The sequence below is a fragment of the Poecilia formosa genome, unplaced genomic scaffold (assembly GCF_000485575.1).
Source record: "Poecilia formosa unplaced genomic scaffold, Poecilia_formosa-5.1.2 Scaffold115, whole genome shotgun sequence".
NCBI classification, from domain to species: Eukaryota; Metazoa; Chordata; class Actinopteri; order Cyprinodontiformes; family Poeciliidae; genus Poecilia; species Poecilia formosa.
The window spans coordinates 37,760-163,892 of NW_006800054.1; the positions used below are offsets into that span (position 1 = coordinate 37,760).

The 126,133-nt window shown below is 39.2% G+C and overlaps 8 protein-coding genes and 1 long non-coding RNA gene across 13 annotated transcripts in view; 4 read left to right on the top strand and 5 right to left on the bottom strand.

The window, feature by feature from the left end:
- The window catches only part of LOC103143718 (myosin heavy chain, fast skeletal muscle), a 17,368-nt gene extending 12,866 nt beyond the window's left edge, over window positions 1-4,502 (bottom strand). Inside the window, exons 1-19 of the mRNA XM_007560355.2 lie at window positions 4,452-4,502; window positions 4,083-4,304; window positions 3,842-3,985; window positions 3,585-3,741; window positions 3,482-3,509; window positions 3,273-3,384; window positions 3,072-3,164; window positions 2,920-2,983; window positions 2,663-2,761; window positions 2,474-2,577; window positions 2,251-2,389; window positions 2,051-2,169; window positions 1,801-1,950; window positions 1,547-1,717; window positions 987-1,293; window positions 745-818; window positions 575-662; window positions 343-460; window positions 137-260 (exon numbers count right to left, since the gene is read on the bottom strand). Of these exons, the coding sequence (XP_007560417.1) occupies window positions 137-260; window positions 343-460; window positions 575-662; window positions 745-818; window positions 987-1,293; window positions 1,547-1,717; window positions 1,801-1,950; window positions 2,051-2,169; window positions 2,251-2,389; window positions 2,474-2,577; window positions 2,663-2,761; window positions 2,920-2,983; window positions 3,072-3,164; window positions 3,273-3,384; window positions 3,482-3,509; window positions 3,585-3,741; window positions 3,842-3,985; window positions 4,083-4,286 (2,295 nt within the window). The 5' untranslated portion in view covers window positions 4,287-4,304; window positions 4,452-4,502. The remainder of the gene's footprint in view (window positions 1-136; window positions 261-342; window positions 461-574; window positions 663-744; window positions 819-986; window positions 1,294-1,546; window positions 1,718-1,800; window positions 1,951-2,050; window positions 2,170-2,250; window positions 2,390-2,473; window positions 2,578-2,662; window positions 2,762-2,919; window positions 2,984-3,071; window positions 3,165-3,272; window positions 3,385-3,481; window positions 3,510-3,584; window positions 3,742-3,841; window positions 3,986-4,082; window positions 4,305-4,451) is intronic.
- A 3,676-nt stretch (window positions 4,503-8,178) lies between these two features.
- On the top strand, window positions 8,179-16,385 carry xab2 (XPA binding protein 2). The gene is made up of 19 exons (XM_007560356.2): window positions 8,179-8,347; window positions 8,658-8,806; window positions 8,894-9,017; window positions 9,152-9,349; window positions 9,759-9,893; window positions 9,999-10,163; window positions 10,316-10,460; window positions 10,546-10,697; window positions 10,792-10,911; window positions 11,016-11,147; window positions 12,452-12,583; window positions 12,691-12,804; window positions 12,911-13,073; window positions 13,190-13,380; window positions 13,900-14,022; window positions 14,110-14,281; window positions 15,345-15,471; window positions 15,566-15,675; window positions 15,784-16,385. The coding sequence occupies exons 1-19, from the start codon at window positions 8,312-8,314 to the stop codon at window positions 15,843-15,845; spliced, it is 2,550 nt and encodes an 849-aa protein (XP_007560418.1). The 5' UTR covers window positions 8,179-8,311; the 3' UTR covers window positions 15,846-16,385.
- LOC107837116 (uncharacterized) lies at window positions 13,376-13,843 on the top strand. Its single transcript, XR_001663104.1, has 2 exons — window positions 13,376-13,447; window positions 13,496-13,843. It is a non-coding gene; the product is annotated as an uncharacterized LOC107837116 (long non-coding RNA).
- A 1,172-nt stretch (window positions 16,386-17,557) lies between the features above and the next one.
- On the top strand, window positions 17,558-40,368 carry camsap3 (calmodulin regulated spectrin-associated protein family, member 3). Of its 4 annotated transcripts, none has more exons than XM_016675518.1 (18): window positions 17,558-18,108; window positions 25,117-25,379; window positions 31,253-31,393; window positions 31,591-31,677; window positions 32,229-32,261; window positions 32,950-33,088; window positions 34,063-34,202; window positions 34,288-34,363; window positions 34,470-34,512; window positions 34,632-34,687; window positions 34,859-34,931; window positions 35,013-37,032; window positions 37,122-37,246; window positions 37,478-37,758; window positions 37,873-37,966; window positions 38,225-38,349; window positions 38,441-38,559; window positions 38,649-40,368. In XM_016675518.1, exons 1-18 carry the CDS (start codon window positions 17,976-17,978, stop codon window positions 38,946-38,948), a joined length of 4,248 nt encoding a protein of 1,415 aa, XP_016531004.1. In that variant the 5' UTR covers window positions 17,558-17,975; the 3' UTR covers window positions 38,949-40,368. The 4 variants fall into 4 exon arrangements, with proteins under 4 accessions (XP_016531004.1, XP_016531006.1, XP_016531005.1 ...); XM_016675520.1 differs by having other exon boundaries at window positions 34,898-34,931; XM_016675519.1 differs by having other exon boundaries at window positions 17,559-18,108; window positions 34,895-34,931.
- Window positions 40,349-45,065, bottom strand: nr5a5 (nuclear receptor subfamily 5, group A, member 5). 2 transcript variants are annotated; one of them, XM_007560360.2, is made up of 7 exons: window positions 44,453-45,065; window positions 43,921-44,036; window positions 43,678-43,819; window positions 42,161-42,882; window positions 41,938-42,057; window positions 41,700-41,847; window positions 40,349-41,561 (listed from the first exon to the last, which is right to left on the bottom strand). In XM_007560360.2, the coding sequence occupies exons 1-7, from the start codon at window positions 44,550-44,552 to the stop codon at window positions 41,314-41,316; spliced, it is 1,596 nt and encodes a 531-aa protein (XP_007560422.1). In that variant the 5' UTR covers window positions 44,553-45,065; the 3' UTR covers window positions 40,349-41,313. The 2 variants fall into 2 exon arrangements, with proteins under 2 accessions (XP_007560422.1, XP_016531008.1); XM_016675522.1 differs by lacking the exon at window positions 44,453-45,065 and having other exon boundaries at window positions 43,678-43,841; window positions 43,921-44,030.
- A 1,087-nt stretch (window positions 45,066-46,152) lies between these two features.
- On the bottom strand, window positions 46,153-48,074 carry soul5 (heme-binding protein soul5). The gene is made up of 7 exons (XM_007560361.2): window positions 47,973-48,074; window positions 47,823-47,882; window positions 47,625-47,706; window positions 47,309-47,429; window positions 46,757-46,893; window positions 46,509-46,672; window positions 46,153-46,415 (listed from the first exon to the last, which is right to left on the bottom strand). Coding segments are annotated over exons 1-7 (657 nt in total). The 5' UTR covers window positions 47,975-48,074; the 3' UTR covers window positions 46,153-46,324.
- Window positions 48,075-51,359: 3,285 nt separating this feature from the next.
- On the top strand, window positions 51,360-54,681 carry LOC103143723 (retinol dehydrogenase 8). The gene is made up of 7 exons (XM_007560362.2): window positions 51,360-51,687; window positions 52,843-52,967; window positions 53,069-53,230; window positions 53,316-53,495; window positions 53,581-53,674; window positions 53,824-54,007; window positions 54,128-54,681. The coding sequence occupies exons 2-7, from the start codon at window positions 52,871-52,873 to the stop codon at window positions 54,335-54,337; spliced, it is 927 nt and encodes a 308-aa protein (XP_007560424.1). The 5' UTR covers window positions 51,360-51,687; window positions 52,843-52,870; the 3' UTR covers window positions 54,338-54,681.
- Window positions 54,682-56,170: 1,489 nt separating this feature from the next.
- Window positions 56,171-84,620, bottom strand: notch3 (notch receptor 3). The gene is made up of 33 exons (XM_007560364.2): window positions 84,354-84,620; window positions 83,406-83,478; window positions 72,787-72,929; window positions 72,378-72,713; window positions 71,603-71,725; window positions 71,285-71,518; window positions 71,035-71,190; window positions 70,755-70,940; window positions 68,923-69,036; window positions 67,827-67,940; window positions 66,714-66,947; window positions 66,468-66,578; window positions 66,180-66,372; window positions 65,530-65,675; window positions 65,088-65,321; window positions 64,817-64,969; window positions 64,471-64,699; window positions 64,188-64,389; window positions 63,906-64,062; window positions 63,638-63,822; window positions 63,360-63,492; window positions 62,989-63,246; window positions 62,795-62,907; window positions 62,154-62,677; window positions 61,736-62,062; window positions 61,495-61,643; window positions 61,168-61,408; window positions 60,929-61,019; window positions 60,660-60,828; window positions 60,222-60,526; window positions 59,951-60,098; window positions 59,758-59,855; window positions 56,171-59,661 (listed from the first exon to the last, which is right to left on the bottom strand). The coding sequence occupies exons 1-33, from the start codon at window positions 84,412-84,414 to the stop codon at window positions 58,180-58,182; spliced, it is 7,422 nt and encodes a 2,473-aa protein (XP_007560426.1). The 5' UTR covers window positions 84,415-84,620; the 3' UTR covers window positions 56,171-58,179.
- Window positions 84,621-116,122: 31,502 nt separating this feature from the next.
- Window positions 116,123-121,670, bottom strand: rdh8a (retinol dehydrogenase 8a). Its single transcript, XM_007560365.2, has 6 exons — window positions 121,116-121,670; window positions 118,369-118,530; window positions 117,360-117,539; window positions 117,099-117,192; window positions 116,792-116,975; window positions 116,123-116,675 (listed from the first exon to the last, which is right to left on the bottom strand). Exons 1-6 carry the CDS (start codon window positions 121,219-121,221, stop codon window positions 116,448-116,450), a joined length of 954 nt encoding a protein of 317 aa, XP_007560427.1. The 5' UTR covers window positions 121,222-121,670; the 3' UTR covers window positions 116,123-116,447.
- Window positions 121,671-126,133: the final 4,463 nt, after the last annotated feature.

Here is a 126,133-nt window from a genome sequence, read left to right on the forward strand (position 1 = left end):
CATCTCTCATCTCCTCAAGAGTACCCAGAAGACCAGCTTTAAAGAACACCTATATTAGCAAAACTTTGCAAGTTAAAACACATGGATACAAAGGAATTGTTCCCAGCAATGTCATTAATGTATTTTTCCAACATACCTTAGTGTGTCCAAACTTGTACTGAGTGTGGTCCACATCAATGGAGCCCAGCAGCTTCTCTGAAGCCTTCTTGTTGTCAATAAACTGTCCCTCAGGGATAACACTGGCATTCAATACCTTGTATCTATGAGAGAAAATCTGGATTTTGCTTTTTTCCATCTTCACATCTGAAAACATTTCTTCACATTTAGAAAGACAGCAGCTACCTCTGCTTGAAGTCACCGTAGAGGATTCTGCTGGGGAAGCCCTTTCTGCAGATCCTGATGCCCTCCAGCACACCGTTACACCTGAGCTGGTGGATGACCAAGAAGTTCTCCATAAGACCTGAGGGTTGGTAATATATTTAGTGAAAAATAATTCAACAGTGTCTCCAAGCAATATCATGTAAAATTTCTTAATGTCAACTTAATGTCAAATTTCTACGGCTGAGCTTCTTACCTGGGGTCTTTGACTCATTGGGAATCAGGCAACGCACAAAGTGAGGATGAGTGCTCCTCAAGTTGGTCATTAGCTTGCCCAAGTTCTCCTGTAGATCAGCATCGTAAAATTATTCCATGGATGATTTTAAACCATTACTTTTCTGACAGTTCTCGAAAAATTGTCCATACCCTGAAAAGAGCAGACACAGTCTGGAAGGAACCACCCTTCTTCTTGCCACCCTTCTTGCCACCACCACCAGACTCTGTTTGAAAAAAAAAACAAATAGCAGTACAGCACATGTTTCGTCTGATCAATAAAAATTTTAAATGTCTGTCTGTCTGTCTGTCTGTCTGTCTGTCTGTCTGTCTGTCTGTCTGTCTGTCTGTCTGTCTGTCTGACTGACTGACTGACTAGTTCATGGTAATCATACCCTCTCCTGAAGCATGAGCTACATAGAGAAGACAAAGCAGTTTGTTTGAGGACTTCTGGTAGAGCTGAACCACTGAATCGTTCAGTGGGTCCTTGTTCTTGTCCAGCCAGCCAGTGATGTTGTAGTCCACTGTACCAGCATAGTGAACCAGGGAGAAGTGAGCCTCAGCTTTGCCCTTTCCAGGCTTGGGTTTCTCATAGGCTTTACTCTTGCCAAGATGCTGATCAATCAGCTTGTTCTTGAAAGTTGTATCAGAGGCTTTGGGGAACATGCACTCCTCTTCAAGGATGGAGAAGATGCCCATTGGCTGTGAACAATTACCATTTTAAATTTCACTTTAGTTAAAACTTTAATCAAACGCATGTAAATATTTTCAGATGAACTTGCAGAATAAATTGAACAAATGTTTTATCACAGTTATTCAACAGGATATGATCAAATCTCAGTTCAAGTTGTTTTGCAGGTTTCTGTCAATCTTTTTTGAAAGTTGAATGAAAATCCAGTAAGTATTCAAACAATACTAGTATTTGAACAAGAACATTTTTAAAACAACTACTCACCTTCTCAATAAGCTCAATGCAGGCAGCCAAGTCCATACCGAAGTCAATGAACTCCCACTCAATGCCTTCCTTCTTGTACTCCTCTTGCTCCAGGACAAACATGTGGTGGTTGAAGAACTGTTGCAGTTTCTCATTGGTGAAGTTGATGCAGAGCTGCTCCAAGCTGTTGAACTGTAATTATTGAGAGGTTTTTTTTTTATTAATTGGAAATCAACACTGTTTCATAAAACATTTTTGAGGTTTTCTTCACTCACATCAAAGATCTCAAAGCCAGCAATGTCCAAGACTCCAATGAAGAAGGCTCTCGACTGCTTTGTGTCCAGCATCTCATTGATACGGATGACCATCCACAAGAACATTTTCTCATAGACAGACTTGCACAGAGCACTGACAGCGTTGTTCACCTAGAAGAATAAATTAAGTTTATGTAGTAAACTGCCTTGCATAGTCCCAACAGTTAAGAAATGTTTTTGGTTGACCAAAAACAACTATTACAGAGTTTACCTGTGGGACGGTTTGACCTTTGGTGACCATCTCATTTCCGACTTTGACTCTTGGGTAGCACAGAGCCTTCAGCATATCAGCTGAGTTCAGACCCAAGAGGTAGGCGATTTTATCAGCCACTTTTAGAAAAAAGACCATTATTTAAATGAGGAAAGCTTGACAGCACAATGAAGCATTTCTAAAAATGTTATAATTTTTACCCTCCGTGCCATCTGGTTCAGCCTGCTCCTCACGCTGTTTCTGCTTGAACTTCATGTTGCCATGATGCATCACAGCACCAGTGAGCTTGTAGATGTTGATCTTCTCATCAGCAGTGAAGCCCAAGATATCAATTGCAGTCTACAATAGATATCAAGTTTGTAGTTAAACTTTCAAACATCCCATGAAACGTAAGATTTGTGTTACCTAAACATGCAGACCTACATCTGTTGCAATGAACTCCTCCACATCATTTATACTCTTGACAGTCACCTCACCCTGACTGATCATATGATAGTCATAGGGATTGGTAGTGATCAATAGAGCCTCTGCAAAGAATTGGAAGAAATAGCTATAACATCCATAGAGCGTTTTTTCATTGAATTGTTGTGAGCAAGTGATCTAATATTATACCTAGCAGCTCAGGCTTGTGACCTGTCATCAGTTGATAGAAGATGTGGTAACTTCTCTCAGCAGACAGCTGGAAGGTGACACGGGACTTCTCCAGCAGATCTAAATTTGAAGGATTAGTGTGGGAAAATAATATACTGCAGATATGTTTCACCACCCAAGAAGAGTGCATGTCTTTAAATATTTTCCATACAACGTTATACTGCATTTAAATCAAGATCCATTTTCAAGTCAAATAATAATTTGTGAAAACAACTTACATGTTTCAATGTCTGCTGAGGCCAGCTTGCCACTGGTTCCGAAATGGATTCTGATGAATTTACCCTAAACATGTAATAATCTGGCTATTAGGATTCTTCATATGCAACTCCAAAAATCATGATATTCTTTCTTCCCCTCCCTTAATACTCACAAAACGAGAGGAGTTGTCGTTCCTCACAGTTTTGGCATTACCATAGGCCTCCAGCAGAGGGTTTGCTGCAATGATTTGATCTTCCAGTGAACCCTGCAAAAATATATTTTTAACATTTGATTTTACATTTCACATATACCTCTTATATGTAAAATGTAAGAGGTAATTCTCTGACCTTTGTACACAAAAAACATTGTGTACCTGCATTTTTCCAGCCACTGGTTCTGCCTTCTTAGATCCAGTCATTGCAATTGTTGCAAAGTACTGGATGACACGCTTGGTGTTTACAGTTTTTCCAGCACCGGATTCTCCACTAGAGGAGAGGAATAAGTGATCATTCAGATTATTCAGCCTCATTGTTACACTTCTGTAAATATGTATAAACATTTATTTTTTTTTTTGTTACTTACGTGATGAGGATGGACTGGTTCTCACGATCTGAAAGAAACATTTGTAAATATATATGGTTTGCAGTAAATATGCATCACCATCTCTCACTGTTCAAAATCTTACCTGTGAGCATGAACTGATAGGCATTGTCAGAGACAGAGAAGATGTGAGGGGGTGCCTCAATCCTCTTCTTGCCTCTGTATGCCCCAACAACAACAGCATCGTACACTGGGAGCCACTTGTAGGGGTTCACAACGACACAAAACAAGCCAGAGTAAGTCTGAAAAGACAGATATATTCTTATTTAATATCCTGGCCTGCTTTTGAGTTGTTGTTTTTTTTTAGATTTTTATGGTAATGTTTTCATCCTAAATCCTCACGTAGATCATCCAAGATGCAAACCGATCTTTGAGGTTATACAACACACAAGGCTCGTTGAGGTGGGTCATCATGGCCATGTCCTCAATTTTGTCGAACTTTGGAGGATTCCTGGGATGAATATCATCCTCTTTGACTGTTACAGTCTAAAAAAAACATGGACTGTCACACGTGTTTAAAATATAAAATTCGAGAGGAATTAGAAAAAGACAAAATTAAAAAATTGAACAAAGCTTAACCCACCTTCCCTCCTTCTATCTCAACAGTGGCTTTGCCACCTTCTTTCTTCACAAGTTTACCCTTGAGATACATCTCATCAGGATCCACCACAAAGTAAGCTGTTTTAGCATCAAATGGAGCGGCCTGAGCTTCAATCCTCTCCCTTTCTGGCTTGCGGAGATATATGGCCGCAGGGCCATAGGCCTCCATCTCTGCATCCGTGCTCATTTTGGCAACTTTTCAGTCCTGTAAGAATAACAACTTTTGAATTGGTTTAATCTTATTTGTTTTCATAAAATTTGTATGATATTCTGGAACATACACACATTTCTAGAAAATCAAAATCTATTGTTGTATCTATTATACTTTTATTATTGTACATATAAATCCTACCTTCCTCCCAGCTGAGTTGATGTTTAATGATGCCTAAAGATGCTGCTAAAAGAAAGATTTACATGATTAATCTCAAAATACTTTTCTGAAATATTTTAATTTTAAAGTCTCCTAGATTAATTATGGAGTTGTTTAATTTCAAATAACTCAAATCAGCAATACAAAAGAACCACTTGATATCACAGAAGCAACAGAAAGAGACACATGAAGTTAATCTCTTAAACCCAAGCAAGTATAAGTTAATGTAAACAACAAAGGACTGACCTGTAAGGGATGCCCATCAGTTCTCAGCGGAGTCTGGGGCTGCTGCTTTTATACAGGCTGAAAATGCCTCGGTCAGCAGCAGCCTGCTTCTCCATTTGGTCAAGCATCCTTGTCATCTTAAGACCCAACGTGTGACATTTCAGGATCAGACTGCTATTTTTTGATATAACATTTACTAGCTATTAAACTAAGAGCTTTGTCAAATAATTTTTTTTTAATTTTTTTACTAAATCAAAATAATTCAGAACCATATGTTAAAAAACGTTAGACTGAAAACTTGTTAATTGGAATAAAAAGAAAATGCAACCAAAAAACAATTAACACTGCATTTGAAACAGTGTTTTAATTCTATAATGTGCATCAATAATGAATGTAATGAATAATTAAAATTCTCAATTGCTAAATTAAGGAACCCGTCACTTGACCTTTCTTTCTCAAACCCATATGCATTGCCTTTAGTAAAATCTCAGTAAATATCACAAGTATCAAGTCTGAAAGCATATCCACATTTCAAATATTTGCAATTAAAAATAATGATATTTTTTCTCTTATGACACACTAGCGGTACAGAAATGCATCAATTAATTTTGAGAGTTTGTTATTTAGTATGAGTCATTTTCAATCACATCTTTCTCATATAAGCATGTCTTTTGCTCATAAAGCATAAGTCTGACAGTAATCTTCAAAGTATGTCCCAAAATACATGCCATGACATACATGTGCTCTTATAAATAATTTATACAAATACATTTTAATTGTTACTCTCTAAAATATGATGAAGTTTAAAGAACTGATAACTTTGTAGTGAGAAGTTGTGTCTTCTTAGCCCTGCAAATAAACAAGCCCGTCGCCAAGAACAGAAATTCATTTGGGGAAGCTCCCAAGTGGTGCTGGTATACGGTTGCAGAACACTGGCACAGCTCATATTCCTCTAATAAAACTGAATGTAAGGCCCTTTCCATAAAGTTCAAACGGTGTTACACCTTGACTTAAAAGGAAGGGAAGAACATTTGCCAACCAGGGTGAGAGAAGATCTATAATAAGTATCACTTTAATATCCAAGATCTTTATCCTCATGCTTCATTTTATTCAAAGGATATTGCTGTTGTAGACAGTTGGTGTCCTTGCAAAACTATTCAACTTTGATTTTGATCCTTCAGTAGCCAAAGCTTGAGAAATATTCATTGCACAAACAACTGGCTAATACTTTTTAAAAGGGGATTACTTGGCATAATAGATCTCTGATATTTATTAGTCTTTACAGCAGTTTCTATTTTTAGACAGTAAGAAAAGAATCTGCTGTTTTATTTATTTGACTTAATAGTTTATTACACTTTTCATAGAATTTTAAAATTTATATTGGTTCGTACAATATTTCTTTGTATCCAAGAGCAGAACAAATGAGTTTTCTTTGTTAGGTTTTCTGTGCGGTTAAGCTTATATTTGATGGTTCAGAAGAGTAGACTCGAAATGGCACAAAGCTTACATCAGGCTCTTCAGGTTTCATTAGAGTCAGTATCAACAGGAACACTGAAAATTTAAGGTAACTCCATTTTCTTAAGAGGTTGTTTGGCACAAGTGCTCTTTATTCACTGTTAGTTGGACAGGAAGTAAAGCTGAGAGAAAAAAGTAAAGACTTGCAGTAAATGGCCCCATGTCTAGGATTAAGACCATGGACAGCTGCAACAAGGATCACAGCCTCAGCATGTGCTGCTTCTGCTCCACCACTCAACCACATGAAGGCCCCACAAAAGTCTTTATATAAATTTAAGTATATACTTGCCTTTCAGCATCTACAAAGAACTGTGCAAGACTCATATTGTCTGTCCTGCAACTCTGCAAGAATAAAGCGGGTATACAATTTGATTCTTAAGCCATTAATTGTCACTCTCAAAACACTTACATGTTACCTATTGGGTCCATGAGGTCACTTGCAATATATTTATATATTGCAAGTGAAAATGTAGCAACTTTCAGACATTTATGCACCAATTTTAAAATGCCATTAAAAAATATTGTTAAATCATTTCAAAACCTTTTACACATGTAATGTGTGTGGAAAAGTGTTCCTATTTTTTTGCATGTTTATCTCACTGTTTCAGTTCATCAAACCAATTTAAATATTAGTCAAATACAAGGAAACACCAAATGCAGCTTATTAATTTAGGTGTTTATTATTAAAGGAGTACAAAAATCCAAACCTACCTATGTGATAAAAGTGATTTCCCTAAAACTAATAGCTAGTTGGGCCACCCTTAGCAGCAACAACTACAATCAAGCATTTGCGATAAGTTACAATATGAGTGGATTTTCGGCCCACTCATATTTGGGGAATTGTTGTAATTCAGCTACATTGGATAATTTTTGCAAGCAATAAAAGGTCACAACATCTCAACAGGATTCAGGTCAGAACTTTAACTAGACCACTCCAAAGTCTTCCATTGTTTTTCTTCAGTCATTCAGTGGTAGACTTGCTGAAGTGTTTTGAATCATTCTCTTGATGCGGAACCCAAGATAGTTTCAGCTCAAGGTCACAAACAGATAGCCAGACATGTTTTTTCAGGAGTTTTGGTAGACAGCAGAATCCATTGTTGCATTCAGCACAGGAAGCCTTCCAGATCTTGAAGCAGCACAACATCCCTAGACCATCACACTACCACCACCATATTTTACTATCAGTATAATATTATTTTTCGTAAACTTGGTGTTACTTTTAAAACAGATGCAATGGGTTCACACACCTCCCAAACAGTTCAGCTTTTGTGTTATCTATCCACAGAATATTTTCCCAAAGGTCTTGTGCATCATCAAGATGTGTTCTGGAAAATTAGTATTTGGCATGCTGTTGTACTGCTATCAAAGAAGATTCAATGCTTAAAAGGTGCATATCATAACATAACATATGTTTTTTTCAGTTCAGTTGTATAGGATTATGGCAACATTATATCTGTAAAAAATATATATATAATTTATCATATTTAAATTTTTTAAGTAACAGAATATTGGGATTTTTGTAGGGGTGTGTAGAATTTTGAGTACCACTGTAGATAAAAAGAAAAGATACCATGTTCAATAATTGCTTAACTGCAGCTGAGAAATTGTGATAAAAATCTTAAACAATTAAGAAAATTGATTAACTGGTTGATTCTGAAGAAATATGGCTATATGAAAAGGTGTTGGCTGTCTTAATTATATTTTACAGGATAAGAATTATATTTTTCATGAACAATTTTGTCAAAAGGAAAGAAAAAGAAATAACATAGATTTAACGTTTGACTAGACCAAAAACAGACACAAAGATATATATTTTTTTTAAGATTTCAGTGATATCTTTATGGTGTTGGCCTTTTTTACTTCATTTCCTTTAAACACCACCTGGTGGCAGTAATAAACCCTGCTGTTCGTTAACAACAAGCCGCAGAAAAACTACAAACTTCCCCCAGGTTTGTAGTTCGTTTTGAATGCGCTTGCGTGCTTTGTAACGGCACCACCGGAAGTTACATGGAGGGCTACACGCTTTGAGTTTGCAAGCTAGTTTAGCTTTTCAAAAGTTAGCACTGAGTTTTAACTCCAGAGTTGATACTGTCTTGAAAGAAATGCCTTCCCTAAATGGAAAAGCTGACGTTTTATTTGTAAGTAATACAAATGAAAATACTATATAATATCTATCACTATATCTAACATTAGTTCTTGCTAGCTAGCTAGCGTAAATCTAGCCTGGCTGGGTACATAAAATTGAAAGAGACAGTTATGTTTTGTGTGTTTTCATGAAGTTATACTTCATGATAACTTTTTATTCCTGTCAAGACATCGTAGCAATTTTAACCGTAATACTTGCCGCAATACTTTATATTGCTTTAGTGAAATAAATTCAAACGTCACTCTTTCGTAGATTTTAACTTACATTGTCTTTCGTGTTTGCTGTTGGTGTTACTTTTTCAGGAGGATGATGATCTTCCCTATGAAGAGGAGATTATCAGGAATCCATACTCAGTCAAGTGTTGGATGCGCTACATTGAATTCAAACAAAATGGAGCCAAATCCACCCTGAACATGATATATGAACGGGCTCTGAAGGAATTGCCTGGAAGGTAACTTTTACTGAAAGATAAAATTGCACATCTTGGTAAAGATGGCCCTCTCTCTTTTTAAACCAAAATTTCCCTTCATTTTTACAGCTATAAGTTGTGGTACAATTATCTGAGAGAAAGGAGGAAACAAGTCAAAGGAAAATGCATTACAGATCCAGCATATGAAGAGGTCAATAACTGCCACGAAAGAGCACTTGTGTTTATGCACAAGGTAGTATTGACTCAAAATCCAGCAATGTAACAGTAAATAAAATAATCATACAGTGAAAACATTGTGGGGTCTTGGCTGTGTGTTTTTTTTTTTTAAACTAACCAATATTTTTATTTTTTTTTTCATAAATGTAGATGCCCAGGATATGGATTGATTACTGTCAGTTCGTCGTGTCACAGTGTAAGATCACGAGAAGTCGGAGAACGTTTGACCGGGCTCTAAGAGCACTACCTGTAACCCAGCACCCACGAATCTGGCCTTTGTACCTGCGCTTCGTTCACAGCCTGCCCCTGCCTGAAACAGCCCTGCGGGTATATCGAAGGTACCTTAAGGTGAGATCATGGAGCACAAAGCATTTCTGTACAGCGCCTGTCATGTAAGAATTCATGCTATAATTACATGTAGGGAAATTTTCTGTAATTTCACTGTGCGGTCGGTATTTTTGCTTGCGTGGTAACATTTTACGTGAATTCCTGAAAGCTCTTTGCTAAGTAAAAGTATTTGATTGTTTTTTTGTTTGTTTGCTTTGAGAATAGCTGAACTTATGTGTTTTAGTCAACAAAATATGTAGTTTTGATTCTGATTAAAAGAAGTTTAACAGCACATTTTCTAGCATTCTTCTGGTATCTGCATATCGCAACATCGCTGTTGTAAAGGTAACAAAGATTATGCTTTAGAGATCTAAGTGCAATAGTTCTGTACATTTTCCAAAGTATTCTGTCTTCTCTTCATACCTTGTAGCTATCTCCAGAGAATGCAGAAGAGTACATAGACTACTTGCGGTCTGTTGGTCGCTTGGATGAAGCAGCTGTGCGATTAGCAGCAATTGTAAACGATGAAAGCTTTGTGTCCAAAGAGGGCAAGTCCAACTATCAGGTAAAACGACATTTTAGGTCTAGCACCTTCAAATATGTCTCTATTATTCTGATCATAGTAACATACAAATCCTTTTTCTGCGTGTATTTTTACTTTTTTGTTTAGCTGTGGCACGAGCTGTGCGACCTGATCTCTCAGAATCCCGATAAAGTGACCTCTTTAAATGTTGGAGCCATCATACGAGGTGGCCTCACACGCTTTACAGACCAACTTGGAAAACTTTGGTGCTCTTTGGCTGATTATTACATCAGGAGTGGCCACTTTGAGAAAGTACGTTTCACTGAATTGCTTATATTTTTATGTATCAATCAGTTTTTAATTTAGGATTTTAAACCTTTGCTCCATATTTGTGAATTAAAGAGACCATTATAATGACACATCATGCATCCCTTTTCAACAACCAAAAAAATCTGTTTCTTCAGGCACGGGATGTTTATGAGGAAGCCATACTTACTGTAGTAACTGTGAGGGATTTCACTCAAGTGTTTGATAGCTATGCTCAGTTTGAGGAGAGCATGATTGCTGCAAAGATGGAGACCACTGCTGAGATGGGACAAGAGGAGGAAGGTTTGTGTGAGTTAGCATTAAGGCACCTTTCTTCCACAGTACCACTTATAAATGTCAGATTTTTTTTTTTCCTTTCTCCAACCAGATGACATAGACCTGGAGCTTCGTCTGGCCCGCTTTGAGCAGCTAATTGCCCGGCGGCCACTTCTGCTCAACAGTGTACTGCTGAGGCAGAATCCCCATAATGTGCACGAGTGGCACAAGCGAGTAAAACTTTATGAAGGAAATCCACGACAGGTAAGTTTAAGGGCCTTTATTAAAAATATTTCTATATCTCTAAGTGTCTATCACACAGTACTGATAAATGGATCAAAAAATGTGTCCACTCCAGATCATCAATACATACACTGAGGCAGTACAGACAGTGGATCCAATGAAGGCCACTGGAAAACCTCATTCTCTCTGGGTTTCTTTTGCTAAATTCTATGAGGAAAATGAACAGCTGGATGACGTAAGTTACCAAAGTCTTTCCTTCGGAACTGCATAGATTCTTTGAATTTAGGATGGATGATAGTTTTTCCTTTTAATTTATATGTCTCATATTTCCTGACTCAGGCCAGGACAATCTTTGAGAAGGCTACTAAAGTAAACTACAAACAAGTGGATGACCTTGCTGCAGTTTGGTGTGAATATGGAGAGATGGAACTTCGCCATGAGAATTATGATCAGGCACTACGCATACTGAGGGTAAAATTTTTCTAGTAGATGTTTTTGTTGTTTACAGATGCTGTATCAACATAATTTGTTATTTTTTTCTTCCTTTATTTCTGTTTGCTATTTCTATCTTTTCTTGGATGGGACATGGAAAATACTAACATGCCAAACAGCAAAGCGTTTGAAAAGCTCTTTAAAAAAATAATAATAATAATAATAATTCAGTGTTAAGGTCATACCAACATAAACTATTCTTTGGATGTTATGTCTGATTTTTATCAATTCAGCATATTATTAGAACATCATCCAATAAGTCTAATCTATTGTTTCAGTTCATAACACTCCAGTTATAAGTTTAGCAGAATATCCAGATTTCCTGTGTTATTTATTAAATCTTAGTGTGTGAAAGTTGTTTTTTCCAGCTCAGACCAACACTTTCTGCTCAGTCAGAGCTGTGAATCATTTCCACTTCATATGTATTCATTTGATAACAGGTAATAGTGGAGAGTTAAGGCTGCCTTGTAACAGAAAACACTTCCAACCAAGCCTGACTTAGGAAATCTGTCTTGACCCACTGGGGATTGATTAGATGAAATTGAGATGAACAAAAACACAAAAGCACCAAACAAGAGAGGAACAGTAAAGAAGTTGGAGTGCAGAGACACTGACATGTTGAATTTATTTTTTTTTAATGATACATTTATCTTAAAGTATCATTTTCTGTACAAAGTGTGTCTTAAAATACTATCCTTCCTCTGTCAAAAGCAACAGAAAGACTGTTCAAAGATAACTGTTCACACTTACAAACAGGCTATTTGAAAAGCTTCCTTATCCTGCCCCCCAGATGTCTACTAATATGCTATGAAAATATATTTGGTCTCAAAACAAAGAACTAGCAAATACATCATGAAGCAGTACAAGTAACAAATGCATTGCTGTTCTATAAACTAGGTGCGTAGGGACATCTATTGGCAAATTCAGGAACTACAACAACACAAACGCATATGTTTGTTTCATTTGGCTGTAACAAATTAAAGAAAAATCAGGAAAATGACAAAAGTATATAATTTTTTTATTTGTCTGAAAGCATTGAGAGTGTAACAAGATTTCATTGTTTGGTTGGTTTCATTTTGTTCAAGGAGTCACTGACAACATTCACATGAAAACTGATTGTTTGGAAGTCATTAAAAAGAAACCTATTGAACACAAATTTGTAAAATATTAACATTTAAGGCAAATACTTCAAATGCATCACTGTAAAGGAAATGAAACTACTGTATTTTTATTACTATTGTAGCTACAACACTAAGTTTATATTTTTATGATTTTTGTATTAGAAAGCTACAGCAATCCCATCTAAGAAAGCAGAGTACTTTGATTCATCTGAGCCAGTCCAGAACAGAGTCTACAAGTCCCTGAAGGTCTGGTCTATGCTGGCAGACCTCGAGGAGAGTCTTGGGACTTTTCAGGTATGTATATAAATTTGTAGAAGATGACAAAGCACCTAATCAGATCTATAGTTTTCTATTTCAGTTCTTAATCCCTTATATCTTATTACTCTGGTTTTGATCATCAGTCTACAAAAGCAGTGTATGACCGCATTATTGATCTACGCATTGCCACTCCTCAAATTGTCATCAACTATGCCATGTTCCTTGAAGAGCACAACTACTTTGAGGAAAGCTTTAAAGTAAGAATGTTTGAACCAATTCAGGAACGTGTATTCTGTTACTCATAGTTGTATTTTTATTTGATCAATTTAAACATATTTTTCATTGTTTCCTTCTGTTCAAAAGGCATATGAACGAGGGATCGCTCTCTTCAAGTGGCCAAATGTTTATGACATCTGGAACACTTACCTTACCAAGTTCATTGACCGCTATGGCGGCAAAAAATTGGAGCGAGCCAGAGATTTATTTGAACAAGCCCTGGATGGCTGCCCTGCCAAGTTTGCCAAGAGTAAACAACCTTTATAGCACACCACAAACATTTTTCAGTACTACATTTTATTTTCTCATTCTATCTTGTAAACTGATCTAAAACATTGTTATTGTTTTCTTTCTATTTGTTTTTAGCCGTTTATCTGTTGTATGCCAAACTGGAAGAGGAGTATGGATTGGCACGGCATGCCATGGCTGTCTATGAAAGAGCAACGCAGGCAGTAGAAACTGAAGAGAGACACCATATGTTTAACATCTACATCAAGAGAGCAGCTGAAATTTATGGCGTTACGTACACCAGAGCTATTTACCAGAAGGCTATTGAGGTGAAGTTTTGGTTACATAAAATAATACTTGGAAGTGTTTCTTCTCATTCTTCTCCAGGTTATGCCTGTGTGTGAACGTTTGCTTTTGTCTTGATGTCCCAAACCCTGGCTGAAGCGTCTCTGGGATCAGTCATGGGATTCCCAAGAAAGTTGTTTTGTCACAAAATCGGTCAAATAAAGATTGTTGAATTTCTGTTTTCCTTAGAAAAAACATCACAATAGTTGCACATCAAGTGTAATACGTTCAAGACTTGTAATTCTAATTGCGATATTTATTGTATGAATAGTAGTTATTTAAATTATTGCATCTCAAGTTATGTTTCCTATCCACAAATCACACAATCAACTTGTATATTTATAGTTTGCGAACTACTGTGCTGAGCTTGCCTAGAATGATAAAACAAGTCTAAGATTGCAACATTTGTTTAATTTACATAGCATATTTTTATCTTCTAAAAGTGTTGTTTTATAAATGCTGAATTGTCCGACATCTGAGGATTGCCTTTTATACTCCGCCAGGTTCTTCCTGATGAGCATGCGAGGGATATGTGTATGCGATTTGCTGACATGGAGTGCAAACTTGGGGAGATTGACCGTGCCAGAGCAATCTACTCCTACTGCTCTCAGATCTGTGACCCAAGGGTGAAAGAAACCACCTTATCTTAATGTTCTTTTAGTAAAGTGTTCAAAAATATGGCAATTAATTTGGATGTATTTATCGTCTTTTAGGTGACAGCAAATTTCTGGCAGACCTGGAAGGAATTTGAGATTCGCCATGGAAATGAGGATACAATTAGGGAGATGTTGAGAATCAAGCGCAGTGTCCAGGCTACCTACAACACCCAGGTCAACTTTATGTCCTCGCAAATGCTGAAGGTTTCAACAAGCTCTACAGGCACTAGTAAGACACCATATTTGAAAGTTGGGCCCTTAGTTGTGGGTTTCCCTTGGTTTTAGTATCTGCTTAATTTCTTACTCATGAAGGTCTGTCATGCTATTACCGCAGTCAAAAGACTTGCCTCTCTGTTTTACATGTTTTTTGTACTATTGTAAGATTATTAGTTACATCTATAAAAACAGATGTAAAACTTGAATATTTTATAAATAAAATGGTGAAAGCCATGCACAGACAGGCTAAGGCCACAGCACAATAGTTGCTATCAGAATTGTTAGTAATATAAGTTATATAACATAGAAGCATTTGATTGTTTATATCTGGACTTCCTCTTTCAAAGTTGGAAAATTATACACTATGGTATTTCTGTGTTCAATTATTTTTTTAAGCTATTCAGCTCAAGTTTGATTCTTTAGAAATTTAACATTAACAAAAGTAAATAGTTTAAATAAAGTTGAAAAATGCCAGCACTTATAAAGGGTTAATGTGAGGCAGATTATGTTTTTCCACTAAAATAAGGTAAACACTTTTGTAATCCCCAGAAGGTTAATTTACTTACCAATAAATCTAAGGTTGCACCCCAAATTATTTAAACACCTGATAGATAAAGTTTTTTAAATTATTTTTATTTCAGCCTAAAAGGTTATTTCTGGCAGAAATGTAGACAATTTTGATTTATCCGTTTTATAAATTGGTTTCCAAAAGTGATGGAAATCTTTCTTCTTAATTAAAAGCTCCATTATGGGCAAAAATGCAATCAAACCTGTTTTTTATTTTATTTATTTAATTTGTTTTTATTCAACTTAAACAGATATTTATGATCACAAAAGCAAAAATAAAGCACATCGGGTCAGAGAAAATCCACACATTTTCTGTCCACCGGATTGTTTTTCCTCTAAGTATTTGTCAGTTAATCTACTATTGATGATCTGTAAACTGTGTGGGATATTCAGAAAAATCAGTTATGGAAATTTTACCTTTAAATTTGCAGAATGTTAAAGACATTCTTTAAAAATGTGAAACATTAATAAATGATACATTTGTCTCAATATTTTCTTTTTGGTGTCAGTTTCAGATCTTGCTCCTGGCCAGATGGGAATTGATGATATGAAAATGTTGGAGCAGAAAGCTCAGCAACTTGCTGCAGAGGCTGAGCAGGACAAACTCAAACCCAAGGAGAAAATTCTGTTTGTCAGGTTTGTGATTCTGATTGACTAAGATATTAATTCACAGGCTTTATGAAAACCATCACTTTCAATGCATCACCATTTTCCTTATCTCTCTGTACAGGAGTGATACTTCTCGCAGTGAGTTGGCTGAGCTTTCCAAACAAGCCAATCCTGATGAGATAAATATTGACGACGACGAGGATGAAGATGAGGATGACCAAGGACCCGATGGTTAGTGTAAAACAAATTAAAACTCTGGTGTGAGGGGGGTGAGTTGCTTGTTTAAGCATTTCTGTGAGTCATTAAAAATGCGATTTTCTGTGTTTTTTTCCTTTACAGAGGTGCAACTTGAGCAGAAGAGTGTTCCAACAGCTGTCTTCGGAGGTCTTAAAGAGGACTGAAAAATGACTCATTAAATTTAGCAAAAATCCAAACTTATGTAATATTTCAGTGGCTACATATTTTAGATTACAGTGAATGTTTAGATGTATCATTAGTTTGACAGAATGATACAGACATCCTTAAGAATTAGCAGGAGAACTTTCCCTTTAAAGTTTTGTTTTTTAGGTGAAGAGCTGTATCTATTTTGACCACATGATGTCAGTAACTTAAAGCCCAGCATGTTCATTTTATTGGGTATTTTTTAAATTATACGTTTTGTTGGAGTTGGATACTTGCTCACACTTATTTTTTTGAAAATAAATACATTTAATACATGTTTTTTACCAGAACAAAATTTAAATATGTTGGGGAGGAACATTGTTTCATTAACTTTGAATGTTACAACTGATAATGTTAAGAATTTGCAAAAAATTGAAAACTTGTAGATTAATTCTTTGTAGTAATTCAGTTCAAGCGGTGGTTGCATATGTACATTAAACTGTTTGTTGTTGAATGGTGGAATTACATAAAATTTCAAATAATCATTGATTTAATAGTTTGATTTTTGTTTTGTTCCAATTGCATAATTCATTTTCTTATTCATATAGCTGGTAGGTAGCAATGTTATAAAAGTGGATAAAGAGACAAGTATGTAAATCTGAAATAAATAAGCAAACTTGCTCAATATCAGATTTAGACACCCCATCATCAGACACAAACTGATGTGTTATAAAGTACTGACTTGAACTAATTGTTTCAACAGATTAAAATAGCTGAGAAGTAATCCTCTTACAAAGTTACAACAGCAGTGCCTGTAGACCATTTTTGAGCATCATGTGATGACATGCTCTTGGGTGTGCCGTTTACCAAGGTTGTAGGTGCTGCAGGAACACCGTTTGGAAAACATCCACGCCTAAGTTAAAGTAAAATGAAGCACTCAAGGTTTTTGGTTCCTTACCTCACACAAAAAAGTGCATCACATTTTAATTGATTTTCTCTATAGTAATGTAGTATAAACTCCAGATTGCTATGTTGTGTTATTGTACACAAATTTGGAGCTGTTTAATCTTGCATTTAAAGAAAGATGCTAGATTAATTTTGTTTCATTAAGATATAGTTTATGAAATTTTATAAATTCTTTAAGATTATATTTCTGTGTTGCTGTCAAATATAATTTGAAAACTTTAGGTAATAGGGAAAAATACTTTACCATGCAATATTTTTAGGATTAATAATTATAAAAAATATATATATAAAACAATCTCCACCAGTTGTGTTGATATTATAATAAGCTATTTTATTTATGGACCTATACATTCACTTTTTTTTTTTTAACCAAATCAGCAATGGCAGAATTAGACTTATCATTGAATAAAATATTGTGGATAATCTCCAGGAACATAATACGTTTACTATTTTCAGTTTTGCGTAGGAGTGCATTTTGACTACTTTCAGTATGACTTCCTATACTTTTCAGTGTGATTTCCACACTTAAAACTTTTTTTCGTTTGGAGTTTATAAAGCATTGAAATGTAATCACAGAAGAGCAGATTTCGAATAATCTGCACTTTAAGTTAACTTTCAACAGCTTACGTTAATAAAATGCTGTCCCCTCAGGGGTTCATCTACATACCAGATGCACCTGTAGCAAAACTACCACCACACCTCTACCTGCTGTTTCCTTTCACAAGGAGGGCCCGCCCTCGTTGCGCATCCTTAATTCCTATTGGCCAGTTGGGTGAGCGAGCGATGCCAGTGTGGAGCACCTGGTAGTCACTCATCGCCTGGACTAAAGTGGAGCTGTGTACAGTGAACTGACAACACAGCAATGCGGACGAAGAGAGGCAGAAACGATTGGGAATAGTCCGGCTTTCTGAAACATCTCGGTGTTTCTGAGCTTTGTCTGATTGTAAAGTATAACTAAGCGGATATTTCGTCTTCGGGAGGACGTAGAAGAGGACATTAGCTGTCTGGAAAGCCAAACTGGGGCGGATATTTCCCGAGGAAAACCTGAAACCACATCCGTATTTCCAGCCCTGCGGTCGCGTGGAATACTCAACTAAAAGAATGGTTGCCTGAGTATTTTTATACACTCTTGCATATATTTTTTTGCCAGCATCGCTTCCGAATTTTTTTTTTACAGTGCCGCTATGGTGGACTCTCCCACTAAGAGGAAGACTTTTGTGGTCCCAGACATAAAGCCATTGGATTTGTATGACTGCAGTAAATCAAAAATATGCGCAAGTGTAGGATGGCTGTTGGCGAAGTCCTACGGGAGTTCAGGTAGGTTTTTGTTCGGGCCTGGTGGCTTAAAATCCTGTTTTACTCGGGACCTCCATTCTTTTGTTGTCTGGTAATGTGTTTACATTATATTAGTGAAATGCACATGCTTATATTGTTCGTCGATTTTAGCACAAAGAGCCGCATGTGAAAAGAGGACGCTGGCACTGTATGCATTTTTTTTTGGGACAGTGACACATGTCATTTATTGTCTCTTTGGGTATGTATGTCAGAGAAACGGGCCTCCTCTTGTAGGCCTCCCTTATCAAGCTAACCACTCTGTCCTAATACCAGCCCTGAGGTCTGAAATGACAGGCTACACAGACATGGTACACAAGGCATTTGTGTTCTCAAATATGTTCTTTCATCTGTGATAATAGCAGCTTAAACCAGGCAGACTGAACTGTGGAACCAATAGGGGTAGATGAATTCCCTTGTTAAATAATATTCTGCATTCCTCCATGGCAGCTTTTAAATTATTAGACATTCTCCAGTCAGCAAAACTCCTGATTGACAAACCATCCAGCCGCTGTGATGCAGGAAACTTCCAACTTAAAATAAGTAGTATTTTTACATACAGCTCAGATATGTGTTTGGGTTGCTTAAGCTCTTGTCAGCTTTGACCCTGATATGTTGACGTGTGGCTTTGTTTTAGAACACCAACTAGGAAAACATTAAAACTCACACAGAGGAAATGAGACACCTAAGTAGTCATGTGTGCCTTTTCATTCTAGTTGACTTTAAATTTTACACAAACGACTCTCTCATCAGTGAAGTGATATGCAATTGACTTTAAGGTAATTTAATCATATGTACTGAAAGGTTTAGAGAAGATTACAAATCTTTCTCATTTTGCCAATAAAGTTGTTTTATGTATGTGAGCTATTTTGTTACACAGTGCTACACTGATCCTGTGTTTAAGACTCCAGGCTGTTGCCACCTTTGTGTACTCAGTTTAGCACCTCAGCCACACCCTATGGTCAAAGTCATGCCAAGCCATGGGGATATAACAACAAAACACTGTGATCATGTTTAGTTTCTGTCTTAATCAACTCAATGGCCTTGCTGGTAGAATCATGCAAATTCAGGATGACATCAAGTCCTTTCCCAGAAATTCAGCTGGTTAGGACAGATAGCCCAGGATCATTTTAGCTTTTCAAGGGCAGTTAGCTTATTTAAAACGATAGACAACATTTTAATGGCAGTCTTTAAAGACCTTTCTAAGATATGTGCCAGAAATCCAGAAATGTACGAAAAGCTTTGTCATCGAATGTATAAGCTCCTCAAAAATAAATCTCTATTTAGTCATAATAATCTGCTTAAGAGGTTGAATTAAAATATTTATGTTGGCATGAAAAAAGGTATTAAGGCTTAGGGACCAGGACAGCAAGTAGGTTAAACATAATCATTATTCATTTAAGCAAAGAGCATTCAAGGAAATAATCAAAAGGCTAAAAATACTGAACTAGAATTTTAATTTCTCTTTTACCTTTTGGCAATGACATCTAGATCCGTTGCATGTATTCTTAGAGGACTGTGACATTGTTTCAAAAATGAACTTGGATATTTAAATAGGTAACGAAAACATGATCCACATGGAATGTCACTATGGAAAAATGATTAACAAATCATCTGAGGGTGACTCAAGCTAGTGCTCCATTAAGCTGGAATGAAACTCAAGGTTTACCTGTTTAGGCTAGGAGGACGCTTGTTTTTCAATAAGCAACCCTTGCATGCCTTCAGTTTGCTTAAGCCACGTGTTTGTTATGTCTATTTTAATGTTGTTGTATAATAAAACAGTTTTTTTTTGTTTGTTTTTTTTTTTAAATATGTTACCAGACAATATTGCTGGTAATATCTAGGATGGGAGCATTCAACTCCAGTACTCAAGGGCCAATGTCCTGCAACTTTTAAGTGGGAATCAACTGGCTCAATTAAGCATACAGTATACAGTCGAGCTCTACATTGTCCTGCTAACATCCGGGTCATTTGACTCGGGTTTGATGAAGGGGAAACGCATCTAAAAGTTGCAGGATCCCAGCCCTCGAGGGCTAGAGTTGAATATGCCTGGTCTAGAATGTTTGCTTGTTGTTAGTGTTCGGTCAGAAAGTTTAAATTGTGTACAAGGTGATTTTCTTTAAGACCAAGCCTTTCACACTGTTGCTGAATTTTACTTTAAATTTCAGGGACTTCAGGTCAATTTACCCATTTGCCAAATCATACAGCCATTTTGTGCCTTTGTATTCTCCATTTCAAACCTATACACAAATCATTTTGTACCCATGGACTTAAGCCATTTTGTTTTAGTGTAAATGTGTATTTTATTGACGTACTTTCATGAGTTACAGACAAAGACGTTTGTACAAATTCTCAGATTTTATGTAAAATATTATTCAAAGATGAGTTAATACCTGAAAATTGACTCCTTATTGTATGAACCACTGTAAGAAAGGTCATTTACCACTCTCTTATAGGGGACTTGGATTTGAAGTGCATCAATATCTAATTTAGAGTTTGTTTCTATCATCTCCTCATATTGCATACTTGCCCTCTCCTCTAGTGTTGTCCTGTTTACTTCTGAAGCGGTCGTAACGTAATCACTTTCACCCTATAGGATGTAGCTCAGTGTACACTGGCCCTTTAATGCAATTAAGCCTCGCGTGCTGCAGTAGAGCAGTGCCTGTGTTAATGTTACAGGATACAAAGGGCTTTCAGGGCTAGCATGTTCATCGTAAGTGGATCTTTGAGGGCATGTGAAGACGAGACGCTTCATATGTTGTGTTTTCTCTCTCAATCGGATTGTGGTTCAGAGATCAATATTTGCTTGCTTTCAACACTGTTTTAGCCACACAAAGAAAGTATTTTGTTCTATTTATTTTTTTCATCTTAATGTAAATTAAACTGGAGTTTTTTTACTTTCAAACCTCGCCGCTGCACATCGGTAATGATAATGATCAATGTGTGGTTTGAATTTAAATGTTCTGTAATATAGTTGATAAAAATTAACTATGGTGGTCTCTGTTGGTGTTGTTCTGAGATTGAGTGGTTACATGGAGTGTGGGCTGCTATCATTGCTCTTCTGACTAGAGCTAAGTTTTGGGACAACAGAACAGTACCTGCTTTGTTCTAAAAATAAAACCCGATAATCATACGTGTTTGATTCTTTCAGCCACATGATGAGGAAATCTGAAACAACAAGCAGTAATACACTGAATGTCAGTGAATTATCCACTAAATAACAGTTTTTAAAAGTTTTCAGCAGGCATTTGCTCATCAGACCTTCTTTAAATCTGTTGTTCTTAAACTGTAAGGATGCTGTTCTTTCATTCTCAGGAACCTTTCTTACTTTGAACATTTGAGTGCCAATGTTTTGCACAGAAGCCTGTTCGGCTGTGTATTATGACCACTTTGAGAGATGTGTTAATGTTCTATGACCCCGCCGGTATACTAGCTCAATCCGTCAATGAAAAGGGACACGTTCCCTGTTATCCAACTGTCCACGTCAGTTTAGATACCAGCTAGCACAGCAGACCTGACTGCAGCTTTGCTTGCAAATTGTCAGTTCCTCCAGACTTTTCAAAGCTTTTTACAGTTTTTCCATAAATAACTGTTTTGCATATCTGCTCAGTTACCTTTTCTGTTAGCATGAATAGGAAAAGGTCAAAGTGAGCTGCATCTGTTGTCAGGATTTACTGCATTTGATCCACAGATGGACAGTTGCTTCCTTATTTTACCTGGAGTAATCTGACAGTGGTACTGACTGAGTCAATAAACTTTGCAAACTTTTGACTTTTGCCTTCTCACTCAAGCTAATAGATAAAGCACCGACTCATGACCTGTAAAAACGAGATGTTCTTGCACCAGCCTAGGCAAACAAATATATATATATTTTTTTTTTTATAAAAATGGTTTTAAACAATTGTATGCATTTCAATACCAGCAAATTATGTTGTTTTGCTATGTTATAAGTTGAATTCATATCATAACCTCCCATTTGTTTCACTGTTTAAATGGCAAAAATTTGACTTCATAGTGAGTTCTTTATGCATCTGCTACTTGAAATGTGCCACTGGCTTTAAATTGATATGTGACGGATTAAGTCATTGTTCATGGTAAGTCACATAGGGAAATTATTCTCAGATCAGTCTTTCTCATCTCGCTGAGTTGTGGTATTTGCATCCACTTTGCCTTCTAGGGGAGATTTTACAGCATTTTTATGTATGTATACATTAACTACTTTAGCTGCTGACAGGTATTTATAACATTAATGTGAGCACTGTTGGAGTTTTAGCTTTTGAGACTTTAATATTGGAACACATATAACGAGTGACGATCAGTTTTAGACTCAAAGGTCCAAATGTTTTCTGGGCTTTCATTGCTGATGTTTCCATTTCTAAAGGACCTTTGAACTCTGAGACACTTATTTACAGACACCATTGGGTGCGTTCACACTGCAGCCTGAAGTGACCCAATTCCGATTTTTTATTTATTTTTTTTGCCAGGGTCGTTCACACTGCCAGTAAATGCGACCTGTATGCGTTCTGCAGTGTGAAAGGGCAAACGACCTGAAAGTGTCCCGCATGCGCACTAGAGGGCGCAATAACGTCAGCGTTCTCAGTGTTCTGTCAACTGCCATAAAAAGAAGAAGTGCTCAGTGTTTGCGGAAGTAAACATGGAAGCTAACGGTGGAGCTTAGCTTACATATTTGAAGTTGTCTGGCCGGAGCAGCATATTAACAACTTAATCTTCATATAGCCGTCATGGTTGTCATTTTCTTCTCGCTTGCGAGTATCAGGACGCAGAATAGTGAGATTTGTTGAGAATCAGTGACGTTCAGTTCGGATGAATGCGACCTGAACGTTAGGTCACATTTGAATCGGGTATGAGTCGCATTCGAAAAAGAATCCGACCTGTGCTGTTCACACTGCCATGAAAAGATCGGATACAGGTCGCATTACGTCAAAAAAATTGGAATTGGGTCACTTCAGGCTGCATTGTGAACGCACCCTATGTTTTTGTTCGAAAACTGCTTTATTTGTGGGTGTGTCGAGTACGGTTTTAACACATTACTTCTAGTGTAATGTTGGTAATCTAGATCTTAAATACTCAAAGACGTGCTTAGTTTTCTTTCTTATTAAGATTTTCAGGAGAAAGGTGTGTCATAACTCTTGGTGCATTAGGTGAAGGTTGGAACTGGGAAGTTATAGCCATTAGTCTGTTGTGTATGCTTAGACAGCAAATTCTTCTTAAGGTGTATTACTTGTAATTTTTCTTTAATGTTTTTTTTTTGTTTGATTTTTTTCCAGTAAATCTAGTCACTTAAAACTTGCCAAGTTCTTTTGTATCTTTGTGTTTCACTTTGAACCATACATTTAAAATCCAATTATAAGTTAATATGCAACCACAGAGACAAAGAATTAATTTAATGTTCAAACTTTGTTTTTATGTTTTTGAATGTTGCTTTTGTTATTTTTTGGGGGGGTCTGTATTGTTGCAAATACGACATTGTAACAATACTGTGACTGAAAGATGACTCTTTATTAGCTTCCTGTGGTTGATGAGCAGATGGGAATTTTAAAAACTACACAACAAAACCTGCTGTATAGAACTCTCAGGTTATCTGTACTTTTTTTTTTTTTAACGGACAAACTAAATTTTTTGATCTCCCCGTTGTCAGATACATTGAACGCTTCATGGTATTATATCCTAAGAGTAGATTCTTAAAGATTGCAACAGATCCTGAAAAGGTAATCAAAAATCAGGCTTCTCTGAAAACAAATTGATTTACTGCCTCTTGGTATTTTGACCTGAGTAAGTCAGGCACCTTCAATTAATATCTGAAAATTGTCAGCTAGTTTCAGAAAAGCACATGTGCTCAATAAAAATGACATTGAAAAAAAAAAGCTGCAGAGCATCTCGTAATTTGGGAGTTCCAACTTTTTGAGTTTATCGTTACGTTTGTTTTTCTACTTACTTCTGTAATTATAACTGGGTGGTATAAACAGCAGGCTTAATCTGCCCCTCTATTTGTCTGAAGGCAACTTTTGAAACCAGCTAACTGTTTTGTGTTGGTCTCTACCTGAAGTTATTGAAAATGGTAAGGGTGATAATTTTTTAACACATTTTTTGGGCTTAAAAATGTATCAAGCAAATTATTTTTCTTTACTGTTTTAGTTAATGTATGAAAATAATTTGCAGTTCTACTTAAGCACCAAATTACAATTCAATAGACAAGGACCAAGAATAACTTGTTCATATAAGGCACACATTTTTTTTCTACAAAAGTTTAAACCCATTCTACTTTCCGTATCACTTGACATCCAGGAAATGTTTTTGTTTCCATTTATGCCCTTCCTTGGGAGTTTTTCTGTCTTTTTCTACAAAAGTGTTTTGCCATCTGATATGTGAAGCTGTTTGGTTGTAGACAAATTTTCTCTGTTTACTTCATAAGTGTGATGGTCATGGCTAACCTTGAGTCTTTGGATTGAATGCAAGATCCCACTGTTATACAAATATATTTGTATTATTTTATATCTGCTTCCAGAGCCTTATTTCAAAATCTGGTTTGCACGCTTCTGGCTGAATTAAATGTTCCCTCTGCCACTTGTTAAGTCGTAGTTTTGCTCAGTAAGTGTAGTAGCTCATTTCCAAACTCCTCAGGTTTGTTATTTTTGTGCTCAAGGCTCTGCTCTGCTTTGTTTACAGGTGTGGATGAACAGTGCATCACCTCTTAGACATCCGTTTAATCTTCCAGAAGGTGTTTCCTGGTTAAACAGGATTCTAGCTCAACCCTTTTTAATTTTATATTTTAAGTAGTTCCTCCATAACTTTACCTACACATATCCTTGTGACTTTAATATCTTAACACCCATTTAATTTGGGTTATTTATAATTACTCTTGAGTTATTTGTCTGTTATATAACCTGTACCTGCCCTACAAATGACCGTTACCAAACCATGGTTTTAAAATGCTAATTGATCTAATCATAATCTGTTTTTGTCCATTGATAGAAAATGTCCCTGCAGAGCTGCGTGACCCCTTCTACTGTGACCAGTATGAACAGGAGCATCTTAAACCTCCAGTCACACGCCTGCTGCAGTCCTCAGAGTTGTACTGTCGGACCTACAGCATCGTAATGGGGAGTACTGGATCGGAGGCACAGCCCAAAGACAATGTCGCCCTGCTGCAGATCCTCACCCAGAGAGGTGCAGTCGCCAAAGATCAAGGATCCACAGTGACCGAGGCAGACCTGCAATATAAACCTATCAAAATGGTAATGTCTGCCAAACTTTTTGTGGAGCTTTTTTTTTTTTACCTGTTTTTGCAGAACAGGGTTAAATTAAGACTTTAAACTCAACTGATTTTTAGTTATGTTTAAAATATTTAAAATGGGTAATTGCACAGACATCTGCATCACCTCTTTATTCACTAAACTGCCTCCAAAATCCAGCGCTAGGCAAAAATGTAAAGAGCAGTTTTTGCTCAAATTCAGAACAGTAACGTAATGAACAGCAATACGTTGTGTGCATGATATGCTTATTATTTTTTGTGCCTTATGTTTCTCTACTGAAGCCAGTTCTGTTATTCAGAACAAAATAGAAGAGGTCAGATTCACTTTACTGTTATTGGGCCATGTTTATGCTTTGATTCTGGGGATTAAAGGACATCAAAAAGACCCTTACTCACTGAGCCCTTCCCCCAGTGCCATGCACGTCCCTAACTGATCTCAAAAGATGAGTGGTTGCAGCTGCAAGGATGAGGGCATGACTACTTTACTTTCAGGGTGTGAGAGGGAGATGGAGTCCATGTACAATAGAAGGTCCAGATCAGAACAATAGCTAGAGAGTTCTAGTGAAACTTTAGCTGCTGTGTTGAGAGAATACATTGAGCTGGCTCAGTGAGTTTAAATCAAGAGAAACAGGTTTGTCCTCTTAGCTGCTGACAAAGCCTCTCTGTATGTCTTTCACTCTTCTTGTGACATTATATTGCTCACAACTCTTTAGCCTGAAAATGAATTTACTACATATAGAGAAAATATAATTTTTGTATATTATTTGTGTTGGGTAGATGACATTTAAAACGGTTTACTGTGCAGTTTATATAAACCATACCATTTACACCGATCAAAAGCCCACAAAATTTGTGCACACACATGCTGTTTTTGAAAACGAGGCCCACCTCTGGGATTTGTAGGGAACACTGTTGTGCAGGGACTCATGTTTGCTCCACTGCAGCCGATTGCTTGGTACCACAGCTTGTACTGTACACCTGATGGCAGCAGTCTTTTTTTTTGTTCTCATTTTCAGCCATTGGTTGCATTTCAGTGACATAAAAATGAAATCTTGCTGTTCACTGAATCCAGCAGAGATGGGTTAATACCATGTCAGTATGAGCTTACACACAACAAAAGACAGGAATGCACAATCAGTGGGCCGACAGTGTTGTTGGTTACAGTGCTGTCCTGCTAGCTTCCATAGGCAGCACTATGGATTTTGTTCCACTTTGCAAAGAATGCTTCTTAGGCATAAGAGTTGTTGGTGTTTGGAATGGGCTAGTTTTCTGATGATGAGCCAAATTTCAACCTTGGAGCAATATGCCCCACAATCAATTGAAGCAGTTCTTGCAGAAAACTGGTCAGTACTTCTTTTTTATTTTATTTTGATTTATGACTATTTGCTCTTTAAAGCTGGATCCTCATTCTAGTATAGATGAGCGGTAAACTGTTTTACAACTGTATAAAGCTTTTTCAACCAAAAGACAACATGTTTTTGCTATTTACCCTTTCACGTCTTTTTCTGATTATTTACATCCGGCATATTTTCAGCATCATACTTGCACAATAACAAGCACATTGGAGCATCAAGTGCTTTCTTAATCCTCTCAAAAGCTTTTTGATAATTGCCATTTTCTTCTAATTTCATGTCTTGACACCTACTAAAGGAAAGCTAAAAGATTTGTAAATGTAAATACACAGGTATCTGTCATTCATGGTTGTCATTTAATGCATTTAGTGCATCTCTGTTTTTTCCACTTTAGACAATGGCTGTTCTCTGCGTTATCACTTAGACATAAAGCTCTTCTCTGACTGTCTCTACCACTGCTCCAGTCGCTATTTGGTACTGTAGTGCATTATCCCCCAGTTATGGACCACTTTTGGAGTTTGTCTGCCAGTGACTGGCAGTGCAGCTTTTATGGCAAGCATAGAAAGTGGGTCATGCTGCAGTATTACAAGGATGGAGCATCAGTGTGGTTCCTTGCCAGTAAAACAGCTTTTGCAGCAGTGGCAATCTGCTGCAGGTTGGCTCTTTGTTAAAGCTTCACATTTCTCTAGATGGGATTCACAGCTATGCTTCTCTACTACTGCTGCGGCCAAGTAATTTGCTTTTACACTGCAGATTTCATGTGGAAAGGTCAAGGTTGTTGCATTAGCGTTGTTTACTGATTTTTGGAAAACTGGGTTATATTTAAATCCAAACACGGCAGATCAACTAAAGTCGATGTTTTGTTTCTTCTTGCATCTACATCAGGCTGGAGCTTTGGTTATCTGTAATAAAAACAGAGACATAGTTCCCCTGTTAAAGTGTACACTGTTTCTAATCAAGAAAAAATGTTATTTAGTTAAGATGGATCCTACTTTTTTATGTTTTATCTTGATTTTTCTTCATTTAATATTTTGTAAAATGTTCTTAATCAAGTAAAGATGTTTGTTGTTGTAATCAAAGTCTTCTATATTTTAGTCAATGAGGATCTATCAATATTTGGGTTATTCTGCTTGCATCTGCCCAGCCCCCCTTACTCCTCAGATTGAGGATAAAGATCTCTGAAGATTAGGCATAATCTAATATATAGACTGAACGTCGTCTTTCATGATTGGCCGACATCCTAGAGATGACCACTGACCCCCAATTTCACATGTTAAGTGGATGATTGCAGTGCTTTTTGAACAAAAAATGTACCAGAACCATTTGAGTAACTCTGAGCCATGTGAGTTATGCTTGTTAAGATTGTGAAATGAGAGGTGTGACTTGAAAACCATCAGCCTTGTTGTCTAGCTGGCTTCTCCCGCCATGCCAGCTCTGCCTTTTATGTTCACCTTTAGTGAGGGTTTGCCAGGATGGGTGGGTGCAACACAAACTGATTAGTCACACCTTGAAGCAGTTTTACAGTATCTGGTATTGACATTGATGTAATAAAGTTGATCCCAACGTAGCTAGATTTCATTTTTGTCCTGTATTGCGTTTGTTATATCAGACACACTGTCTTAGGGAGTAGTGCAGGTTTCTGGTTAAGCGAACATCAGTCAAGAACTTAGCTGAAACCGTTAATATAATGATAACCTTATACCATTTATTCTGCTTTGGTCTGTTGCTCTTTAGAAAATAATTGTTTTTATTAATTAATCTTTGAAATGTGCTGCATTTATTTTCGTGTACGTTTATTTTTGAGCTGATTTCCCGTGGTTAAGTGCAAGGTTCGTGTACATATGGGTATTAACCTCTTTTCCAAAATCCCTGGCTGGGCCCCAGGCCTGCTTGATCCCCCTGTTTGTCTCCCCATCAAACAGGAACAAGGCAGGGACGGGGGATGGGGTTAAGTCATATTTCAGACGTAATCCCCTCAACATGACTTTGTCTAAAGATCAACATTATTCCTTTTTCTTTCCTTATTTAACAAATATCCTGTAAAAGTAGACTTTGTAATCATGTTTTAGATGTTTAATGTTAAAGTGATTTGTTGTTTATTTTTGCTCTCTGCAAATATATTGCAGAGGTGCAGGATGTTTCAGAGAACCAGGGTTAAGCCAGGAGCACAAATCAGTACTGCAGTCAGGCTTGTACTCAGATGCATTATGGGTCAGCTGGCTGGTTGTTATGGTGATCTGGCAGGCTCAGAGCTGTGTGCTGGAGTGGCTTCTCTCTCTACTCATTAGGGAACCTTGTGATTTAGCTTAGCAAACTCCCCTGGGTCTGCAGTGGCAAATCTGCAAGTGGCTGCAGCTCATTCTTCCTGTTCTGTTTAACTTTTTTTTTTTTAAATATCTTAAATCACCACTGTCATTTGAAAATCACATAACCCAACAAAGGCAGAGTTGGCCACATTCGGGGACACATGTGGCTTTTGTTGTTGCCTTTCGTGTTGAGCTGTGGTAGAAATCTAAAGCTAAATGTAGAAATCTGTTATGATTAGAAAGTACTTTGTGTTTTATAGATTTTAATAATATTTTTATACGTTACAGTATTTTTTTTTTTCTAGAACATTTCCCTTTTTAGTGGAGTGCAAAATGTTTTGAGCTACGTCTCCTGAACAGGCAGATGTGGGAATCTCACAGGCAGAACATTTTTGAAACGTGCAAGACGCCACACTTGCATGTTTCATATTTGTATCTATTTAGTAGTGGGCATTGAGGGAATCTTTAATATTTGCATTTTTTTTCACTGTACTTTAAACGTTGTGGAAAAAAATTATACGACAAATTACAACTGCTGCTGTTGTGGTCACAGCTTCTGAAGAGGACGGTAATACGCCTGACATTCATAATTCTGATGATTATGACAGCTTGTTTATCATTTCATTCATGCACTGTGCAGTAAGTAATATAGATTACATTTAACAGAAACTACCAAATCTATTAACAGATCATTTTGCAAAACACAAGAAGTGTTTTATCTGTTATTAACACTGGTTAATAAAATCATATGCACAATCCTCAAATCTAATAGGAAGCAAAGAGCTGGTCGTTTGTATTTACCAAAAAGGCAAGCTGTATTTCATAACCATGACAGTAACAGCTTCTTAGTTTGTCAACAGTATTTGGAGGGCAAACCAGCTAGGGCCTCAGTTGCTGCTCTGAATGACTCGTCTACAGAATAACCCAATATTATCTGACAAATGTTTCCTAGCACAGCCTGCTCTGCCAGGGGTCTGCCCAGGTCAGCACTTTACCGCTGGGTTCAGTAGGCAGACATGTATGCCAGGCTGATTGTCGGCTACACTGCTACTACTCCGTATCTGGGCAAAAGTAAAAGGGAAAGGATGTCTGGCAAGTGTATTCGTTAGTAGTTAAAGGAACTAGGCAATGATTTTCCCAGATTAAGCTCCAACGTGTTGATCAACTGGGTAGCCTATTGACAGGAATGAGTTGATTTTGACCAGTCTTTTCTTTTGTAAGTAATTAACAAAAGCAGAACAGCTTTATATGTTTGAGGATGAGGGACAAGCTGTTAAAAGAGTAACCTTATGTGCAAATAATTGTAATCTTACTTTTTAAACGTTTTGTCCTTCTGTAAGGACTTGTAATTATATCTGGTCTAAATAAAAATTTCTTGTCTCTGGGACATTGATGGTAAACCAAAAAAAAAAAATCATTATTAAACTTGAATAAACTAGAAAAAAATAGGTTTAGATATATTTGAATTGTAACACTGTAGTGCAAGCAGAGCACAACTACTAATAAGTTAACAGGTTTAAAGAATTAACTTTCTCGCTTTGACTGAGCTGATAAGGTTGGTACTACATTTAATGAGCTCTGTAATGACCTCCTGTGCATGAGGAAATACCCAACGGATATAGCTGCAAATATGAATGTTTTCATTTATATTCTGAACTCACATTCAACACATAATTTAGTCTTAAACCTAATAAGATTCACCTCTTCTTTCATGGGGTTTTTCTTTTTCTATTTGTGTTTTCTTGTTGTTGCATAGCAGCCTTTTTTTTTTCATCTGGCATATCCTACATGTGTGTTTTTTACATGAGTCATGGAAATATTTCACTGTGTAAAGGGTAACACAAAAAAAGGGAAAATAGATGAAGAGTGACGGCTCTAGGACCTGTGTGTTATCATATTACAAGTCTGCTGTCTATTTAATGATTTAATGAATGTACAAACACAGGTCCAAAGTTCACCCACATCTACTGTTTTGTGTTTGCCTGCTGAAAAAAGTTTGAGACGTTTCTTTTTTCCTGGTCAACCAATGGGTTATAGTGACCTCTAGAGGATACTGCTAGTAAACAGTGACAGCCCTGCAGCGGGCAGAAATGATATCTATTGATTAAAAACAACTGTTCAAAAAATATTGTATTCACTAATTAGTTGATGAGTTTAATTCCTTTTCTTTGTCTTTTGGGATTTTTTTTTTTTTGCAGAGTGCCCATCTTGCAGTGATAGATGCCTTGATGGCGGTGGGAGCCATGGAGACTGTGACTGCAGTGAAGTCGTGTGGCTCTGCTGAATTACTGGATGGAGCTGCTAGTTGGGAGGATGCTCTGCTTCACTGGGTTAACGTGGTAAGGAGTAAAACAAAGCATGTTTTAAACTCAGATTTCTATTATTTTTGAACGTATTGATTTATTTTTATCCCCCTCTTGTTGGAGACATATTGCGCGAATTCAGATTTACTTGTGATGTATGATTTTATTCTATGTTTTCTTACAAATATCTGTGGTTAGTATGGATTTTAACAGTTCTGACAATCTGTTCTTAGTTAAACCAGAAGCTGCGAGATCGCACTGAAGGAGCTCAGACTGACTCGTCTCAAGCAACAACAGAACCCCAACCTGTTGAGTCTTCTGTGAGTATTGCTGATATCCAGAACAACTCGGCACATGAACCTCTGAATCTTTTCAGGATTACTTAAAAGGGTTATATTTAAACAAGAAGACATTTGATCCGTGCAATTAATTTTCTGCAAACTTTGTAAACTAAGTGACTTTTTTCAGGTGCAGTTAATCTTAAGAAGTCAAAGTGAGTTTTAGTAATGGCCAATAATAAGGACAATGCTACAAATATTAGTTTATGCCTTTTTGCTTTTGGATGAAACACTCACCTTTTTCACAAGAACTGTTTTTTGTAAACAGACGAAAGTTCAGGATCAGTAATATCTAGTAAAATAAAAGCAACAAGGGAGAAATACACAAAATAGGATGAAAGTGGACTTCTGCAAACTTTACAACAACCTCAGGCATGGAGCACTTGAAAAAGCAAATTTCTTTTGCACTTTCAAAAAGCTGTCCGGTTTGTCTTTTTCCTCCACTATGATCTTAATACCTGTCCCTGTGCTCCTGTTCTCCATTCTCCTCCTTTTTTTCTTTTTTTCTGTTACTCTCTCCTTTGCTCTGACAGTGTCCTACACGCTGGTATTGGAAACTTGTTCCTGTAAGTTCCCTCCTCTTTTCTGCATCCATATCCGTCCATCCTTCCAGTGTCCTCATCAAATTTCTCAAAATTCTGATCAGGTCTGTTCTTTTAATGCCCATGAGCCGGTTTGAGTTTGCATTTTTGCATCAAATCTTTGTTTGCACTGAACAGCACTTGATTAAAAGTATAACAGCAATGCAGTTTCAGGATAGGTCCAGAAGGCATTATTTATGGAGACATGAAGAGTGCATGAATCATTGTTTTAAAAAAAGCTGGACTTTGACTGCCATGTGTATGCTGGTTTCTTAGATGCTTTGTGTTTGCACGGGTTTTACCATTGAGGAGTTTAGGCAGGTGGTTCCTGCCTTGTTTTGTATTCTGCAGTACTACCTGAAATGTTTTTCCCTCTCTTTCTCTTTCTTGAGGCTCTCTTGACCCCCTTTCTCACTTCCTTTTATCTCTGAAATAGTTTTTGTCTTTGCCTCAATAACAAACTCAACCATTCTCACCTCCTTTTGCATGTCCTTAGCTGTACTTTTTATTTGTCCTCTTTCTTTGATTCAAAAGTAATTTCTGACCTGTCGCAAGCAACAGGTGGCCACAAGAGTGCACTCGTGTGTCCTTAAAGAAATGACTAACACGTCAGATTAAGTTATTAGTAGTCATATTAATTAGTTTGATTTTTTTTTTTTATCTGTTTTTATAGCTCCGCTACAGGAAGGATAAAATTCAGTCCAAAGTGAAACCGATCTTTCCAGAGGTGAATGAAGTTAAAGATCTCTCCAGTGGTTGTGCTGTTGCTGCTGTCATACATCACTATTGCCCTGGACTACTAAGGCTTGAAGGTACTGACATATATTTTTTAATTCTGTGCTTTAACAGAGTGGCTTTTAGCAGGATACAAATTATAGCTCAACAAGTGGATGATGGTAGCAGCTCATACAGCAAGAACAACACAACACTAAATTCCCATTGAGATTGACAGTGATTTTGATTTTAATTTATTTAAACTTTGTTTTATCTCTAGCAAAAAAGGCATGATCCAATTTTTCTTTTGGTCAACTGTTTAATTAAATATATAAATTTGGACAAAAAAACAATACCTTTAACTTTAAAAAATGTTCCTATTAACAAATAAAAACCTATAAATATTAAAATAATTTGTTAAATGTATTTGAAAAACTCAGAACAGATGAGACTGAACTTCCAATAAAGAAAAATTAATCTTGAGTGTCCTGTTTAGCGAAAAACAAAACTGAGACTTGTTCTTGATACTTAATTGCAATGATGGTTATTTCATATTGAATTTAAACTTGGCATACATTTCTGGAATAAATAGACATTTCGAGGCATTTTGAAAACTATTTCTAATTATTTTTTTTTTTTTTGGTACGGGTCCTCCTTGGTCTATTAACAGAGAACGCAAATCACCAACCATTTACCTGGTAAATGCCTCTTCACACATCTGTTCACATGGGAACACTGAACTCGTTTACATTCTGAACTCGTAGTTCAGAATGTAAACGAGTGGAACGGCTCTTTAAATAACTATACTGGAATCCACAAGTAGTGTGATAACCTCAGTTCACAATTCAGTGCAATTCAGTTTATATCCAAAGCACCAGGTCACAACAAATGTTGTCTCAAGGCACTTTACAAAAAAGTCAATTCAACCCGATCAAATGTCAATTACATGCATTCCAAATTGACCCTAGTTACTTATTACTTGAGTTAATGATCCTAGTTACTTATTACTTGAGTTAATATAATGACTACAGGTCATGTCTATCAGTTTAACACTTTCACTCCTCTCTGTAAGATGTTTGTATGAAGGACTCCATGTCGGTATCGGACAGCTTGTACAACCTGCAGTTCATCCGAGAATTTTGTGACAGCTGTCTGAAGGGTTGCTGTCACTTGACACTTGAAGATATGCTATACACACCACAGGAGCTTCAGGTAACCACTCTGTCATTATTTGACTTGTACATTAAAATTACATGATAGTTCTCTAATGTCTGACTTGATGCGTGTCATCCTGTAGCTCAATTTTCTGAGTTTCCTGTCTGAACTGCTTTACTGGTTTGAAGTACAAAGGCCAGAATTTGTTCAGCCAATCGGTGAGTGTCACAGGTTTGGGTTCTTTTGTAAATGTTGAGCATTACTCCGAAGATGAAATCCTAATGGATCTAACATGTACTCAACTGGGTTCTCCATTTTCATCAGATGAATCCACACCAGTGACACAGAGTAACACCAGTGGTAACGGGTACAGAAATGTTTTGATGTATTTATTTATTTTAAATAAATTTAATAAATATTTATTTTGTATTTAGAGTTGTCCAACAATTAGAGAGCTAAAACTACATTTTTTTTTCTATTTTTCAGTACTTCTCCTAACATCTTCAAGAAGCCTTTTCTCCCCATTTCTTCTTCTGCATCAGGTATTAAGTCAGTCAGTTTGATTCCCCTCAGTCCTTGTTTTTGTTTCAGTTTTGTGGTGTTGTGTCCTTATTTCTACATATATATTTCATGCATATTTTGTTTGGTTATTGTGTGCATCCCTGTGATGTTTGCATGCCTTTACGTGTTTGTCTGTGTCCCATTGTACTCAGGACCTTTGACTCAGTCTACCTCAATGTCTCATATAGAAGGAGTTGGAAAGACATGGAGCAAGAAACCTCTCAGGTAGTGCCAGTACACAGAGTACATAAACGGTTACATCCACCAGTTTGTTTTTACTTGAACTTGCTTTCCTGTTTCTCTTAGTCGGCCCTTGTCAGCAGTATCCTTCAGCATCCCTTTTGGCCTTGACAGTGACGTTGATATAGTGATGGGCAACCCTGTAATAACCCGCTCTATGAGCTCAGATCAACTCAACCCAGCAGGCCAAAGCATGAATCAGCCCTACACTACTCCTGAAGACATTAGTCATTTGGTTGGTAAAGCCCCTGGACCAAACGGTCCTCAGAGAGCATCATGGGCCACACAGGCTCCCGTTATTCCAAGGCTGGCTGAGGAGAACGGACTTGAGACGAATGAAACTGGAGAGGTGCCCACCATTGAAGAGGCTCTCCAAATAATTCACAATGAAGGCAAGATGGAACCTAGATTACACCCTGATGGTGCTCCTGATGGCTTCTACCTCCACTCACCTGACGATCCTGCAAGTTCTAGATATGATGGCAACCTGACCCCCATAAGCTGCTCTGCCCCTACGCACTCAGGAATGATGTACCAGCCTAAAGAGTCCACCAGGGAGCCAGCTCGCACCAGAAACACCTCAGGATGTTCACGGGATGATGACTCAGTCTTGAGAGATGGCAGTTTAGATTCGGATGCCTTAGAAGACCTGCCAAAGGCCCAGTCGACTCCAAACACACCAGCTTCCATTGGCTATGTTAAGGATTCACCCGACAGTGGCGTGAAGATGACCAGCTTTGCAGAACGCAAAAAGAAACAGAGCATGGATTCTCCTAAAGGCAGCGACCTGTCTTCCCCTCAGATGACCTCTTGGGCACAAAAGTCTGAAGAAAGCCCAAGCAAGAGCCCACAACTAAATAATGAGATGACTGAACTGGGAGCTCGGCTTGAAGAAAAAAGAAAAGCCATCGAAGCCCAGAAAAAACGTATTGAGGCCATTTTTGCAAAGCATCGTCAAAGACTGGGGAAGAGTGCTTTTCTGCAGTTGAAAAAAGAACAGAATGATGTTGACTCTGAGGAGAAAGGAGAAGAAGATCTTTCACGTTTGACTTTGGAGGAACGACTTGCTCGAATGGAGGAGGAAGGGCAGGAACAAGATCAACAGCGCCTCTTTGTGGAGGATGAAATAAGTGGTAGAGGAGGACATGTGCTCAAAGAGGCCAGTCAGACACCTGGTGAAAAAACAGTAGCCCCTTTAGGGGATTATAACAACGCTGTGTCCAAGTTAACCGCAGCATTGTCCTCCCTGCAAACTGACATGCAGCGACTGAGTGAACAGCAGAATCAACTAATCAAGAAGAAACCTGCAGCGTCCACGAACAAATCTTGGGTTATTCCAGCCGACCCTAAGCCTTCCAACTCGGCTCCTCCTTCACGCGTCTCACGAGAATCCACCCGAGGTTTGAATTTAGCCTCTTCTTCTCCCTCACCATCACGCAAAATGGCAAACCCTTCTGCTCCTCCTAAATCTCCTAAAGTTCATCGACGAGCTCAGTCTGTACCCCCTAAAAGTCCAAAACAGAGTCGCCAAATGGACACAAAGTTCCCAAAGGATTCAAGGGTTCTCACCCCACCCCAGAATGTGGACCGTATCCCCCATCTTCGTCGAGTAAATTATTTACAATCCCAGGTTCAGACTTCATCCTCCTTCTCTATAGGCAACTCTGAAAGCCTGGATGAGCTACGTTCATTTGGGCCCACTCCCGTCCCCACACCTTCGTTGACTCCTATACCAACGCCACCTCCTCATCCTGCAGCAGACGATGCCCTGTCAGAAGTAGGCTCCAATGATGGACAGAGTATTTTTAGCATGGACATGGAGGCAGGTCGCTCACACAGTCCCCTGGTAAAGAAGGAAGGGCTTGCTAGTGCAGGATGCAGCTCTGGTGCCCCTTCAGAATGCTCCTTCGAGAGTGAAGCCCCAGCTGGAATGTCTAATGGCAAACGGAGTAGTTTAATTGAGATCTCACTCTCTGCCTTGCGAGCGGAGAGGGAAGAGGATGACGAAGTGCCTGACACATTATCAGATTCAATGAGTGATCGAACGGAGCCAGAATCGAAGGCAGGAGTCGGTTTCTTTTTCAAGGTTGGTGCTACATCTCATTGTTTTGGTATCTGGTAAACCACGGTTTAGGTGAGTGTGTTAATGGCTGTTCATGTCTACTTTTTTTGTAGGATGACGGGGATCGACCAGAGGATGAGATGGCACAGCGAAGAGCAGCTCTTCTTGAGAAGCAGCAAAGGAGAACCGAAGAGATGAAGAAACGCAAACTTGAGCAGGAGAAGGAAAAAGAATCAAAGTAAGACTTTTCTTCTTTTTTCCACTTATGCAGCTGGTCGTATTACTAAATATGAACAGCAATGGTGCATACAATAAAAACAATTTTAGCAAAGTAGGCACTCCCTAATGACTCAAGTACAGTCATATATGTTTAGATTATAGTTTTTAAATCATATTTGCATTTTTTTATATTTGTATCCCCAGTATTATATATTTTGACATTGTGCTCTCTGTCTCCCTCTGCTCTTAGCAAGCCGCAGTGGATGATCATTGAAGGCTGGGGCAAGAATGAAGAAACACCCCAGGCCCCAGGCACCCCTCCGGCATCACGTACCCCACCAGCAGAAGGCACTCCCCAGCGCAGAGGAGACTTCACCAGGCAGGAGTATGAGAGACGACAGCAACTGAAGATTATGGAAGATCTGGACAAAGTGCTAAGGAAGAAACCTACAACAGTCCGTGATGTGAAGAAACAGAGACCTAAGACGGTTTTCAGGGATGACTCGGTTTTGTCCAATAGTCCCGTTAAAGGTAAAGGCTTCCGACACCACCACCAAATTTCTAAGTTTTAGAAACATTTTCTCTGCTTTTGCTTGTTTTTTTTGTTTGTTTTTTTATAACATGCTCCTGTTGTTTTCTGTGCAGGAAACAGGCTGAACAAAGGGAACTTCCACTCAATGATGAACCTGTCCTCTATGGCTAATGACTCTGGAGGGCTGACTGTCAGGAAATCTCCAAGGTAACATACACAGAGATGATGGTTTAAATTTATTCATGTAGGGGCTTTAAATGCTGGAACATTGCAATAGCCATCAGAGAAAGAGGACCTGGATAATGGATTTTTACAATGAACAAGTGGTTTCATTATTTGTTTGTTTCTCCGTCTCTAGCTACAGTTGCTGTGGTAGTCGTTATCAGTGCTATCAGGTGCAAAGGTGATTGTGATGATTAATGTCTGTAACCCACTTATAGTTTTTTTTTTTTTTTTTTTTCCTAGCCGATCACACTCTCCCTCTCGGTCACGGCTAATGTCACCAGGGCGAAGGAGTGCCCAGAATGGGGAAAAAGACTGGGAAAATGGATCCACCATTTCCTCCCCAGCTTCCATTCCAGAATATACAGGTAGCTGATAAATTCATGGCTAAAGTTTGTTGTAAAAATGTGAGCATTGTTTTATTAGAACAGCATATCATGTGTGAAAACTGTTTTTCAGGACCAAAGCTATACAAGGAACCGAGCTTTAAGTCCAACAAGTTCATCATCCATAATGCTATCACTCGCTGCTGCCTGGCTGGCAAGGTCAATGAACCACAAAAAAACAAGATCGTCGAGGTAAACAATGCTGCTACGTTACGGTCTCACCATGAGGCCCACGCGCTTACCTGCAAACTCTACGTGTGTGTTTTTGTTTGTCTTTTCAGGAAATGGAAAAAAGCGCAGCCAACCATTTCCTAATCCTCTTCCGAGATGCCAGCTGCCAATTCAGAGCAGTTTACACCATGAACCCTGAAACCGAGGACATGGACCGGCTGACTGGCTTTGGCCCACGGAACATCAAACCTGAGATGGTGGAGTCCATTTACAAGTATAGCTCTGACCGTAAACAGTTCACCGTCATCCCGTCCAAAACCATGTCGATGAGTGTTGATGCCTTCACCATTCCTAACCACTTTTGGCAAAAGCGTCCAGGAACACCTAAAAAGTTGAACACCCCAAATTAAAGGCTCGCCTATGGTTGGGAAAGATGCTACAATTCAGGAAATATACACAGTTGACTCATTCTTCTTTTTTGGTTCACTGGCTAGTGTGGAGTGTCGGATTGTTCTGTTGGGGGGGGGGAATGGAATGACTGCTCAGGTATTTTTCCCGTTATCAGCTTGTACCCTGAGAACCGAAGTAGTGACTTGCCAAGAAAATGAGTCAATCACTCCTTAAATAAGCCACTCTAGCTAAAAGAGTTTATCTCCAGAGCTTCTGACAGGTTCTGAATGATCCATTCAGATTGTAAAATGTAATGGGACAAATTTCATTTGGATAAAAAAGAAAAAAAAAAACTGTTTCCCTTTTCCTCCTCATGCTTTGCCTTACCCTGCCTTGTCTGAGTCTTGTTTTTTTGACTCGAAAAGGGTGGGGAGGGAGGAATTACACTGCCTTTGCCCGCACAACAGTATTTTGGGTACAAGCAGCTCCCACCCCTCAAAGTTTTGGTTTGGTTTCCTTTCGCTGCCTTTTCTTCTTCCAGGGCTCTGTTTCCCTCCAGTATACTGAGACACATGGCTCAGCTCTCTACTCTGATTGGAAATGAAGGCTGAAATGTATAGGCAGTTAACGCTGCTCTCATATGAATGTAGGGCACACGCTAGCCGCTCCTAGTCAGGACCAGAAAATACCATAGATTTACCAGAGGCTACTTTCACTGCAGATTGCTTTACACACTCGAAACTGCTTGTGCCCCATATTTTCTGCACTCCACTCCTTCAGCTGTAGACGTCTGGATGTTTTTTTTAATATACTTTTTGACATGCGTTTTGTTAGCAACTGATCGAGTCATGAAGAGCTGAAAGAAGAATGAAATATCCTGTGACTTTTCTGTTTATTGTTCTTTTTTGTTCTTGGAAATAATGGTTTGAGCTTGTCTTGCGAGCTCCAGGGAAGGGACAAAGATGAAGGAGAGCTTCGTCATGTTTATCAATACTTGGATAAAGCTCTGTATGACAATGATAATCAATCTTGATTTAATATATACTGAATGCTGAATACTTTTTTTTTTTTGACAATTTGTAAAAATTAAGTTGACCTTTGTGAGCTACAAATAAGCTAGCCTGCTGCTTAAGCATTAGTGAGATGTATGTTTGAGATGACAGTGAGTGAATGAGAACGAATTTGAATTGTTCAACAGCTGAAGTTCCTGATACTGTTTTAGGATAAATAAATCATGTAGGTCACTGAGCTTGTTTCCTAATGCATTATTCCCTGTTTATATGTCCAGGCATATAAACAGTAGGTTTCTTAACGAAGGATCATTCTGGACTGTAACAGCCCTCGTCTACCCCACAGTCTCTTGAGACTCCTTCATGTACAACTGGGGAATGTAAAATGCCAAAAGCTTTTTCTTTTTTTCCTCAGTGCTAGTAAAAAAAATGACTCCAGAATTTCTTGATTAATTCAGTGCTGGCAGAAAATCTTGAAAATCAGCTCTTTCTTTGCAGTCTTGCAGCACTATTACAGTTGCCATAGTGCAGCTACCTTCTTTTAAAATCACAGAATGCCTCCATGTAATGTGCTGTTTGAAGGGGACTCCTGTGGATGCAATGTTGAAACCATAAATAAGAAATAAAATGTTGATTAAGTATGTGTGTGGGGGATTATGTGTAGATTTAATAGATGTTTGTATTTATCAACTTGTAAAGCTTCATATGTGGTAGTGAAGACTATATTTTGATTCTGTGCAATTCTCTCTGAAACTCCCCACATCATCCAGAGGTATATTTATTTCCATTTGAATTATTTGACAAATTTATTTTTTAGTTTGAGGTTCTCTGTCCTTTTCTCTCAATTTCTTTTTTTCTTTTTCTTTTTTTAATGGTTATATGTCAAATTGCCATTTCAGAAAAGATGTCATAAGTTTTTTTTTTTCTTCTGTTTTCTTATTTGCCAGTACATTTTGTATGTTCATTTCATTAAGTGACTCCTTGACAACTGGACCAGAAAAATAAAATCCTTTTTAAATCATCCACATTGATTTTTTTTTCCCCATTATTTAATAATCATTTTTATTTCCCCCCCCTCATATGCATATTTTAGAATTTGCATGTGGACTGGAGACCTTCTTTGAAAAGATATACTGCAGAGTGAGAGTGAATAACACGTTTTTTATTTTATATTTACAAAAGTTTTTAGACACAAAATTGCTTGACTACTGAATGTATTTTATTACTTTTGTTGAACAGTTTAGCTTTTCCTGTTTACATGAAATAAGATGACACTTGGGTCCTAATTTAACACTGATAAAGAAACCTCATAGCATGACCCGTCTTCATCTTAGAACATCTTTGAAGGTGATAATTTTTCAAACTTCAACACCTCCTAGTTGTGCTTAGCGTGCAGCATCTCCGCAAGTAGAGAGTTGCAGGGTAAATCTCCAAGAAGGTGGCGCTGGTACAAATAGTCCTCAACTTGCAAGCTAATGCTGCGCACTTCTGGGAGCCGAAGAAGCAACTGCCCAAACTTGTCAGAGTGTCCCGGGTGGCTCTGCTGGGTATGTTCCATGAGAGCTCTGTTCACCCTCTCCTGAGTTTGCTCTACTTGTCTGCGGTTCTGGACTGACTTCACATCTGATGCATTTAAATAAAAAAAAAAAGGGAAAAAAAAGCACAAAAAGTGGGTTGAACAACTAATAGCAACTGCATTAATGGCAGATCAATAGTTGTTAAACACTTGACTTTAACAACTATTGAATTAAGAACACTAACCTGGATTGAACAGGACAAGGTATTTAAGACAGACAAACTCGTGCCTGTCAAACTGGAGTGCCTTAAGTTTGAAAACAAGGTCTTGGGTTCTTGATACTAAGCTACTTAACGTCGTTCCAGCCTGGGACATAATGGTTGACACTTCAATCTGCATCACAATAAATCACAGTAACAAGTGTGTGAGTGATGAAATTAAGCATGCCTCTAAATCTGTATAGATAAGTGTCTAATACTTAACCTGTTGACCTGTGACCAGATAAATACAACCTTCTTTTCCGTAAGTGACTTGTCTGCAGAGGTGGTCTAGGACCAGCAGCTCACTCCAACAGCTTTGCAGGAGCGACATCTGATCGTCCACCTGTCAGAAGCACCACGGTGTGTAAAGTAAAAGACTAAAACTCTAGAAACTGCATAGATATTATCCTGCATCTGACTGGTAGTGTAGCAAAAAATGTCCTCACCTTGAGCTCTTTAAAGAGATTGCTGTTTCTGGCCCACTCCACAAGTCCAAACAGAGTCTGGTCAGCTATTTTGCACATGATGCTGAATGTATTTAGACAGTCATGCTTCCCTCGATTGGCCTGCTCTCTTTGCAGACTAGCCAAGACTTTGGTGCATAGCTGACCCTCATCTTGTTCACCCTCCAGGAGCTGGATAAGGAAGCTGGGAGAAGGAGTGGTTGGTGGAGGCGTTGTCTGAGTACCAGCCTGGGAAATAGCAGGAGCTGAGCTTGGTGTGGAGCAGGGGGAAGATGTCGGTGTGCATGTTGGCGTGAATGAATGGGCTGAAAAGTGTGTGGGAACGGGGTTGTAGCTGAAGCTGGGTTCCCCTTTATCCTGCAAGTATTCAGGGAAACCACAACAAAGTCCACGGAAAGGCACGGATGGAGGTGATAGCACTCTATGATTGTTCATGGTACAGTCCAGAGGCATGGGTTGACAACTTTGCTCCATCCCAGACGGATACATAATGTGGGATAGATGAAAAGCAGCTGAAGACGATGTATTGCTTGTTGAGCCACTTATTCGATGGTCATTTGGAGATTGGGGACCAGGCGTTTGCCTTGTTTCCATCTTAATCCTGTAGGGATCTGTGTTTGCCTTTTGTTGTTTCATCTGCCTGTCGCGTCTGTAAAGAGGCCCAAACTTATTCCTGCCACCTCTCATACGATCTGCTCTTACAGCTGAAGGCAGAAAGAAGTCATAATTAAAAGGGTTTGACACCAACACTTGTAACATCTTTGGCAAAAATAAATAAATAAAAATATTTAAATAAACATTACTTGGGGCACAAGTTGAGTAACATATCATATTTGACACACATTTACAAATTTCTTTTATTGACACTTTCCTAATTTAGCCAACTCTAGAATGATTTAGTTTCATAAGGAAGAGATGGACATTTGCACTCCCAAGAAAATAGTATTTCCTCCTTTCAAGAGGTATTTTCTTTTTCTTTTTCTGTTTTTATTTAGTCACACTAAATAAAAAGTAAATATATATACTATATAGTATATACCTCAATACTATGTAGTATTGAGATATGTAATATATCTCAATACTATATATCTCATAGTATTGAGATATATCAATACTATGATATATACAAAGCACTAATTTCTAATGATAATTTGAATTATTAAGAGAGAATAAGGCATCTAGTACAGCGGATCGGCCCAATAGATGTTAGTCAGTTTTTTTTTTTTTTGTGGAATCATTTATAATTTAATAATAGAGGCAGTCATATCTTTACAAAGAATTGTATTGGTTTTGGAAGGCATTTTTCCTTTGATAGATAAAATCCTAATTTGAAAACTGCAAATTAATATACCTTTTGCATAACTTTTCAGTGTAATTGACATGAAAAATTTAAGTGTGACAAATAAAATCCCTGCAGAAGATATCTAATGATGCTTTTTCACAGCAGTGCATGTGGCAAAGAAGCACAACTACATCAAAAGTGTTGAGAGATCATATACCTTCTTTCTTCATGCCTACAGCCAGACACTTCTGGAAGCGGCAGAAAGGACAGCGTTTTCTTTGGGACCGGTTCATTGGGCAGCGTTGTTGCTCTGAACAGGTATAATGCTTGTTATTCTGCACTGAGCGTTTGAAGAAGCCCTGCGTGAGAAAGAAACACTGTCTGAGGGGGGAAAAAAGCCTAAATAAATCTGGGTCCCCATCATCACAGAAGGACCACATATCAACAACTTATTCCGTACCTTGCAGCTCTCGCAGGTAAGCAGTCCATAGTGGTATCCTGACACTTTGTCACCACAAACCGGACAGCTCTCCTCTGACTCTGACCGACTGTCTGCCTCAGTCTTTTGTTCTCGAGCTACCAAAAGACAGTAGATACATCAAAACGTGTGACTCGATTTTTGACACATACTTCTGGGCAAGGAAATGTATTAAAATCAATACCGCTCACATGAAAGGGGGTTTATTGCTCAGCTATTGAGCAGACAAGGAATACTACAGGACCATCCCTCCACTGCAGAAAGTATCTTATCGCTCATCTAGATTTGTTCGACTTTGATAACATGCATGACCCTTACATAATTTCTATCTAGTGAATGAAAACTGTCCCACATACATTTCTGAATCTAAAGTCTTTTAAAGTTGTTTTTTTTCTCTGCAAGAAGGAGTCATTGCCTTGCCAACAACACATGTACATTTCACAAAAAGTATTACCAACAAAATGTTTTAACAAATTTGAAAAAAGTTTCACTTTGCAATCCATGCCGTACTCACATGTTGATGAGCCCTCCTGCGTTAACAAATCCTCCGGATGGCTACCAGAAAAATGGGCAGGAGGCTGGGGCTGTTGTGCGTAATAACCAGGGATGTCCATCTTCTTGGGACATGAACGCCACAGTCAGCTTAGTTTGATCCTCATTATTGCAAAGACCAAGAGACAAGACAGTCACAGCAGGAGAGCCAGAGAAAAGCCAGGTGGTGGTCAGGCCCAACAGCTCTGATGGACTGACAACTGTTGGAGGCCCACATTTGGACTTTGGTCCATAGTGGGTGTCATAAAACCTCTCCTGACTGGCACTCCTAACCAGTCAGTATATCAGCAAGCAAGCTAGCCTGCCGGCCCCTTCCTGGGGGACAGATAGCCACCTGCTGGAATCTTACTGAAGTGAAATCACTTCTGGATCACTGAACCATTCTGAATCCCGGCAGATAAGATAAGAGTCCATTAAGGAGCAAACAGGACCACTGCTAAACTACAAACATGCAGATTTGACTTTAGATTCTTTTTTTCCCCCCCTATTTTAAGGGTTGCTAATTGTGGAAAGCACACCTCACACACTTTAACATTTATTCTTTTTTAAAAACGATGATTAAATGACTAAATCTTCGAATTGTGTTCAACTTGAACATTTTAATAATAGCTACTGCAAAAAAGAAAGCACAATATGTGGGTTCAGTTTTCTTCTTGCTTGCTTGATTCTCAGCTTCTTCCTTTTCTATAATTATTACTGGGTTTCAGAGTGAAAGTGGAGTTGTTTCTAAATATCACCAACACTGACGATAAATGTGTTCATGTATTACCGTTCACAATATCATTATAGAATAGCTCACTTACAGATGAATACATAATTTTCCACCTTTCTGTTTTTTAATTATTCAAAACACTCAACATTAGTCTAATTGTTGCATAGCTATCAATTTCTGCAACAACCCTCCACCCCCCAACAACCTGGTAATAATTGTCTAATGCACTGCCAGCGGTATGTTCTTTATTTCTATTGAACATGAAACACTTAAATTTTGTGAAAAAATAACTTCCTCAATGTGCTGTAATGCTTTTGAAAGTATTTATGTAAAACTACAATTATTTATTTGAGGTAAATATATTAAAGGTATATATTTTGTCCTGCATAGTAGTAATATTGCAAAAATAAAGCTAAGGCCCATAATACTGCAGTTAATTCATAAACTGAGGTTTTCAAAAATGTGTCCATTGCTTTTTACGGTTAGCTAAAATTGAACAAATCCCCAATTTGCAAATAATACATGCATTATTACAGTGCAGTGTACAACAGGTTATGTAATAAAAATCTGTATGTATTATCTTAATCTTCCAGACAGTGGTGATAAGATACAGCTGAAACACAATTAGCACAAACTGATCCAGTCACACAATGACGTCAAAGTAGAGCCATAACGGCAGCGAAGGTGCATGGTTTCCATGGATACTTTCAAATATTAAACAACATTGCATGCTAAGTTCATTATCTGCTTATTTTAAACTGCATGTTTACTTTGAGGTAGCATATACATAGATTTCATACAATTGGCCAAGTTTTCATGAGCTCAAGGTTGCATGAGCTCTTTCAAGATTTAGTTGCCATCTACTGGCTCAGATGTGCAAAGCTTTAATTGTACGTATAGTACATGTACAAAGATCTATCATTCACATATAGATAAATAAAGAAACAGAATGATTGCTGCAAAAAACTACTTTATTTTTCAACAACAAAAAAACAAAAACAAAAACAAAATAAATTGTACAAAACCCTGATAATAATGGCTTTGTTGTCTGTGTGTTCAAACAGGGTTTATGTTCAATTTTGAGCAACGTTCAGCTACAGCACAGACGTTGTGTTCAGTAAACTATGCAGATGGTTGAAGATCTGGATCACACACTGGATCCCCCTCAACAACGTACCACACCTCGCAGTGTCTCTTTTTCTTGGGCTTTGGACTACAAGAACACAAAAACACACAGAGATATTAGAATATGACTTCAACATACTGGGGTTGTTTTAAGCATTTGGGCTACTTATCATTTCATCACCTGTCATATCCAGCTGCGAAGTGGAATCCTTTCGTGTACTGTGCATTGGCAGAGTTAAGAGCTTTCAACAGTTTCTGGGAGTACTTGTTGTCAGACATGGTGCTCATGTAGGAGTCATAGTCGATTACATAGACATTCATAGCAGGCGTCTCTTGGATATAAACCTGCAAATTAGCAAGAATGTTTTATCTGCGGAAAGCAAAAGCAGATCTCAGAGAAGAAGTCTCAAGTTTTATATCAAAGCTTACATATTCGTTAGTAGGTTTTGGTGGATCCATCTGATATTCTGCTGGCAGCAAGAAACTCATTGTGATGACACCCGTCCTAAAAATGCTCTTTTCAGGCAATCCCATCACAACTGGAGCAGTCATAGGGATTTTTTGGTCTGCAAGGGAACAGAAATACTGTAAACAGAATGTGTGTACCAAAACGAAAATATGTACACACTGTCAATACACATGACAATTGGATAAATAAAATTCCACATTTAGATGGAGACCATTTATAGGATCACAATATTTCAGTATTACTAATCAAGACCAAGACAATTACCATTTTTTTTTAATTGGAAGTCAAGTTTTGAATGAAAGACAGTGAAGAATTCAGAACAATATTTTTCTACATGCTATTAAAGTCTGCTCTTTGGTTTATATTATACAAACAGTGTTGCCGTTGTGTTTGTGTTTATAGGTCACATTGTGTGGAATTTCATTTGCTAAATGTATTTTTGTTTTCACAAAAATAGTTGTAAAAAAAAAGAAGTGAGTGAAAAAAATGGTAGCATCAAATCACATACTAACTTGCTTCATTTTCTCCGGTGATGTACTTGTACAACCTCCAAAATGCCGGTACCATCATAAATTCCATAGCGAAGCTGGTGTAATTAGTCGTAACCCATTTCACGGAGTCATAATGCCGCACCTGAAAATTATTATTATTATTAATGCAATTCTTTTGTGCCGTTCTCAGGAATGTTCTCCCTCGAATGCTGATGGAGATAGGTGCTAGCCCCTGAGCAACCCTTCAAGAATGAGCAGGTTTAGACAACAAATAGGCACTTCCATGCAAATACAAACCATTTTTATTTTCATTTTATTTGTTCTTGCCGATGCTCACCTCATATACGGAGTTCTTGCAAATCGAGTCAAACAGCAGGCACTGCTCTGTCTCATTGCAGAACTCCAGCTGGGAGGAGTCTCTGTAAAGTCAAAGCACACATAAAATTCTCTTGCATGCATCCATGAGGACATGTTAAAGTAACATCTACTCATACCACATGCTGAATGAAAGTGTCAGTAAGATCATTTTTCATACCCAACTCTGGCTTCAGCTGTTAGAACCAGCAGAAGACCCACGAGACCTGAAAAACAAATCCTGAAACACAAAAAATGTAGAGCACTTGTTTCAGAACTTCAATGCATTTCTGTTCAGTGAGAATGTAAGTCAAAATGAACGTCTACTTACATTGCAGCTCACTGTTGAGTTCTCAGCTTCTCGAACAGTAATCTCCCTGTACCGACCCAAAGCAAGCATTTATCCCCTTCTGGTTATGAAAGGAAAACAGGCTCCTCCCTGAACTCCTAATTCAGTCCAGACAACAGAGAGGCAGAACATGTGAGAAAATCTTTACAGAGGGAAAAGAATGTGGGAATACTCACTTGTGTTCTGTAACCTCGCCTTTGTGTAATACAGATGCGAAACTTGCATTTATGTCACACCAACTGATGTAATAACAAAGGATAGATGTTGCATAATTTAATTATAACTCTTTTGCTTCACCTCAGACAACAGGCCACAAAGGTCAGCAACTGTAACCTTGACTGTAACATCATGTGTATATGTGCAGTCATGTAGGTGGACGGGTTACTGAATCAGAAACAATGATTCTCTCTTTGGACTAACAAGAAAACATGCTTTTTCTTTTCTGATTTGTTTTTGTTCTGAAATAAATAAATGAATAAAATATATAGAAACATAAAAGCAATACCCCGAGCAGTAGCCCTCAGCTGTTGATCACTGATGGAAAAGCAGAATTTTGTTTGTTTTTTTCTAAACCAGAAATCTGATCTTTAAATGTGTATTTTTTTTTTTTTATTATTTGTGAGTTCATTTTGCTGTTAGTGTTACCTAATATGCGTTTCTTGTTCCTCAGCTGAGACATAAAGGAGTGGACACAGCTTGTTGGATTGACACTTTAAGATAAATAAATATATAGTCTATCATCTGTTTGTTTTCAGAGCGAGTTAGAACATTGTGTTTTGTCTGATTGTCTTGTTCACACGCAGTTTTGCACATCAATGAATTGCATAGAAACGATGTAAAAAGTACCTTGGATTTGGTTAGCAAGCAGACAAAAACTTCCCTGGGAGAGAAATAATGGGACCGCCAAGGGAATTAGTGGCATTGACAAAATCTTTTCTTAAAGCTCTCACGATACCTGTTTTGTCCTCAGATGACACCTGATCTGGGCTGGGAGACAGAATGTTCAGTCACACCCTCTGCATTCAACTCAGTTCAAAATACTTTATCAATCACCAGACAGAAATTAAATGTTGTTATAACTCTAGACAATTTTCTTCAGAGTTATTATAGATGCTGGTCGCTGTGAGCATGGGTCTCCTGTAGTGGTCAGTGTTGCAGAAACCATTTGAAAGCTCTGACTGAAGGCACTCAGCTGTTTCATGAGGAGGATACTAAGAATTGTCCATCATTATCGTGATTTTATGAAGAATTCATCTTTTCGCATTCTCAAGGAGTAAAGTTATACAGACAGTGTAATGGATAAGAAAACTATGATGTGACATTTAACAGAAAATACAAGAAAGATCACATTAATAAAGGTGATACATTTAAAAAGTGTCACCTAGTTTTTCAAGTTTCATAACGCTGACAAAAATCTACTCAGTTAGCAGAACTGGTTGTGTTGTGAACGTGCAGTCTTTCAGTCATAAAAAGTGTGGGTGCTTCAAAGGAATGCATACGACCACATTAACTTTTCAATCAAAAACACAAACAAAAAAATAAACCTCTTAAAAAAAGAACAATTGAAATGAAATGATTACCAGGCAGGGTGATGCAATCAAGCTTTTTACTTTATTAGGAAGAAAGTTTTAAGTTTCAGCAACAGAATTATTTTTTCCTTGATTCAAAATTATTTCAGGAGCAGAAAAGGATTTGAAGACTTTTGACACGGACACTAAGCTGTTAAACAGACAATTCAGATAAATATGCTGCTTTGTCTAACAGAATGCTCTGCCATTAATCATGAAAAAAAGAAAACAGTTCCAATTGCATAATGGTGCGAGCATGTAGAGGTTATATAACAAGTCAAACAGATGTGAACGATTTTTCTTTTGTCACTGAGAAAAAGGATTGGAGTAAAAAGAAACCCTCCCACTGTTGCAAAAAAAATGACAGTTTTTTTTTTATTTTCCTCATAAGAACAAGATGCATCCTTATATAACAAATGAAAGAATAAAAAGGAATCAGTAATATCATGTAACATGGTGGTTGTGTAAGTTACTGGATTGTTTTGGCTTTAAGGGAGCAGTGAAGCTGACTCATTATTATTATGTTCCTCTGTATGAGTTTTAGGATGAGAGCTTTATTTTACCTTAACACATCTGTGTGATTAAATGGACCCTGAAATGATTTATTTCAGTTTCATCTGTAAAACACACATCTATTTTTTATATTTGTTAAACTAATTTTGCTTTGGGCTTTGAATAAATGTTTTGAGTCAAGAGTTCTTATTATTCCGTAATTTGGATTGAAACAAAGAAGTGGGAGCTATCAAATTAGAAATTATTGTGGATTTTGCTCTAGTTACTACAGAAGCATGAAAAGCTGATTATACATTATTTATTCACCTCAACCAGTTCAAGGCCAGTTAACTTCTCGTTGTGATAATGATTGTCAGTAGCTGGTAACTCCTCTTTGCCAACAATAAAATGATTTGTTTGATAGCACGCAATAAGCTGAACAATTCTCAAAACAACGGGAAGGCACAAGGAACGCAGTGAAGCTCTGAAAAGAATTGTAGATTTAAACAAAACATTGGAAAACAACATGATCATTTCAAACAAGTGTATGAAAGGACTAGATATTAATCATTATCATCATTTTGCAAATGTATGACAAAATGACTCTAGCTATCATTCTCAGATGATACTAAGGAACATCACAGGAACCACCAAGACTGATATGCCACAAAAGTGAAACTTTTGGTGCTGCTGTTAGTAAAACTAGCTTTACATTTTCATGGATTGACGGGGTGTGGATGAACCAAAATATTAAGTACTTATTACAGCATTTACAAATAATATTACTTTTGAAAATTGGCTTTTTTTTTAAATCCTGACATATAGGTGCATATCACTCATTGGACTCTTGTTTTTTTTTTTTTTTTTTTTTTTTTTAAATGTCTAATTGGATTTCTGTTATAGACACTGCTCCAAATTTCACATTTTTGCTCTAAATCATTTGTATTCTTGCTCAAAGCTGCTATAAAAATAATGTATCTCGAGATGCAATAAATGATTCATGTTTTAGGAAAACGTACTACCATTAACTGGAAGTGTGGGAGCCATAAAAGCTCACTCTTTCTGACCCAAAAGATAATTATGTTTCATTCATGCTGATTGTTGAACAGAATATTAGAGTGACGAGTCTGCCCTCCAGAGGCCAAAACAAAAACTGCAAGACTTAGTTAAATCTAGAGCGGTGTTTTTATTTTATTTTATATAATATACATTGTTAGACATTTAGAAATATATTGGACATGACGATTTTTTTTTTCTTCAGAAATTTAACTGGGTAAAAACTGTATTTCATGTGTAGGCGTAGTCTTTAAATAAAATTCCACGAAATGTTGAAGGATATAAAAAAGAAATATATACATATAAGAGACGCAGTGAGTAATTCTGAGTAGAAAATACCCACCAAGAACAAAAAACAACAGCAGCAATATAAATGGTCCTACAGTTTGTGTATTTGGAGTAAACCGAAAAACTACAACTCCCATAATACACGAGCCGCTTGAGTAATCCCTGAGACTTTAGCTGCCTGTCCCGACATTTGAGACTTCGTTATGTTGTTCAGTGTTTTTGCAGCAATTCATCGATGCACTGTTGACAAACTGTTTTCCACGTCAGTGAGGACTAAAGAGCTCGCTCCGCAGGTGGGTACCGTGTGGCAAACAAACACATCTGCCTCAATATAGAGTCTTTTGTAAAGATTTAGCAGATAGTGACCTTGGTGTAATTTAAGATTATGCATAGATCATTGAGTGGCAGGTCTTGGATATTGGGCTTTTCTAAATGTCAGAAAGAAGTAGTTTTTCTACTTCTTGTTTGCAGGTTTTTTACTCTAGATTCAGTTTAAAACCTGCACAGCATGACTAAAATAGTTGTTTTTTTATTCTATTGTTAACTATGTTATGTAGATGACTGCAGCAGGTTCAGATGAGTGAAATCAAAAATCTAGAGGGCTACTCAGAATCCTTAGGTAAAATCTGAACTGGAATATTCTTCAGTTGTAAAAAATTTTAAACACCTTGTGGTAAAACCTTTCTCAGGTTAATTTAGATTGTGATAGGAATAATATAAACTGTACCAGTAGAACGTCTTTAATATCAGAAAGAACATCCAGGTCGGACAAACCAATATACTTCACAACAGCTTTTAAACTGGATCAAGTCCAAGGTGTCTGTGATTTTTTTTTTTAAATGTATTGTCTTATTTCAAAGAACAGCTATTTATTTCACAATAAACTATGTTTTAAACTGTCATTATGCAGTATACTATATTCCTTTGTAGATATGACCTATTTCTATCCTATACCATATTTAATCCTATTACAACTAAAAATACAGCTTTTCCCTTTTGAAGAAAAACATTTTAGGATTTCTTCTCAAGGTAATTACGTACAGCATAATTATCTTGTTGTCATGGACATTTTGTAACTACTGTGATTTCAAATTGGATGATACTTCTTTAGTTTTTACTTTAAAAACTACTATTGCTATTTGAATGAGTTTGCTTTTCTTTTGTTTGTTTACCTCAGCGCACTTTCTGGTCTTTTTTTTTTATATGAAAGGGGTTATTGGCCCAACCTGTGGCATCTTTATAGCCTTATTATGCAACCATTTAGAAATATTAGCTATTATATAGGGATAGTGATTGATATACTTAAAATATACTATGCAAACATGGCCGTGGTAGACTCTGACTCACTTTGAGCACTTAAGTAAATGTGGCTTATCACACCTTGAAACACAAGAAAGCCATAGCAGTGTAGAAAAGATATTTGAGCTTTTTTTAAATTATTATTATAGTCCACTGGTAAGTCTTGAGGTCGCCACCATGGGGACCAGGAGAGTGCTGGTTACTGGTTGCTCCTCTGGTATTGGCTTGGCTGTGGCAGTACGCTTGGCCAAGGATGAGACCAAACGGTTTAAAGGTAAGCTGTTGATGTTCTTTGCTGCACCTTAAAAAAATTCAGTATCCAGTAGATAATAAGTAATCAAAGTGAGTGACATCCTGTGTGTTTGTCTGAGCCAGTAGTTGCCACAATGAGGGATCTTGAGAAACGTGGCCCTTTAGAAAAAGCAGCAGGTGATTTATTAAATAAAACCCTGGTGATCCAAAAGTTGGATGCCTGCTGTGAAGAATCCATCAAAGAGTGCATCAACAGCATCCCCAACCGACAAGTGGATGTCCTCGGTCTGTTTCCTTTGCATAGGATTATTCAAAATAAATTTCACTTAACAAGCAAACATTATTAAAAGAGAATATTTCATTGTTGTAGTGAACAATGCGGGCATTGGCATGATTGGACCACTGGAGTGCCAAAGTATTACCTCAATGAAAGAACTCTTTGAAGTCAACTTCTTTGGCCTGGTGCGATTGGTGAAAGAGGTGCTGCCAGACATGAAGCAAAGGCAGAGTGGCCATATCGTGGTGATGAGCAGTGTCATGGGGATACAAGGTGGGTTTTATTTTAATGAGCTCAGTTTCAGACAAACCTAATAATTGTAAAACACTTTTGATGTTCTCCCAATGTTTCCACAAAGGACTTCTGTTCAACGACATCTACTCTGCGTCCAAGTTTGCTGTGGAAGGATTTTGTGAAAGTCTGGCAGTGCAAGCAATGAAATTCAACATCAAGTGATTACATGTCCCGAACAATACAACATTTTTAAAAATGCAGCTCTAGTCCCCAAGTAAAACTTTAGCTATCTAAACGTCTACATTGGTAAGAATTTACAGCTCAGCAAATGCATCGCTTTTAGATTTACGTACTTTTGTTTTCCTAGGACTACACTGGTGGAACCTGGTCCTGTGATGACAGAGTTTGAAAGAAAAGTGTATGAGGATGCAGAGAACACAGATCTGTCTGAGACAGACGAGGAGACGGCCAGGATCTTCCGTGACATTTATCTTCCATACTCTAGAAAGGTCTTCACAACTTTAGGCCAGACACCAGAGGATGTGGCCGAGGCAAGTAGTGACAGTGTCCTTAAATCTGAGAATTAAAGGTAACACATTTCCTTTTCAGTTAAAATGCATAACCAGAAGACTCCTTTTGATGCAAAGTTTTGTTCTTTTCTCACTGTTTAGCAAACACATAAAGTGATTACAGCCAAGGAGCCTCCTCTACGGCACCAGACCAACCGACTGTACATGCCCATGACTGCACTAAAGCATGCAGATCCCACTGGCAGACTTCCTCTGGAAGCTTTCTATAAAATGATCTTTAAACATGACGCTGTTTTTAACGCCACCTTGGGGATTCTGCGCATGATGAATTGGAGGAAGGGGAACAAATAATAATTTAATGGAAGTAGATGCAATAGTTGATTAGGGTTACTGCAGTTATTCTTGTAAACAAATAAATCTTTTGTTAGCTTTGTTACCCTTAGAAGAGGATTTAATGATTTTTCTTTTTTCTTTTTGAAGATATAAACTGGATGTATGTGATCCTTTAAATTTATTGGTTTGATTTTGGTCATTAGAAACTCAGGTGTTTTTTTTTAACCCTTCAAAGCCTGATAGAAGAAATTGTTCTATACTTTTAAAAACTGCACTGTCTATTATATGCTTCTGTCAAATTATGTCTATTTAAATATTCCTATTTTATGTTATTGCATTAATAAATTATATCTTGAAAACTGGTCCTTATTTTAAAGACATTTATTAAGTTCTTATCAAAGTTGATGAAATTCCTTCAGTATATATTGCCATTTTATTTTAGTATTTAAAGTAAAAACTACTTTAATCACAATTGATTCAGACATTGCTTTTGTCTACAGAACATTTATTGATGCTTAATTTAAACCCTGGTTCATGACTTAAAAAAAAAAGAAGTTCTTTAGTTAATTAGTTTAATTTCTGTACCATTAAAAAATGACTTCAAAGGTAAATAAAAGTGGTGCAAAAAGGCACAAGATAAGTCTAGAATTAAGAAAAAAACAATTTTTTAAAATTAAAAGTAAAAATTTTAGCAAAAGAAAAGGTCAATATATTAAAAATATACTTATCTCTCTATATATGTGGACCATCATGGAGTTAAATTCTTAGAAAGGTTCTTTCTGGGACATAAAGAATAATTTTGGTTGAAATATAATTTCCACACAGTTATTCTTACATTATGTCAGATCAGTTTACGGTGATAAAATTTGTATTTCTCTCAGATGGCTTGAGGATTGTTTAGATCATTTCTAAAATGTAGGTCAGCACATTTTCAATCTGAGTCTAAATCTGGATGAGAGTTTCCATTGTGTGTTTTCTCAATCTTTTTTTTTTTTTTTTTTTTTTTTACATAAAATATGTGAATGCACAGTATATTTCACAGACTGTTAAATGGAGGAAAGTTTTACAATGTTAGCAATGTGTTGCATTTGAAAGAAAGTAGATTAAGCCTTTACTTTAAACAGGACAAAGGTCTATGGCATTTATCTTCCAGCACGACTAAGTGAAGTAATCTCTGTCTCATCCTGGTTATAATTACCTCTGTGAAGAATCCATTGAGCCAATATCAGTGTGCTGACACATGGTTGGTCTCATCTTTACACTATATTTAAAGAACAGCTTTTACATTGACAATATCACCCAGTTTTGACTTTGGCAGTAATAAATTATACATGCATGCTGAAGTTATACCAAATAGCTGTGTTTGGTAGTTTCTACTACTTGACTGAGCACAGGTTAAACCTGATCAGTGTCTGATTGGAAAATGTTTAGGATATTATCTGGAAATAAGGAAAAGTTAATCCCTTTAAGATTATCATTAATACCTTGGGAATATGACAGATCTGAACTTGTCATTCAGAACAGCTGCTCTGTATATTAGTGTGATATAAACAGACTGCTAAAACACATTGCTGAAACACACAGCTAAAAGCAAATAATAATAATAATAATAATAATAATAATAATAATAATAATAATAATAATAAATAATGTACTGAAAAGTAGTTCCCTGTATTTTTTATTACAAATATATTTAACAAGTTTGATTAAAAAAAAAGAAAAGAAAAACTGCTGAGAAATGTTGACAGTGACTTTAAACTACTTTTGAACAATTGTAGGAATAAACTGAGGATATATCAACATGTGCTGTTGTAACAAGATTGCTAAAAAAATATTCATTAGTCTCAGTTTCAAATAATGCTAAATGAAATACACTTTATTTCTGTCTTTTTAGTACATAACAATCACTTTAGGAAAATAAGACTTCTTAAGCAACGATCTACCCAAAACAAACAATATTTACAATCTGCAACTGAAATTTTGTAACTGAAATGGTGAATGCACAAAACACTTAGTGTGACCTGGCAGGAAAATTTTAAGACCAGAAAATTAGAAAAAAACAAACAAACAGACAAACCAAACATTTTCACCTGCAAATAAGATGCAAACTGGACTGTGAAAATCAACACTTTCCCAGGTCTGAGAGACCAGCACCTGGTTCTATAATGAACAAGATAAAATAGGAAAACAAAAATAAACTCAACTGATAACTCAACTAGACGCAGTGTTTAGGCATTGTCACCGTAAAAACAATAACTAGAAGTGATGAGCTAATTTGTCTCTGCTCAAAAAGCATTAAATGAAAATGCCAAAGTGTCTTTCTTAAAATGTTACGATACAAAAAGTCTGAAATGTGCACAAAATGTTATAAAGAGGCGACCGACCCCCCGTTCTACATGGCCAGGTTATATGAAAAACAAAATACTTGTTCAGACATAATACAAGTGGTTAGCTAAATGACTTGAGTTTCATCTTAGAATTACGGAACATAAACACTACACGGTAGTGTTGTTTCACCCCCCGCCCCCCCCATTCTTATTTCACTAGCTCGCAACTTCGTGAGCCCTGGACGTGGTATCTACTGTAGATGCAAGGGAATCATTCCTCTGCATGCCATAAAACACCTCCCTGAGGAGTGACAGGGCAGCAGCAGTCACAGTCCAGCAGCCCCACCCACACTGGTCACCACTCCCAACTTGATCTCAGCTGCAATAGTCCATTTAGTCCACTTCAGGTTATTGGGGTCAACAATTTCAAAAGATTTTGTTGTCTAGTTTGGTTACCTTTTAGTGTTACCTTAAGGCGGTGGTCCAAACACAAAAAAGCCAGAAACAGCGGAGGAATGTTTGAAACAAAGAGTGATATAAAATAGCAGCGGATATAAGCATAGCTTAATACATCTGAAGTGATGTTTGACAAAGAAAAAAGTATTTATGCTTTTCCACAAATATACAGAGTATAAAACAATAAAAAATATAATGTAAGGGCAGTGAAAGGCTGATTTTTAAAGGCCAACACATTTTCTTTGAAGCATAAATAAAACGAATGCTAAAGGTAATAGACTCGGCAGTAAGACCATCAACAAATACTCTAGTGTCAATGAATAGTTATATAAAATAAATGCATCACACTTAATATTGTCTCTGATTTTTTTTTTTTTTTTAAGATTATATGTAAAATTCACAGCGATTAAATGCCCCTTATATTATAAATATCCAATGATGCCAAATGTATTTGACAAAGACTTGCCCTTTGAGGCTGGTCAGTTGAAGTGCTTTAAAGACACTCATCTACATTCTTGTTCATAACACTCATATATAAATTTGCTATTTACCACAACTCAAACATAACTACGGCAGAGCAATTTTTGAAATGTCGTTGCTAGAACCATTTTAACATTACAGTGGCAGTCTATATGAGAGGCTAGAACAGAAAAAAAAACTAAAGAGCAGTTCAGATAGATAAAAACAATAAATAAAAATAAACAAATTCCCTTCAACAATTCACTTTTCCTCTGTTCTACTTTTTAAATGTTTGTTAGTTTTCTGGAGAGTTTCCCTAAGTCTTTGAAATTAAAGACTTGGTTTTCTTCATATACTTTTTTTTTTTTAAGAATCAAAAATAGTCCATCCGTGACAGAATTACTTCATTAAATTGTCTGCAGTTTTTTTCAGACAACACACATTTCCCTTTACTTTTTTATTTCTCTGCCGTATTCACTAGCAGACGGTCCTCTTACACATATTGCCAGCCCAACTCCAAAGAAAATCTTGGAAACATGCTGACAGATAAAACATAGACAGACCCAAGAGCCAGTCTTTTTAACCCAGGTCCTTTTTCAGGTCGAGTCCGAATGACCTTCATGCAAACACCTGCATCTTGCCATTGGCCTCTGGGATTTGAGTAATTTGGGTCTGGTTGGGGACAGCGACGGCTGGGCTTGGCGTGGAATCTGACCAATCGGAGACGCAGTGGGGAGAGGGACTGGACCAGTGCTCTGGAGACTCTGGAGAGGGTGTCAGATAGGGGTGCTCACTGGGCAAATTGTGGAAATGCTTGGGTGTGGCATCTAATGTGGATGAATAACTGTGTTGGGAAGGAGGCGTTGGGTAATCCTCATTCCCTGCAGCGCTACCACTCGGCTGGGAGGAAAGGACCTGAGCTGGCTGGGCTGCTGCTGCTGCTGTTGCTCCTTGGGTGGGCTGAACAGGAGGCTGAGAGGACTGCTGAGGCAGCTGCTGCTGATGTTGCTGGAAGAATGATGGTGGAGGCTGCGAGGTTTGTGGGGTAGATGGAGTGGACGTTCCCATAGGACCCATGCTTGGCTGGTTGGTGATGTTGTGATTAATGAGCTGCTGTTGCTCTGCAATGGAAGGCAGCTTCACTGGGCTGATGGTCGGTGTGGAGGTAACCGGTGTGGGCTGCAGCATTGGACTGCGGTAGAGCTGCTGTTGGTGCATCAGCATGTTCTGCTGCTGCATGGCTGGACTCTGGACATGCATGCCTGCTTGACTACTCTGCACAATATTCACAACCTGCTGACCACACTGAGAGGATGGAGGCATGCGACTGTGCCAGTCAAACGGCACACTGACAGGACTGACCATGCCCATGTTGATCCCCAGCTGGCCAGAACTCAGCACATAGCCGTGGTTGACATCTGACGCCATAGAGACACGGCCCTGCATGGACATTGCTCCCGCTCCAATGTCATTAATTTGGGCAAGAGATACAGCAAATGGGCCCCCTCCTTCCAACATGCTACTGTGAACCATTGGGGTGTTTGGAACAGACATGGAGGAATGGAAAAGGCCTGGTGACTGCATGGCAACAGGTGACGTTGGATTGGTGATGTAGCCAGCATTGCTAGCTCCCCCGTGCGGTGAGTCTAGGGAGTCCACTGGGGACAGAGTAACCGAGCTATCCAATAAGGCACTCTGCATGTCCAGACTTAGCTTCTTATTGCGAGCCTTTACTGACTCCTTGAGACTTGCAGCATGCTGGGCTCCAAGGCTGGAACCTTTGGCCCCAGGCCGGCGGTTCTTCTTGCTCTGAGGGGTGTTCTTCAGACTAGGGAGGAAGGCACTTGGAGGGCACATGAGAGGAGACAGAGTGTGGCCTCCTGCGAGTTGGTGTCCAGCTGCTCCATGACTCTGGGGACTCCTCACTGTGTTGTATTCATCAAGAAGTTGTACAATATCGTGGTGCATACGCTCTAGAGCAATGTCTCTCGGCAGCCTGTCCATGTGGTCTGTAATTTCTCTGTTTGCAAAGTGAGCGAGCAGCACCTTCACTGCCTCACAACTTCCTTCGCGGGCTGCAAGGAACAGAGGGGTCTCCTCCTGAAAAACAGACAGAAAGCACATAAAAATTAACAAGCCCTCAAATACAGACATATGCATCATGTATGGATTCCGTGCTTGTGTTTTTAAAATTACCTTGAGATCTTGCATATCTTTGTTGGCGCCATTTTTCAGCAGAGCAATAGTTGCATCTACATTATTTACAGCTGCAGCCCAGTGCAAAGCAGATTTACCTAGAAGAGACGTCAACCATTAGGATGAAATATTTTGGTTTTGCTTAAGTATTTTCATGAATTTAAACCAAATGATTTGGAGATCTGAGACTTACCCAATTCATCGACTGCATTGACATCTGCATGGCATGTAATGAGTTCCTCAACCATGCCTTCCACTGCCAGTCGCGCAGCCAGGATTAGAGCAGTAGAGCCATCGTACATACGGGAGTCCAGATCAGTGGCGCGATTTCGAATCAAAATCTAAATGAGTGGAAAGAACGGGAAAAAAAACCTTTATAGTTATACCATACATTTTGGGAAAGAGTTAAAAGTCTTTGTACTGCTAATGTCATAAACGAACACAACGTCCTAATAACCGATTACCTGGAAGACACCCTGTGCATCTGCAGCCACAGCAGCATGTAGCGGTGTTCGTCCTGTGTTGTCTTGAGCATTGGCGTCTGCTCCGGCATCCAGCAGGCGCTTTGCAGCATCAGCACGTGCATAGCGAGCAGCCAAGTGGAGTGCTGTCTCACCGGTACGGTCTGTTTGTGCAGCGAGCGACGCACCCTGGTAGATTAAGTCAGAGATAATGTTGGCAGAGCACTCTTCACTCTCCTCCTCCTCTGTCACCTCAGGCTCTAGGCCGCCTCCACAGAATGATGCCAGCATCAGAGGTGTAAAACCATCTGGGATGTGGACAAGTGAAAAAAAAAAAAAAAGTTAGTCATTTCAAGTGACCACCACCATGATTGGTGAAGAAAGATTAAAATGTATTGTCAAAAGACAGCTTTCATCCTAAAATTAAACTTCTACACCAACCTGGGCCTCGGACATTAACGTCCATGCAGTCACTTTCAAATTCTCCTTGAGGTGGTGTGAGGGCTATTGTGGGTGGTACACGGATGTCTGCAGCTACGAGATGGTGCTGGGTCCACTGTCTGCAGTCCACTGCATCTTCGCTGTCTGAGAGCATGCTTGGCTCCTCAACCTGAATTTATATAGAAATTTGGTAATATAAATTCTCGCACTAGCATCAATTTAAAAGGATGCAAAATATGTACAGTAAAAAAAAAACTTGTGTGACAAACCTTGAGTCGTTTGGCTTCTGGGCAATCTGGATCCATCCACTGATCACTGTGATCACCGAGGAGAGATTCTTCAACTGTTTTTGGCATGTGTCTGATTACAAATTAAAAAAAAAAAATGCAGCAGCATAAGTTCCAGGAAAGCCACTGAAACTCAAAACTGATTCCTACGATAACAGCAAGCCGTTTTGCATTAACGATGAACTACAAAGTGTTTTAAGTTCTATTTACAAATAACTTACTTCAGTCCAAGAGCATCTTGACCCACAGGTTCCCTGCGGTTTTTGTTACTGCTGGGTTCCTTCTTGAGAAAGAAGCCTTCAGGGAACCAAAGGGTGCTGTGTTCACGCTTCCGACGAGTTATCAACATGCCAATCACAAGGATGACCAAAACAAAAATAAACACTAAACATGGCACCATCCATTGGGTAGGTAGATTCGACCATCCTGTTGGTGAAATGGGATCCATGGGGATCTTTTCTCCTGTTGTGGAACAAGAAAGCTTAGATTTGCATATGCCTCATTTGAGTGACCCATCAATCTTGTGTTAACTCAGAATTCACACTTGCCTCTAACTTCTCGAAGAGGATAAGGGAAGTCGAGCATTTCTGTTGCAGACAGAGCTCCGAGATACTCTGCCGCACTTTTAGCAGTCGGGAAACAGTCTTCTGAATCCCGAATGCACAAACGGTTGTCTATCTCCAGATAGACTATGGACCTACAAAAAAAAAGACATAGGAAAAGGTGTTTTGTGTACAGAGCAATCCCCAGGTAATGATTTATCGTTTATATTTACAGTGTCTGACTAACCCAACAACTTCATGTTGATGTCCAAGTTCTCGTTTGAGACGTGCCTCTCGACGGGTGTAGGGAAGGATCATTGCGTCTCCATTTTTGTCCAATCTGAAGCGCACTGAAGTGTGCAGGATAGCACTCAATTTCTGCAAAAAAGCTTTGCCAGTGAGGAGAAGCTTGTCTGGAGGCAGAAGGACGACCAACACCAAAACACCATTGGCAAGATCCTCTGGAACCGTCTCTGCACAATCTAAGCCATCCCAACCACACTCTTCTGTGTTGCAGCCCTGGTCACACTGACCATCAGCATAATGGGCGTCGCAGTAACTTGCATATATTGGACTGGAGAAAACAAAAGCACATGGATCATCTTAACTAATTTATGCTACTGTTAAATGAAAGGAATCAACCTTATCAATCAAATCAAACTCACTTGCAAATTTTCTCTTTGCTTCTGCAGTCAAAGTTGTCATACAGACACTCAGGGTTGTTACAGAATTCATCACACTGGCTATTGTTGAAGGCACGCCAGCAGCGGGGGTCTGCGCAATGAGCCCAGGGATTCACTGCCAGGGAGCAGTCACCACCATCCCAACGACAAGGAAGTGTATTACATTCCTTGTCACAGACACCGTCATTGGCTTTGCCTGGACAGTCTGCCCTAGGGCAGGCGAGAGCCGGAAGCTCAGATTTGCTTTGTTCGCACCACTTTCCCATAAATCCACTTGGACACTGGCAATGGAAAAATGGGTAGCTGGTTTCTTCGGTGCACAGGCCTCCATTCTGGCATGGCTTGGAAGAGCACCCATCATTACTGTGATGCTGACATTGGGGCCCGCCATAGCCTGTCAAACATACGCAGCGTGTTCCCCTCTTGGTAAGGGCACAGCTTCCGCCATTGTAGCAGGACAGCTCCTGACAGGACATGCTCCTTTCACAGTTTGGACCAGCATAACCCTAGAGATAAACATTGTTCAGGAAGTTTGTGATTACAACCTTTTGATATTGTCCTGTCATTGGCAAACTGTAATGTGAAATTAGATGTTTGAATACTCAAAACAATTTTAAACTTACAAGTTGACATGTACAGGTGTATCCCAGAGGGGTGCTGCTAGTTACTGAACAGGCACCCCCGTTATGACAAGGCTGAGATTCACACACGCTGAACCTGTTCTGACACCTTCGTCCTAAAAAAAACAATTTGTCAGTGGTTACGTTTCCAAACAGAATGCACTGTTACAGACCATCAAGAAGGAAGATTGTCTAACCTGTAAACCCAGGCTTGCAGACACACAGGTAATCATTGGACAACTGGATGCAGTCAAGACTGTTGGTGGAACTACAAGGGCTCGAGAGACACTCATTTATGTCTCCCTCACATCTGTCTCCTGTGAAACCCGGTGGACAATTGCAGCGATGACCACCAACTCTGTCTACACAGGTTCCGTTATTGAGGCACTTGGGTGGAACACCTTGTGGCCTCGGTGGTGGCGCACAGTCATCCTCATTAATCTCACAGAGAACACCTTCAAAACAGAAGATTATCACACACTAATGAATATAGGTACTATCTATTCGACACAGAAAGTAAACTCTCTAGTGATATGCATAAGTTTCTATTGCTTTTGTTCTTGCGTACCCAGTGTGCCGGGGGGACAGGAGCAGATGTAATGTCCAACTAGATCAATACAAGTGCCCCCATTCTGGCATGGATGAGACTGGCACTCATTGATTTCAATCTCGCAGGTCTGTCCAGTATAGCCAGGCATGCACTGTAATGATAGGATAAGCTCATTATATTTATGTAGGTTGAAAAAAATTAAAGGGCAAATTTAAATCCCCTGCTAAAATTATCTGTGGTAAAATCTGACACTGAAGAATCGACTTGTTTCAGAATAGATAAGGGATTTGACTTACATCACACTGGTACCCGCCAACATATGACCTGCAGGTGGCACCATTGCGACAAGGTTTGTCTTCACATTGGTCCACTTGTGTTTCACAATAGCTCCCAGTGTAGTCAGCAGGGCATTTACAAATGTGTGAATTGCCAGTGTTGACACAGTGACCACCATGGTGGCAAAGCTCATCTGTTTGGATTCCTAATTTGAAAGATATTTGTAAATATTCGAGTTGCAGTTAAGAGTGCAGGCTCAGCGATCAAGAGCATAGAAAAGTCAAATACCCCTCTTGCGAGCCGCTGTTTCACAAGACATGTTTGGGATGTCACAGTAACGTCCAGACCAACCATTAGGACAATTGCAACTGAAAGACGCATCCTTTTGGCGGCAACGTCCTCCATTCTGGCACAGAGACAAGCGTCGGCACCAGTCAACTGGCGTCTGAAAAGCCAAGAAGCAGAAATCAGAGACAAAAGAAGCAAATCTGAAATACTGAGCCTACAGAATAAATGTTTTATGCCTCAAGCTCCTAACTTTACATTTCAAATGTACTTAAGAGCTTATACCTGGCACCTGCTGCCTTCAAAGCCCTTTGGACAGGAACAGCGGAAGGACTCCAGGGCATCTTGACAGGTGCCTCCGTTTAGACATGGCTGAGAGTCACACTCATTTACTTCATACTGGCAGTGGGAGCCAGTGAAGCCAGAGCGACAGGTGCAAGCATAGCCATTGATTTTGTCCGTGCAAGTCCCTCCATTAAAGCAAGAGCTGTAAAAATGTGGAAAACAAGTTAAATTCATACTTTTTATTAGGAAATTTGGTTCAGGCTTACCTTTAGCACACACTTACCTTTCAGTGCAATCCGGAATGTTGGTTTCACAGTGGATGCCAGTAAAGCCAGGTGGGCAGCTACATGTGTAAGAGTTGACATAGTCTGTACAGGTGCCTCCATTTTTACAGGGGAAACTTTGACATTCATTGATCTCCAGTGCACATCTAGGGCCTGTGAAGCCAGGCAAGCAACTACAGTGAAAGGAGTTCACACCATCTGTACACGAACCTCCACTTAAGCAAGGGTCTGAAAGGACAAAGGGAGAAAATGACCTTGATCAGAACAGTGAATGTAATAGTATTATGACAGACAGGTGCTGACAGATATAATATTTGTACACAATATATTTAAAATGTCACTTACTGGGAAAACAGTCATTGATATCTGTTTCACAAGTCAGCCCTGTAAATCCGGCTCTACAGGAACACACAAAGCCTCCTAGCGTGTTTGTGCAGGTCCCACGGTTTTTGCAGGGATTCGACATGCATTCATTCATATCTATGTCACACAACTGACCTGTACAGTGCAAGAGATCAACACAATGAGATATGCTTTGTGAAAATGTAATGTTGTAAAAATGGATTATCTCTCAATAAATTGTAAGTACTGGTGCGACTGAATCGGGTTTTCTAACCTTGCCATCCTGGCTGGCAGTTACACTGATAACCCAGGTAGTCTGGGGTGTGGGTACAGACTGCATGATTGGCGCAAGGGTTAGGGAAGCAAGGTGTGAGGACCTCAGCACAGGTAGGTCCACTATAGGGGAGCTCACACAGACATGTGAAACTGGCAACACCGTCCACACAAGTTCCCTTATTTAGACAGGGGCTGGAAGCACATTCATTGTTGTTCACCTGGCAGAGGTTACCTGTAAACAGAAGCAGCAAAAAGGTGACACTTACAGTGTATAATAACACTTATATTAAACTGTAGACTGGAAGTGTATAGCAACACTTACATCTAGCCACAGTCTACAACTTGTGGCTAGATGCAGCTGCACATTTTATTCACCACTAGGGGGAGCCAGACAACTGTAACTTCAGGTTTGTTTTTGTGTAACTTTGTCCAGTGCTCACCTCTGAAACCTTGGCGACATTTGCAGGTAAAACCATTAAGTTTATCTATGCAAGTTCCAGCATTTTGACAAGGACTTGGTAAACAGTCATTCCTGTCCAGGTCACAGTTCTTCCCAACCCATCCAGGTTCACAGTCACAACGGTATCTGAAAACACAATAGTACAATCAGAAAGCCACAGATACAAGTTCATAAAAAATGAACGGATGAAGACTAGGGACCTGTACTATAAAGCAAGATCATGGATCTTGTTTTGATAGACCTGCTCCAGAGCAAGTTAGGTTTCATAAAATTTATTTATTTCAATTCCTCTTTTTTTCCAAGCCTTCTGTTTGGCTTTTCTAGAAACTCTGTTGAGTTTATCCTTTAAATGTTAACATTCCCATGTTGTTTTGCTGTAATGTTAGCACTTTTGATCAAAAATATGTAGCTCCAGCTCAGTGACTGTGATTGGGAATCTGATTATTCTTACATAAATGCATTTTATTCATTTTTAGAAAACATGGGTTTACCTACTAAGTTGGTAAGCATTTTCATATCTAGTTAATTAGGATCATCTAAACATACTCCAGATATTCCAAACCTGCTTTGTTGTACAGGATCTTAATGTATAGTGCGGTAAACATGTTTTGCTGTTAAAACGATTCATACCCGTTTATGTCCTCTCTGCAGGAGCCATGGACACATGGGCTGCTGCCACACTCATCCACCTGGGAGTAACAGTAAGGGGGTTTAAAGCCTTCAGGACACTGGCAGTGAAATCCATTTTCTTCATCAATACACGTTCCCCCATTTCTACAGGGGCTAGATGCACACTCGTCTATTTCCACATTACACTTAGGACCTGGAATGAGAGACATTAGACACATTTCAGTATTTCCAGTTAGAAATCATTGTTTGCTCCATGAAACTTGTAGTTTTAATTCCAGAGAGACTTGCCTGTAAAGCCAGGTTTGCAAACACAATCATAGCGGTTGATGCCATCTTTGCAGATGCCATAGTCACAAGGGTTACTGGCACAATCATCAAAGTTTATCTCACAGTTTGTACCTGAGGTAAGAAAAGGGAATCACATTATTCTGTAAAAATAAATAAACCTTTTAACAATTAAAGAATGCAAAATTCAGCACATTCCGTGACTGAACAATTCGAATAACATATATTGTGTATGGAGTTGTCTCCTACCTGAAGTTCCATGCTGGCACTGACAGATGTACTTATTGACCCGGTCCACACACTTGCCCCCATTCTGACAAGGATTGCTGTGGCACTCATTAAGTTGGTTTTCACAGCGATAGCCTGTATATCCGGGATCACAATTACATGTGTAGGTAGCAATGCCATCGATGCAAGTACCGTGGTGGCATGGGTCTGGTTGACAGTTGTTGACATTTATTTCACAGAGTCTCCCTTCGTAACCTAAAAAGGAAAAATGCACACATGATTAGGTTTCTTGTATGTAACAGCAAGTCACCTTACTGCTTTCTCCCATAGCTCATTGTCTTTTTTTTTTTAGTTTATCCATTGCTATGTTTAATTTATTGGTTGTTGTTTTTTTTTTCATAAAACCTTCTGATGTTTGTACTCTGATGACTATGGTTTCTATTTTACCATGCATTTGTCTGCACACCAAACTGTTGGTTTGTGCTGTGTTTGTAGTGAAATGTTAAGATGGTTGAAGTAATAAAAAGGGCCTTCCAGTCCTGTGCCTTTGTTCTCAGTGGTGCAGGGAACAATAGACAGCACCATGTCAAACAGGGCCACTTCAGTCAACAGAAGGGGCCCATAAACACAGCGAATACCAAGCAGCTGGCCACTGAAACAATGAAGCAGGCTCCTCCATTGGCATAGTTACAAACAAACATGTTAAATTTCAAGACACAGTCAGCAAGCTTAAACAAACAAACTTTACGACAAACTGTATGTCATTGTGAGTTATGTGCCTTTGTGTATGGATGTGACTAAACACAAAAGGGTTGATGTCAAAACTGCAACATAAGGTGTTGTGTGGGGTTTTAAGAAATGAACAGATGTAGGAGTGATGACCAAGGCTCTTTACTAGGCAAACTGCTGGTCCTCTGTGACCTCATGATCCTGACACCCAATGAGAGGAAAAAGGAGGATCAGGGGCCACTTGGCCAGCAGACACCCAAAGAAATAATTCACCCCCAAACAATGAATACTTATTAAACACCAAATAACTGTTTAAAGATCATCTGCACCACCGTCTGAGGAGACGCTGGTTTGTGTAGAGCTAACACCTATCTACTGAACACAATTATATGTAAAGACCCTTACCTTCAGCGCACCGGCACTCAAATCCATTGGGCCGGTCATAGCATTTTGCTCCATTCTGGCAGGGAGTGCTAGCACACTCATCTATGTCAATTTGACACATGGTGCCAGTAAACCCTGGGACATGCAAACACAAAGGTTAAAGGTCAGACAGACGGTCCAGTGAAAGGGTCCAATCCTAGGTCAGAGGGCAGCCGCAGAGGCCTGTAGTTCGGTTAGTCATGTCTGGCTAAGGTAGCTTTAAAGGCTTCTTTCTTTGTTAGAGACTAGTGATATTTTCATTGCAACCAACACTTATCTGACCATTACTAGGCGGTGATTAGGTTGTAAAAAGATTCCAACAATTGGAACAATTCTTAAACAAATGAAATAAGGATTCAAATCAATTTTGCTGTCATGCTATTGACATTTCCATTAAGCTACTGTACATATTGGGTGAAGAATCCACATTCGAATATAATAATACAAAAAGAGTTTCCACGCTGAGAGAGTTGAACAAGCTTTAAGTCTTTGAGCACAGTGCCAAGTGATACATTGGCAACACACTGTTCAGTTGATTAACAGTGTCAAAATGGTTTCTGTGTTTGGTTCTTGGGCTACTGAAGGGGTGTTTGGAGGAGACGGTGGGATTGTTTTTCTTTTTCTTTTTGGGACCCCCACACCTCCTCCTCTACTTCTTGCTTTAGGTCCACCATCTCAATAGCTAGCTAGGGGCTGGAGGAGGGGGGGACGTCTGTCCCAGATGTAAATTGCGGACCTGGAAAAGAATCTCATTAGCAGAACTGCTGTCCCCCCTCAGCAGCACTACCAGGGCAGGATGAGGGAGAGCTGTCCCTTCCACATTCCACAGAGGAGGGAAGCAGGGGTCACAATGGTGCCTTTGTTCTGGCAGGAGGATCGGCAGTCTTTAGGGCCGGCCTTTTTATGAGTGGTGGCTCTGTATACCAACAGGCAGAAGTAGTGTGTAGCCCATTGGTACTTTGGTTTTTACATATATTTAAATTGAGTTTTTCACTGCTTAATTAGAATTAAAACTGCAAACAGACTCCATGGACCCAAAGAGAAGCAACTGATATTAGATTAATTCATCGAATCCTACCTGGCTGACAGGTGCAAGTGAAGCCGTTGACCATGTCCCGACAGATGCCATCATTCACACATGGGTTGCTCTCACAGTCATCAACGTCAATTTCACAGAAAGTCCCCATATAACCTGGAATATAGAAGTTCAATCTTAATTGCCTACTTTTCTTATTGTTGCTGCAAATTCATAATTAATGTAAAAGTAACTCTGTTTAAGAAAACACGGATTGATGTGAATCCAGAGGAAGATCTAGAAAGAACTCATTAGATGGCCCAAAAGATTCCAAGACCATGTCCAGTGGTGCCACTTCACTGACCTGGAATCACCACACCCAGCTGTCCACAAAAAATGTCACCTCCCTGGGTCAATGTCCCATTCACCAGATACATGTTATACATTCTACATTGGCAAACTATGGCGGGCTAGTCCTTTGAGATGAAACAGAATGTGAATGAGAGTGCTGCCCCTGTGGAGAGGCTAGCGTGGAATCAGAAATAATCAGAAGCTCCACATGAGCTTTGCCAGGCTGACGATGAGAACGGTGATGAGGAAGGTCCTGTCTCTGGAAATGAAGGAGGGGGAGAAGGGTGGGCTCTGGGAAAAAGCCTCTTTCCCTCACCGTGTCTATGAGGGGTGCAAAGTGGAGCACAGAGGGGCCTTATTGTTCCAATCCATTCCCACCACTCTACCTCTCATTAGTATTCACAGCACACTCCTCCCCCTAACTGTTTGCCCTCTCTCACATCCAGTCCTATAGACCAACCTCCCAGTTCTAATTTGTATAGTACCAAAGACCCCACGACATACATGTAGGACTGTGTGTGTTATTTTGACTATGTTTTAGGGTTCAAATAAAACTGTACACAAACTAATACCCACTGGGAGTACAGTGTGGTACAGAAGCAACTGATCTCCTAATGTCTGATGAATTGTGTTACATAACAGCCTACAGTTGAAGTCTTTATGGCAGAACAACAAATTATGTTTAAGGTCAAGTTTAAAAACATTGTTCTCCTTGGGATAATGCTAACCTTATGGTTTACTAATTGTCAATCCAACATTTTGTTCTGAGGGCGACTAAGGCTATGATGGTAGGAGTTCATGCCGTTACTGGTGGGTTGCCCGGTTCAAACCCCCACTTGGTCCGTCTCAGTTATTGTGTTCTTGGGCATAGACCTTTACCAGCCTTGCCTGCTGGTGGTGGTCAGAAGTTCAGGTGGTACCAGTATATGGCAGCCTCACTTCTCTCACACTGAACAGGGCAGTTGTGGCTACAATGTAGTTTACCACCATCGATGTTTGATGAGTGAATGTGGTTTGAAGTGCGTTCATGTCCAGCGAACTTGATAAAGCGCTGTACAAGTACAGGCCATTTACCATTTGGTCAGATGATTTAGATCCAAATCATCTGACCAAATGATGGTCAGATGATTTGACCATCATCTGGTCAAATCAGACCAGATTTGACCAGATGATGGTCAAATCATCTGGTCAATGATGTAGTAGTTCTTGAAACTACTACAATGTAGTAGTTTCAAGAACTACTACATTGAAATTTTTAGATGCATTCTTCTCTAAATACCTGAATCAAATGAATGGCTCATTATCTCTGCTGAGATAAATGACTGTTGGTGAGACTATTCAGTGTTGGATCAGGAGTGCATCAAAAAGTTGCTGAATGGTAGCTCTCCAAGAATGGACTTGGGCAATAATGGTTTAGATTTACTACCAAAATAATATATTTTTAAGAACTTTGTTTTAAAAGCTATCAAAATGTAAAACTGTATCAATATGGAACTGTTCTTTTATCAGTGAAGAAAAATATACATGTAAAATAGTATGAATACCTGGCATGCATATGCAAGTGAACTCTCCAATGCGGTCCAAGCAGGTGGCATCATTCTGACAGGGCATGGAAAGGCATTCATTGATGTCAATTTCACAACGTGGGCCAGTATATCCACGACCACACTGACACTGAAAGGAGCCTTCTGTGTTCACACATTTTCCAAAATGCTCACAAGGGTTTGCACCTGTCACCAGAAGGCATATGATCAGTAACCTTATATATTTGGTACAGTCACAGATTGAGACCTTAAAACATAAAAAAGTTAGGAGGAACCTTACCAATGGAACACTCATCCATATCTTGATTGCAGGCACCACCCACAAAACCAGCAGGACAGGTGCAAATAGCACGACCATTAAGGGGATTGGTGTCACACACGGCGCCCTCATTACAAGGGTTGCTGACACATGCATCGTCCAGATGACAAAGCAGACCTGTGAAACAGCAAACAAGAACAACAACATATTCACTTATTTAGCTCACAGATAAGAGGCAGCCACAGGAACAACAATAAGCCAAACAACATACCTGTCTTCCCAACTGGACACTCGCAGAAGAAGGATGCTACACGGTCATGGCACGTGGCACCATTGAAGCAAATAGCTACTGCACAGTCATCGATGTTCTCACTACAGTCATCTCCAGTCCAACCATTGACACAGACACATGTATGACCACCGATGGTGTTGAAGCAAGTGCCTCCATTATGGCATGCATTGGGTTGCATGAGGCACTCATTGACATCTTCAGCACAGTATTGTCCTAAAGTGGAAAATCAACACACTCGTTCAAATACAATCATTGTGTTTTAAACAATACATTTAAAGTATGTGTCATAAAATGTACCCGTCCATTCTGGTGGACACTGGCAGTTGTACGTATTGACTCCATCCACACATAGTCCTCCATTCATGCACTTGTGACCTGGGCAGTCGTCCACATTGTTCTCACAGTTGTGTCCCTGAAATCCTGAAAACAATTAACAGAAAACCAAATCAGTTTTAAAAGACACAGCCACACACTCTAGCTGATCAAATGTGAGGTGTAATCTAATAACAATACTAAGCAATTCTACTCCTAAGCACAAGTTACATTTCCCACACAGTAGAGGATGTGGGGAAATGTGGGTAGTAAAAGTTCAGAAGGTGAGTGAATGTTTACATCTATATTTGACTTTTCCCACACAATGTCAGCTACAGGAGTGATTCCTGACTGCTTCAGAGGTCTGACCTACCCTCCATGTTTGCTTGTTTTATAATCTCTCACAGTTTCAATGACTTCCTCCCTGGCAAGAGACATTTCCTGTCAGGTCCCCAGTGGGAAACCAGAAAGCTCATAAAGTAAATTCCTTCTGTGGTGAAAATAGTCGACTGGAGAAGAGAGCAGACATGCAGCCTCTTCAACTTTCCCACTGCCCATCTACCACCAGAAGCCATTATTAATGGGCAGGAAGAAAATCTGAGACACGGGATAGAATCCCACGAAACAACTCTGCTAGCTACATTATATTACAGAGCTAGAGAAATTGATTTAATTCTAGCACCCTGCAAAGAACCAGGAAAACAAAGAGAAACAGATATAGACTGAGTGTGTTGGTTCTATAGAAAAGCAGCTGTTGTACCTGGTAGGCAAGCACATTCGTAGGAATGGTCACTTGTCTGGCGACAGGTGCCCCCATTGAGACACTGAGATGGGGCACAGGGCAAGGTAGACACCTCACACGTACGACCACTGTACCCTAGTGGACACTGGCAGCGGAAGGACCCAACCAAGTTAAGACACAGGCCACCGTTGAGACAAGCACCAGGTTTGCGACACTCATCAATGTCACTGCGGCAATTCTTTCCTTGATAGCCAGGTGGGCAGGAACAGTTGTAATGGTTATTCCAATTGACACAGCGAGCCCCGTTAGCGCATGGACTTGTGGCACAAGCGTCAATGAGGGAGCAGTCTTGACCTGAGGGTCATAGAAATTCATTCAGTTAAAAATTGGAAATTTCTTAAACCAAATTATTGTAATGAAGCCTTACCTCTGAAACCTCTTTGGCACACACATTTGTACTGTGGAATATCATTGACCACATCACTCTTGCAAGCTGCTCGATTCAGACATGGGGATCGATGACAGGGATCCAGGTGTTGACAGAAAGGGCCAATGAATCCGGGACGACATCTGTGCAAATACATTGGAATTAATTGTATCTCAATTTACAATGTGCTGATCATCGGATAATTCTGTCTCTATAACACCTCGGAGAGGTTGGATATTCGCTTTGCACATTCAGCAATGAATCTGAGCCCTGGAATGATTTGTGATTTGGTGTTTACTGCATAAGTACACATCATGCAATGCATTATTTTAGCAATGACCACATAAACCAAATTTAAACTTTTAAAAACTAAAGACAGCATTTTCAATGGATATCCATTGGTTCATCAAGATTCAAGATAAATCGGTTACTTTAAGATGCAGAGCATAATTGTCTCCACGTCATCCAACATTCTTCCACTGTGTCATTTTTTCCGGATCACAGTTTGTACATTTTCCCAGACAGGAGGAAAACACACACGCACACTCACACACACAGATCCTGAAACAGCAGTCTAGAAACCTAACAAATGTCGACAAATCGTGTCTTAAAAAAAACAAAAAAACAAACAAACATGAGCTATAAAGTTACTTTTGATGAAAAAAATAAAACAGCTGTGGTGTGGGAATGAAATGTCTGAGTTCTGTTTTATTGTAGGTGAGGAAGGTATCTCTGACAGGTGGGTCAATCAGACAAACATATCTTTAAATCATTGAAAACCTCTAAAGGTTAGAATTAGAATTGTTTTATTGTCACTGTGCAAGAAAGGACAATAAAATTTAAAAAACAGCAATTTTTGAAGAAAGTTCAAATAAATAAATATATATAAATAAAGACATTTGTGCAAGCATTTTCTCTGGTGTTTATTTCTGTTACTTGTGTGTTATTACAGAACAAGACTTTGATCACTGCCAAAACATGGGTAGCCAATGTGTTTCATACAAAACCTGCATAGACACAGTTGAAGAGCTGTCGCTAGGTAAACATTGTCACCAAATCTGCCAATTTCAGTATGACATTGGCAAATTTCATCTGAAATGCCAGATTTTGTTGAGTCTATGGTAGAGTCAAACAAAATATTGAATTGCAATCTTCATTGCAATATCATCCACCCACCTACCCACTTTTTTGGCTAATTGTACTTAAGCTCCTCATTGCAGTTTTTAACAGAACTATCACAATTACATATCCTGATATTGGAAACATTACTTTATAGTCATTTGGGACATCAGATACAGTTTGCTGAGCCGTTAACAGTATACCCACAGTTAGAACTGGCTAAGGCAAAACCCTGGCTTTTAAGGCTATTTGATGATAGTAGCTGGACAATGACAGCTGGGTTCCAGCCCGCTGTAGATTTTCTAAATTTAAATAAACTCTTTAGATCAATGCCATTTTCGCTGGCCTTTCTTATAAGCCAGGGCTGTATGAAATCAGAAAAAAATATGTAAATATAATAATATTTCTGAAATGAACAATGACAATACAGATTACAATAAACTCACTTTTTTATTATTTGTTTACTTCCTTTAACATCACATATTGTCCCACCACTTTCTGTGTGCTTTAGCATTTCAACTGCTACATCAGGTAGGGATATTAGACTTAGAATGCACTTCAAATATATAATACAACCAAATATTACATAATTAGGGATTAGAATATTGCACTCTCTGATAGATGCAATGATGACTACAATTTAATATATTGTAGAGCAACACGATAAGTATTCATTACTAACTGTAAGTTGAACATTTTATCTTGAAAGTTCATATGTAATAACTGACGTGCTATTATCTCCTCTGAGTAGATGAACGGATCCAAATCTACAACTTTCTAAAACTGTTTTCTGTCTGAGAAAATTAACAGATTTCTTGGTTTAGTTTAGATTTGGTCTTTTCTTGGCTTTACATGGAAGTCAAAACAGGAGAGCAGCAGCGATTAATGCCAATAAGGACATTCACACATCTACACAAAATATAATAAGCCTGCAAATATGAAAATATGCAACATGTTCTTAATAAATGTACTATTTAAGTAGTAATGAAAAATCTGGGACCAACAAATGCTTTAGAAAAACATTCCATAATAATTTGCCAAAGGCAAGCAGTAAAGAGCTGATAATTAGTTAGGTTGTTAACATGAAGCTACACTCGAGTACTCGTGCTGAGAAAATGTGTCTGCACAGATACTAAAGCATCTTGTCCCTCCCGCAAATCCTCTCTGAACACCAGCTTGGCTTTTCCTTCCACAACTCCCTCCTCTCACGCGCTGAGAGGTCAGATGTCAGAGGTCCTCTGTCTTATTGTGATGATAATGTCACTTAGGCAGCAGAGTGTGATGTGGTTCTGCTAGGCAGGAGAAATTGCCTTTTATAAGACGCAATTGATGGTTAGAAAGACTTAGAGGTGAAGAGAGTAGTCTGGTCCAACAGGAATGTCATGTCATATTTCCTGTAATCCCTGGTTCCTTGTTCTGAAAACATGGCACTCACTCCTAGTGCACAATTGCTGTTGCCCTAGCAACCAACACAGACGAACAAGTGAGCCTGATAGCCAACCAATCTCCACCTCCCCCACCCTTCGTCCCCATGGCTATTTGTCATGGCTTGGCTGGGTTTATTTAGAGGTCTGGAATCTGGAGTTTTACAAAAAATGAAACACAAATGTGGCACAAAAGAGAACCTTGAAAGTAGCAAAAAGGAAAATTGCTTATAAAGCTGCAAAAATACAGCAAAGACTGTATTTTGGACGTTGGATGTTAATAAAATCAAACAGCTTTAATGTTATCAAGCTGTTGTGCCCATTCTCAAATAACCACAATTGAGTTTAGAGCAAAAATGGCAACTCAACAACTCACCCTCAAATGTACCCTGAATGTCAATGCCTAGTGATGTCAAGTCAAAAGTATTACATCAGATGGAAAAATAGGTCTGGCATTATGTGAGAATCAAGTTCACTGGTATTTATTTGTGTCTGCAGTAGCTGACATGATTGCATGAACGTGTGCATGTAGGGCCACAAGAATGCCTGATGAATTATTTGTCCTCCTTTACAAATCCAGCCAAAACACACATTCTTTTGTCTAGACCTGACTCAATGCCAACATGCTACTCCCATAACACACAAATCAGAATGCTATCGGAGTAGAGAAGGCGAAAGACACGCAACTTCCCTCGTATTTCTGTTCATATCACTCTGAAAAATCAGCTTGTCAAGCTCCCTTTAACCTTGTGGATTCCATGGCTCATGAGAACAACAGTCCAGGATCTAGGCTTTTCTCATTCTACTTATTTGTGTCAGATTTTTGCAACAGGTGCAGGAGAGCTATTGTGCAACAGGCTTCTTAGTCATACTTTTGACTTGCCAACATTTGACCTTTGAGGAAGCAAATACAGCAGATGAGACGGAGGTCTGTGAGTGCAGCCTGGTGATGGCCAGAATGGGTAATCTTCCCGTGTCAACACATGTGATTGCTCTTGCCAGCTGCAATCCTGCCATCTGTCCACATCTGTCAGAGCACCTCTGGGTGTCTGGTATTTACATCTTCGGCCAAACTTTAAGCCAAAACAACTGGTCTGTTTTGCCCATGGGACTGAAGCAGTAGCCAAGACTCATAGCTGGAAAACTCAAGAAATGTGGTCTTTCTGCACAGATGCATGCATTAGCTGCTCTACGGTTTTGACGTTTTTAAGACTAGAGGACAAAATCGCACTGCAACATAGTAAAACCATGCAACACTCAGTACACACTCAGGCACAAGGAGGGAAAACTTACAACAAGGCTCAGCCCTTGAGGAGCACGAATGCTTAAAAGAGATGATGAGAGATAAAAAGAAATGAGACATATTAAAGTATGGCATTGAAAGTGTTTGTAGTGATGTTTTGAATTTTCTGTGTCAATCATAGAAACCCTGAAAGGCTTTAATTTATGCGAGTGAGTTTTAGCACATCTATGTGGGTAACAAAATGCTAATTTTCCTGCTTTCTGGTTCACTTGAGCAGAGTAACCTGAGCTCATCCTCTTCCACACAATAGTAACTATTCTCCCAGAGGTCAAAAGGTGGCTCACCTGTGGACAAAGAGGCTGTAATCTTTTAGACAGTTCAAACACACAGTCATGCTTCACAAGACAACGAGTACACAAAGAAAAAGAGAAGGAACAAAACAATATTTTCTCTTGGAGCAATGTTTCAAAGTTGTCCATTACATGAGAGGAAGTGATAAATGTTTTATAAATTACTTTACAATTGCCAAAAAAAAAAAAAAGATATTGTAACATCAGCCACTTTTTCACAATGCAGCCTTCTTTCCCACCACTCTTTCCACAAGCAAGCAGTGACCAGTTGTTCTTCTTTATAAGAGACCATACTGATACCACACTGCCAACAAGAGCCCATGGTTGCCCCCTCCCTCCAGCAGTCTCTTCGGCTTGGCTCCTCTCAGCTTGGCTCTCCCTTCTTCAGCAAAGAGCCAGATTGGGGGTTGGGAATGTTTTGTGGCCCAAATAAAAGAGCTAAAGTAGTCAGAACCCTTTTGTATGAAAGTGTTGGGGGGCGATAGCAGTGCAAGGGGGGTGCAGTGACCCAAACAGCTAGTCTTTAAAGGCCTTGGTCGTAGCCTGGCAACAGTAACCCATGGTAAGACAGGTCCCGAATGAGAAAAAGGGGGTGATGAGAGGAAGGGTTTCATAAGGACAGTTGGATCTGCTCAGAGGATTTGTCCATGTCCGAACGTAGGTAGCTCTCTCTGGAAAACGTTAGTGTTGTAATCATCCATAATCATATCCACAAGCATGTGTGTTTGTGTTTCACAGAATAGATAACTAGATTTGTTTAAACACTTGTGTTTACATGCACACTGAAGAAGTCTCCAGAGGCCTTCCAGCTTGTCAAATGGATGAGAGTGTAGCGCGCGCGTGACTTCAAGAACATTTTCTAATGAAAAACTGAATCTGAGAAAAACCAAAAGCTAAAGTTGATTAGTTCCCTAAAATAGCGAAAGAGCAGTCAAGTCAACATGTACAGGAGTGAAAATCAGGGGCCTAGCCAAATGGCAGACAGACTGGAGTTCACTATAAATCTATCTCTGACAGAAAAGTGAAACAATGTTTTGCTGTGTGCTCAACATAGCTGCTGCACAAATATCCGGACACATGTTCACAATTTCATTACTTCACCATCTTTAAAAATGTGAAGCCAATGTCAATTTGGAAGAGTCCACCATCACATTTTTCAAATAGCAATGCTTTTGCCCATTACCACATTGCATGAATCCTAGAGTCGAAGTCCTGTAAAGCATTCAGAACTGAACTCAACCACAAAACCCCACCCAACCACCTAAACCGAAACAGATTTTTGTTCAACTTTGAAACTTGAAGGACCCCATGGCAGCATGACAACTTTTTAAAATTATGTTAGTTTCACTTAGAACTGTAAAATATAAGTGGAGGTAAACCTCTCAATTATATTCTTTTGCTACACAGGAAAAACTTTCTGTACATTCAAACATCTGATAAGCAACAGTCCATACTTGAATCTGTTGACAGAAACTGTCCCACTGATTGAATGAGACCAGCATAGCCTCTCACCTGCTTATGGTCTTGAAAGAAATGAAGTTTGTTTATGGGGCACTGGCAAAGGTTCCTTATGATAAGCTAAGGAAACCAGCCAGAGAATGTTTACTATCTCGAGAGCTGTCACCCAAAGAAGCACTGGAGATGTTACAGAAGTGTGTGTGTGTCAGTCATATGTGACACCTTTTGTAAAAATGGAACAAATGAGAATAGAGATGCAAAGTTTTGTTGTTTTCAGTGTTCCAAAAACATATAAAAAACCCTCTAAATTAAAAAAAATATATAGACTGGGTTAAAGCTGCCTTATTAAGTTAGGTTGTTTATAGAATGTCTGCTTATTTGAACAGTGAATGTCTTTTCCTGAATCATTTAGAGTTGGATCCATCCCTAAAGGGAGGGGAAGACTAGGGAAATTTTGCTGGCAGAGCTCTCTACTTCTAATCAGACGTGTCTAACTTTCTTTACAGAAGTCACTGTCTTCCAGAAAGTAACAAAAACCCAGTGGATCAGACTTCAAAGGCAGGCTCATCCCTACAAAAGCAAGATGGCCAGACACATGTTGACACCATAGGGGAATATTACACAGATTCCAACACGACGTTCCTTAAACAATTCAAAGTTATTCAAAACATTAATTTCATGACAAGCCTTGCTTTAAAGAGATTATATAAGTTTCATCTCTGTATTTCTGATTTACTTTCAGATAACAAAGGAATAGGGAAAATGAGCAGAGTCTAGTCAAAACGTAAGAAAAGGTAGAGATGAAACAAACCCAGGCAAAATTGGAAAATAAAGGCCTCGGTACACTCAGTAAGCTGCTTAAGCTTCTGAGATAAGACAGGATACGCGTAGCAGGGAGGTCAGAAGGCACCACTTCCTTTGACAGGGCCTGGGAACCAGAGCTCCCCGTCTCCAAACACGACCCAGAGGAAAGTCATGTTAAGAGGTTGGGACAGAGCTCATCTCCTGAAGGATGATGCCATTTGAATCTACTCAGTCTGCAATAAATCAGTTTTCCTGGGTAATGACATGACAATGGATCCATCTGCCTGCTGGGGCTCCATGAGTGATGGAAACCGTTATGTTGCTTTACAAAATTGTAGAGTAACTAATTGCAAATCAAACAAGTTACTCCAAACATCTAATTTAAAAAAAAAAAAAACAAAAAAAAAAAAAAACAGGCTAACGGTATTGTTAAAGGCATTCCTGAAGGGGCAAACAGGGTGAAAGGAGGGGAGACAGAGACAATAACCTGAAAGCACCAGAGGGAGAGGAGGAATCTTCCTCACTAAACATTCCTTTCTAATCCACCATAAAGATGGCAAAGAAAACACTAGCCCTGAGGTGCCGTGAACTAAGCCAACGATATAGTCTGTCCCTTTGCTATGGTCTTTCTCTAAATACATGCCTTGGCATGTACGTATAGTTCTACTGAATTATATAAAATGCATTTTTAGCCTTTATGTAACAAAAAAGCAGTTTTTCCGTTTATTTGTGCAAAGATACACTCTTCCTAAAAGATACTATGCTTTTTTTTCAAGCTATGTAAGCATCTTTTTGTTTCCAAAACTAATCAAAGTAAGCAATGTGTTAGATGGGTGTTACTAAGGGTGGCACGCTGTGCCATTTTCATAAATGTGCCTTATACGTCAAAAAAAGACTTAAAATAAATGTTACTTTGTATTTTGTAATTGACCTATATCTCTTTATGAAGCTCTTACTGTTTCTGACACTCTTGCTTCAGCCCATCATAACAGCAATGCTCCTCCATGATGCCTTTTACAGTTGTTTTTAGGAGCGTTGGACTGAGAAGTAGTTTGTATGATAAGCTCAGCAGATGCACAGTTTCACCAGGTGTTTGCTAATGGCACCTCCCCTTTTTCTCCACCGTGGGGGAGGTGTTCTGTGAGGCAGAAATTCAAGTGGGTACTGCAGCTCCAAGGCGGACCTTTGGGTAACTAGGCGGCGCATTGTATGAGCAAGCCCTTAGGCATCTCCGAATGGCTGCCACAACAAATTCAAGGATTTCTCAAACATGCACGTACGAATCAAAGCAATACTCTAGGTATGTTGATGATGATATCATGACATGATTTAAAGCTCAAATAAGTTGATTTTACATGATACTCCCCTCTTTAAAAGAAAAACAGCTCTCAAAACTGTCTAGCCAGTCTATTCCTTATCAAAAGCCCTCTTTTATCATGCTTTAAAAGGCTGGGAGTTGCTATGGGGTCATGACTAAACACCCACTATTTATTTGCTGCCTCTGCTCCTGAGGCCAAAGATAAGGAATTTGTAAAATAAAGAGGACTACTGTATCCATGTGTCTAAAACAGTAGAGCAGGTCCAAATTTATTTCTAGTCAGTTATGTAGATTTGGGAAGAAATAGCTGTTTGCCGTATGTGATCTGATGCTGGACTAAGAGCCTTAAGCCTGAGCTTGGACAACATGCAGTTAGAGAAAAGAAGACCTGGTAGCTGTTGCGCTGTGAGAGAGGCAACATGTGCAATGAAGCCTGTGGGCTACCAGCTTCATTCCTCCACAAGCTTGTCTCTCACAGTATGGGGGCGACTGACTGCTCAATGGCAGCACCTGGTCCTGTGCTTTCTCTTTGTCAAGATCTGACTTCACTGGATTACCATCACAACATCCACCAGCTGTCCTATACGCAGCCCCTCCCGCCCACTACCTCCTCCATCCCACTCAGCCTCCCTCAAGCCAGTCCCTACCCCCCCCCAGTTCAATCCCTCCAGCTGGATCCTCTCTGAATGACACCCTCTCGATCTGCCTAATTATTACTCCTCCAGCAATACCGCAGTGGCCCTCTTCACACAGTATTCTCAGCAAAGTTGAGGGCCAATGGCTCTTCAGTTGGACTCCCTGACTGCTCACCTTGAAGGCCACACTATCCATGACACCATCAGCCTTTCACTGTCAAGTTCAACAATCTGAGACACTGAAGGATAAAAGAATGAGAATACGTGGGGCTCGGCGGAGGAGGCTATGCATGTGATGGAAAAAAAGTGAAAGCAGATCAGGATAACTGGTATCTTAGTGTTTGAACGTTGCGCAAAGAAGTTTACTTGAACTTTATGCACAATATAGGATTAGCATGGGTTCTATTGTTTCTTCATAAATTTGGCTTTAGGAAGGCACTCCAAACTGTTATGTCTGTTTAAACTTGCAAACTATTTTGTGGTCTAAAGCTGCAGAATGAATTAATGCATTGTTTCCCCTTTGGTATTGGACCGCAACACCACAATACCACCAGCAACTGTACAGTGTGTCGGAAAATAAAAAGATGTGTCCATCAATATTTGTCTACAGTCTTTTGTAAATGCCACCATCACTAAAAAGACAGGTCAGAAGGCTTCTTATTTCAAACAAAAGAAGTTATTTAAAGTATTTTCTGTCAGCTAAATATGATATCGTCCTAACTGGGAAAGCAACAATAGCACCAGCCATACCCACACAGCATTTTTGTTACTAGTAAAGCCATTTCCTGTAATGGAAACAAAATACTACAATAGCTTCAAAACAAGACATATAGTCTCAACCAAACAATGTGTGAGGCTTTGAAGCTCAGTTGTACTTTCTGGGTTGCTTCAGCTGTTATTTTTATTAGCAAATAAAAACCTAAATCTGCTTTGTTTTCATTTTACTTCATGTTCTTCTCATTTTTGCTGTGGCCTTTCTTCTCTCCTTCCCTTCAACCCTGTGCTGCGGTGCCAAGTTACAGCCAGGTATCTGGGGGAAGAAAGGATCTTTTCTGCTGTTCTGGATCTCCTGTTTCTGCAGGGTCTCATGGGAACGGGTGGGGTGCCACCACCACTCATACGACTGGTCTGACCACTCTCATGTGTCCGTGATGTGCTCCACTGCTCTCCACAGTTAGGGGGCTCTTCTACTGTCTGATATTTGACGTCCTCCTCCATAAGAAATACTTTGCCACTCAAATCAGGAGATATTCTTTCTTAGCACACAACAATTTCTTACTGTGACTTTAGTCCTTTGAAATATGCGCAAGTACATTAGAACAAAAGACAAGAAATCTGTGTGGATAAAATTATACATTTACAAAATGATACTAAAGCGTTTTGACTGGAGGTAATGATTGATAAATTGTGGGTAATGGTTACTTGTTCACATGCAGCCAGGTTACACATTGGCCAGCATGCGATGACTACTACAGACAGAATAAAGACTTTACAGAGCTATAAACCACAATAACATACATTCCTGCAACAAGTGCATTTGTGGTTTCAGAGCAACTTCGACCTCTCCAACTTAATAAAGTGAAAATACAAGTTGAAAAAATGCATTTGTTGTTTTGAAGGGAAGCAGCAGGAAACCCAGGGATTTTATTTTACCACTGTATCACCTTCATCTGAAACACTCAATGTTTCTTAAACTAAAGATGAAAAAAAAAAAAAAAAGAAGGGCCAATGACCCCCAGGCAAAACACTGTAGGCTATTTAACTTGACTATTGCAAAGGGCTCCCACACACCCCCGCTCTTACCAACTGGAAAAACAAAAAGCCTTATCATTGTCAGAAGATCCAAGAGCTCAACGGAGCATGGAGCAGGAAACTGAGACAATTCACCAGAAAGTTCAAAAAGCTTTCGAACAAACTAAATAGGTCCACACATTAAAAATTACATCTTCGTAGAAGAAATAAAGTAAAGTTTAAAAAGATTCAGCAAGCCCTTTAACAGGTGTAAAGGATGAAACCTTTTAAGGCTTGGTGATGCTATTAAGTGATTGCCTAATCAATTAATTGGAGCTTGCAGACAGACAAAAGGTTATGACAAGATTTTACAATTATATGAAAATATTTTAAGACAAAAAACAAACAAACACTTTCTGGATTTTTGAAAGAACCATCTGACAAAAAAAAAAATCCATTCTTACAAACAACCAACACACTTGAAAGCTTGTCATCTGTGTCATCTGCATGTCTGTGTCTGTGTTATGTTTTACTTACATGCATCTAGCAGGGGAATCTATGCATGTCGCTCCATTTTGACAGGGCCTGTTTTTATCCACACAGCGGAACCCTGTAGAATTTCAGGAAATTTGTTAGCAAACCACACAGCTAATAAATCTTCATGCCATCCAGCTCAGATTTTAAGAAGTCCCCTTTCCTGACTAGGATCTGAATAATGAAATAAACAAAAAAATATTTGGATTTTTTATTTATTTATTTTTTTTTATATCACAGCTATAGAAAAAGAAAAGTGAGCCAACAATTCAGAGGACTCTGATAGATTCACATGCAGTGATTTCTGAGTGCAGGCTGGGACACTCCCGCATGTTTGCTGTTGACTTTGTCCCAAGCAGATAAACTTTACTATTTCCTTGATGGCGGTACAAACTTACAATCGTTAGAATTCATAAAAGAGCTTTCCTTGACTATATAATTATTCATATTTACCAGACTTCACCCAGACCCACAAAAACTATTTACGATGCCTCTTAAACTCACCTCCTCTACAATTAGGGTTTAGAAGCGCAGCATGGATAATAAATGACCTAAAGTCTTAATTTACTACAAAATGAAAATAGTTTTTCTTTAAGACATGAATCTACTTTAATTCCCAGGAAGTAAAATTATAGCTCATTAAAAAGATTGTGCAATTTAATTCTGTTAACTAGCATGCAATTATCTGTTGCGCTTCTGTTTATTCCAAGAAGTACAAGAAAAGTTAGGCAAGTTTTAAAACAACATACTACTAAGATAATGAACAAACTAAATCATAAAAAAAAAACCCTAATACAATCTTCTCGTAAATGAGCTTGGTCAAGAATAGGGCAATTACCCTATAATGGGGGCACCGGACAATGGGTTCGCTGTCCTGACATGCCCAGGCTACCTGTGGATTTAAACACACTTACACATTGTGGGCTGCTGTGAAAGATTTTTTTTACTCACCTTCACCAATATGAATGCACAATAAAAACGAGAAAATAATCCATTGCATATTCCCTTCCATTTCTGTGGAAAAGTTTCCAACGTTTTGAAGAGCGCTTTTATTAGAAATACATCCTCTGTTTAATTTACAGGACAAAAGTAAGTCTCCAAAAATATTTCGTTAAGTCAGCCGGGAAGCGAAGCGATAAGTCCCAATCCCGTAATATCCTCCGCAGCACGGCCACGGGTGCTGTGATTCTCCTCTCACCTCCAGAAACTTTTGAAAAGTTTTCCTTTCCCAATGATTTCCAGCGTCTGGTATCACTCCGCCTCCTCCTCATCTCCCGTCACCTCCTCCTTCTTCACCTCTCTCTCTCTCTCTCTCTCAATCTCACTCTCTCCTTCCCGCACCTCCCCGCCCTCTTTCATATCAACACAGGCGCACAAACATTCATGCATCCAAGTATGACAATAGCTAACTTATGAAGTAAAAAATAAAAAAATAAATAAATAGAGAGAATCAGCTAAACGCAAGAATTAAAAAATGACTAATTACAAACCTCCAAAGCGGATGAAAAGTAAGACATATGGTTGTATTCATCACAAAAACACAATCGTGAATCACTGAAAGATTTAAGTCCTACACTTTTTGAGAGACTTTCCACAGGTATTTAAAAAATGCTAAACTATAACATAAAAACATTACATTTCTTTCTAACACTGCACTAAATGTGGAAAAAACACTCCCACACTGTTGTTTCTATAACGTTGGGGCAGACTGGACTGTGTCCAACACTCTGTAAGCTTGTTTGTTTGTGTGTTTAGAGCTGATTAATTGCTGATAAGGGACTGAATTGTGTTTACATGGTAGCAGACAAGCAGTCTACAGGCAGCTCTGTTGTCCCCATGCCTAGTGTACTGAATCTGAGTCCTAATTTCTTAGTTCATCTCAAACTCAATTCAGCCAGCAGCCTCCAATGAACTCATTTTCTGCAGGCGGCACATAGTGCCTCAGTTGTTCTGCTGCACGGCGCAGAGCCTTTTGCTTTCAGAGACAATAGGCTTGATTTGAATCATAAAAGCAGTGCTGCATTATGACACAGTTTTGCTCTGCAGGGGAGGGTTGCACGCTAATATTCAAGTGCACTGCGTCTACGCCACCGTCTCCCCCTTTCTGTTACTCTATTCCTGGACCTGGCCTTGCATAAATTACAGGGAGAAGTTGGGCTATGAATGCAGCAGGCCGATTTGGAGACAGCTTCGTTAGTACATGTGACGTCACCTACATGGGCTTGTTAGGCCTTGGAGACACCTGCTTCCTCTGGCACTCACAATGTGAAAAAGATTTAACAGAAAATGTTTTTGGTAGCTGCATTTAACTTTCCATGCAAATTATTTTGTCCTTTTGTCCTCTACTGTTATTTGAATAATACTGCAATAGAGAAGATCATTATGACAAGTCAAGATGATGCAGTTCTTACTCAGATTAAGGGTTTTCAGCTGAGTAGCAGCAAGTACAAACAAGTTTTATAGAGAAGAGTGTAATTTTCTGTTACTGTTGCAAGTAAGTGTAAGAAGATGTGTGTGTGTGTGTGTTTTTTTTAATCTGGTTGTGAAAATGTCTTTCACCCTGAGAGTTAGTTACTACATGGGCAAAACTCTGGCAAATGTCTTCAGTATTTTGTCTGGCTTCCAGTTGGAGGACATCCCATGGAGAGTGAGTTCATTACACTTGCCAGTCAGTTGCATTTTTAAAAATCTTGCTATTTGTACACAAATACTGCAAATGTGTCATGTGTCTACAAAAAAAAAAAGAAAAAAAAAATTGGTACACATCTCAAGGATTGCTTGAGCATTCACAAAATAAAGACCTACTAGGTGATCAAAAACAACAACAAAAAAACAACCAAAAAAAATAAATAAAATAAAATAAAAAAACCAAAAAAACCAAGGAGCCAAAGTGGAAACTCCACTTTGCATTGGCATTCTCCAATTTCTCTTTAGCGCAATTCTATATCCGAAACTTCCCTTCCAGAAATATGATCACTGTCATTGTTTAAAGAATGAAAGAGAACCTAACATATGATCGTGTCGATACTTCAGGACACCCAGTATTTTCTTTGCACCAATTATTTAGTTTTCCTACTAGCCCTGCAGTTTATATACACATAAAAACTCTGATTATGTAAGGATTTTGTCGTTTTATTTAGTATGTGTCACACCCTTGAACAAACACACATAAATTGAACAAATAAGTTTGTGATTTGTTTGTTCTGGAGGGAACCTGTGAGAGTGAGAGTCTTGGTGACAAAGTTCTCACACAGGACTCCAGGGAAATCTCCGGTCGCAAAAACAAAGAAGAGGCAGGCAAGAATTTATAACCCTCTTCTCTGTTGAAAACAGAGCTGCACTTCCCTTTGATCAATGCTTGTACTGTCCTTGGATGATAAACACAAAGAGGAAACAGCTATTCTAAATTTAACTCAGACATTTATTAGCAAAAAGCCTTTAATGTATCACCTCTTCATTGCAGTACTTCTCTGCATTTCTGGTTCCAGCTGTACCATACCCTACTGCGAGGCACGGAGATAATGTAAATGCTGCTACTCAAGACTGTAAATGAATGACTAAGGTTTGTGGTGTTAGGAATAAAAGTGGACCAATGCCCATTAAGGGAAGACCACCCATTGGTGAAAAGGAAAATTGTATGTATGTGCCGCCATCGCAACTCTCAAGCCTGTATGGCCTTTTCAACAGCGGCCAAGTGTGTCTACATACATTAGGTACTTAGATCAACTCATGAGGTCATATGGTCAAATATTAATTAACATTACATATAGTTACATTTTATGCTAGCTTAAAAAGTATTTAAAAGTTCTTGTATCTCCCTTTTTGTTATAAGTACTACAAATAAAGATTGGCACCATCACCAATAAAAAATCAAGTTTGTCAAAACAGATTAACAGAAGTAGCATATAGATATTAATCACTGGGTGTAATACACGCAAAATACAGCTTTTTCATACACAAATCAAGAAGTGGCCATTACCCTCCCTTTGGGGTTGGTGGCCTTTAGAGCGAAAGTCCTCCAAGTGATATGGGCAGTAACTGGCCATGTGTGTGGACACAGTGGACGTGATGACTTTACCACCCAGGCCAGACTGATTTATGTGGGAAAAACCTGAGGAGCACCCACAGAGCGTGTGGAGAGGATTAGAAGGCCCTCTGCAAAACGGGTCACGGCCAATCACCAGCCAAGACCCCCTACAGACAGACGTTGGGGCCAATTGAAGACCAGAATCCAGATAAGTTGTACGCTTTAAAGTTTGTAGTGTATTTTCAAATTTTAAAATTTCATGCCTGTTTATTTTAACATTTTTCCATTTACTTTTTTATTTATTTATTCGGTTATTTTAAATATATATATATTTATATATATTGATAAAATTAAAAGGAAAAAGTAATTTACTATCACGTGAAATAAAATAAATATTTTAAGAGAGAAATGGGGGGTATAGCTTAAAACTTATTTTAAAATGTATGTCAGGACAATTTTAAAAACCATCTTTTTATTTATTTATTTATGTATTTATGTATTTATTTATTTATTTTTAAATGTCATGTCTTGGCATTGCAGGCACACCATATTGAGGAGCTGGTTTCCTACATGTGCCAGGACACTTTTAGTCTACAAAAAGGAAATCTGAAGAAGGCATCCTAATTGCTTCACTGATATTGAAGCAATTAGAAATTCTGTTCAGAAACAGAATTTTGAAGCAATCTGAGAAATGAATGTAAACTAAAAAAATTTCAGGTTTTAAAACAACTTCAAGACAAAGAGCAGCAAAAATTCAAGAAATTACTTTTATAATACAGTGAAATTGTTACATTTTGTTTTTCCTTTTATTAATTTTACAATTTTAATTAAAAAAAAATCTAAATATTGTTTCAAACTGTGTAAATTAACAAATCGGAGGGAAAATTTATCTATAATTAATATAGAAGTTTCCATCTACTACTTCATTTACAAATTCAAAGCAAATATAAATAAAGCAAACAAAACAAATTACAATAAAGATAAAATAAACTTGCTGTCACTGTTATTAATTGCACTGCTTATGTTTCCAGCTCTGACACCCTCAGATTTGTGAAGGAATGAGGACAGACTCTTGATGTTGTCTGCATGTTTGCGAACAGCCCAGCATCCCCCATTGAAGCTCACACCCAACTGCATCCCGGAGCGATAAGATTAGAACTCTTTGGTTCTGCTCTGTTAAAGACAAGTGACCATTTTCACAGTGGAAAAAAACACCTCTGCTTTTCCCAAGATTTTTTGAGAGTTGTTTGTGCAGCCAGCGTCCCACTGCTGTAAGTTTTTCCACACAGAAACACAGAACAAAGAAGGAGGTTATTGTACCAGTTGGCAGTCGTGTATTCGTACAGTTTGTCATCTAAACCATTGCTTTTCTTTCTTAATGTTGTTTATTTTAAACAATTTCTGGACCTGGGTGGCTTTGTTGCATTGAACATGACATTTTTCTTACTCATACTTAACCTGTTATTCCACAACTGAATAATTTGTCATGAGGCACTCTGAAAAAACATTTCTGCAGCTTTGTTTGTATTCATACATTGTGTATCTTCAGTTACTATGAGTCTTTGGTTTCGTTTTTTCCTTCCACCCACTCTGACATACAGGGTAACTTAGAGACTGGATTTTTTTTTTTTTTTTGGCCCAAGAGTAAACATACAGGAATGATGGATCTTTCTTTGGATTGTGGGAAGAAGTGTTTGACTTTCACACAAGGTCTCTAAACGGCTATTAAATTGTGAATGTGTGCATAGGTCTTAGTTCTTCTAAAAACTGGGACAGACAGTAGAAAGAAAATATTTTTCACAGTACTCTTTTGTTTTTGTTTTTTTTTTACTACTCGTTTCATGCTAAATTGATGTCCGCCAAAAACACTCCAACATTTTGAGAGTTTATCTTGACCTCTCTAAACTACACACAGCCCTATACCCCCAAAAACCAGAACTATTTTTTTGGTGGACAGTGGATTCAGAGACAGGTTGCATGCATGTGTATCCAAACATGTGAGAGGCTGCAATCAATATCACTGTAAAGGAATGCAAATCGGAAAGAGCTGTAGGCTCAGCAGCTGGGGGAATTGAGAGCATTATGACTCTGCTTCCGTGTGAAATAGCTGCTTAAGACCACTATAAACAGCTGCTGGGCAGCACCCCCGTCCCCACTTCCACCCTCTATACAATGTTCCAGGTCCTCTCACCCTATATGAAGCTGTAAATCTTAAATAAGAACAGAGGTGTTGGCGACTTGCTGAAAGGGATCCAGGGAGAATCCCGGGGTTCAGAGCAAAAGGTCAGGTCTGTGTTAGCAGGCCCCAGCGCCAAGTCTTTAGTTTGATATCTACTGATGACCTGACGCACACACTTCAGGCCACCGCACTGTCCATCCTAGCTCAACCATGCATCCTGGCCTCTGTTGTAAAGATTAATTGATTTTTTTATTTTATTTTATTTTTTTTTTCAAAAATAGGGAACCAGAATCCTATTTGCAACAAGTGGCCTTATCTTAAAAAAAATGCAGGTCACATGTCAGAAAATCATGTTTGAATCTGATCCGTGTGATCTGTCTAACTGAAAATAACTTGAATTTGTTTGCACGTTTATGACAGTAACAGCCTTTAAAAGTCCTCCGGGTGGCATATGCTGCATTAAAAATGTCAAATAAAAGACATGTTGAGAAAAATGAGTGAATTATAACTGGGTCTGATCCCACATTTGCCTCTGAAAACCAGAAGAGAAAGACATGGAGGGGTCCCCTGCACTCTGTTCATCCTCTTTCCCTCCTGAGTCAATTGTTGGTGAAGCATGGTGTCAACCCTGCGCCATCAATCACCCCTTTTCAGTGGAGGGCAGACAAGGCAGGGACCCGCCCCCCAGGACAGGGGGGTAGAAGTTCTCATGCCCTCCCCGCCTCCTGAAGCCCTCCGCCCCTACAGACAGAACTCCGACAGCTGGTCTGGCCATTAGGGATAGGCCAAGACCTGAGGGCCCCCGCACAGCAGCAACAGCTGCCAGCCTACTGCACCCCTCTGCCCCCCCCCAACTCCTCTCTATAAAATTTGTATTTTATAGAACCGATTTTTTTTCTTTCCTTTTACATTTCTGTACAAACATTCCTACATATCATAGCTACTTTTTTCTTTTACTATCCACAGAACAGAGAGTTGATGGAAAAGTTGTGGTTAAAATTTTGTTACACATTACTCAACCACACCCTCAATTAACAATTTTAACAAGTGTCTCCGTCAGCAGGCAGCTGTTCTTCTGTTGTTTTGATGTCAGATTTTCAGTCTCTTCTCTTTTGAGCAAATTAGCTTCCAGGAAAAAAAATACTGAATCATTAGTCAGGACAATTTAACAGAATAAATAGATAATGAGAAAACAAGAGTACAGTACATATTTATTGTACTGTTTTTTTTTATGTTCATCAAGGAAAGTCGAGCTGAGTCCTGCTCAAGTGAAAAGAAAAGCAAAAAATCTGCAATATTATTGGAACTTTGTAATATTATAAAGTGCACATAGGATGATCCATTTCCCCCAGCATAATATCAGCAAGTTTGTTCTTGAGTGACTTTTCAGCCATAATTTTACGTCACAGTTAATTCAGAGTGATTTGTTTTGCAAGCTTCCTCAGCAAAGCTCTGCTTTTTAACAATGAAATCACTGCAAAGTAATATTTAACTGGCTGAGACTACATTTACAATACAAATATGTCTTTACGTGCCTATCTGTGTTTGTGTGTGTGTGCGTGTGTGCGTGTGTGTGTGTGTGTGTGTGTGTCTGTAAGTTCGGAGCGGGCTTTCATTTGATGATTGCTGTTTGCAAAACGTGTTGATTGAGATAAATGCATGAGTGTACCTAGTCTTCTGGCTAAATTTATGTGTTCCATTGAGTGAGAGAAAGACAAGAGACAAGAGCGTTAGAGGAGATTACGACACACTCCCTCAGGATCCTTGTTATTCATGCACTACTGGCGGCTCAGAGGTTCCCACACTTATACTCTAAGGTGAGTAGGCTGCACCCACAGCCCCACCTGTCCCACTTCATGTTTCAGCAGAGCCCTCCTGATCCAAGATCGTCATTAGGTAAAAAGCAGGGAAGAAAAACAGACTCAGTGTTGCCGGTGTTTAATCAAAACAAGTCAGTACATAACAATGCAAGTTCACCACAAAGAAATTTGCAATTTTGAAGCAAACACGAATGGATTGATTAATGAGTACCTGCTCTTGCACCTTCTGTCTAGTTTATTTCAAACTATTTTCATCCCATTTTATCACCATTTAACTTGTTTTCACTCAGTTGAAATTTTTGATGTTATCAATTTTTTATTTATTTATTTTTTTACAAGTTTAACCATACAAGTCTTAAATGCTTGCTTTGATAACACTTTGGCTGTATAGAAAGTCATCAGTTATTTTTATTTTTTACCACATTCCACAAGCCATCCTACTTTGTCAGCCAAGCAACATCTTAAAGAAAGCCTCCTGGCCCATTTATGACCAATGAGGTGGTTTGTGATAACATACCCTAATCTTAAGCACATTCAATGGATGAATCTTAATTTGGCAGTTGCAAGGAAAAAGTCACTCTCCTGAATGCATTGTTTTCATTTGTAAAATTTGGTGTAGAGGGAATCATGTTGTGGGACTGTTTTGCATTAGTTGGGCTTAGCCTCTTAGTTCCAGTAAAAACATGCTTTAGCACATCATTTAATCATATCTCATGATAGTTTTTGCTTGGACAAAAAAAAGAAAAAAAAACTGCTGCAGACAACCTAGATATTTCAAACTGAGCCAACTGTTCAGCTATTACATCGTGTTTTCTCTTGACATGGTTTTAAAAGATTAAACCTACAATGAAATCATTAAGTACTTTAAATTGACTGAACCGTGCAGACGGGTTTCCAACAGCAGAATACAAAGTTGACTGGGGAGACGTCACTGTGCAAAGTGAACAAGGATTGAATTCAAACAACTAAGATTTTAGAAAATCTACCAGTGTTGTGTAACTTAGCTATTTCGGATAAACTGAGTTATATCCTGTGCATTTTGTCATAATTAGTGTTATCAACAAAAATATGTAAAATTAATTCATTTAATGTAAGTGCACCAACTTTATTTGGTGGACTTTATGGTGGACTTTGTCAGGCAAACATTCTCTCATTTCATGATGGAATCTCCCCTGCACCCATCATCCGAGACCAATGAAGAGGTCTGTGATTACATGTGTGGTATCCTCATCATCGTCACATTTCACTGGTAGAAGCAGGACCAGATCTAGTGAAAGATCCTATTGTATACGGACATGCCAGAGAGGGTGGCTGGACTTCATTAAAGGAGGCCGATGGAGCGCTCTGGTCATTTTGGGGAGTGAAAGCTGGGATCAAGTCCAGATAAAAGGGTGAATGTGGGAAATGGCAGGCTTACTGGACACAGATTGAAAGGTGCATGCACATTCCTTTCTCATTCTCTGCATGGCCTCAGGGCATGCTTAAATGATAAGGAAGGCAGTATTGAAATACAACAGGGCTGGGCTACTGTTGGGGGTCAAAATGGTGTTATGTGCCTGGGGTTACTTTAGGAAGAAGCTTTTTTTATTGTATGCTGTTTGTAATTTAGTTCAAAGACAACATTCATGCTCAGTAAGGGAAATTGTCTGTATGCTAATTGCAACACTGTGTCGACCTTCTTTTGTTTACTGTCTGAAAAAAAAACATCGGTCACATTGAATTGTAGGTTCATTTGAAAGGAATTTCATGGCCTGCTCAGCGTTGGTAGAAAATTATCAATATGAGTCAACTGGGTCAATTTTCAGAAACAATAATAGCTCTTCTTTGAGACCAGCTGCAGCATTGAGTGGATGAAGTAAGAGGTGGTATCTGCAGACATTCCACACCACACCACCAAAGGGCAAAGAGGAGAAGATGAGTTGCAAGTAATTCCACTTTTATTAAAACATGTTGAACAAAAACAAGAAAGAAAATCACTAAATCTGCATGACAGATCTGCATGGACATCTTATCTTTGCCCTTTAAAGCTCTCAGTTTCCATTCTTATTTTCAAACAATGCACAGAACTATTCAAACAGCAGTTCAGCAGTCACTAATGAGCCCACGACTTCAATCGATCTTAATTAGTTTGTCCTAGCCCACCCGTCCTCTCACCCCCAAACTTTCATGTTGCTCCCTCTCCTCTTCATCTTTTGTGGGCTTTGTAATTGTGATCAAAATGACACACATTTGCTATCTGGAAACCCTGGAACCCCCCACAAACCCTGTTCCCGCAGCTTAAGGTAAAGGTTGTGTTCCGGGGCGTGTCCCGGCCTGTGTCCTGCTAATCTCTCCTAAATGGCCCCAACATCATTATTGAGGCTGGCTTTATTGTGTAGGCAATTTTACAACTATGCCTTCAGCCATGCTGACCCTGTGGCCTGGTCACTGTCTCTCTGGCAACCAGTAAAGGAAGCTTGATAATGCACCATAGAGGATTTTCTGGATGATCTGATTATTGGAGCCGTTACAAAAAGAAAAAAAAATCTGACATTCTCATTTCTTCTGTTCCTGCTGTTCAGTCATGTTTACACCCCCCAATACGTATTGACTGGATCTGGACCAGTGACGCTTCCAAGCAAGCTAAAAATTCCAAACAAAATCCATGAGGCCAGGAATGCAGAGATATGATACACTGGATTATCTAAGATCCTGTCAAAACTATGACTTAGGTATAGCCATTTTCCAAAGACTTTGCGGAAGAGAAAGGCAGTCCAGACAATCCAGACATTCCTGGGTCTTGTAGTGTTCTCTCCTAGTCTCTAATTTGAGAGCAGCTGTCAGGCTCTGCAGACCCTCCACCATTAAAGCTGGGTGAGGAGGTGGGGTTTGTGAGCATAACTGATGCCCCTCCACGCTCTTCTGGTTTGTGGCACTTGCACTCAACTGAGCAACTTTAGAGTGAAGGATGCACAGCAGATTGTAGGCCAGAGAACAGCCACTGCAGTCCTCAGCAGTGAAAACAGAAGTCACACTGCTGATGACGGTCATAACTCCTTTGAAAATTATTTTTCCTCTGCTGTCAACAAGTTTTGAGTAGATTTTGGAATTTTTCACCAAAGACATATATTACAGATTGTTGTTTACAATTTTGACAGCTCTTTGTTTATTCGTTTTATAAAACAAAAGTGGTGTGATAAAACCTCAAAATGTCTTGTTACAGTATAGAAGATAAATAGATAAATGATTAAATCAGTTCCACATGTTAAGCTCTTCTTGTCTGCAACAAACAGACGTTGACTTTTATGCATCCCTGTTCTTTTTTTGTTTTTTACAGCACTTCTTCTGGTATTGCGAATGATAAGCAATGAAGTTTTCCAGATGTTGTTTTATTTTTTTTTAATTCTCCCTGCAAACACTTTGTCAGCTGTAAAACGGGACATAGTCTGCATTTCATAATCAGTCATGATTGCTGGAAAAGCCAGTCCTAAGCTCTTTTCTTTTTTGCTACTTGACGGATTGTTGTGTAATGTGTACAGACTGTGGGTTTGCATTGGCCGACTCACAAAGTGCATGGATGTTTTGGATAAAAATGTCCTAAAAACATTTGCACTGCTTTAAAGAATTTCTATTCTTTTCCAATTTTCTGTCATCTCAGAAGAGTAAATTATTTTGGTAAATCAAATGATATGGTCTCATCACTGAATAATGGCTTGATGTTAGTTATGGATGTTTGATCTAGAGCACACAGTGTCCATGTACTTTAAAAACAAGGATGTATCAATGCAGTTTGGGAAATTGGTGATCACTCATGTTCAGGTCAGAGATTTTTTTGCACTGAAATTCCTTAAGCCTTCATAAATCATTTGGGAATATACACTCAGTAGGGAGAAATAAACATCTTCTTTCCATTGTTTCAGTCATGGATGTTTTCAAAAATGTTTTCAACATTTTTGTAATATTTATAGTGTTGCCAAATAGCAAACTCTCATGCCCTTCTATTCCCTCAAAGACATTTCATTCAAAATTACTTACATACTATATTATGTTCATAACTAACCACCTTTTAGTTGCACACAAAATCTCTGTTTCTATTTGTAATTTCTTTTTAAACTTTATTGCTAGTGAAGAGATTAAATGAGTGTAGTACTTTTTTTGCACACATTTATGCACTGATATGTAGATCAGTAGGCAACTTGAACTGGTCCGCGTCACCATGTGCCCGAAGGAAGCTGCAATAGAGCCTTTAACTTTGTTATTGCAAAAACATCAATGAATTGGATACCTATTAAAAAATACATAAATAAATAAATATATAGTTCTCATGGGATCATTGGACTGAAACATATAGGACCTGAATTGATGCATCCCCTGATTAGAAAGTATTGGTTATGACAGCCTAAATATTGTCATTTATTTAAAAAACCTGCAGTTTTTACATTTGATTCTTGACACTTTTAGAAATGTCTTGTTGACAATTTAAAAATATAACTGCAAGCAAATGGGTTTTTCTTCTTCTCCAATAAACTGCGTCAAGTATAGTTAAGCCTGCCATATACAATTCACAATGTGATGCTGTGTTTGGAGCAACTGTGTATTTAGGTGTGCTTAAAGGCTAAGTTCTCACACTACGGCAAACTTGCAGAGACACGAAGTCCCCGGGGGATCCCAGATGTGGGCCACACTCTGCTTTGTACTAACCCCTAATTACACTATTGGGTGCCTTATGGGACATAATTGCTAGGAATATGTCTGTGATTCAAATTTGTGGCTTTCAATTGATTTATTTTTCTTGTCTCTACTTCCAGTGCAAAAATGTACCTTCCCACAAACCCATGCATTTAGGCATATTAGTTCCAAAATAAGAATATGACAGGGTAAACAATTTAGATTGAGCCTGTAGGTTTTCTGTAATAATACAGCTGACCGCTTTAGTCCAAAGATCGCCATGTTTATCTGGTTGGGTTCACTGTTTGTGCACAGATTGAATGATAACTCACTGACAGAGGCTCAGCATTTAGTCACAAGGCATTTCTAAAAATTCTGTTTCAGGTCGGAAATCTTTGAATGCTTTAATGCATCATTCTTCCCAAAGTTGAGAACTCCTGATGAAACTGCAGCACTGACGCTGAACACTAACAGTTTTCATCACAATTACAATGTCTACTTTTTCATAAAATTACCGAAGTGACAATGACACATTTCCCCAGAATCTGAGTTGGATTTATGTGACAAATTCTTTCATAGTAGTCGATAATTGTAAAGTGGAAGGATAAGGATACATGATTGTCAACATTTTTCACAGATGAAAATCTGCAAGGCAGAAGTTTTATCCAGTCTCTCTGAGAACCGTTGAAGCTGCATGTTGTTTGCGGTATGTCTCAGTAAGTTTTGTTCTCAGTTTTGGTTGAAGGAATGAAGTGAGATGTACAAAGCTTGGGATATTGACTCTGCTTTTGATTCCTTCACAACGTCCTCCCTGACTTGTTTGGTGTGTTCCTTGGTCTTTGGTATATTGTTCTGCTTTGTTTTTACAAATGTTCTCCAACCTTCATGATAGAACTGTATTCAGACTGGGATTAGATTATGCACAGGTGTACTCTATTTGATGGTTAGATTACTTATAAAAGTACTACATTCTATTTAGGGATACACCAGTAGTTGCTGAAATGTGCATGCCACACATTTCAGGTTTTTTATCTGTAGAAATAGATACTGAGAACTGTTTATCATTCTCATTTCCCTTCACAATTAGAGCTAATAAACAGAATCCCAGTAAAGTGCATTGACATTTCTAATGGTATTTGACATAATATTACAAAAGTTCAAGGGGTGTTAATATGCTTTATAGATTATTGCTAAGCACTTTGTGTTATGAAAAATATTTAAATATCAACTAATGTTTAACTGATAAACTTTCCCTATGCATTCAGGAATTATCTATAAAATCTGTTTTTGCTCATTAAACCAATTATTCCCAAAACACGATCACTTTGTGCCTTTAAACATCCTTCGATTCTAAGTCAGAAATGGACTCAAAATTATTTTTAATCTCAAGATTTTCACAATCTTAAGGATCCAAGCAGGTTGTTATTTTCTAGCGGACTTTGGAATTGCATTTCCCACACATATATTGCAAGGGCCACCTTGGGGGTCTTCTGGACTTGCACTCCCATGGAACTGCTGTTTCAACAGCTTGTTCTAATTCCCATTTCTCCTCTAGGAAAAAAAAAAGGGAGGCGGAAGCACTGAAGGCCAACATTGCAACAATAAGAGTTGCCTCGAGGGCACAAGGAGGAAAAGGGTCAATGGAATCACAGTGGTGCTAGAGGCACAGGAGTGAAAGAGCTACAAAAAAGAGAAGCTGTTAGCTCACACCCTCATGTAGGGATTTCTCATTTTAACACAGAGTCTAGTCTTTTTCCCCTTTTGCACAAGCTGGCCCCCACTTCACAGTAAGACAGTTGTAAGCTCTTGTGAAATTAAAATCCTTGACTCTTCTGAGTGCAGTGGTCTTAACCTCAGATTTCCTTTGCTTTATGTTGATCTCGGAGACAATCAGTTGGAGTAAGCTTGATAAGCAGCGGGTTAACCATCTAAAGCAGCAACACAAGAAAGAAACATCCATCTCTGAAGTCAACTCCTGGATTTACTCCAATTCTTTAAAAAAACAAACCACTTCTCACAGGCCACAATCAGACACAGCCACCCCTGTGGTTGCTGAAATCAAGGCAGCATGAATGAAAGCAAAGCACAGTTTTAAAAAAGGATCACATATGATTCTCTGCACCGAGACATCAAAGGAGGGCAAAATGCATCAAGTCCTTAAGAATCCTTTCATTTCCTTGAAAAAAAAAAAGAAAAAACAGAAAGTCTTTCCTGTGACACCACTGAAGGGGCCTGGGTGACTAATGCCTAGATTTCCTCTTCAGCACAAGCCACACAAAGTACATTTTCCATCATGTCAGGCCTTATCCAAGCAGGGCTGAGTGGCTTGTTGAATCTACTCAGTGATAGTGTTTGCCTGCAAAGAAGGAGCATGGTAAGGAGAGCAGTTTATTGTGTGGAGAAAAGACGTTTTTGACCTCGACAGAGATGAGGGAAACCTCTGGACAGGTGGTGGTTTCATTGTGAGACAGTGGATTTGGATGTTAGGTCTTGACTCCGCACATCTGTTGCTCACACGGGCTCTGTCTAAGCCCGCTTTAACGAGGCCAGAACCTGTTTCATGTTTCTGTACTGATGAGGGCTGTGGAAATAAAACACTGCCATGTTCAAAGCAACATCAACTCACGTATTGGCAGGAACGCTGGACATATAATCTCCCTGATGACAGAAACACACACTCCGTTTGGACCAATTACTGGCTTCATGGCAAAGTAGCTCGGCCCGCTCTGCACATGCGAAGATTTTCCAACATCTAGTCACCAGCAGCATCCATCTCACTCCATCCTTCCATAAGCTGTCATCTGTCTTTTCTCAAAAGACATGCCAACTGGGCCTTTTCATGGAGGTCTTGGTAACGCTGATGTTTCAAGGAGTGACCTCTCAGTGTGTCTCGTCTTGGATTTGCAGCTCCACATCCAGATGGCGGGCTGTGTGTGTTTGTTTAGGCTGCTGGGTGCAGGGACTTCATGTGGGAAAAAACTACTTTCTGCCACTGGATCGATGACGTAGAGATAAGAATACACATTGCCCTTGGGTCAACATGCAGAAAAATTCTTGTTTTGCGTGAGAACTTTTTCCTCATTCTGCTTTATTTCTTCTGGTTATATAATGCAGCCTGGTCCACTTGCTAAGCGTTGTTTAAAACACAGAGGCAGAGATTTACATAGTTTGTTCAGCTCCACTAGGTTATGTCAGAGGCATCATTGCTCATGCTGTTTATATTTTATATATTTCCAAAACAACTGCAACCAACACGTGACAAAAACGATTAAATGATTCTTTAAGAATACGGTTCCTTCCACTTATAATTGCCTAGTTACAAAACTGCAATTCATGTTTGAGTTTTCCGTTAATACGCAAAGCATTTTTCAACTCAGAGTTACCACCCTTGCTTAAAAAAATAACGCGGATGCAAGTTTCAGTGGCACCACTTTTCATTTTTCTTTCTCTATATGAATTAAAATAGATTCTGAAACAGGAAATTAGCTTTTGCAGTTTGTAATTGTGCCCATCTTTCTTTCCTTTGCAAAGCCACAACTAATTTAAAAACACCACAAGAATCCTGGAATTTGAGAGTGTCCCTGTATTTTTGGATCTTTCCCATCGCTGCTGGTGCTCAGCGTGGGAATCAAGGGCAGAGATAGGAGAATGTGGGAGAAAAAGAACTCTCTGCTCTTCAAACATACCAACATTTAGAAGAAGGGGCACAGACGGGAAAGGCACCCTAACCTGTTTTTTCTATCCGACCATCATAATAAACAGCAAACCCGCTTTGGGCGTGCCAGATCGGATCGCTAATAAGTTTCTCAACAATTGATGTTACTGATAAATGGCCGACCTGTCTATACGTGCTATCAGGCAGATCACTATCTCTCACTTACTACAGTTGAATTCTGAAAAAACACTAACCAAAGACAGTATCTTTGGTGTGCAAAGATACTGTCATGTTGTTATATCTTCCACTGGGACTCAACGGTCTGAAAATGTTTTGTTTGAATCGTTTCTTGAGATGCTGGTTTCCACACTGGGTTTTCCATATGTTTTAATCAGCGATGATGTGCTTCTTATTATGTCCAAAGACAAAACTATACCAGCTGAAACAGACACACATTCCAATGTTACTACCATTGAAAAGCACATAGCAGAATCGGGACATTATTTCCAGTGAAAATAACAACAGAAAGAAATTAAAAAACATCTGTGTTAGAAAGGAAACAAAACCTAACAAAAACGAATAAGATATCGATTGTAAGAACAATATCTGCTGTTTTAAATCGATATATTTACGTTTAAACGAGTAAAAACAAGTCATAATGATAGCATAGGCAAAGTTTGTCAGCTGCTGTTCTGGTCCTCCTTTGTGGTGGTTGAAGAGGCCCTGTGTGTGGTCTGAGTGGCTCCCGTCTTCAAGGAGCGAGCCGAACCCTCAGACACTTCAGGCTGCAGTCTCACACATGGCCACTGTCGAGCGAAAAGAAGAAGAAGAGGTCCAATAAGCAGGGACCTGTTTGATCCGGCTGCAGCCAAGCAGCCTGCCAAGATGCCTTTGTCTTAGACAGCACACCGCAGACTGCCGTCTACCATTGCTCTCTGCTGCGGTGAGGGGCATCATTCACATGCTGCCGTGCCAGAGACAGCAACAGAGGGAAGGGAAACAAAAGCACAGGGAAGTTGGAAAGCAAAGACGACAATCAGAATGTGTATTGCATCATTATGTGGCTAAATGTTATTCTGTTCTCTGTGCAGTTGCACAAAAACAGATGTGCAACATGCAGGTGATTATATTGTCATGCTTTTCCAGAGCTATTGCGCTTGGTCCGAGTCAAGCATGCTATTTAATCAGAGCTTCGCTTTGTGGGAGACACTGGAGGGGGGGAATGAGTTTGTCTTGCAAAATGCAAAGAGATAGAAAGACAGACTCAATAAATCTGATATTTGACGCAAGTGGAACTGGGATATTTTTGACCCTTCTAGACAAAATACTGCTAAAATGTGATTCCTATTGTTGTCAATCTACAAAAGACTGAACTGTGAAATGGACAGATGCAAAAGATGGAGATGTTTCAAAATACTCTGACTTAAATGCTTTCCTGCATGTGTGAGAGGCTCCAATTGAGAGACAGCACTTCTAAAGTCGGGTTTGATGTGTAAAACTATCCCGTTTCTGTTCAGACTGCACAAAACTCTACAGAGAGCTGTGGATCAGGTGTAACAGCATGCCCATTTCCCACAATCGAGACCCAGAACGTAGCTAGATATCTGACACTAATCACCCATTAAAACTCTAATGCTGGTCCTGCCATGCTGGAAAGAGCAGCGCTGGCAGCTGTTGCTGCCACATCCAACTAGGCAGAGAAAACACTTCCCTGGAGGATGGAGAATTTGGGGTATTGTTCTTTTTTTGTGTCCTAAAAATGTTATTCTGCATTTCTGATTCAGAATTTAAGTGTATGAAACTGATTTAAATAAAGATGGACGTATTAATGAAATTAAAACAGACCTTTAAGGATCCAAGATGGAGGAAACACAAAATGTATTTCAAGTTCAACATCAGATTTTGCTCAGGCGTAAGCTTTTGTTGTTTCCAATCTGTTTCCTTTGGTCACCTTCTTGAAGCCTGATCTTTTGCCAGCCTCTCCTCGGGACACAGATAATTATTGGATTCTAACTGCAAGCCTTCAACAGTGCCATTAGATCAGTCTGTGTGTGCAAAGATCAACTTTAAGACTGGGGTTTTAGGCAGTTTAGGAGCACCTGTTAGGGCTCAGCTCAGACCCAGGATTCTGCCAGACCAGAGTCGTGCAGCTGTTGGTCCAATCTTTCACCTCAGCCAGGAACATCATCGTCCCGTCTTCTCTCCTCCGTTTGGCTTGTGATCTGAAAACATGCACAACAATGAAGCTGCTCTGTGGGTGCTTTGACCTCAACAGGCCTGTAATCTCATGATATGGAATATGTCGGTGGTGATCTAGTGGGCCCTGGAATGCAACTTGCACAGGAAGACTGGGTTTCCTAAAAAGGCTGGTGGAGCTGTAGTTTTAAACTGCAAGTGAGCAACAAGCCCAGTTTTTGCCAGAATATTCCCTCATTGCTGCTTTCTGGTTGATTTTTTTTATTTTTTTTATTTTCTTAGTGTATATTGTAAATATTAATGGACAATTTACTACGAGAAAGAATTTTAGAACTAAGCAAGTGGGAAAAACAAAATGCTAAAGTTTACAAGTTTATTAGACAATCTAAACCAGCATTGTAAACATTTCAAACATTCACATGGATCCCCCCACCCTCCTCCACCCCTGCTTTCTTGCATGGAAAAATGTGTGGCCCCCAGCACCTCTCTCTCGGAGCTCGGGTCTCTTGAGATGGGGAATATTAAAGAGCCTAATGTGACTGGGCTGTCCTTTAAGGGCTGCCTCCTTGTGAATGTCCATTTATAACCAGATTGGTCCAAATAAGCAGAGGAAACGCTGCACTTTCCCACAGTACTGCAGGGGCACAACACGACTTCGCCTTTAGAGTTCATGACTGCATGGAAACTGCACTCCCACTAAGAGCCCACAGAATGGGCGGACTGGTGGAGCGTAGCAGCCCGGATAACTTGACTAACGCTGAATCTGACTAACAAACTTGAAATCAAGTATGCACATTGTGCTCAGCGCTGAATTAGGAAATACAATAGCATGAAGTTAGATTCCCACCATGTTTATTTGTTAATGATTTAGTTCTAAACATATTGGCGCCCTTTCGTTTCTAGTTTAGCATTCATTAGAAGCTAGTTTGACTCCCTCTAGACGCCTGATATTTAAGTCTACTTAAAAGTACAGGATAACGCGAAACGCCTGTGCCGAGTTTAACCGTGTGTTGTTTTTTAAGAGACAGCTTCACCCAGCTGCACTTTGAAATCGTAAGTGCTTTGCAGCCCAGGTAACAAAATCTGACAGCCACCTGCTTCCACCCACTTGATTCCAGCTATGCTCTCTAAGACAAAGCCAGTGTGACCTCTACATTAATAGACCCTCTGTTCTCTTCTCATCTGCATGCCTGTGTCTTTGAAGACCCTTTTGTCGGTTTTTTTTTTTGTGTGTGTGTTGTTTTTTTTTTAAGTCCGTTTTGGGTATCTGATTTCTAATGCAGTGGCTTGAAGCCTGTGGCTGGACTTTGACAATGTCGTTCTGCTTTTCAAAACTTCTGTAGTCATACAGCGGGGAGGTTGCGACCTCTGCGCGCATGTGAGTGACAGGAAGGAACAGAGTCTTTTAAGGGGATTTACTGTGAATTAGCACGCTGATTTGATGCTCTTTTCCACTGCGCTGTGTTCCAATCTGTGCATGCCCCCGTACAGATGGGCAGATCTCCGTTCAGCTACTGCAAACAAATGCATCTAAAAATATAGTTTTATATCTCTGCACACAAATGGAAAAAAAAAAAAAAAATCTGCTGTTCCTCCCCGCCCCCCCAATTCTCTGTTCTGAACTGACATATTGTTCGGATTAATTTGAAACCTTTAGACAACAATTGTGGAAAAAAACCCCCACCACAGTTGTGATTTTTAGACTTTTTTGTAGCTTAAATTGGATAAAAGAGCACAATAGTGGCCGGTAAAGTGAACCAGCTTGCTCTAATCAGTTTTTAGGGCAGCTGTGCAGCAAAGGCTTTGCTGCACAACCACCCAGCTGGCTCAGACTCTGGGAACCAGCAAGAAGGGCTAAGATTCACTTTATGCCATTACAGACATGCATGGTCTCTGTCTCCGGATAATTTTTTTTCGTACCTTGCACTCCAGCTCTTTCTCTCTGCTTTCACACACACACACACACACGCACACGCACACGCACACGCACACACACACACACACACACATGGGCTTTATAAATGTATCAAATACAAGACCACACACACTCACGCACTGAACTTAATTGAAAACCTCGTGGTTTTTCCACCAAATATTGATTTCTGAACTCTCCTTGAGTTAAAACATCATTACTGTTGTTTCTACATGAATATGAACTTTTTTTCTTTGCATTATTTGGGGTCTGAAAGCACTTTATTTTGACAATTTCTCATTTTTTACAAATAAATACTACTTTTATTTGCAGAAAATGTCATGTCAGCAGTTCATAGAATAGAAGAACAATGTTCATTTTGTTCAAACATATACCTATAAAAAGTAAAATCAGAGAAACTGATCATTTTAAGTGGTCACTTAATTTTTTTCCAGGGCTGTATATACATACACATACATATACTGTTTATGTACATAGATATATACAAGCACATATGTACGTACATAAACAGCACATCAAGATCACACCATTTCTTCTTCTACTTTTACCCCCTGGTTAAACTGTAATCTGCGGTTCTGTTCCAGGCCTTCTTCCAGCGTTTGCAGCGTCATGTGGTTCAAGATTCCCACATTACAGAGAGCAGCATGTGGTGTGGGCTGCATGTTCCGCTTCCTGCAGATTAACTTTGCGAGCCTCTCTCCTCTCTTTACTGTGACAGACTGCATCAGGCTAATGTAAATAAGCATTCTTAACTTTCAACAAACCGATGGACCCCAAACCCCCGAAAGTCCCTCATGGTTGAAAGTGGGAGAATTCCACCAGGAGAACTAAATTTCCCTCTTTCCCAGATCTCAAGCTTGCTTTTTCACAGATGCCTCAGGCTCAATGAGTTTGACTTCCCACATTTAAGAGTGACTAAAAAAAGCATCCTCAAATTGCAACCATAAGTTGCCCCTCTTTCCCTCCTCCTCCCACACACACATGTTCTTGCAAGCTTGATGGGGGTCCTGTACATTTGGGAAATTCAATTCTCAGTGGAATAAATTAGTTGGATTTCCCATTTCGCCAGCCATTCCCAGCGCAGTAACACGCTGAGAAAAGCCAGCAGTGTTGTTCTGTGGGATGCATACTAAGTTCAAGCCTCAAGGTGGAAAACAAAGGAGGAAGCTGCAGGCTTGCTTCACAAACAAGTAGAGGTCTCCTTCCTGAAGACGTATCAGCTTTTCTAGATAAAATGAGAAATAGAAATAATTGTAGTGCAATGAAAGGGTGATGCAAAATTTGAGAAGTTTAGTCTTCCACTGTATGACAATTAATCTGACTGTAAGAAATATATATTTTTTGGATACGCTATGAAGCCATTCTCTTCCCTTTTGTAAATATATCTACATTGCAAGCTTCTTCCTGCTCCAGTAAACTTTTTTTAGGCCTGACAGTGTGGTATGGAACTTGATCTCTGTGAGACAGTTTGACAGTTTATCCCTCACTCTCACTCCAGCAGAGAAAGAGGGGGAATCAAGTGTGTTAGGTGTGTTATTAGTTGCACTTTCAGCAGAAGTATGCTGGCTCATTCACGGGTCCTCTCAGATAAAGGTGGTTGTCAGACAAACTGTTCCACATCCAAAGTCTTATCGCTCTTATCATGATCTGGACCCACATCAGGGTTCATGAAATTGCTTAAAAAAGTCTCTCATGCAACAAAAGCTACTGGCAAGAGAGAAAAGTGAAAATGAACCAGTCGAAGATACTACACAGCACAGGAGGTGTGAGACTTCATGGCGAGCCAGAAAAATGTACATCCTGATATTTGTAATGCAGTGGGACCTCCTTCTATAAACTACTTTGTACCTATTTTCTGTTCTTTTTCACAAATTAAAATCTTTTTAAGTTTTTTTCAAATATATTTACTTGTGGTTAAATTTGACAGAAATAACATTTCAGTCAAATCAATTCAACTTGTTAGAGTAAAATTTGGCTTGAACAGCTAAGCAATGCTGTGATCGTTTTACTTTTGCAGAATTGGGCCGAGGGAGGAAGCCAGAACACCAAGAAAGAATCAATGAATGAACAAGCAGAACACACAGAAAGTCACCAGACAGGATTTGAACCTAGAACCTTCTTATTGCAATGAAATAGTGTGAAACAACGACCCCAACATGCAAACAGAATAATTTTCTTATTCAATGTTGCACTTAAATATTCACTCATATGATTGCCATAGATGTTCCATTAAAATCTCTACTTCCTGAATGTTAGTGTAAAACAGAGTAAAATGAAATATTACATCTCATTACACGCAGAAAAGTCACAGACGACCTAAAACCAACATAAATTTGTGCAAAAGCTGATTTCAGCCTGAGAAAAGTGGATAAGTGGTATAGAAAGATTATATCTTCTGGGAGTCATAAATTATATCTAAAGTTGGAAACTGAACATTTTATTATAGACGTGAGAGTTAACCTGTCTCATCATTTTTTGTCTCTTCCCATTTAAAATACTGTGAAAGCTTGAAGCCATGGTACTACTGTCAACAGTCTCAAAAGCAATGTGTCACACATCACTGATGCTGAAAGGCCCCCCGTGTCATACCGTCGGCTGTTTTAAAAACACACAACTCTATGAGGGTCTTAGTCAAACAGAAATATTTAATAAAGTCTGTCACGGTCCATTACTCACAATTCAAATGACCTTTGGAAACCCTGCCATCTTTGTACCTTTATGCATAGAAGTGTACTGCCACAAAAAACATTGTTAGGTACATGAAAGCAAAGGAATCACAACTTAAATCATGCAAGCGACAAAGCAGATTTTCTGCCAGAATAAAGAAATTTAAAAGCACCAGAAAAGATAATTATATTTCTTATTACAGAAAATGATAGCATAATATATACGTACAGAAGTAGGTAGGTAGTGTTGGCAGCAGCTTTGTTACCAAGGAAGTAAAAGAACTGTGTAAACAGAAAAAAACAGGCCTGTTAGCGCAGTTCTGTTCTAACGGTTTAACTTTAATTTGTGTTTGAATGAGGGGGTGGTTGGGAGGAGTTGTGGTCCAGTGTTGGTTTAGGTTATAACCTCATTCTTGGCTATCTCTATCAACATTGTGAGAGAAGTTTCGTTCCCCGAGGATCCCTCCTAGTTAACACCCCCGTCAAACCCACCCGCAATCCCTCATTCTAATCTATCTATTAAAATAACTATAAATAACAAACACAATTCACCTCCAACATTTCACTTCTGTCATACGACCATGCTTTGTCTCAGTGGTCTTAGTGAAGACAACTTTGGCAGTAGGGTAAAGTTATGAATATTGAGTCATGACTCTTTGGGTAAAGGCTTCAAATTTCCAAATGCAAAAACTGTTCAAGCAAGTAGTCAGAGACTCAGACATGCAGACACTCACACCCCTTCTCCTCTCCTTCCCTCTGACCGAAGGGCCAACAACAACTATAAACCTCTCTTGGGCTTCATTAGACGGAAAAAATATAAAAGATAAATAAATGAACTAAAAGTACAAAATTGTTGTGCTTGCGTGGGAGACTTCAGAATGCCCCAAAATAGCAGTTAGTAAGACAAGAGGAATGAGGGTCTGCAACTTTTCACCATACATGGGCCTGTTTTCCATACCCACTTTGTGACCAAAACACTCCACCACCCTCACCACAGTGACCAGGCTGCTGCCACAGACTGCTGTGGCTTGTGCACAATTTCTTTGTGCTTTTGTTCTCAGAGCGTTGTCCTTTGTGTGTGCACACGAAGCCATATTTGATGGGGCGTCCGTTTTTTGTTCTGCAGTACGTTCCTGGTTTCTATTGACTGAAGTGGCTCCTTGTAGGCTGGCTGCGTGGAAAGGCGCTCCTGTTTCTACACGCACATACTGTGGAGCAAACAAAATAATAAAATTGACTCATATCGCCCGGTTTCTGAGAGATGTGAGTCAAACAGACGGATGGCGACACACGGCACAGGTTTAATGAAAGTGGGAGTGTGCATTTAAAAAGCAAACCGAGGAGTCTTATGACTTTGCACAAGTAGAAGTGAAGCAGCCCTTCACTGTGTGTTAGCAGCCAAAGCCTTCCACAGTCCTGACCTTTTACACAGAAAATTCCTGCAAACAACCAGTTCCCATTATCGCTTGAATCTTTTTGTACGGACATTGCTATCTGCTTATTTTAGGCATGCTTGTGCTCTTTTGCCTTTATAGCTTTCATCAATCAGTCATCCGTTATTTCTGTCAAAGTGTTTTGCAAATATAATCAACCAACTATGATTGCTATGTTTATCTCCTGATGACCTTCAGATGGATCCAACTGCTATCGAAGCATATACAGTTAGAGCCAACAGAAATGCTTGTCAGGCCCAAGAAAGTCAGAAGGGGTAATCCTGCGTTTCTACACCCTCTGACCTCCAGTCGTTTCGCAGTGTTGGCACGTAGCTGGAGCTGTCAGCCCACCATCTATGGGAGATCTGTGTTTAATTTGCAAAAGCGGACTTTGCCAGAATACTGAGGGAGAATAAAAAGAGGGAAAGAGTGGAGGCGGTAGGGGTTGAAGCCAGTACTTTTTCCTTTGTATTTGAGAGAACATTTCTGTGTTTCTGAATGCGCCTCTGAATGCTGATGAGGCTGAGGCTAGACATCTTTGGGGTATGTGACTGAGGTGTTTTCAGTCTTTCAGAAGCTCTTTGAATGTATTGTGCATGAAAGAGTTGTCTATGTTTTGTGCTAAAGTTTGTGGGTGTGTGTGTGTGGCAGGGTGAGGAAAAGAGGTAGTTACTGCAAGTTAGTCCGTAGATGAATCTCTGCCTAGAGCACGGCAGTTCAAAAGCGGCATTGGGACCCCACTTACTGGAAGATGTTTGTCACTAAACAAGAAGTACTTGGCAAGACATTGACGAATATTCATGGTAGAAAGTCAGGTGGGTTGTTTTAATCTCAGTTTCCCTGTCTGTGTCCAGACTTGTGAAGAAGTGTGTAGGTGCGTAATAAGTCTTGGATAAGAGTGACAGGTAACGGTGATTTCTGACAAGTTTTTCTAGTTCTCGGTAGTGAATAAGGAATCAAGCTGAGGCCTGTCCTCTTGCTTCGAGCCTGGGAACCAGAGGAGTGACTCCAGCTTGCCTAAGTGCGTGGATGCTCTCACTGGGAGCAGTTCCCATCCTACTCATCTGTTTATTATTTTCCTGTGAGGACTTGTGTTGTAAGAAGAGAAAGGAAGCGGGGTACGGGTGGTGGAGGTCAAGATGGAGGGAACGTTCTCCCATGTTTCACTGACGGCCCTTCTGCAGAGATGGATGGCGTGTCTTGAATGTAAACGAGTCACAAAAAACAAACAGCAAGCAACAGTGACACATGTTATAGGTGCAGCAAACTCTTGACATGGTTAGAACAAGATGCTTGAGAAAGAGGGATTTTGTGAGGAGGGCCAGTGATTGGATGCATGCGATACATAGAAGAGAATGAACACAAACCCCATCACAAGGAAACTGGAAATTAACATGGAAAGAAAGGGAATGGCTGGAAAACCACTACCATGAAGTAAAATAGGAATAATATACATAAAAGAGTGTAACTGATCCTGTTTTACTTGACCACAAAAATGGTATACTCTCTGTTTAAGAGAGAGAACTTTATTTGGGTAAGAATTCATTGCAGAGATTGTACTCTTAAAAATCAAGATGAGGGTCTTTAAACTCAGATTAATCTTCCCTGTAACATTCTCTCATGGACACATTTGTTTTTATAGGCTCAGTACAGGAAGAATTGTATGGCTTTGCTTTAACTATTTCGCACTCCTGCCCTCGGGGGTCTGTGGTTGGAATTGCACCATCATCTGTGGGTTTTGTGCATTGCAGGGAGTGGGCACAGAAGACTTCTGACCCCTGACCTTCCCGCAGCCTCAGGAGGAGAGGCTGTTTTACTGAGAAAGGGAAGACCCTCTTACTGGTCCCACACAGTCCTCGCAAAGTCACATACCAGGGGATGCTTTTCCCACCATATACCAAACACATCATTCTGTTCTCTCCTGGTTTATAGCCAAGGGAGTGGGCGAGCTCATGAGTGGGGTCCTGCCCAGAGCTCATGGTAGACCTGACCTCCTGCAAGTACCACAGTAAGGCCATTCTCTGCAGGTCAGAGAAAATATGGAGAGGGGAAATGTCAAGTGCTGCTAAAAATACAATAGCATTTTGTTCTTATTTTATCAAAACTTTTTTTCTTTTTCAAATGTTTTTATGACCCAATTCTAGGACCTGAGATATCGACATTTAAGGTGTATGATGAGCTTTGTCATATACGGAATAAACATATGTGATAGAGAAAAAAATGCTTTCAAAATTATACTTGTCATTTTTGCAGATGGGTTTCATTTCTGGGTGTAATTATTCACAGAACTCTTATTGAACAGTGACCAGTAATAGAGGTGCTAATTTTATTTGAAATGTATCATTTTACTGATGTTAAAACTGAAATAGAGTCAGTAAATTTAGATTAAACAAAAAGCAACATAAATAGTTGACGTGGAGCTTTTTAACAATACACAGCCAACACACACTCTAAAATAAGTTGTGTCTGAAGGGTCAGCTTGTGACATGTTTTCATATGTTTCCCTGGTTCAACACCCAAATGATATATACATCCATCCATTCTTCCATCTGTTATCTAAACTCAAAAGTCCTTGTAGGATCACAGGGCCACCGCTGCCTGTCTCCAGTAGGGATCACTGGGCGAGAGGCGCGGTACACCCTGGACAGGTTGCCAGTCCATCGCAGTGCAACACAGAGAAACACTGGAGTGTCTGTGTGTGTACTGTATGTGTTTTTATGAGTGAGATTCATGGTTTCACCATTATTGGCAGCCCTGCTGCTAATACTTTGTGCAAATGACTTTCGGCAGCCCATATTGTTGGAGAATGCAGTGAGAGAAGGATCTTTGATCTCTTTGTTGTCCAGAGTCATGGGTGTGTTCTTATCCTCAGGCTCTTATTGCCGTAGGGGCTGAGATGGAATGTCCTTAACATTTAAATGTGATAAGACGAAAAACACAGACGACATCTCTACAGGGGGAAAATACACTTTTAAAGTATGTAATAACACAGAAAAAAATGCATTACAAAGCAGCGTGAACCTCAACAATATCAGACTTTACCCCTCACAGGCTGCAGATTATGTAGTGGTAGCCTACAGTATGAGGGTGTGCATGCATGGTTGCTTGTTCTGGGTGTCTCCGCTTTGCCTTTGTGATGAACGGGTGGCCTGACCAGGGTGTACCCCGACTGTCACCTAGAGACCACTGGAGATAGGTACCAGCCACCCCTGCCATGCTGCATTGACAAGCGGGTATAGACCATGGATAGTTGGATGGATCTTTTAATGTATGCTGTATTGTGAGCTGTAGTAAATACATTCCAATTTCATTTAGTCACCATATTTACATCAGTTAAATGTAGCCACACTTAATGGCTGGTTTCATAAAGTACAGCCTAAATGTTTTCATTGTTTTGCATTTGCCAAGAGAAAAGAAAAAATACACAGAAAATTTGAACAAAATCACACTTACGGTGAAACCACATTGCTTTTCCATAGAGTACAGTACTTTGCAACTCTTCCCTCGAGCAACAGAAACAGCGCAATGCACAGACAATCACAGTTAATGCATGCCACACCTTAAAATAAACATGTGATGGTCATTGCTGTAAATGTACAAATGCCTGTAGACAAATGTCGGCATGTGAGGCAAAAATAAAAGAATGTGAAAAAGAAGTGAGGAGGAAGACATAAGTTTGCTGTGTTGATAAATACAGAGTGAGGGAGAGGGGAAAAAAGAGGGGGTGAGAGGGACAGCAGCCAAATGACAGAGGCGTGTTTGTGTTCTGATTAGGCTGAGCCAAAAGAAGGCGGCACACCAATAGAGATAACCAACAAAGACATCTCATCACAAGGGACAAATCTGCGAACATCTTTTCATAGTCAAAAGAGGTGGGTACATTTGTAGTTTTCATGTTGAAAAAATGAAGGAATAAGAATTTATAGAGTAATTTTGGAGTCTGGAGTTCATTTACTGCTCCCATATGTTGAAGCTGGCCCCAAAATCTATGTTATCATCATGTTCTGATGAACCTCCAAGTTGCATATCTATCCATTCTCACCCTGGCTGCCAAGATGGGATGCACTCAAGCTGAATAAACAATGATGTGGGCTCTTTGGGCTCAGGCAGGCTTCCTGGCATGGGTGTGCCTGCGCCCCGTTCGGTTTCTCATCTTTATGGTTGGCGACAGTGAATAGATCAAATCAGTGGCAGTGTGGATCAGGTCCTGAGTGAAAATTTCTCTCTGGCAAGGAAAGGAGACTGGGTTACAGCCAGGGTTGCCTTGCCTGGCAACCCTGGCTGTAACCCAGGACACTATTGGTGTCTTGTCTTTGAGTCCTCTCGGTCTGATTCATACACACATGCCCACAAGCTCCCAGTAAGTTCACTCTCACACAGCGAGAGGCATGAGAGAAGAACTGTGCCATCCTTGGGAAACAAATTAAAAGGATGATGTTTCCCTAGTTAAAAGTACTCGTTCGTTGGTGTCGGTTAAAACCAGAAAGGAAAGCATGTTGTAATTTGTCTGTAAATTAAAAAAAAAAAAAACATCATATTCCCAGACATCTAATTATAACATTGAAAGAGAAAAACAACTGAACCGTGGTGGCAGAGGTTGAAAACCAAATGAGAAATGATATGTTTGAGACAAAAATGTGAGGACATAAATGGTAAGAGAGCATGTTTGAGTGTATTGCCATTTAGTTTTATTTCTCTTTTGTTTTCTAGATTTTGTATCATGTTTTCGATTCAGGCATCTTGCCTCGTCTTGCAAAGAAACAGGAATTTCAAGTTTTAAGAAATATCACAACGTGCTTTCGTGTTCATCCAATGGAATATTACACTCATCTGACCTCATTGGTGGCCTCTTTTTTTTTTTCCAAAAGAAAAGAGATGATCAAGTTACCCTAACTCAGATTACATAATCTTTAAATCCTTGGACAATGAACCACTAACCACTCTTCTTTGAGATCTCCAGAGCATTTACACAGACTAAAACCTCTAATCACAGAGTTTCACTCTGAACCGAACTGGTAGTTTTGAGAGAGTGAAAACAGCGAAACAAAACAACACAGTAGAGGGCAAAGCCGAGTACCAGTCTGGAAATTCCTGTTGGATTGTTTATGTTCTGGAAGCGCAGTAGGGAAAGAGAACAGCACTGATGGCGAAATGATTGGGACAATTCAACCTCTGTGTCTATAAAACAATGCGCACGGCTGGCCAGAGGGAGCCAAGCTACTTCTGATTTATTTGTGCTCCAGTCAGCTCCTGAATGACCTTACAAACAAGCACATAGACTGAGAATGAGAAATGATACCTCCTCTATGAACATGTGAGCATCGCAAGCGACCTAGGCTGTGTGTCAGAGGTCGCTTGCGATCACGTGGACTGAGGATGAAAAGGAAAAGAAATGGACAGTAAGAGGGGACCGGGGAGAGAATAAGTTGTGTTTGTTTCTCCTTGTGGAGTCTGCTGTCAAAGAGCAACCTGGGCTTCCCCCCATGTTGACTGCGAAAAGATTAATAGCCCCCCTTAGGTCTGGGTTCAACTCTGTTGATGGTAATATGTCCCATGTGGCTACATTTGTAGTCACATTCAGCCGTGCTAAATGATGATTAACCCCAAACTTTTTTTTGTTTGTTTTTTCAATTCTCATTTGTCTTTCCTTTGACATCAGCAAACTGTTACTGGTTATTTAAGCCGATCTTTGAAAACAAGGAAAACGTCAATAGAAACAGATAAGTGGAGTCTTGTTTGAAAGCGTTCTGACCTGGGATCAGTCTGAAGCACCTTTGTCTAGACACCAGCTTCACTTAACACCCAGCTCCATATATCTGGTCAATCCTCTGGGACATTTCCGCTCTTCCCGTTAGTCTTTTTTTTGCATTCGGTTCTTATCCATATTCTGACCTGGCACCGAAGAACCCATACGATGTTTTTAATTTTACGACAACATTGAAAAAAAAACAAACAATTGCATACTTTTTTTTTTTTTTTTGGAAAATACAATATCCTCATAAAAATGCAAATTGCTCATTAGGAAATATGGATGCAGGCAAACGCAATGTTTGACAATTGTACATTATGTCAACCTCATTATAACGCAATCACATTCCTGATTGTAAAACAAAGGTACACAACAATGGTTTGATAAGATATCTTGTTTAAAGAGACTTTGCTGTAACTTCTGTATTTATTCAGTTAGTAAATAGGTCTTCTATTCATTTCCAGGGATCCCAACTCTCATTTTCCCAAGTTCAAAACATCCCACCCCTTACTAACCAAAATTCTGTGCCCACTCCCTGCCAATAGGCTTCCGTGTCCCACTTTGGATCTTGGCACCCCTCAGAGCATTCAGGACTCCTCCCCCACCCTTCTCAGATTCCGTATCCCCCTTCTTCACCAACCCGCACACACACGCATACATGCACACACACACCCGTTTGATTGTGATTGACAGTGTCTTTGTTCCATTGTGTGGAGCTGTCGCCTCTGATGAAGACACATACTCAGAACTGAAGCGCAGAATTCATTGTGAATTAGACACTACAGGTTCAGCAGCAGTTGCATGAACTTTTTGCAATAAGCTCAATGTGCATTCTGACTCAATAAGTAAGATTAGCTTGGGCGTATTCCTACAGCATGAGTTGGAGAACAGAATGTAATGCTGATGTACGCCAAACTGGACGGACCACGCTACGGCGGGGCCACAGGAGTCCGGACCAGAACCAGGAGGTCCGGGCATGATGGGTTAAGGGGGCCAGCTGGAGAGGGAGGCTCGAGGCTCTGCAATGTGTCTGAGGTTGTCATTAGTTTTCACCCCTCCTCGGGGATGGGAACCAGGTCACATTCTCTCACACGGCACAAAGCCGGGTGTATGTGTGAGAGGGTTGGGGGTTCAAGGGAAGGATTCTGATGGGGTAGTGGGGTGCAGGTAGGGGGGCAGGCCATGACCTCTTTATATCCATCAACAGATCACTAACTTGGCCCATAGGCATGCTCCAGCAACACATTCCCAAACACACATGCACACACAGACATTACCATCCATGCAAATACATGCTAATATGTGCGCATGTGCACAACCGGGCCCTCTAATAAAATCCATGAGCAAAGACTAGGATATCCTCTCCTGGTGGCCTAATGTGCTTCTTGTATGAAAATACGTTCCAAAAGTTTTTACCTATTGAGATATAATTTTTTTTCTTTTGATAACATCTGCTGCTATCAATATTTGTCTTCCCAAATGAATCAGTGATAAAGTTTGTATGCATCACTGCTGAGACTGCATCACCAAAAAACGAGTTGCTAAAAGATGAGTGATTAATTACTGTCTGAGTAAGAATGAATAATGGTTGCAACATAAACATAAAAGCACACACCCAACTATTTCAGAAAACTAAACTCAAATGACAAACATGACATAACCTATAGTCATGTTGCAATAAAAATGAGTCAATGAGTGCCAGAAATGAGTTGGAAAATAAAGGCTTTTAAACATATAGCACACAATTATAATAAGGCATTGATTTCAAATACAAAAAGTTATGTTCGTTTCATAACACACATACATTTCTGCATGAAAATTTACAGTTTTTAAGTTCTGTCAGGAAAAAAAAAAAAAGGAAAAACAGTAAAACACTGCCCTCTCTTGGTAAAAGATATGTCCTGCAGGCTGAATTAAACAGCCTACAGGCTGTTTAATTCAGCCTGCAGGTTAGTTTTAACCTAATACTAACCTAGTTCTGTTCTAGGTTAGTATTTGTAATTTCTATTCTTAATAAAAATAGTAATAAAAACTTTTGGGGTAAGTCAGAACACTGTTTATTTAAAAAAAAAAAAAAAAAAATCCAGCTTGGACCTTTTTGAATCTTTAAAAACCAAAAACATTCCATTTGCCAAAAGATTAAAAACACGATTCAACAGCAGTTATGACCACAACAACACTACATTAAACCAAACATAAAATTAGAGACACAATACATTAAAGGCAAATTTGTTTATGACTCTGTTATTAATGCCATAACTCTGAGTCTTAACATAGCGTTATCTTGACTACAATTTATTTCTAACCTGACGTTTCATATAATGTCACTGTTTCACATATTAACCGAGTTCAGTTTTGTGCTTTTATATTAGTCCATAAGATTTATATCTCATGCTGTTTTTATTCATTTATTTATTTTACCTCTGAGGTTCTCATTTAAAAAAAAAAAATAAGTATGGCATTTTTTTATATTTTTTATAAAACGTATGCTACAACCAATGTTAGTGTTGTTGTATTGTGTGATGTGTGCCTCTCCACTCAGGGCACTCTGGATATACACCATCTCCTCAGAAGAAAACTTGTGCAATTGCGCATATCGTCTGTCAAAGCTTATCATAGTAGTGTCTTAGATCTAAAAGTAGCCTCCTCGCATTGAGCTTCACGTTCTACATTACCTGCTTAGACCCAGAACCTCAAATAAAGACACAGGGGGCGTCAGATGAACTGAATACTGTATTATTCAGTTGGGAGAGATGGTGCGTCTGCGCAGGCAGCTACACGTCAGGCACTTCAGGATGCTCATGGTGATGTGCATGAGAGGACCGAAATTGAAAAGCAAGTTGTAGAAGGTGTTTACAGACAGGCCGCCGGTCTCATCTGCATACTTTAAGGCCACGATGGGTGTGTAGAGGCTGTTGGTCAGATTCCTAAAGCGAGGCCTCTCCGACTCAATAACCACCTTTGTGCACTGGAGAGATAAAAGTCTATTTTAGATGAGGATTATTCAGACGTTGTATCCGTCAATGACTACATAGCTCAAACGTTAAACTCTGAACAAGTTTTAGTCGGACTCAGCTGGCTTACTTTAGCTATGTCCTCTGGAGTCTGGCCCATGGCTTCAAATATATCTATGGATGATGGAAGGTAAACATCTTTAAAGTATCGAACTGTGTCTGCATCGACTCCAGGAAAATCCATCTTAGCTACATCTTCCATCATTTTCGTCTCAAACTCGGTGTGAACAGGACCAGGTTCAATCATGGACAACCTGAGGCAAGCAGATCCAGAAAGGTGCAGGGAAGACAGCAAAAGATTTTTTAAAAAATGAGAAAAAAAACCAAACTGATAAATTACGATAAACTTGGCGGACAGAAGAAAGAGGTCATTTTACCGGATGTTGAACTTCAGCAGCTGCACAGCCATACTCTCACAGAAACCCTCCATTGCAAACTTAGAGGCTGTGTAAACGTCATTGAACACCACTCCTGGTTGGAGAACAAAGCACAGAATATCAAGATAACATATTACTAAATCAGTAAATTGAAGGTTTAATTTACACATAGTTTAAATAACAAGAGAATGATCCTCCTCACAGAACTGGTAACAATTAGTCTCTTGGATCGTCTTTACAAAGAGGTTTGAAAGCACCTACCCTGGAGACCCATAACGCTGCTCATGACAACAATGTGTCCTGAGCGCCTCTTCTTCATGTCCGGCATCACTTCTTTGATCATGCGAACTACACCGAAGAAGTTGGTGTCAAAAACTCTCTTCATTTCATCGATGCTGATGCTCTCCACTGGTCCAAGCAAACCCACACCTGCATTGTTGACTGAGAAGAATCCCAGACACAGATAGCACTCTACTCAGAATTTAAACAGTTTAGTTTGTTTAGCTTGTCTCATAAGAGTAAACACACATTGATCACACGAGTTATTGCTTGCTAATGCCACCAGATGTCAGTGTGTGACAGTTTCAGGAAGGTGTGATGTAACAGGAGTCCTTGCTGTGGGGCCTCTGGGTTTTGAGTAATTATGCGAAGGGGGTGTAATATGGGATGGAAGTAGGTTTATAAATAGATGCTTTATCCGGACTAAAGGTTTTAACAAGTACTGAAAAGATGTTCTTGTTCGAGGGTCACTAATCTGAAAACATGCAGCATACTGCACATTAAAATCTGCTATTAACCAAAGAAGGCTTCTCAGTTCTAAAACTTTTTCCAGCTTACCTTTCACTTTAGGGAAGTCAGTTATGACAACAAAGTTGAACCTTTAGGATAGGTGTTTCTATCTATATGTATGATGGTGTACGGCGGCCTTTTCTGTTTGGGTGCAAAAAATATCTGGCCACTGGAATTTCAAGACTTCCAATCCCCTCCTTCCACCCACTCAACTGCAAAACCACAGCGAGTAAAACTACCGTCTCAACAGTCTGAAACACTGCTGTTATGGGGCTTTACAAACTTTAACAACTAAATTGGTATTATTCTATTAAACGTTGACTATTGCAGAAGGAATTGCTCACTTAAGTCATGGACAAAACGTGTGAACTGAGCAGCAAAAGACAAAAACGCATGTATAATAATAAGTTGAGACACATATGGGTAACGGATCTAAGAGATGAGGAGCAGTTTTAAATCCTCCTCAGTGTGTGCCACTCACTCAGAATATCAATGTGGCGGTCCTTAACATTGTTGACGCACTCTTTGACGGACTCGTCGCTGCAGACGTCTAACGGGAGCAACATCAGGGTTTTCCCATATGCATCTCCAGCTGCTTCCAGGAGCTTATCCTTCTTCTTTAGGTCCCGCATGGTGGCAATGACTGTTTGACAAAGACAAACAGCAATACAAAACTAAAACGTAAAAAAAAAAGAGCTTTTAAACTGAAAAGAAGGATTTCCCTTTAATTTAATATACCTAAACGTTGTTCAAACTTGTCCAATAATGTGCAAGATTGCTTTAATGTGGTTTAATGTTGAAAGCACTGTGGGAACAACACTGCTGGATTTTGGCTTTTTAGCCCTGCAAATCTCTACAAACTTAGCAATTTATAGCCAATAAATATTTTGTTTAGGATGCCAAAAGTGCCGGGACTGGGTTGGGTTACATAGAACAAACAAAAATGATTTGGCTTAAAAATGGAGAAAACTCTAGTTGTCCTTCACCAATTTCCACTAAAATAACATTTGTTTCTATAGCAACAACAACAAAACCCCAGTTATATATAACTTGTTTTATTCATAATATGATTTTTTTTCTCCCTCTCTCTCCAGTGACTGGACTTCTGTGATCACAGCCTGCAACAGCAGCTATTATGAACGGATGTGCAGGACACACTGAACTAGAAGATAATTACTTTCTGACGCTCACAAAAGTATTGATGAGTCACTGCAGGTCAGACAGAGTGACACATAGAGATGTGCAAACGCAAGCAAATCAAACTTTCAAAATGGAAACACAAGCAAGAAAACCCTCATACGGGGTCAAAGTTCCTAAAAAAAGGCCACACCTGTTGGCCACCACAGAATTGATTTCTTTTGAACTTTAAACACGGGAGAGCGCTAACCTACATACGAAGCAGAAATCTATCACAGGCTGCAGTTATCAGCACAGTGCTGTCGGGGCTTTGTTGGCGTCTTCCCCGTCCGGTGTTATGATGTTGCTTAACAGGCGAATGAGTGGCAGAGCTGTTGCACAATGACAGTCAGCAGAAATAAACAGCCTTTTAATTCCACATTTATCTAAATCCACCTGTTGTCCTCTGTAGATAAAGCCAAGGTCTAATCTAATGCCTCCGTGAACATAAACTGGGCTGGAGAACCAAGGTGAAAAATGGGATTACTTACCAACTCTATGCCCTTGTTTCATGAAACATAGCAACGGAGGTGGACCTGTATCTTTAGAATTTGTTTATGTGAAAGTAGCATAATTTGTCTGCTACACAGACACCTTGTGAGTTCTACATAAAGCTGTTAGTAGTAGTATTATTATTTAAGATGCCTGTGTGTAATCAACTGAAGGATTTACGTCTTGACTGAGACGTAAACAAGGGATCCATTGTTCTTCTAGTTCCTGAAGGAAATAGTTCTGGGCAGCTCAAACATTCTGGAAAGAGCTGCATTTGAGTGAAAAAAACAAACAAAAAAACACAAAAAAACTAAGGTTTTTCAGGGGCCTTCTTAAGAGTTTAAAACGTGTCACTGCAGCTAATTGTGACTCAATGCACAATGCAATATCTAATCTCTGCTGGGTTTCCTAATGAACAGAGCAGAACAGTTCCATTTCTCAGATGTGGTTTCGCTCAAAGCAGCTCACAGCGAGGAACACACTGGGAGGGAGGGTGCAGTCAACTGTTTTTGTTTTGCTCATCTATTCCACGGCAATACATTTCATCAGATCCCAATGGCTAAAAGAAGAAACGGAGATCTAAAACTAAACACTGCAGAGTTGCCCAAAAGCTGATAGTAATGGCTTCCTTCACCTACGATTGTAATTTCAGGATTCGGACTGTGAGGCTAATGATGAATGGTTTCTCCAGTGACAGTTTCATTGTGGAGCGACAAACAACATCAGTTCTGTGGAGATTCACAGCTAGCAACAAAAAAATCTTTTCATGTAGGTCTAGGAAAACTCCCACAGTGGTCTCACACACTCGGGAGGCTACACAAAGCAAAAAACAAAACAAAACCAAACAAAACAAACAAAGAAAAGAAAAACAAAGAAAAAAAGAAAAAGAAGACTCAGATTTTAGCTGAAATCTCTAAACTCAGATTAATGATGCCTGGGAAGCTGAGAGGAAACACACAGACAGACAATGTCAAAGTGGGACACCGCAACTCCCCTGTGTACCAATGGAGACTTCAAACGAGGCCCTTGCTCTGGAGTGAACCCATGCTTGTACAGGTCTCAAACTTTGTCCCCCCTTTTCACACTCACTCCAGTGTGGGGACTATAGGCGCATTAGACACGGCACTAAACTGGAGCAGGCCCTCTACAATTCACAGCAATAAAAGAGGGCTTTGTGCTGGAGAAGTCACTTGAAAGAGAACTGACAAGACTCCTTTTCTGAATCCTGCCTGGCAAGCGGCATCCTTGCAGAGCCCTACCCTGGAAGCAGCCCTTTCGGATGACAATAGGTGAGCCAAAGGAGGGGGTGGGCTGGATCTCAGCGCTGACTAAACTGTATGTTCCCATGTTGAATTGGGAAACTGTTGCAAAGGGCTTCACAATAAAATCAACGTGTGCATGTAAAGTCAATCAAAACAAACTTTATGGTGGTGCGATAGCAGACTGTTGGAGGACAGTAAACACGGACAAACCAGACTTTAAAACGACTCAAGTCTATTTCAGCCCTGCTACTGGTAGGTCTGGTCAAAGAAACAATGAATAATAAAGCGTGTTTTTTACCATGGTAACGCTTCTTTTCATCTTTGGCCAGCGTAACGGCGATTCGTAACCCGATGCCCGATGAGCAACCAGTGATCAGCACAACTTTCTGCCCACTGTTCGCCATGATCCGTCCGGGTAGGCGCTGTGTTTTCCAGCGCTCCTCTGCCCCTGATGGTCGCCGAGCTGCTGCGGGAGCTACCGATCACCGGACTTTTAAAAAACTAAAGCGGATCATGAAGCCATTGCGGCCATGTGAGTGCCCAAGCCAGTCACATGTTCACGCTGAGTGGAATCTGGAACTCAAAACGGCGTGACATAAGACCTCCTGCAGTTTAAAACTAAATAGGTGTCTCTGTGCAAGAAAAGTGCAGCCTTGTTAATCCTGCAGAAAAGTGTGGACGTGCATGCGCGCCAGTGCGCGTTGTGTGAGGGGGCAGAGCTTATTTGATTTGTGAGCTGTTGACCCCACCAACACATAACTGTAATATCCACTCACTAACCCCGCACTATTTCTCTAGCGTGTCTGACATATGATTTTCAATCTAATATTTAGATCAACAAAATGAAAACAATTTTTTGGAACATAATTTATTTTATTTTTTATTTTTTATAAATATGTGCTCGTTTGTTGTGTTCCTAATATTTGTTCTATTTGTAGTAATAAAGTGTTGATTTTATCTTAGATTTTTGCATTAGGCTCAATGCGTATTTGTTGTAACTTTTATTTTACTGATTCTGTTGTTTTCAAAGTAGTGATTAAAATGTAACGCAGTTAACTGTGCTGTACTGCCATCTTGTGTTTAGAAAGCGAGTTGCACAGTCAGGAAGCACGTTTTGTCGACTGGTTAACTTTTTCTTTAGTTAGGCCATAGACTACAAAGGGTCACAATTGCAAAGATAAGAACTCAGCCACGTCGACCCTCATTTTCTCCAATGAAATCACATAGACTCCTTAAAAAAGCCTGCCTAGTCTGGACTTGTTGCTAAATGTGATGCAATTGCTTGCAAACTGCAGAACCCAGCCTCTGTCAGACAGCTGAGCTTTCAGTCGAGTCTTTGCTAACCAAAAGCATAAATAACTGAATGATCTAAATAATACTGATAATTTATGGTGTTTGTAACTAAATACCTTTTCTTTTTAACATTATTTTGGGCTAATTTGCTTTCAGCCTTTTAACCCTCATTGTTTCTCTGTTTTCCTTGTCATCATCATCAGACTAATTTCTGATTGAGATTTTGTGTGCTGTATTAAAAAGCTGATGCCTGAATATTTCCAAAATCCCCAAGCAAAGCAACCGATTTCTTCCACAGGCAAACATTAAGAAAAACAAAAAGTCTTTCAGATAAACAAGATTTAATTTAAAACTGACAAGATTCTTTGCAAAGTAACATGATCAACCAACCGTCTATCCGTTATCTAACATGCTTATCCTTGCAGGATAAAGAGGGGGGCTGGTGTCTAGCTCCAGCAGACAATAGGCGAGAGGCGGGGTGCACACTGGACAGGTCACCAGTCCAACACAGGGAAGCAACAAGAACAATTTATTTATCTAGTTACAAATAACAAACTGGGTGATAAAGTCTAACTGGGAATGACACTTGCATAAAAATATATCAGGGGTTGTAAACTTTTATCTAAAGTGCCTTATCTTGACGAAGAGTTCTATCCAGTACAAGAAGCTAAGGATTCTCCATAAACTTCTACCTCTAAATAAGATACAAGAGCAGAGTTTTCCACCGGAGCAACATCCAGGGCATTTGTTTCATGCTTTTTCAAGTGCCTTTAGTTAAAAAGGACAGATGGGAATGGAGATAAGAAGGACTGTCGGACATCGATTGGTGTCCATCAGCCTTCAAGCTACTGCTGAGGAATTTCAGACGTTTGAGACTGTGAATGAGACAGAACAAAGAGGAGTGATGCATGTCCGTACATGCTTTATAAAGCCACGTGCTTTTAAAGTCTTTTTTGAACCTACCCTAAACTTCCTCTGCTTCACTTTCTCTGACACACATTATTTGTCTCACTGAAGTTTTCCGAGACTTTCACAGAACCTTTCACACTTGCTTTGACATTTCTAAAGGTATTCCAGCAGTGCCTTGAGCTCAAACTTTTTTTTCTTTCAATTTACTTGAGTCTCAGACTCTCCAGTAATGAATCCTCTGACCATCTAAATGCTTTTTCTTTTTTTTTTTTTCTCTGACCATCTAAATGCTTTTTCTTTTTTTTTTTTTTTAGATTTATAGTTTAATTATTAATTTCCTGTATTCTGAGTACTGGCGTAAATGAACAGATGATTCTCAGACTTTACTTTTCTTGCTGACTAGGTCACAGCTAATTGTAATTGGTAACATTTAAATTGGGTTATGTTATTAGAGATGTTGTTGAGGATAAACAATGCAACCGACAAATAAACTGTGCGCTTGCTTAGGCCTTCATGCTAATGAAATCTCTATGCAGTTTTCCAGGAAAAGAGACACACAGTGGGTGATGCCACTGAAAGGATAAGGGACTGGAATAGAGAGAGGAATGTTTGCCACAGTGCAGGAGCAGTTCTTTCTGCTCCTTTGTGTGCAGTCTGCAGATGAGGTGTGGAATGCAAACTTCATGAGAATAGAGGGGTGGAAAGAAACTGAGAGAAAGAATAGCTGGGGGTCAGTGCATGGGAGGACCACTTAAAGAGGGGAGAAGGAAGAAGGAAAACTGTTTCTAGCTCCTGAGGCAGAAAGACATTGCTGAAAGACAAGCACTAGCTGATGCAGCTTTATGCACACAGCAGCACTGCAGTAACTTAAGAGTAAGAACACCGATTTAATATCTAATGCAGCATTTAAAAAAAAAAACAACATTAATTGTACCTACGCGTTAATGCTCTACAATATGTTTATTGGAAGAGACGTTCAAATTTGTCCTTCAGAACCCCAACGTGTCAATACAGAAGCAAACCCAAAACAGCTGTCATTCATGGGTTGTTAAACAGCTGAAAAAAGAGAGAGAGAGAAAAAAAAACAGAATAAAAAAGATAAAAACAACAGATCGAGGTAATGCAAACCCTCCGAACTGAAACACAGAATATTCCTACTCATTTACAAAAGCCACTGAATTTATTTCTTTTCAGCATTAGAGTCACAACAATGTTTGGCTCTCTGATCAAAAGAAAAAAGGCAAAGAATGTATATTAGCGGATTCTCTCAAGGGCTGTTTGTACAGCCTCTGCAGCATGTTGCAAAACTAATCTGATTAAATCACTTAGTGGTCTTGAAAGTCCTTGTATGCTTTCAACGAATAGATCATTCTCAACAAGAGGCATTTAAAATAAACATTTTCTTGATTCACATTACCAAACGTGGTACTTAATAATGTCAGTTTATGAGCGTCAAGGTTTAGAAATATGAGCTGTGTTAATGTACTTTAAGATTTCAATCAGTGTATTGGACAAGTTAAACTTGTGACCCCACGTTAACTCATTTAGTCTATTTTATTAATCTTCTTAAGCAGGATGAAGTTAAGGTCCTTATAAGCCTATCCTCCATCATCAATTTTGATCGTAAGTTATCATTAATCTAATTCCATAAGGGGACATTTTTTAGATTTCTAATGCTCCCAAAGCTGGTTAGGCAACATTGTTAAAGTCATAATGTAAAAACTTGGTTTAAATAAGTACAATGACATCACTTTACATCCAGGTTCTTTGTTTAGAGATGTTCTTTTCCCTTAAAACAATGTATAAGTGTAGTGCAGTATTTGTCCAATGTAATTACTAATTACTCACTTAATTACTAAAGCTAGATTAGTTAAACACAGTGACATATCAGTCTCTGTCCCACAGGATCAGTCTGCCTGACTTGCGGCCTTTGCTCACTCACAAGTCAGACTGGCAATCCTGGAAGTTAATTTGTGGAAATTGTTTGATGATGAACATTTAAAATTCTGATGAAAAAAAAAGTCCCACCTATAAAATTGTGTTAGAAACTGCCAAAAATATTAGTTTTTTGCAAAGTGAAGAAATCACTTTTTTTTGTGAAGATAATGGATAATGGCACGCCTTTTTGGTCACTTTAGGTTTGTGTGTAAATATACTTTTCAATACAAATAACAAAAGCAAAATGTATGAAATGAAACGAAATAAAATCACGAAGTGGATTTGGGCTAGGACTTATAGGTTTATTTAAGGCTAATGTGAACACTTTTGTTCCTTTACTGTCACCAGCAGTCACTGGAGTTCATAGTCTCACTTTTTCCAACTAAAGTTTAATCACACAGATTTCGACCTGGAGTCTTAGACTTGCTATATGAATAACAAAGTAGTTTTACTGAGGGAACTGATCTGATCAACATAAGGGACGTTTGTAGATATCAAAATTCAAAAAGGTCTATCTCGAATTACAGGAGTAAATGAATTTTTTGTAACAGTAATTTGTGCGTAAGATTGGATGAATTCCAATTTCAAAAGGTCTACGCTGGAAAAGTAAACTTTTGACATATTTGTGTGACACATTAATCAGTTTATTGGCAGAATAAAAGCGTCAGTAGGATCTTCCCTTTTAAATTGTACATTCTTTTTTTTTTTCCTGAATTGTGCTCTGTTGTCCTGTTAAGGCATGTCCTCCAAGCAGCGGATAAACTGCAAGGAAGCTAAATAAAAGCCCATCTCAGGGTCTCTAATCTTTGCTCATCTGCTGCTCTGCAGGAGGCTTGACAGTAAGGCCCGAAGGGCCAGGTGATAACTGACAATTTCACTTTCAACTTCCATGCAAAATGTTTCTAAACAATATGAAAAGTGTGCGTTTGTTCATCAGCGTGTTATCCGGAGGGAGACAGAAAATGGGTAATGATTTCAGTGTCTAAAACTGCATTATTGCATGTGTGATAAATGTCGAACTTCTTTACTGAAATCCTAATTTGCTCACCATCAAAATGAGACAATAAACAATAAAAATGATGCGGAACGAAATAATAATCGGACTTTTTCTTGTTGAAAGCCGGAGAATGATTTACTCTCTGCAAACTATGAAGTTTTTCCTCCAACAATAATGCA

Bases quoted from the DNA above. Each gene is read 5' to 3' on its own strand.
- xab2 (XM_007560356.2), top strand. From the start codon at position 8,312: ATGCCTTCCCTAAATGGAAAAGCTGACGTTTTATTT. The intron at 10,698-10,791 runs GTAAGTTTAAGG...TGTCCACTCCAG, and splicing joins ATGAAGGAAATCCACGACAG to ATCATCAATACATACACTGA. The intron at 13,074-13,189 runs GTAAACAACCTT...ATTTGTTTTTAG, and splicing joins CCCTGCCAAGTTTGCCAAGA to CCGTTTATCTGTTGTATGCC.
- camsap3 (XM_016675518.1), top strand. From the start codon at position 17,976: ATGGTGGACTCTCCCACTAAGAGGAAGACTTTTGTGGTCCCAGACATA. The intron at 34,688-34,858 runs GTATTAAGTCAG...CATTGTACTCAG, and splicing joins CATTTCTTCTTCTGCATCAG to GACCTTTGACTCAGTCTACC. The intron at 38,350-38,440 runs GTAGCTGATAAA...ACTGTTTTTCAG, and splicing joins TTCCATTCCAGAATATACAG to GACCAAAGCTATACAAGGAA.
- nr5a5 (XM_007560360.2), bottom strand. From the start codon at position 44,552: ATGGACATCCCTGGTTATTACGCACAACAGCCCCAGCCTCCTGCCCAT. The intron at 42,058-42,160 runs GTGAGGACATTT...TGCTTCTGACAG, and splicing joins ATCTCTTTAAAGAGCTCAAG to GTGGACGATCAGATGTCGCT. The intron at 41,848-41,937 runs GTTAAGTATTAG...ATTGTGATGCAG, and splicing joins ATCTGGTCACAGGTCAACAG to ATTGAAGTGTCAACCATTAT.
- soul5 (XM_007560361.2), bottom strand. The intron at 47,707-47,822 runs GTATGAAAAATG...TTGACTTTACAG, and splicing joins ACAGCTGAAGCCAGAGTTGG to AGACTCCTCCCAGCTGGAGT. The intron at 47,430-47,624 runs GTGAGCATCGGC...AATAATTTTCAG, and splicing joins GCAAGAACTCCGTATATGAG to GTGCGGCATTATGACTCCGT.
- LOC103143723 (XM_007560362.2), top strand. From the start codon at position 52,871: ATGGGGACCAGGAGAGTGCTGGTTACTGGTTGCTCCTCTGGTATTGGC. The intron at 53,231-53,315 runs GTCTGTTTCCTT...TCATTGTTGTAG, and splicing joins CCGACAAGTGGATGTCCTCG to TGAACAATGCGGGCATTGGC. The intron at 54,008-54,127 runs GCAAGTAGTGAC...CTCACTGTTTAG, and splicing joins CACCAGAGGATGTGGCCGAG to CAAACACATAAAGTGATTAC.
- notch3 (XM_007560364.2), bottom strand. From the start codon at position 84,414: ATGGAAGGGAATATGCAATGGATTATTTTCTCGTTTTTATTGTGCATT. The intron at 71,519-71,602 runs GTACATTTTATG...TTTCCACTTTAG, and splicing joins GTGTCCACCAGAATGGACGG to GACAATACTGTGCTGAAGAT. The intron at 62,678-62,794 runs GTAAGTTTAAAA...GTTTATCTCTAG, and splicing joins ACACCTGTACATGTCAACTT to GGTTATGCTGGTCCAAACTG.
- rdh8a (XM_007560365.2), bottom strand. From the start codon at position 121,221: ATGGCGAACAGTGGGCAGAAAGTTGTGCTGATCACTGGTTGCTCATCG. The intron at 117,540-118,368 runs GTGAGTGGCACA...GATTCTTCTCAG, and splicing joins CCGCCACATTGATATTCTGA to TCAACAATGCAGGTGTGGGT. The intron at 116,976-117,098 runs GTAAAATGACCT...TGCTTGCCTCAG, and splicing joins CTGCTGAAGTTCAACATCCG to GTTGTCCATGATTGAACCTG.